This window comes from Lampetra planeri, chromosome 61 (genome assembly GCF_965212315.1).
Source record: "Lampetra planeri chromosome 61, kcLamPlan1.2.h2, whole genome shotgun sequence".
NCBI lineage: Eukaryota > Metazoa > Chordata > Hyperoartia > Petromyzontiformes > Petromyzontidae > Lampetra > Lampetra planeri.
The window spans coordinates 119,105-222,672 of NC_136167.1; the positions used below are offsets into that span (position 1 = coordinate 119,105).

General features: G+C 50.6%; 1 protein-coding gene across 3 annotated transcripts; it reads left to right on the forward strand.

The window, feature by feature from the left end:
• The first annotated feature begins 39,273 nt into the window (after positions 1-39,273).
• On the forward strand, positions 39,274-98,874 carry LOC144736571 (multivesicular body subunit 12B-like). Of its 3 annotated transcripts, none has more exons than XM_078619126.1 (10): positions 39,274-39,597; positions 71,177-71,291; positions 80,687-80,794; positions 85,200-85,296; positions 86,961-87,090; positions 88,024-88,188; positions 89,683-89,783; positions 95,162-95,217; positions 96,247-96,306; positions 97,406-98,874. In XM_078619126.1, exons 2-10 carry the CDS (start codon positions 71,181-71,183, stop codon positions 97,466-97,468), a joined length of 891 nt encoding a protein of 296 aa, XP_078475252.1. In that variant the 5' UTR covers positions 39,274-39,597; positions 71,177-71,180; the 3' UTR covers positions 97,469-98,874. The 3 variants fall into 3 exon arrangements, with proteins under 3 accessions (XP_078475252.1, XP_078475251.1, XP_078475253.1); XM_078619125.1 differs by lacking the exon at positions 39,274-39,597 and adding an exon at positions 39,658-39,962; XM_078619127.1 differs by lacking the exon at positions 39,274-39,597 and adding an exon at positions 62,424-63,585.
• Positions 98,875-103,568: the final 4,694 nt, after the last annotated feature.

The window sequence follows — 103,568 nt, forward strand, 5'->3', positions numbered from 1 at the left end:
CATGCAGAGCTCCCCGTCATTTGCCACCGAGCACACGGCCTCCTCCATCGCCCACTGCTCCTTGAAGGCCGGCACGGCGTGGGTCAGCCGCGCCGCATGGCGGAACTCCAGCCCACACACCCTGGCACCGAGCAGAGCGCGAAAGATGCCCCCAGGCTGCTGGCCGGACGTTTCCCCTCCAGGGCCACCTTCCTCACCCTGTGTGTGGCGAGCTTGGCATAGCCGGCGAGCACGTTGACCAGCCCCTGAAGATGTTGGGTCCGTCGCCCTTCAGGTGTCCAAAGATGAGGACCGTCGGGGAGAAGTGGAGGCTGAACTTTAGGAGGATGTTTCTCAGGACCTTGAACAGCGAGTCCAGGCTCTTGCACTCCATGTATTGGTGCGCCCCCGTCTCCACTTCTTTACCGTAGAACCGGCACTGCTGTCTGACTCTTTTTCTCTGTCTCTCGTTCTCCCCCTGTCTCTCTCCCTCTGTGTGATGAAACAAAATTAACCCGTAAAAACAAAGTTTTTCACTATAAATCCTTTATATGCGTGGCGGCTAGAGTCCTCTCGTCCTCTGGCTTGAGATGGCTGCCACCTATGGGTCAGATGATTGCCTGCCACCATTAAGCAATTGGTAATTAAATATAAAAAATAAATTTCCTAAAAAGTGTAAAGTTATGGAAAAACATTTTCACGAAAATAAATTGTCAAGCAGAACGAGTCTGTGTGCAAAATGTCAGCTCGATTGGATCACGGGAAGTGGGTTAAAAAACGACCGAAAGATTTGCACGGTCGTAAGCGCGCAAGCAAGCAAGTGAACTTAATATAAAGGATTTAAAAATAAGAATAGGCTCCACCTCTTCATCTGCTCCTCTGTGCAGGCTGCCAATAACACCGGAGTTTTGTTAAGAAGTTCAAACACCAAACAAACACACACACACATTATCATTAATCACACACACACAGTACTTGTGGCAAAACATGTGTAATGACAATAAGAGCCTGTATGCGGTGTGAGTGGACTAGTAGCCACGGGAAGGAAATAACAGTGGAGTCAGTTGTGAGTGTGAAGGGACTGGTGGCTACGGGAGGTAATGACAGAGGAGTCAGTTGTGAGTGAGAAGGGACTGGTGGCCACGGGAGGTAATGACAGGGGAGTCAGTTGTGAGTGCGAAGGGACTGGTGGCCACGGGAGGTAATGACAGGGGAGTCAGTTGTGAGTGCGAAGGGACTGGTGGCCACGGGAGGTAATAACAGGGGAGTCAGTAGTGAGTGCGAAGGGACTGGTGGCCACGGGAGGTAATGACAGGGGAGTCAGTTGTGAGTGCGAAGGGACTGGTGGCCACGGGAGGTAATGACAGGGGAGTCAGTTGTGAGTGCGAAGGGACTGGTGGCCACGGGAGGTAATGACAGGGGAGTCAGTTGTGAGTGCGAAGGGACTGGTGGCCACGGGAGGTAATGACGGGGGAGTCAGCTGTGAGTGCGAAGGGACTGGTGGCCACGGGAGGTAATGACAGGGGAGTCAGTTGTGAGAGCGAAGGGACTGGTGGCCACGGGAGGTAATGACAGGGGAGTCAGTTGTGAGTGCGAAGGGACTGGTGGCCACGGGAGGTAGTGACAGGGGAGTCAGTTGTGAGTGTGAAGGGACTGGTGGCCACGGGAGGTAGTGACAGGGGAGTCAGTTGTGAGTGTGAAGGGACTGGTGGCTACGGGAGGTAATGACAGGGGAGTCAGTTGTGAGTGCGAAGGGACTGGTGGCCACGGGAGGTAGTGACAGGGGAGTCAGTTGTGAGTGCGAAGGGACTGGGGGCCACGGGCATGATCGAGAAGGGAGGGTGGTCAGCTGACGGAAGTCATCCACTGGTCATCTGTTGAAAAGAGCTTCATAGCTAATCTGATTGCCTCCATTATCAAAAAGTATTTTGATGCAATTTTTCTCTCTCTCAGTGTGGGGATGATGTGCATGCATCATTGTATCTCCACCGTGGTGCAGCAGTGTGTGTGTTTAATGAGAGTGATTGGGCGCAAAGAATCGGTCCGTGGCCTCCCCCTAGGTCGACTCAGCCTCAAATGAGTACCTGCTGTGGCAACCAAACATCGCCACTGGGGAGACAAAGGTGTGATTTTCTACGTTGGTGTGTGGGTCTTTGGGTATTTGTGTGAGTCTGTCGGTCTCTGCGTGAGTCTCAGACATCTTTGCTTGAGTCTATGGGTCTCTGTGTGAGTCGATGGGTCTCTGTGTGAGTCTATGGGTCTCTACATGAGTCTGTGGGTCTCTGTGTGAGTCTATGGGTCTCTACATGAGTTTGTGGGTCTCTATGTGAGGCTATGGGTCTCTGCATGCGTCTGTGGGTCTCTGCGTGAGTCTCTACGTGAGTCTATGGGTCTCTACGTGAGTCTATGGGTCTCTGCATTCCCTCTGTGGGTCTCTGCGTGAGTCTCTATGTGAGTCTATGGGTCTCTATGTGAGGCTATGGGTCTCTGTGTGAGTCTATGGGTCTCTATGTGAGTCCATGGGTCTCTGTGTGAGTCTATGGGTCTCTATGTGAGTCTATGGGTCTCTGCATGAGTCTGTGTGTCTCTGCGTGAGTCTCTATGTGAGTCTATGGGTCTCTATGTGAGGCTATGGGTCTCTATGTGAATCTATGCTTCTCAATGTGAGTCCATGGGTCTCTGCGGTCTAATCGCCGTGCTTGGGGCTTAAACCCGGAGTTGAATTCAGGAATCTCAGCGGCACTGGCTCACCAGAGACTCGTGACCTCTGAGCCAAAGCAGCTACCTAATTTGTTTTTTAGTAATTATTATTACTATTGCTCTGGGGATATAATAGCTATATATTTTTTTTATTTACCCGTTCATTAAATCTTGTGTGGGCGCTGGTAATGAGTTTTCTTTTTCACCGCCCGCGAGTGGATTAGGTCGGTGATGTGTGCAGGGGGTCACGTTCATAATCACCCCCACCACCACCCCCCCCCCCCCCATAACCACCCCCCCACGACCACCCACCACCACCCACCACTACCCCCCCCCACCACCACCACCCACCCATAACCACCCACTACCACCCCCCACCTCCACCACCCCCCCCATTACCACCCACCACCACCTCCACCACCATCCACCACCCCCCACCACACACCACCACAACCCCCCCCCACCACCACCCACCACCACCCACCACCACCCACCAGCACCCACCACCACCACCCCCCCCACTACCACCCACCACCCACCACCACCTCCCCCACCACCACCACCACCCACGACTACCCACCACCACCACCCACCACCACCCACCACCACCACCCCCCCCCCCACTACCACCCACTACCACCCACCACCACCCACCACCACCCACCATCACCCCCCCCCCCCACCACCACCCCCCACCACACACCACCACAACCCACCAGCACCCCACCACCACCACCCCCCCCACTACCACCCACCACCACCCCACCACCACCACCACCCACGACTACCCACCACCACCACCCACCAGCACCCACCACCACCACCCCCCCACTACCACCCACCACCCACCACCACCTCCCCCACCACTACCACCACCCACGACTACCCACCACCACCACCCACCACCACCCACCATCACCCCCCCCCCCCACCACCACCCCCCACCACACACCACCTCTCCCCCCCACCACCACCACCCCCCCACCACCACCCACCATCACCCCCCCCCACCACCACCCCCCACCACACACCATCTCCCCCCCCCCCACCACCACCCCCCCCCCACTACCACCCACTACCACCCACCACCACCACCCACCACCACCCACCATCACCACCCACCACCCACCATCACCCCTCCCCCACCACCACCCCCCCACCACACACCACCACAACCCCCCCACCTCCCACTTCGCCGCGCCCAGAAAACAGAATTTGTAACTCCACACAAAAATCTTAAATATTTTTAATTAAACGACCTCCCATTCTCCGGGGGGGGGGAGGGGGGTGCGAGGGGCAGGGTAACAAATCACTAATTAATTTATTAAAATATATCGCGTTAGTGACCAATGCAATTTTATAACAAATATTACGCTGATGGATGGATATGAATTATTTTATTTTTAGGTCAGAGGAGCCATTCGGAGTCGCGATTTCTACCTCCGCCCACTCTGATCGATCCCGGGACTTACATAGAGACCCATAGACTCACACGGAGACCCATAGACTCACACAGAGCCCTATAGACTCACAAAGAGACCCATACACACACAGAGACCCATAGACTCACACAGAGACCCATAGACTCACAAAGAGACCCATAGACTCACGCAGAGACCCATAGACTCACACAGAGACCCATAGACTCACGCAGAGACCCATAGACTCGCGCAGATACCCATAGACTCACGCAGAGACCCATAGACTCACACAGAGACGCATAGACACACACAGAGACCCATAGACTCACACAGAGACCCATAGACTCACACAGAGACCCATAGACACACACAGAGACCCATAGACTCACACTGAGACCCATAGACTCACACAGAGACCCATAGACTCACACATGGACCCATAGACTCACACAGAGACCCATAGACTCACACAGAGACCCATAGACTCACACAGAGACCCATAGACTCACGCAGAGACCCATAGACTCACACAGAGACCCATAGACTTACACATGGACCCATAGACTCACACAGAGACCCATAGACTCACACAGAGACCCATAGACTCACACAGAGACCCATAGACTCACGCAGAGACCCATAGACTCACACAGAGACCCATAGACTCACACATGGACCCATAGACTCACACAGAGACCCATAGACTCACACAGAGACCCATAGACTCACACAGAGACCCATAGACTCACGCAGAGACCCATAGACTCACACAGAGAACCTTAGACTCACACAGAGACCCATAGACTCACATCAGAGATCCATAGACTCACACAGAGACCAATAGACTCATACAGAGACCCATAGACACACAAAGAGACCCATATACCCACACAGAGTACCCATAGACTCACACAGATACCCATAGACTCACACGGAGACACATAGACTCATACAGAGACCCATAGACTCACACGGAAACCCATAGACTCACACATAGACCCATAGACTCACACAGAGACCCATAAACTCACACGGAGACCAATAGACTCATACAGAGACCCATAGACTCACACGGAGACCCATAGACTCACACGGAGACCCACAGACTCGCATAGAGACCCATCGACTCACATAGAAGTCAATAAACTCACAATTGGTGAGGTCGTGTTGAGGACTACCGGTCCATCTCATCCACCACTGTGGTAAACCACCACTCACCCACACACCCATCCACTCACCACACTGCAGGTCACAACAACAATCTCACCCACTCGCCCACTGACTCACTTACTCACTCACCCATCCACCCACCCATCCATCAACAACACTGATCAACAACAAGACTCAACAACAAAACACTCAAGAACAACATTCTTAATCAACAACACCATAAACAACATTCAACAACAACACTCAACAACAGAGAACGACACACAGAGACAGAGACACAGAGATAGAGACACAGACACATAGACGTAGAGAGACAGAGACACAGAGTTAAAGAGAGACACACACACATACAGAGACACAGATTGAGATAGAGCCAGACACACATAGAGAGACACAGAGACGTAGACTTTTGACTTTTAAACAACTTTTATTGCCGCCAGCAGCAAAAGCACTGGAGGAAATTAGGATATGAAATACACAAAGTCACCAGCAAACAAATGAAAATAATCGCTACAAATCCACGTGCTGTGGCAATAAATGCGCCGCGCACAACACGAAATAAAAGCCACGTGGTGGTGGTGGTTGTGGTGGTGGTGGTGATTGTGGTGGTGGTTGTGGTGGTGCTAGTGGTGCTAGTGGTGGTTGTGGTGGTGGTGGTTGTGGTGGTGGTTGTGGTGGTGCTAGTGGTGCTAGTGGTGGTTGTGGTGGTGGTGGTGATCATCGCGCACGCCACGGTGACGAGCGAGCGCTTCAGAAGGTGAACACCACGAGGGTGCCGTCCACGCTGCTACAGAGAGGGGCTTGTCCGGCTCCCCAGCGTTGGAGGAAGACGCGATGCACATCACCGACACGTGTGTGGTACATGGCGTGCTCCAGCCGGAGCCGCGCCTTGAGCAGGCCCCTGAACCAGAGGTCGCAATCGGGTACCCGTACCCGTACCCTACCCGATACCCGGCTACCCATACCCGGCCGGGTACGGGTACCCGTTTGCGAGCCTGGTGTGGCCGGGTACGGGTAGACCGTGAGTCACTGGTGAGTCACCGTTTGTCACTCATTTCCCAACGTCTTGTCTCTTCTCACAATTCAAGTTCCTAGAATCAACCCACCCGCGCCTGCAACATGGCTTCATCCCAGAGGTCGCAATCGGGTACCCGTACCTGTACCCTACCCGTACCCAGCCGGGTACGGGTAGCCGGGTATCGGGTAGGGTACGGGTACCCGTTTGCGACCCTGGTGCGGCCGGGTACGGGTACGGGTATGGAATCAAAACCCGTTTGCGACATCTGCCCTGAACACTGGAAGCTCCATAGAGCAGCCGTTAGTGTCACCTTGCAGCATCTTCTTCCTCGTTCTGTACACCACCATCTTCGCCTGAACACAGGCGAAGTTGGCGAGGTCATGGCGCTTGTTAGCCAGGTAAGGCGCCACCCCCATATACGAGATTGTGGGGGGGGGGGGGGGCGGGGGGATTGGGGGGGCGGGGGAATTGGAGGGGGAGATTGGGGGGGAGATTGGGGGGGGGGCGGGGGAATTGGGGGGGGAGGGAGATTGGGGGGGGGGGCAGGGAGATATTTAATTTATTTTTTCGCTCCTGCAGGACTCAGGGAGGCGATCGGCTGCACACGGTAACAAATGGGCCCCCCCCCCCTGGGCCCCCCCCCCCTGGGCCCCCCCCCTGGGCCCCCCCCCCTGGGCCCCCCCCCTGGGCCCCCCCCCCCTGGGTCGTGTGAGAGGCGGTGCCTGCGAGAGGGAGAGGGGGTGACGAGTGGGAGGGAGAGATAAGGAGGAGAGAGGGGCAGAGGGATGGAGAGACGGGGAGATGGAGAGAGAGGCATAACTCAGAGGGGTTACACGCCTCACATCCCAGCGGTGTCTCTCCTGCTGTGTCTCTCTGTCTCTCTCTCAGTCTCTCTCTCTGCTGTGTCTCTGTGTCTCTCTCTCTCTGCTGTGTCTCTGTGTCTCTCTCTGTGTCTCTCTCTCCTGTATCTCTTTGTCTCTCTCTGTCTCTGTCTGTGTGTCTTTGTGTCTCTCTCTCTCTCTGTGTCTCTCTGTGTCTCTCTCTCCTGTGTCTCTGTGTCTCTTTGTCTCTCTTTGTCTCTCTCTGTGTCTCTGTGTCTCTCTCTGTCTCTGTGTCCGGCTTGCGAGCACGACTTCTGAGCCTTTGGCTTCGAAGAATCCAGCATGGCCAAGTCAAAGAACCACACCAACCACAACCAGTCGCGCAAGTGGCACCGTAATGGCATCAAGAAACCAAAGACAAACCGTTTCGAGTCATTCAAGGGGGTGGACCCCAAATTCATGCGCAACCTGCGCTCCGCAAAGAAACACAACATCAAGGGCAGGAAAAAGATGCTGATCAACAACCAGAAGCACGCAGCAGCAAGGGTGGCGGCGGCTGCCCCAGTTCCCGCACCTGCCAATAAGTGAACGGGGGTCGCGCACATTGCGGGACGGGCAGGCGGTGCGGCGTGGATGCTGCGTTGCTCTTGCCTGCGTTCTTGCAATTAAACATGGACTCGATTGCACCGCGCTGTCGTGGATTCCAACGCAAGGGACGGGTTTGTGTCTTGGATGGTGTGCGTCAATAAACATCTGTCTCTGTGTCTCTCTGCCTCTCTCTGTCTCTGTGTGTCTCTGTGTCTCTCTCTCTCTCTGTGTCTCTCTCTGTGTCTCTCTCGCTGTGTGTCTCTGTGTGTCTCTCTCTGCTGTGTCTCTGTGTCTCTCTCTGTCTCTCTGTCTCTGTGTCTCTCTCTGTCTCTGTGTCTCTCTCTCTGTCTCTGTGTCTCTCTCTGTCTCTGTGTCTCTCTCTGTGTCTCTCTCTGTCTCTGTGTCTCTCTCTGTCTCTGTGTCTCTCTCTGTCTATCTCTGTCTCTCGCTCCGTGTCTCTCTGTGTGTGTGTCTCTCTCTCTCTCTCTGTCTCTCTCTGCAGAGGCGTAGCTAGAGGGGGGCAGGGGGGTACACGTGTCCCCGGGGCGCCAAGGTAAAGGGGCGCCAAAATGAGGCTTGCAACGTCACATTATAACTAACTTATTGCGGCGGGCGCGGCAGCCTGAAACTACTGCACAAATCTACACCTCAACCGAAAAGTTTATATATGCCGCTACACACAGCCTACATTTCATGTAATTACATTTTGGTACGCGCGCCTATTAAGAACTTACATGGAAGAACGTCCCAAACAACAGACAGGCGCAGTCTTTCAGCCTTAGTCACTGGCCTGTTTTTTGGTGGCAGAAACTACGACGGCCTATTTTTAGTTCTTATTAGTGACACCACCACGCTCCAGGCGGCTGCAGCAGCCGCAGCAGCCCACGCACGTTCAATTACATCAGCATGGTTTAAACGCCGACTAGCGAACGGAGAGGAAGTGAATCGTTCGTGGCTATTATATTCACCAATCAATAAAGCGGCTTACTGTTTTTGTTGTCTATTATTTACATAATCGAGTTCAAACTCAGGAGCTTCGTTTGAGTTAACAAACGGTTTCAACAAGTGGAGAAAGCCAGAAAAACTAAATTCTCATGAAAACAATCCTAGCCACCGCACAGCTTTTACTGCATGGAAGGAAGCCGAACGAAGGATAATTGATGGTACTGGAATTGACGCAGTGGTTCAAGCTCAGATTCATTTGGAAAAACAACGTTGGCGAGATATATTGCAAAGAATACTCATCCGTATTAAGTTTCTGGTTTCACAAAATTAGGCACTACGTGGCCATGAGGAACATTTGAATGCGGATGAGGATAAAAATGTTGGAAAAATTATCGCGCTGATCAAACTCGTTGCGCAGTATGACCCATTGTTAGCAAAACACGTACAACACGCAGGAGATAATCCGGGATCAGTTTCTTTTTTGTCACCGGAAATCCAGAATGAATGTATCCACATACTTGCGTCGACTGTAAAGAACCAATTGTTGAGTGATATCAGGAAAAACAAGTACTACGGTATCTTACTTGACTCAACTCCTGATCTAGGACATCGGGAACAGCTTTCTCAGGTCATAAGATTTGTGGATGTGGATTTTCAAACTAAAAAAGTAACTATCAAATAATTTTTTTTAGGTTATATCGAGATACATGCAAAAGATGCAGCAAGCCTAGATAGAGTCATCGTCGAAAGACTGACATCTGACAACATACCTCTAGCCGACTGTCGGGCACGATGTAATGACAATGCTGCTGTGATGACTGGGCATATATCCGGCCTTCAACAACGAATACGTGACAAAAATCACAGAGCATTGTTTGTCAACTGTGACAACCACAGCTTAAACTTAGCAGGAGTACACTCAGCTAAACACGATCCACATTTCGTCACATTTTTTGGAACAGTTGAAAGTATATATTTGTTTTTCTCTCGTTCAACAATTCGTTGGGAAGAGTTAAAAAAGCTGTGCCCATCACAGTAAAGCGGGAGTCTGAAACATGCTGGAGTGCACGATCAGAAGCTGTTAAAGCTATCTATGAAGGACTGGATGAACTAGTAGGGCTGCTGGACAAATTATCGGAGGACGTAACTAGACGCCTGAAACCAGAAGCGATGCAAAACAGTTACAGGCATGCGTATTAAATTTTAACTTCATAGTTTAATTACATTTCTAGAATGTCATTCTTGGAAAAATGTATCGTGTTCAGAAGCGCTTACAGGAATTTTTGGAAAACGGGGCATAGATACAACAGGATCCTACTATGAATTTCAAGGAAGCAGCAACTGATCTTGAATCTTTGGAGCATGATTTTGTCAAGCTTCGTGATGATTTGAGCCAAGTTGCTGTAGAAAACGCCAAAACAAGATGCACAGCCTGGGGGATAGATGTGGACAGAAGAAGATGCCATGAAAACTGGCAAGAGATGCAGGACTTTCAGCAGAAGAAGAAATTGTGCGCGTTATGAAGAGCGTACTTTATCGACTTCAACAGGAGATGTCAACACGGTTTTTACGACTAAAAGACCTGAACACAAAATATGGATTTCTGCTGGACGTCAAAACTCTTCTATCCGACACAGATGTCGATGCAATTCGCCGAAATTGCAGATTTTGGAAATTTCTATGACACCGACATCAATGGCCACGAACTTTTCACAGAAATTGGAGATTGCAAAATGCTGCTCAGTAACCGGAATGAAGTTCTACCAGAAACTTCTTTGGATCTTCTTAGTTTTATTGTGTTTTATGGAGACGACATTTCCAAATTTGCGAATTTCACTGCAAATTTTATTAACAATAGCAGTTTCAATTGCAAGCTGTGAGCGGTCGTTCAGCAAATTGAAACTTATTTTGTCGTATTTGCGGCTTCAATGGGACAAGATCGTCTCAGCGATCTTACTCTTCTTAGCGTTGAAAGAGAAACATTGGAAAAAAACAGATGTTGATTACGTGATTGACCAGTTTGCGACAATGAAATCAAGAAAAAATAATCTTTTGTAGACTTTGTCAACCAGTCTACGACAGTGACTGAGTGAGCCATGTCATATAATTTCTATAAATTTGCTTCTTTAAATACAATGTTTCATTAAAATTTAAATTGTTATTCCTTATTCGATGTAATAGGAAAATGTGATTAAACGGGGGGGGGGTGGGGGGGCGCCAATTTTATAGTTCGTCCCCGGGCGCAAAATATCCTAGCTACGCCTCTGTCTCTCTGTGTCTCTCTCTGTGTCTCTCTCTGTGCCATCGGCCGTGTGGCTCAGCCGAATCTCGCCAGGGGTAACAGACTTGTGCATTTCCTGCGGTGCCAGGGAGGATCTGCCCCACCGGTACTTACGCTGCCAGCGGCTCAAACCCAATGTTCCGCCTTATGGGGGACATCTTCAGGAAACTGGGGGTGCCCTTCTACAACAGCAGCTTCGTATATGGGGTGGTGCCTTACCTGGCTAACAAGCGCCATGACCTCGCCAACTTCGCCTGTGCTCAGGCGAAGATGGCGGTGTACAGAACGAGGAAGAAGATGCTGCAAGGTGACACTGACGGCTGCTCTGTGATAATTGGTTTTTTACCCTTCTATCTGGCAACAAAACTGACACCTTTTTTTTACAAGGAGTCATGTTTGCATAGACCACAATACCTGCAGTCATAACGCAAACAAAAAACACACAACTCTGATAATGTGCACTGTCCTTGAAGTTGATTGGTCCACAATCGAGACAGCTTTCCTTAGAGCCTAGTCTCACGTGGTGTTGGACCAGATGACGCCAAAAGGTCCAACACCACGTGAGACTAGGCTCTAAGGAAAGCTGTCTCGGGTGCATACATTATCAGAGTTGTGTTTTTTGTTTGCACTACAACTGCAGGTATTGTGGTCAATACAAACATGACTCCTTGTAAAAAAAAGGTGTCAGTTTTGTTGCCAGATAGAAGGGTAAAAAAACAATTATCATATTTTTTACTGGCAAATGAGGTTCCAATGGCTGCTCTGAGCTTCCAGTGTTCAGGGGCCTGCTCAAGGCGCGGCTCCGGCTGGAGCACGCCATGTACCACACACGTGTCGGTGATGTGCAGCGCGTCTTCTTCGAACGCTGGGGAGCTGGACAAGCCCCTCTCTGTAGCAGCGTGGACGGCACCCTCGTGGTGTTCACCTTCTGAGGCGCTCGCTCGTCACCGTGGCGTGCGCGATGACCACGCGCGATGACCACCACCACAACCACCACCACCACCACGTGGCTTTTATTTCGTGTTGTGCGCGGCGCATTTATTGCCACAGCACGTGGATGTTCAGCGTTTGTTTATTTGTGTTGCTGGTGACTTTGTGTGTTTCATATTGAAATCGCCTCCAGTGCTTTTGCTGCTGGCGGCAATAAAAGTTGTTTAAAAGTCAAGTCTCTGTCTGTCTCTGTGTGTCTCTCCCCCCGCTGTCTCTGCCGAAGCCATCTCGTCGTCGTGGCGAGCAGCTTTGCACCTGCAGCAGGAGCAGCACCTGCAGCAGTCGCAGCAGCAGCAACAGCAGCAGCAGCAACAGCAGTAGCAGCAGTAGCAGCAACAGCAGCAGCAACAGCAGTAGCAGCAGTAGCAGCAACAGCAGCAGCAACAGCAGTAGCAGCAGCAGTAGTAGCAGCAGTAGCAGCAGCAGCAGCAACAGCAGCAGCAACAGCAGTAGCAGCAGCAGTAGTAGCAGCAGCAGTAGTAGCAGCAGCAACAGCAGTAGCAGCAGTAGCAGCAACAGCAGCAGCAACAGCAGTAGCAGCAACAGCAGCAGCAACAGCAGTAGCAGCAGCAGTGGTAGCAGTAGCAGCAGCAACAGCAGTAGCAGCAGCAACAGCAGTAGCAGCAGCAGTAGTGGCAGCAGCAGCAACAGCAGTAGCAGCAGCAACAGCAGTAGCAGCAGCAGCAGTAGTTCCTGTCGTGTTCGTCACCGTTCTCAGCGCATTACTCTCGGCACCCCCCCCCCCCCCCCCGATATGAATTCGATATTTCAACTCTCACATCGCCTCCCTCTCTCCTCCCCTTCCTCCTTCCATCAAACCTCCTCCTCCCCCTGCTCCCTCCCTCCCCTCCCCTGCTCCCTCCCCTCCCTCCCTCCCCTCCTCCTCCCTCCCCTCCTCCCCCTCCCCTCCCCTCCTCCCCTCCCTCCCCTCTCCTCCCCTACCCTGCTCCCTCCTCCCCTCCCCCTGCTCCCTCCCCTCTCCTCCTACTCCTCCTTCCCCCCTCCCCTCCCCCCCTCCCCTCCCCTCCCCCCCTCCCCTCCCCCTCCTCCCTCCCCTCCTCCCCTCCCCCTGCTCCCTCGTCCCCTCCCCCTCCCCTCCCCTCCCCTCCCCTCCTCCCCCTCCTCCCCCTCCCCTCCCCTCCTCCCCCTTTTTCCCCCTCCCCTCCCCTCCCCTCCCTCCCCTCCGCCTCCCCCTCCCCCCCCCTCCCCCTGCTCCCTCCCCTCCCCCTCCCCTCCCTCCCCTCCCCTCCGCCTCCCCCTCCCCCCCTCCCCCTGCTCCCTCCCCTCCCCCTCCCCTCCTCTCCCCTCCCTCCCCTCCCCTCCGCCACCCCCCCCCCTCCCCCTCCCCTCCCCTCCCCTCCCTCCCCTCCGCCTCCCCCTCCCCCCCTCCCCCTCCCTTCCCCTCCCCCCCCTCCCCTCCCTCCCTTCCGCCTAAACAAACGCTGCACGCTGCCCCCCCCAGCAGACGCGGCGCGTGTTTTATGGACCAATAACGGAATATCATTCAGGCGCGCGAACGTGCGTTGGTGTAGTGCGTGTGTCTGTGTGTGTGTCTGTGTGTGTGTGTGTCTGTGTGTATGTGTGTGTGCGTGTCTGTGTGGATGTGTGTCTGTGTGTGTGTGTCTGTGTGTATGGGTGTGTGTCTGCGTGTGTGTGCGTATGTGTGTGTGTGCGTGTCTGTGTGTGTGTCGGTGTGTGTGTGTCTGTGTGTGCGTATGTGTATGTGTGTGTGCGTGTCTGTGTGTCTGTGTGTATATGTGTGTGTGTGTCTGTGTGTGTGTCTGTGTGTGTGTGTGTCTGTGTGTGTCTGTGTCTGTGTGTGTCTGTGTGTGTGTCTGTGTGTGTGTGTCTGTGTGTGTGTGTGCCTGTGTATATATGTGTGTGTGTCTGTGTGTGTCTGTGCGTGTGTGTGTCTGTGTGTATGTGTGTGTGCGTGTCTGTGTGTGTGTGTCTGTGTGTGTGTCTGTGTGTGTCTGTGTGTTTGTGTGTGTGTGTATGTGTGTGTGTGTGCGTGTCTGTGTGTGTGTGTCTGTGTGTGTATGTGTGTGTGTGTGCGTGTCTGTGTGTGTGTGTCTGTGTGTCTGTGCGTGTCTGTGTGTGTCTGTGTGTGTGTCTGTGTGCGTGTCTGTGTGCGTGTGTGTGTGTGTGCGTGTGTCTGTGTGTGTGTCTGTGTGTGCGCGTGTGTCTGTCTGTGTGTGTGTCTGTGTGTGTGTCTGTGTGCGTATGTGTGTGTGTGTGTCTGTGTGTGTGTCTGTGTGCGTGTGTGTGTGTGTGCGTGTGTCTGTGTGTGTGTCTGTGTGTGCGCGTGTGTCTGTCTGTGTATGTGTCTGTGTGTGTGTCTGTGTGCGTATGTGTGTGTGCATGTCTGTGTGTGTGCGGTGTCTGTGTGTCTGTGCGTGTCTGTGTGTGTCTGTGTGTGTGTCTGTGTGTGTGTCTGTGCGTGTGTCTGTGTGTCTGTGTGTGTGTATGTGTCTGTGTGTGTGTCGGTGTGTGTCTGTGTGTATGTGTGTGTCTGTGTGTGTGTCTGTGTGTGTGTGTATGTGTCTGTGTGTGTGTCGGTGTGTGTGTGTGTCTGTGCATGTGTCTGTGTATCTGTGTATGTGTGTATGTGTCTGTGTGTGTGTCGGTGTGTGGCACCTCCTCGCGGTGCCGGACGGGCAACACTGTCGTGGGCAGTGCTGTGGGGGGAGGGCCAATGCCCATTGGCCTCTCCCCTCATGGCGTCTGTGACCACCACAGTGGCTAAACGGGGGCTCTGGACGGGTGCGAGGGGCTGGTAACCCCTCCACCTTCAATTAACCACCACTAAACTACGATTTAAACATAAACCTGTAATTAATAAGCTTGTGCCGGAGGCCCCGGGGGGTCAGGCTTTTATGACGTCTCCTGGCCAAACCCCATTTGGCGGAGCCAGGAGATTGAATTTTAACCCTCGGGGCTCCTCCAGTAACAACGAAAAACCATTGCGGATGGCCACGTGGAATGTTCGAACGCTCACTGCGGAGGAGAGGCTGCCACTCCTCTGTCGGGAGCTGGACCGGTACCGCCTGGATCTCTGTGGCATTCAGGAGGTCCGGTGGACCGGTTCTGGCTCCTGCCACCATGAGGGGTGGACAGTCCTCTACTCGGGGCAGGAGACTGCCAAACAACAGGGTGTGGCTCTTCTTCTGAACAAAAGAATGAAGGGGGCGTGGGAGCGTGGCGGTGAGGTGTGGGAAGCTGTAAGCCCCAGGATACTTTGGGCTCGCCTTCCCATCAACCAGAGGCGAGGAGTGGTGGTCGTGGTTACTTACGCCCCCACCGAAGACGAACATCCGTGGAGGGATGCAGGCAAAGCCGATGAGTCAGACGCTTTCTATGACCTACTGTCACAGGTGCTGGCTAAAGTGGCCACTCGGGACAGAGTCATCTTGTTGGGTGACTTCAATGCCCGAGTTGGTCATGATGCTGGCACCTGGTCTGGAGTGATTGGAAGGCATGGGCCAGATCAGCTCAATAACAACGGTAGGAGGCTGCTAGATTTCTGTGCAGCCCATGGGCTTGTAATTACCAACACGCTCTTCCGGCATCGGCGCATCCACACAACATCATGGATGCATGCCGGGTCCAAGCAAGAACATCTGCTGGACTACGTAGTGACGGACCAGCGGATGCGAGCCCATGTCCTTGACACCAGGACCTACCGTGGAGCTGATCTGCCCTCTGACCATCGACTAGTCATCTGTAAGATGCGCCTGCCATTCTTCCACTCCGGTGGTGGGTGTACACCCAGGATCCCATTCCAACCAAAAGTGGCCTGGTCTAAGTTAGCTGATGAAAGTTGCAAGCGAGAATTTCATCATCGCTTGCAGCTGGGGTTGGCATCGTCCCCCACTCCACCTGATGTCGAGGGTAAATGGGCGAGGTTTAAGACTGTGACTCATGCAGCTGCAATGGCTGCTTTGGGTACGCGGTCCAGACCTCCCCGGGAACCCTGGCTGACGGAGGAGGTGTTCAGGTTAATTGAGAAAAAGCGACAGGCCCACTCTCATCGCCTACAGCATCCCACGTCAGAGAATGAGGAGGTTTACCGCAGCCTTCGCTCGGAGGTTCGGAGAGCCGTAAGGCGCTGTAAGGATGGGTGGTGGTCGCGGGTTGCTGAGGAGATGGAGTCTGCCTCAGTGGCCCGCGATCACAAATCACTATTTAACTCCATCAAAAAAGTAACCTGCAGCGCCACACCTATTACCATCATTAGAGGAAAAAACGGTGATCCAATCTCCGACCCCCAGGAACAGGTTTGCAGATTTGCTGAGCATTTCTGTGAGGTCCTGGGGGAGGGAAAATCTCTCAGCCAGGAAAACATCATGGCACAAAGTGGGGATAACCCTGCTGAGGCTGCGGTGCCTCAAATATTGGAAGAGGTCACCCCCTGTGAGTGGCTGGCTGAGGTACCGGCTGTTGAGGAAGTACTGAGGGCGATCCGGAGTCTGAGACCAGGGAAGGCACCGGGCAGAGATGATCTCCCAGGCGAAATGCTGAGGGAGGGTGGCGTTTGTGCACAGACTGCCCTATATGACATCATAACAACAGTCTGGACCACTGGACGGGTTCCGCAGGACTGGAAGGATGCCCTGGTGGTCCCCCTCTTTAAGAAGGGGGACCGCACAGACTGTAACAACTACAGGGGCATCTCACTCCTCAGTGTGCCGGGTAAGGTCCTGGCAAGGATTATTCAACATCGCCTTGCTAGGCATGCTGAGGAGAGGCTTGCGGAGCCCCAATGTGGTTTCAGGAAAGGGCGGTCCTGCACAGATGCCATATTTTCTGTCCGTCTGCTACAGCAGAGGTGTAGGGAATTCCAAAAAGACCTACATCTCTGCTTTATTGACCTGGTCAAGGCCTATGATACCATCAGTAGGACTGGGCTCTGGGTTGTTCTTCGTGCTTTCGGAGTCCCTGACCCTCTGCTCACGATCATTAAGGACCTTCATGATGGTGAGCGGGCCCGGGTAAAACTACGTGGCCGGGAGTCGGAGCCTTTCCCTGTACACCTTGGGGTGCGACAGGGATGTCCTCTGGCTCCCACATTATTTAACATCTATTTCGACTGCGTAGTTCGTGAAGCCTTCAATAGCTGTACCGGGGGAATTACCATTTGGTACAGATATAATGGGAGGCTGATCGACGCCCGGGTGCGATCAAGGGATGGCTCCCTATTGGTCAACCACGTTATGTATGCCGATGATTTGGTAATAGCTGCTCATTCAGAAGAGGAGTTGGAGACGCTGCTGCTGAGGCTGGAGTGTGCCACTAAGAGGTGGGGCCTTACCATCAGCCCCACCAAAACTAAGCACCTGCCTGGGTATTTTGTACCATCGGGCACTCCGCCCCCACAACTCCCAATCGGTGATGGGGCAGTTGTGGAGAGAGTAGAGAGTTTCCCATACCTGGGCAGTGTGCTCATGACCAGCTCCAGTTTATCAGCAGAGGTCTCACTCCGAATCAGTCGAGCGGCAATATCTTTTCATCGGTTGCGTAACGCTGTGTGGAAGCTACCTGGTCTGTCGCTCCGCACGAAGCTTCAGGTCTTCTCGGCCACGGTCATTCCCTCCCTTCTCTACGCTTGCGAAACGTGGACCCCCCTAGTGGGGCATCTTCGCCGGTTGGAAACATTTAGGCTGGCCTGCCTACGATCCATCCTGGGTTTGACCAGGCTGGATTGTGTGAGGAGCTCACAAGTCCTTGAAAGATCTGGGCAAAGTCCCATCAGTGAGCTCCTCCGGCAGGCAAGGCTGCGTTGGCTGGGTCATGTAGCCCGCATGCCCAGCCACCGCATGCCTAAACAGCTTTTGTTCGGCCGGATCGAGGGGGCTAAGCGGGCGCGGCACGGGCTAGAGAAGAGATGGAGTGATGTGGTACAGGAGGACGTGGAGCTGAGTGGACTTGCCGATGACTGGTACCAGCGGTGTCAAGATCGGCCTCAGTGGAGGAGGCTCGTGAAGGACGCTACTGGGCAGTTGGAGGCAGTCGCCCTCCAACAACAACGGAGGGCGGAGGAGCGACGCTCACAACAACGAGCGGAGCGCCGGGTGGCTAAAGCACAGCAAGTTGGCACAGTAGGGGGCACAGGTGGTGCATCAGCCAGTCATCTCGGTCATCTCGGTCAGTCGACCCGTGGCACCTGGGTCTGCCCCGTGACCTCCTGCCAGCGGGCGTTCGACACTTCACGTGGCCTCAAGGTGCACATGGCCTGGCACAAGCGTCGTGGTGACGTCACCGCCACTTAGTGGCGAATGGCGGTTGTTGTGTCTGTGTGTGTGTATGTGTGTGTGTATGTGTCTATGTGTGTGTCTGTGTGTGTGTGTCTGTGTGTGTGTCTGTGTGTGTGCGTGTGTCTGTGCGTGTGTCTGTGTGCGTGTGTCTGTGTGTGCGTGTGTCTGTGTGTGCGTATGTCTGTGTGTGCGTGTGTCTGTATGTGTCCGTGTCTCTGTGTGTGCGCTGTATGGGGAGCGGTGGTGCAGCAGTTAGCGCTACGCTGCGCTACTTAACCCGGTCGACCCGAGTTCGATTCCCGCTCACCGCCAACACCAGCGGTGACGATCACCTGAACCGGTCCTGGGCCTCCCCTAGGTCGACTCAGCCTCAGCATGAGTTCCTGGTGCAGTGGTGTGTAGTAAAAATCGCCACTGGGGATACAAAGGCGGTCGGGCGTGGTGTTGGCTACCCACTCCCTCGTGTGCCACAGTGCCGGCCTTCATAGCTGCTGCTTACTCGTGAACAGCACTTGCCCCAACAGCCTGTTAATGCTACACGGGGGATCTTTGTCTTTGTGTTGCCTTAAATCAAGGAATTGCAATTGGTAAACTGGACTTCCATGGTGAACTGGACTTCCATGGTAAACTGGACTCCCATGCCAATCTGGACTTCCATGGTGAACTGGACTTCCATGCTAAACTGGACTTCCATGGTGAACTGGATGTCCATGCTAAACTGGACTTCCATGGTGAACTGGATTTCCATGGTAAACTGGACTCCCATGCTAATCTGGACTTCCATGGTGAACTGGACTTCCATGGTGAACTGGACTTCCATGGTGAACTGGTCTTCCATGGTGAACTGGATTTCCATGGTGAACTGGACTTCCATGGTGAACTGGATTTCCATACTAAACTGGACTTCCATGGTGAACTGGACTCCCATGGTGAACTGGACTCCCATGGTGAACTGGACGTCTTAATAATAAATAAAGCTATTCTTGTATTCACCATACAGTGCATGGAGCGGCTCTTGAAATGTTACTGAAATGGTTTTTGTTTCACCCAATTCAAAATCAAATTCGATCTTCTTGTTGTTGACGACCCCCTGCCTTAAACGGGAAACAACACATTGTCCTGCGGAGGGAGCTGGTAGGAACGTTGGGTTGCTCGGTCAATGGCCTGCAGGGTCAACGGCGGCGTGGTGTATTCCGCAAATATGCCCGACTGTGAGGGCGGGCACAAGCCGGCGTGAGTAGGTGAAACGTTGAGTTTTATAAGGCCACCACGGGGATCCAACCTCGGCTTTCGTAGCAGCGCTGCAGCAGAAGCAGCAGCAGCAGCAGGGCTGACCACCACCATCACCACCACCACCACGTCCGCTCAATTACGGATCTCATTAGCGCAGCTGTAAATGATGGAAATTAACACTTGGCAATTAATCCGATTCATTATGCTAACGAGGCCGGCTAATGGGTAAGTGGGCCAACTTTAAACGCGCTCTGATTTACGTGGCGTTCTGTGAGCCCTGAGCCGACCACAACTCCCCCCCCCCCACCACTGCCCCCCCCCCACCACTGCCCCCCCCCCACTGCCCCCCACTCCACCCCCCCCACCCCCCCCACTCCCCCCCACTCTCCCCAACCCCGTCTCGACCGCGTGGATAAACACGCAGAGCCCTGGGGCTGATGCAGCACAATCACCATCATCACCATCATCACCCCTGCCATCATCACTATCACTACCATCACCATCATCACCATCACCACCAGCATCATCATCACCACTACCATCATCACCACTACCACCATCACCACTACCACAATCACCACTACCATCACCACTACAATCACAACCATCACCACCAGCACCATCATCACCACCACCATCATCATCACCACCACCACCATCATCACTACCATCATCACCACCACCATCATCATCACCACCACCATCATCATCACCACCACCACCATCATCACTACCATCATCACCATCACCACCAGCACCATCATCACCCCTGCCATCATCACCATCACTACCATCACCATCATCACCACCAGCAGCATCATCACCCCTGTCATCATCACCATCACCACCAGCACCATCACCACCACTACCATCATCACCATCACTACCATCACCACCACTACCATCACCACTACCATCACCAACATCACCCCTGCCATCATCACCATCACCACCAGCACCATCATCACTACCATCACTACCATCATCACCACTACCATCATCACCACTACCATCACCACTACCATCACCACCACAACCATCAACACTACCATCACCACCACCATCACCACTACCATCACCACTACCACCATCATCACCATCACCACCATCATCATCACCACTACCACCATCACTACCATCACCACCACTACAATCACCACCACCACTACAATCGCCACCACCACCACCACTATCACCACTACCATCATCACCACTATCATCACCACCACTACCATCACCACCATCACCACTACCATCACCACCACCATCAACACCACTACCATCACCACCACCATCACCACTATCATCACCACCACGATCACCACTATCATCACCACTACCATCACCAATACCATCACCACTATCATCACCATTACCACTACCACCACCATCACCACCACCAGCACCACTACCACCACCACCACTACCGTCACCATCACTACTACCATCACCACCAGCACCACTACCATCACCACCACTACCATCACCACTACCATCACCACCAGCACCACTACCATCACCACCACTACCACCACCATCACCACCACCACTATCACCACTACCATCACCATTACCATTACCATCACCACCACTACCACCACCACTATCACCACTACCATTACCACTATCATCACCACTACCACCACCATCACCACCATCACCACTACCATCACCATTACCACTACCACCAGCATCACCACTACCATCACCACTACCATCACCACCACTATCATTATCACCACCACCATCATCACCACCACTATCACCACCACTACCACCACCATCACCACCACTACCATCACCACCATCAACACCACCACTATCATCACCATCACCACTTCTTAGTGCCACGCTCCAGGTTCACCAATAGGGAGCCATCCCTCGACCGCACCCGGGCATCAATCAGCCTCCCCTTGTTTCTGTACCAGATGGAAATTCCTCCGGTACAGCCATGGGAAACTTCACGAACTACGTGGTCAAAGATGATGTTAAATAATGTGGGAACCAGAGGACATCCCTATCGCACCTCAAGGTGAACAGGCAATGGCTCCGATTCCCGGCCACGCAGATTTACCCGGGCCTGCTCATCATGAAGGTCCTTAATGATCGTGAGCAGAGCGTCAGGGACTCCAAAAGCACGAAGAACAACCCAGAGCCTAGGCCTACTGATGGTATCATAGGCCTTGACCAGGTCAATGAAGCAGAGATGTAGATCTTGTTGGAATTCCCTACACCTCTGCTGTAGCAGACGGACAAAGAATATGGCATCCGTGCAGGACCGCCCTGATCTGAAACCACTATGGGGCTCCGCAAGCCTCTCCTCAGCGTGCCTGGCAAGGTGATGTTGGATAATCCTTGCCGCGACCTTTCCCGGCACACTGAGCAGAGACATGCCCCTATAGGGTGTTACAATCTGACCACCAGGGCATCCTTCAAATCCTGCGGAAGCCGTCCTATGGTCCAGACAGTTGTGACGTTGTCCTGTAGGGAAGTCTGCACACAAGATGCCACCCTCCCTTCAGCATTTCGCTTGGTAAATCGTCTCTGCCCACACTTCTTCCACAGATGGCACCTCAAGCCGACCATTCACAAGGGGGGTGGCTACTTCTGCCCAATATTTGAGGCACGGCAAACTTGCCCCATGATGCTGTCTGGGTTGATGGAATTCCTCTTCCCCCCATGGCCTCAGAAAAATGCTCTGCAAACCTGCAGATCTGTTCCTGGGGGTCGGAGATCGGATTATGGGTTCTTGCCCTTAAGGATGGTGATAGGTGAGGCGCTGCAAGTTTTGATGGAATTAAATAATGATTTGTGATTGCGGGCTATTGAGGCAGAATCCATCTCCTCAGCAACACCATCATCACCACCACCACCACCATCATCACTACCACCACCATCACCACCATCCCCACAATCATCACCACCACCATCATCACCACCATCATCTCCACCATCATCTCCACTATCATCACCACCATTACCACCATCATTACCACCATCATCACCACCACCATCATCACCACCATCATCTCCACCATCATCTCCACTATCATCACCACCATCATTACCATCACCATCATCACCACCATTACCACCATCATCACCACTACCACCATCATCACCACCATCACCACCACCACCACCATCATTTATCATGCACTCACTCAATCGTTCACTCACACTTTCACCCTCTCATTCATTCACTCACTCATTCACTCATTCCCTCACCCGCTCATTTACGCACTCGTCCACTCACTCAATCACTCATTCACTCGATCATTCACTCACACTTTCACCCTCTCATTCATTCACTCACTCGTTCACTCGCTCACTCACCTGCTCATTTGCACACTCGTCCACTCATTCAATTACTCATTCACTCATTCAATCGTTCCTTCACCCGTTCATTTACACGCTCGTCCACTCATTCCATTGCCCTTCCAACACAAAACTCCAAAAAATATTTCTAGCGGTTAAGAAGCAAATTCCCACCACGTGCGTCGCCACTTCGGCTATACATATTATTTTTTATTATTTTTAAAACCCAGAGCTCGTTTTTTTCTAATTAAACATACAGTATATATATGTGTGTGTGGAAGGGGGAGGTGTGGATGTGACGGGATGGGAATTTCATTTTTATTTCTTTTTTTTTTGTTCTATCTCGTGTAGGATAAAAAAATATATCAGTCGAGGATTGTAATGAGAGCGGGGGGGGTAAGGTCGTGTCAATGCTGCCGTGGCCGTACGCTCCACTGCTCCCTTGCCGGGAGATGCGAATGTCGCCTGGTTTATGAGGCCTGAAGATTAAAGGAGAGAGCGAATTTGGGGGGGTGCGGTGGGTGTGTGGGTGAGTGGGTGGGTGGGTTTGTGGGTGGGTGTGTGGGTGGAAGGGTGGGTGGGTGGGTGGGTGTGTGGGTGGGTGTGTGGGTGGGTGTGTGGGTGTATGGGTGAGTGGGTGTGTGGGTGAGTGGGTGGGTGGGTGTGTGGGTGGGTGTGTGAGTGGCTGGATGGGTGAGTGGGTGTGTGGGTGAGTGGGTGTGTGGGTGGCTGTGTGGGTGGGTGTGTGGGTGGGTGGGTGTGTGGGTGGGTGTGTGGGTGAGTGGGTGGGTGGGTGTGTGGGTGGGTGTGTGGGTGAGTGGGTGGGTGGGTGTGTGAGTGGGTGGGTGGGTGTGTGGGTGTGTGGGTGAGTGGGTGAGTGGGTGGGTGTGTGAATGGGTGTGTGGATGAGTGGGTGGGTGGGTGTGTGAGTGGGTGTGTGGGTGAGTGGATGAGTGGGTGGGTGGATGGGTGAGTGGGTGGGTGAATGGGTGGGTGAGTGGGTGGGTGTGTGGGTGGGTGTGTGGGTGAGTGGGTGAGTGGCTGGATGGGTGAGTGGGTGTGTGGGTGAGTGGGTGAGTGAGTGTGTGGGTGGAAGGGTGGGTGGCTGTGTGGGTGGGTGTGTGGGTGAGTGGGTGGGTGAGTGGGTGGGTGGGTGTGTGAGTGGCTGGATGGGTGAGTGGGTGTGTGGGTGAGTGGGTGTGTAGGTGAGTGTGTGGGTGTGTGGATGGGTGGGTGGGTGTGTGGGTGGGTGGGTGTGTGGGTGAGTGGGTGGTTGGGTGTGTGGGTGGGTGGGTGTGTGGGTGAGTGGGTGGTTGGGTGTGTGGGTGGGTGTGTGGGTGAGTGGGTGTGTGGGTGAGTGGGTGGGTGAGTGGGTGGGTGTGTGGGTGGGTGTGTGGGTGGCTGTGTGGGTGGGTGTGTGGGTGAGTGGGTGAGTGGGTGTGTGGGTGTGTGGGTGGGTGTGTGGGTCGGTGTGTGGGTGGGTGTGTGGGTGGGTGTGTGGGTGGGTGGGTGAGTGGGTGGATGTGTAGGTGAGTGGGTGGGTGGGTGGGTGTGTGAGTGGCTGGATGGGTGAGTGGGTGTGTGGGTGAGTGGGTGTGTGGATGAGTGGGTGTGTGGGTGTGTGGGTGAGTGGGTGGGTGGGTGGGTGTGTGAGTGGGTGGGTGTGTGGGTGAGTGGGTGGGTGTGTAGGTGAGTGGGTGGGTGGGTGTGTGAGTGGCTGGATGGGTGAGTGGGTGGGTGTGTGGGTGGGTGTGTGGGTGAGTGGGTGAGTGGCTGGATGGGTGAGTGGGTGTGTGGGTGAGTGGGTGAGTGAGTGTGTGGGTGGAAGGGTGGGTGGCTGTGTGGGTGGGTGTGTGGGTGAGTGGGTGGGTGAGTGGGTGGGTGGGTGTGTGAGTGGCTGGATGGGTGAGTGGGTGTGTGGGTGAGTGGGTGTGTAGGTGAGTGTGTGGGTGTGTGGATGGGTGGGTGGGTGTGTGGGTGGGTGGGTGTGTGGGTGAGTGGGTGGTTGGGTGTGTGGGTGGGTGGGTGTGTGGGTGAGTGGGTGGTTGGGTGTGTGGGTGGGTGTGTGGGTGAGTGGGTGTGTGGGTGAGTGGGTGGGTGAGTGGGTGGGTGTGTGGGTGGGTGTGTGGGTGGCTGTGTGGGTGGGTGTGTGGGTGAGTGGGTGAGTGGGTGTGTGGGTGTGTGGGTGGGTGTGTGGGTCGGTGTGTGGGTGGGTGTGTGGGTGGGTGTGTGGGTGGGTGGGTGAGTGGGTGGATGTGTAGGTGAGTGGGTGGGTGGGTGGGTGTGTGAGTGGCTGGATGGGTGAGTGGGTGTGTGGGTGAGTGGGTGTGTGGATGAGTGGGTGTGTGGGTGTGTGGGTGAGTGGGTGGGTGGGTGGGTGTGTGAGTGGGTGGGTGTGTGGGTGAGTGGGTGGGTGTGTAGGTGAGTGGGTGGGTGGGTGTGTGAGTGGCTGGATGGGTGAGTGGGTGTGTGGGTGAGTGGGTGTGTGGGTGAGTGGGTGGGTGAGTGGGTGGGTGTGTGGGTGAGTGGGTGGGTGTGTAGGTGAGTGGGTGGGTGGGTGTGTGAGTGGCTGGATGGGTGAGTGGGTGTGTGGGTGAGTGGGTGTGTGGGTGAGTGGGTGGGTGAGTGGGTGGGTGTGTGGGTGAGTGGGTGGGTGTGTAGGTGAGTGGGTGGGTGGGTGAGTGGCTGGATGGGTGAGTGGTTGTGTGGGTTAGTGGGTGTGTGGGTGTGTGGATGAGTGGGTGGGTGTGTGAGTGGCTGGATGGGTGAGTGGGTGGGTGAATGGGTGGCTGTGTGGATGCGTGGTTGGGTGTGTGGGGGAGTGGGTGTGTGGGTGAGTGGGTGGTTGGGTGTGTGGGTGGGTGTGTGGGTGAGTGGGTGTGTGGGTGAGTGGGTGGGTGAGTGGGTGGGTGTGTGGGTGGGTGTGTGGGTGGCTGTGTGGGTGGGTGTGTGGGTGAGTGGGTGAGTGGGTGTGTGGGTGTGTGGGTGGGTGTGTGGGTCGGTGTGTGGGTGGGTGTGTGGGTGGGTGTGTGGGTGGGTGGGTGAGTGGGTGGATGTGTAGGTGAGTGGGTGGGTGGGTGGGTGTGTGAGTGGCTGGATGGGTGAGTGGGTGTGTGGGTGAGTGGGTGTGTGGATGAGTGGGTGTGTGGGTGTGTGGGTGAGTGGGTGGGTGGGTGGGTGTGTGAGTGGGTGGGTGTGTGGGTGAGTGGGTGGGTGTGTAGGTGAGTGGGTGGGTGGGTGTGTGAGTGGCTGGATGGGTGAGTGGGTGGGTGTGTGGGTGGGTGTGTGGGTGAGTGGGTGAGTGGCTGGATGGGTGAGTGGGTGTGTGGGTGAGTGGGTGAGTGAGTGTGTGGGTGGAAGGGTGGGTGGCTGTGTGGGTGGGTGTGTGGGTGAGTGGGTGGGTGAGTGGGTGGGTGGGTGTGTGAGTGGCTGGATGGGTGAGTGGGTGTGTGGGTGAGTGGGTGTGTAGGTGAGTGTGTGGGTGTGTGGATGGGTGGGTGGGTGTGTGGGTGGGTGGGTGTGTGGGTGAGTGGGTGGTTGGGTGTGTGGGTGGGTGGGTGTGTGGGTGAGTGGGTGGTTGGGTGTGTGGGTGGGTGTGTGGGTGAGTGGGTGTGTGGGTGAGTGGGTGGGTGAGTGGGTGGGTGTGTGGGTGGGTGTGTGGGTGGCTGTGTGGGTGGGTGTGTGGGTGAGTGGGTGAGTGGGTGTGTGGGTGTGTGGGTGGGTGTGTGGGTCGGTGTGTGGGTGGGTGTGTGGGTGGGTGTGTGGGTGGGTGGGTGAGTGGGTGGATGTGTAGGTGAGTGGGTGGGTGGGTGGGTGTGTGAGTGGCTGGATGGGTGAGTGGGTGTGTGGGTGAGTGGGTGTGTGGATGAGTGGGTGTGTGGGTGTGTGGGTGAGTGGGTGGGTGGGTGGGTGTGTGAGTGGGTGGGTGTGTGGGTGAGTGGGTGGGTGTGTAGGTGAGTGGGTGGGTGGGTGTGTGAGTGGCTGGATGGGTGAGTGGGTGTGTGGGTGAGTGGGTGTGTGGGTGAGTGGGTGGGTGAGTGGGTGGGTGTGTGGGTGAGTGGGTGGGTGTGTAGGTGAGTGGGTGGGTGGGTGTGTGAGTGGCTGGATGGGTGAGTGGGTGTGTGGGTGAGTGGGTGTGTGGGTGAGTGGGTGGGTGAGTGGGTGGGTGTGTGGGTGAGTGGGTGGGTGTGTAGGTGAGTGGGTGGGTGGGTGAGTGGCTGGATGGGTGAGTGGTTGTGTGGGTTAGTGGGTGTGTGGGTGTGTGGATGAGTGGGTGGGTGTGTGAGTGGCTGGATGGGTGAGTGGGTGGGTGAATGGGTGGCTGTGTGGATGCGTGGTTGGGTGTGTGGGGGAGTGGGTGTGTCAATGAGTGGCTGGATGGGTGAGTGTGTGGGTGTGTGCGTGAGTTGGTGGGTGGATGAGTGGATGGGTGTGTGAGTGGCTGGATGGGTAAGTGGGTGTGTGGGTGGGTGAATGGGTGGCTGGATGGGTGAGTGTGTGGGTGTGTGGGTGAGTGGGTGGGTGGGTGTGTGGGTGTGTGGGTGGGTGTGTGGTTAGGTCGATGTGTCTGTGGGTAGATGCGTGGTTGGGTAGGCGAGTGAGTGAGTGTGTGGGTGGATGGCTTTATGGGTAAGTGGGTGTGTGGGTGGATGGCTGTGTGGGTAGGTGCCTGGTTGGGTGGGTGGAGGAGTGGATGCGTGAGTGGTTGGCTGTGTGGGTGAGTGGGTGGGTGGGTGAGTGTGTGAGTGAGTGCTTTATGGGTGAGTGGGTGTGTGGGTGGGTGAGTGGGTGGCTGTGTGGCTATATGCGTGGTTGGGTGGGTGGGGGAGTGGATGTGTGAGTAGTTGGCTTTGTGGGTGAGTGATTAGCTGTGCGGGTGAGTGGGTGGGTGGGTGAGTGAGTGTTTGAGTGAGTGGCTAGATGGGTGATGGGTGAGTGGGTGGTGAGTGGGTGGCTGTGTGGGTAGGTGCGTGGTTGGGTGGGCCGGGGAGTGGGTGTGAGTGGCTGGATTAGTGGCTGGGTGAGTTGGTGCCCTGGTGAGTGGCTGGGTTAGTGGGTAGCTGGCTGGGTGGCTGGGTGGGTGGGTGAGTGGCTGTGTGAGTGGCTGGGTGAGTGGCTGAGTGAGTGGCTGGGTGAGTGGCTGGGTGGGTGGGTGAGTGGCTGGGTGGCTGGGTGAGTGGCTGGGTGAGTTGCTGGGTGAGTGGCTGGGTGGGTGGCTGGGTGGGTGGGTGACTGGGTGAGTGGCTGGGTGAGTGGCTGGGTGAGTTGCTGGGTGAGTGGGTGGGTGGGTGGCTGGGTGAGTGGCTGGGTGAGTGGCTGTGTGAGTGGCTGTGTGAGTGGCTGGGTGAGTGGCTGGTTGAGTGGCTGGGTGGGTGGGTGAGTGGCTGTGTGAGTGGATGAGTGGCTGTGTGAGTGGCTGGGTGAGTGGCTGGGTGAGTTGCTGGGTGAGTGGGGTCTCTTGTGCTCGGGTTTCGACCACGGGGTGTGGGTAGGTGAGATGCACACTACCAAAATTTCGCAACTATTCGCTCAGTCGTGAGACCCCCCCCCCCACGACCCACGGATTGCACGCAACCGCGAGTTGCACGCGACTCGTCGACTGACGCGGGCTTCAGGCAAGGAGCCCCCCACGATCGGCGCGATTTGTCACGTTCTGGAGGCATCGGGGGGTCCCAGGTAAGGGGGGGGGGGTGGGGGGGCAGAACGCAGAACGCAGCGGTCAGAGACGCCGATGGCTTTCCGGCAGAAATCTTGTCCCAGAATTGTCACGGAGGATGGGGAGGAGATGGCTTTCTCACGCACGCACGACAAGGACAAAGATCCCCCGTGTAGCCTGCAACAGGCCGTTAGGGCAAGTGGCTGTTAGCGAGTAGCAGCGCCGATGAAAGCTTCCGCGCGCTGTGGCGCACGAGGGGGTGGGTGGCCAGCGCAAACCACGCCCGGCCGCCTTTGTCTCCCCCATGGTGGCGATCTTTACCGCACATCGCACCGGGTACTCGTTTGGAGGCTGAGTCGACCTAGATGAGGCCCAGACGATCGTCGCCGGCGTTGGTGGCCGTGAGCGGGAATCGAACTCGGGTTGCCGGTTTTGAGTTTATGGGCAGTGTTGAGTCTGTGGGCAGTGTTGAGTCTATGGGCAGTGTTGAGTCTATGGGCAGTGTTGAGTCTATGGGCAGTGATGAGTCTATGGGCAGTGTTGAGTCTATGGGCAGTGTTGAGTCTATGGGCAGTGTTGAGTCTATGGGCAGTGTTGAGTCTATGGGCAGTGTTGAGTCTATGGGCAGTGATGAGTCTATGGGCAGTGTTGAGTCTATGGGCAGTGTTGAGTCTATGGGCAGTGATGAGTCTATGGGCAGTGTTGAGTCTATGGGCAGTGTTGAGTCTATGGGCAGTGTTGAGTCTATGGGCAGTGTTGAGTCTATGGGCAGTGATGAGTCTGTGGGCAGTGTTGAGTCTATGGGCAGTGTTGAGTCTATGGGTAGTGTTGAGTCTATGGGTAGTGTTGAGTCTATGGGTAGTGTTGAGTCTATGGGCAGTGTTGAGTCTATGGGCAGTGTTGAGTCTATGGGTAGTGTTGAGTCTATGGGCAGTGTTGAGTCTATGGGCAATGTTGAGTCTATGGGCAGTGTTGAGTCTATGGGCAATGTTGAGTCTATGGGCAGTGATGAGTCTGTGGGCAGTGTTGAGTCTATGGGCAGTGTTGAGTCTATGGGTAGTGTTGAGTCTATGGGCAGTGATGAGTCTGTGGGCAGTGTTGAGTCTATGGGCAGTGTTGAGTCTGTGGGCAGTGTTGAGTCTATGGGCAGTGTTGAGTCTATGAGCAGTGTTGAGTCTATGGGTAGTGTTGAGTCTGTGGGCAGTGATGAGTCTGTGGGCAGTGTTGAGTCTGTGGGCAGTGTTGAGTTTATGGGCAGTGTTGAGTCTATGGGCAGTGTTGAGTCTATGGGTAGTGTTGAGTCTATGGGCAGTGTTGAGTCTATGGGAAGTGTTGAGTCTATGGGTAGTGTTGAGTCTATGGGCAGTGTTGAGTCTATGGCCAGTGCTTAGTCTATGGGCAGTGTTGAGTCTATGGGCAGTGTTGAGTCTATGGGCAGTGTTGAGTCTATGGGTAGTGTTGAGTCTATGGGTAGTGTTGAGTATATGGGCAGTGTTGAGTCTATGGGTAGTGTTGAGTCTATGGGTAGTGTTGAGTCTTTGGGCAGTGTTGAGTCTATGGGCAGTGTTGAGTCTATGGGCAGTGTTGAGTCTATGGGCAGTGTTGAGTCTATGGGCAGTGTTGAGTCTATGGGCAGTGTTGAGTCTATGGGCAGTGTTGAGTCTATGGGTAGTGTTGAGTCTATGGGTAGTGTTGAGTCTATGGGCAGTGTTGAGTCTATGGGCAGTGTTGAGTCTATGGGCAGTGTTGAGTCTATGGGCAGTGTTGAGTCTATGGGCAGTGTTGAGTCTATGGGTAGTGTTGAGTCTATGGGCAGTGTTGAGTCTATGGGCAGTGTTGAGTCTATGGGCAGTGTTGAGTCTATGGGCAGTGTTGAGTCTATGGGTAGTGTTGAGTCTATGGGCAGTGTTGAGTCTATGGGTAGTGTTGAGTCTATGGGTAGTGTTGAGTCTATGGGTAGTGTTGAGTCTATGGGCAGTGTTGAGTCTATGGGCAGTGTTGAGTCTATGGGCAGTGTTGATTAGTAATCAGTTAATTAGTATGTTTCCCCTGTAAGGAATTGTAATTGTAGGATGTATTATTTAATACGCTTCCAGGCTGCACTAAGCCTCGAGCTGTCAGAGCGATTAAAGTTTTTGGTATTTCTCTCAATTTCAATGGATTCTCCAATTAGTCTTGGTCTGTAATAACTCGTTTTGCACAACACTTCAACTTTATGAAAATAAATCGGGTGTCCTTGTTGGCGAGCGATGTTCCACCACTGCCCACAGTTGTGTTTGAGAGTATTTAATATTTCTCTGGTGTTCTTTTAGTCTCACGCTAATGATACATCCCGTCTGTCCAATATAGCATCTGCCACATAAGCAATTAATCCGATACACACCTTCTGTTGGCAACTTAGGCAATTTATCTTGAGTACAAGATGCTCGTTTTTGAATTATGTGCACCGTGCCCAATGTTGCTTTGATGTTTTGCTTTTGCAAAACTTGCGGGGCCGTCCATAAATGACGTCACGCACCTAGAGGGTGGGGGGGGGTCAGACATTTGTGAAGATGTGTGACGAGGGGGGGGGGGGGTTTGAGAAATGTGACGTCACATCAAAATGCGCAACTTTAAATAAATATAGAATTGTTATAACAACACTAATTATTAGAACAACACTCCTACAACATCAGAGTGCATCGCCACATTAAATACGCACTACAATGACAATAGTTGAAAGCGATTTGAAGCATGTTTTATTTTCAAAATAGAAATATGGTTTATGGTTTTGGGTGGGGGGGGGGTAGCAGGAGACTCAACACTACCCATAGACTCAACACTACCCATAGACTCAACACTGCCCATAGACTCAACACTACCCATAGACTCAACACTGCCCATAGACTCAACACTGCCCATAGACTCAACACTGCCCATAGACTCAACATTGCCCATAGACTCAACACTGCCCATAGACTCAACACTGCCCATAGCCTCAACACTACCCATAGACTCAACACTGCCCATATACTCAACACTGCCCATAGACTCAACACTACCCATAGACTCAACACTGCCCATAGACTCAACACTGCCCATAGACTCAACATTGCCCATAGACTCAACACTGCCCATAGACTCAACACTGCCCATAGCCTCAACACTACCCATAGACTCAACACTGCCCATAGACTCAACACTGCCCATAGACTCAACACTGCCCATAGACTCAACACTGCCCATAGACTCAACATTGCCCATAGACTCAACACTGCCCATAGACTCAACACTGCCCATAGCCTCAACACTACCCATAGACTCAACACTGCCCATAGACTCAACACTGCCCATAGACTCAACACTGCCCATAGACTCAACATTGCCCATAGACTCAACACTGCCCATAGACTCAACACTGCCCATAGACTCAACACTACCCATAGACTCAACACTGCCCATAGACTCAACACTGCCCATAGACTCAACACTGCCCATAGCCTCAACACTACCCATAGACTCAACACTGCCCATAGACTCAACACTGCCCATAGACTCAACACTGCCCATAGACTCAACATTGCCCATAGACTCAACACTGCCCATAGACTCAACACTGCCCATAGACTCAACACTACCCATAGACTCAACACTGCCCATAGCCTCAACACTACCCATAGACTCAACACTGCCCATAGACTCAACACTGCCCATAGACTCAACACTGCCCATAGACTCAACACTGCCCATAGACTCAACATTGCCCATAGACTCAACACTGCCCATAGACTCAACACTGCCCATAGACTCAACACTACCCATAGACTCAACACTGCCCATAGACTCAACACTACCCATAGACTCAACACTACCCATAGACTCAACACTACCCATAGACTCAACACTACCCATAGACTCAACACTGCCCATAGACTCAACACTGCCCATAGACTCAACACTGCCCATAGCCTCAACACTACCCATAGACTCAACACTGCTCATAGACTCAACACTGCCCATAGACTCAACACTGCCCATAGACTCAACACTGCCCATGGACTCAATACTTCCCATAGACTCAACACTACCCATAGACTCAACACTACCCATAGACTCAACACTACCCATAGACTCAACACTACCCATAGACTCAACACTACCCATAGACTCAACACTACCCATAGACTCAACACTACCCATAGACTCAACACTACCCATAGACTCAACACTGCCCATAGACTCAACACTACCCATAGACTCAACACTGCCCATAGACTCAACACTGCCCATAGACTCAACACTGCCCATAGACTCAACACTGCCCATAGACTCAACACTGCCCATAGACTCAACACTACCCATAGACTCAACACTGCCCATAGACTCAACACTGCCCATAGACTCAACACTACCCATAGACTCAACACTGCCCATAGACTCAACACTGCCCATAGACTCAACACTTCCCATAGACTCAACACTGCCCATAGACTCAACACTACCCATAGACTCAACACTGCCCATAGACTCAACACTACCCATAGACTCAACACTGCCCATAGACTCAACACTACCCATAGACTCAACACTGCCCATAGACTCAACACTGCCCATAGACTCAACACTACCCATAGACTCAACACTGCCCATAGACTCAACACTGCCCATAGACTCAACACTGCCCATAGACTCAACACTGCCCATAGACTCAACACTACCCATAGACTCAACACTGCCCATAGACTCAACACTGCCCATAGACTCAACACTACCCATAGACTCAACACTACCCATAGACTCAACACTGCCCATAGACTCAACACTACCCATAGACTCAACACTGCCCATAGACTCAACACTGCCCATAGACTCAACACTGCCCATAGACTCAACACTGCCCATAGACTCAACACTGCCCATAGACTCAACACTACCCATAGACTCAACACTACCCATAGACTCAACACTACCCATAGACTCAACACTGCCCATAGACTCAACACTACCCATAGATTCAACACTGCCCATAGACTCAACACTGCCCATAGACTCAACACTGCCCATAGACTCAACACTACCCATAGACTCAACACTGCCCATAGACTCAACACTGCCCATAGACTCAACACTACCCATAGGCTCAACACTACCCATAGACTCAACACTAACCCACGCACTCAACGCCGCACCTCCGATTGTCACGCTTGGCTACGTACGGTGCGAAAGAAGTGCAACAACAACAACCACCACCATCATACGCAACAAACACGTGTACGTCCGTCAACATCCCCCACGCCCCGCCCCCCTTCCCAGGCGCGTGGCAACTTCCACCGCGGGGCGCAGCGATGCTGCCCTCTAGCGGCGGCCCTCACGCCGAGTGCGAAATCCGTGACCGCGAGACTGAGCGTGGCACCGCCCGTTGGCGGACACCAAGTCGTGAAATCACGGGGGGAGGGGTGGGGGGTGGGAGAGAGGGGTGGGGGGTGGGAGGGAGGGGTGGGGGGTGGGGGGGTGGGAGGGGTTGGAGGGGTGGGGGAAAGGGAGGGGTGGGGGGTGTGGGGGGGTGGGGGGGTGGGAGGGGTGGGGGGGGTGGGAGGGGTGGGGGGGGGAGGGGTGAGGGGTGGGAGGGGTGGGGGGGTGTTGGGGGTGGGAGGAGTGTTGGGGGTGGAAGGGGTGGGGGAAAGGGAGGGGTGCGGGGGTGGGAGGGGTGGGGGGGGGTGGGAGGGGTGGGGGGTGGTTCTGCACAACGGAACAACGACGTTGGGTGCTTGTCGCGAGACAAAAACCCGCCACGATCATCTCCTGAAATGCCACGAATCATTATCTGCTGAAATGTCAAGAATCATCTCCTGAGATTCCACGATCCTCTCCTGAACTGCCATGGATCATCTCCTGAGATGGAACGGATCGTCTCCTGAAATGCCACGATAATCTCCTGAGATGACACGAATCATCTCCTGAGATGCCCTGCAGCTCCACAAACTTGCACCGCTCCTCAATGTTATAGCCATGCCAACGCCGGAATGTTGGGAAGAGGCCATATGGGTTTGGGTAGGAGACACGAATAAGAAGAAGAAAAAGCATCCAAGACTTGGAAAATTCAAAACACTTTAACACTTAGACTTAGTGTCGCTTGGAAGCGAATCGTTAAAAACAATATTACATTCTAGATTTGAAGCTTTCGTGACTGCAATGATTCATATTCTTAGGTTGTTTTCGGTAAAGTCACGTAGGCAGCGATTTCAGCCGCATCATCTCTACATAACAAAAAGGCTCAGTCCCTTTTACACGCACCTTTACATCATCCGCACCCAGTTTACACAACAAAGGCTCATTCCTAGCAGCGTGCTTCAGCCGCACCGAACCTCACAAAAAATAATATTCAAGGCCTACCTTGGCTCCTCCCACCCTCAACCAGTATATATACAAATACTGTGTTCTTGGAATTTCTCTCACTTGATACAGCAATCGTGCTGTGACGGTTCCACCTGAAGACGGAAGCTTGTGTTGCCTCCGAAACGTCGTGATTTTTATTTTATTTTTTATTTTACTTTTATTAATTTTACCTACGTGACTTTACCGAAAAAACCTAAGAATAACAATAATACATTGTTTAAATGCATGCCTATACAGGTCACCATGCTTCAATAGGCATTACAGTCGGTACGGCTATTATTGTTCAACACTTAGGAGGCTTTCACGAGCAATATCACCCATGACACAGCTTTTTTGGTGGAGGTTAGATCGCGTAAATATATAAATGTGTCATTAAACCCGCCACCACCCGACACAGCCAACTCGTAAGGTCGTGTCACGTCAACAGAACGTCTCCTGACCACCGTGATGATGATGATGAGAGAGAGACACGCAAACTCCAAATATACAGCGGCAGGCGTCAAAGTCGAGATCGAACCCACGACCTCCTGTACACCAGGCGAGATAGTTAACATCTCCTAGCCACCGTGATGATGATGAGAGAGAGACACGCAAACTCCAAATATACAGCAGCAAACGTCAAAGTCGAGATCAAACCCACGACCTCCTGTGTACCAGGCGAGGTAGTTAACATCTCCTAGCCACCGTGATGATGATGATGATGAGAGAGAAACACGCAAACTCAAAATATACAGCAGCAGGCGTCAAAGTCGAGATCGAACCCACGACCTCCTCCATACCGGGCGAGGTAGTTAACATCTCCTAGCCACCGTGATAATGATGATGAGAGAGAGAGACACGCAAACTCCAAATATACAGCAGCAGGCGTCAGTGTCGGGATCGAACCCACGACCTCCTGTACACCAGGCGAGGTATTTCACATCTCCTAGCCACCGTGATGATGATGGGAGAGAGAGACACGCAAACTCCAAATATACAGCAGCAGGCGTCAAAGTCGAGATCGAACCCACGCCCTCCTGTACACCAGGCGATGGAGAAAACATCTCCTAGCCACCACGGCGCCTTTAAGGTTGCCAACCCTTGCCTGGGACTGAACCTCACAACCTTTCCACTTGCCGAAGCCCTGCCGCTCACCCACCAAATCAGTACACGCTTTAGCCACCACCGAGGAGATGATGATTGTGCGCGTGGACACCCACACGCGCGTTAAAAGCGTCGTAGTGACGTCACCGCCACTTAGTGGCGAATGGCGGTTGTTCCATTAGAACCTCATTTGCCAGTAAAAATATGATAATTGGTTTTTTACCCTTCTATCTGGCAACAAAACTGACACCTTTTTTACAAGGAGTCATGTTTGCATAGACCACAATACATGCAGTCATAATGCAAACATAAAACATAACTCTGATAATGTATGCACTGTCCTTGAAGTTGATTGGTCCACACCCGAGACAGCTTTCCTTAGAGCCTAGTCTCACATGGGTTGGACCAGATGACGCCAAAAGGCGCACAACTCAAAGACAATGCACCATCAGAGTATGAGAGCTCGGGGTAAGCATTAACACCATTGGAACCTCATTTGAGGTTCCAATTTTGTTTGCATTACGACTGCAGGTATTGTGGTCTATGTAAACATGACTCCTTGTAAAAAAAGGTGTCAGTTTTGTTGCCAAGTAGAAGGGTAAAATACCAATTATCAATGGCGGATGTTGTTTAATCCGATAGTGTAGCGGTTAGCGCACTGCGCTATGAACCCGACGACCCGAGTTCGATTACCGCTCACGGCCAACAGCGGTGACGATTATCTGAACCGGTCGTGGGCCTCCCCCAGGTCGACTCAGCCTCAAATGAGTACCTGGTGCGGTGTGTAAACATCGCCACCGGAGAGACAAAGGCGGTCGGGCGTGGTGCTGGCCACCCACCCCCTTGTGTATCGTTCCGGCCCTCATAGGTGCTCGCTCGCAGCACTTGCCCCTACAGTTTTTTTCACAGGCTATACGGGAAGTCTTTGTTATCTTTACTCTTAGTTTTTTCGGTAAAGTCACGTAGGTAAAAAAATGAAATTAAAATTAATAAAAATAAAATAATAAAATAATAAACATCACGACGTTTCGGAGGCAACACAAGTCTCCGTCATCAGGTGGGACCGTCACAGCCAGATTTGCTGTATCACTTGATACAGCAAATCTGGCTGTGACGGAAACGTCGTGATTTTTAAATCCTTTATATTAAGTTCACTTGCTTGCTTGCTTGCGTGCTTACGACCGTGCAAATCTTTCGGTCGTGTTTTAACCCACTTCCCGTGATCCAATCGAGCTGACATTTTGGCACACAGACTCGTTGTGCGTGACAATTTATTTTCGTGAAAATTTTTTTTCCAAAATGTTACACTTTTTAGGAAAAATATATATATATTTAATTACCAATTGCTTAATGGTGGCAGGCAATCATCTGACCCATAGGTGGCAGCCATCTCAAACCAGAGGACGAGAGGACTCTAGCCGCCACGCATATAAAGGATTTATAGTGAAAAACTTTGTTTTTACGGGTTAATTTTTATTATTTTATTTTTATAAATTTTTATTTAATTTTTTACCTACGTGACTTTACCGAAAGAACTAAGTGTATGAATCCTTGCAGTCACGAAAGCTTCAAATCTAGAACCTATTAGTATATTTTGGTACTGGCAAAGGAGGTCCCCTGATGACCCTGTATATTGTAGTGTATATTGTAATGCATACCTGTCAGCCCATACAATTTATCCGCATTCTTGTACAGGGACATTGAATGTTCAGCTCCATACGGAGTTTCAATGCTTTCCCACCTGATGATGGACGCTTGTGTTGTGCCCGAAACGTCGTGATTTATTTTATTTTATACCTACGTGACTTTACCGAAAGAACCAAAGAGTATGGAGTTTTTATTTTATTTTTATTAATTTTGATGTTTTACCTACGTGACTTTACCGAAAAACCCTAAGAATATGAATCCTTGCAGTCACGAAAGCTTCAAATCTAGAAGTATGGAGTACAGCCGTTTCAATACGGGCAAATAAAGTTTTTATTTACGTGTTTCTCTCCCTTGTGATGGACACTTTGTAGGATAAACGTTGACATTTACAAAGGGCACGGGGTGACCAATACGGTCTTAATTGTTCTGTGATAAAGTAGGGCACTGATAAGGGGTTGACAGGCATGTTAATATTCTTGGTTCTTTCGGTAAAGTCACGTAGAAGGGAAACAATAAAGTAATAAAAATAAAACAATACAATTTTCACGACGTTTCGATTGCAACACAAGCAATCATCATCATGTGTGAAAACCACAGAAAGAAAATTTGGTAAACCGCCACTTTTTTAAAATTTTCTTTTAATGATTGTTATTAAACATTTTGATTCTAATGATTCTACCAGGGCTTTTCATTCTGTGGAATTAATATATAGTTGTTGTAATTGTACTCTCCATTTTGCTTCGCTCTACTACAAAGTTTCAAGTATTTTTTTTATAGTTATGATGACTTTTAATATTTTATAATTATTATATAATTGCAATAGAATATTCTGAACAGCTGCAGTTTTAGTTAGACGTTTGAATATTTTCAAGTGAATTTGATGCTAAATTTCAGCTTTCCAATGCCTCCTTTTTAATAAATGTTTTCTCCTACAACATCAGAGTGCAGCGCCACATTAAATAGGCACTACAATGACAATAGTTGAAAGCGATTTGAAGCATGTTTTATTTTCAAAATGTAATATGGTTTGGGGGGGGGGCAGAGCTTTGTGACGTCATATTTTAGGGGGGTCTGACTGTTTGTGACGAGGGGGGGAGGGGGGGGTCAAAAATCGGCCAAAATTGCGTGACGTCATTTATGGACGGCCCTTTTACCGAAAGAGCCAACAATATGAATATTACTGGTAGGAACCTCCTGGTTACACCAGCCCACAGAGGATTATTGTGTCCGTCCGTCGTGCAGAGAGGGGCTGGGTGGGGAGGGAGGGGCTGGGTGGGGAGGGGAGGGTGGGGAGGGGCTGGGTGGGGAGGGTGGGGCTGGGTGGGGAGGGGAGGGTGGGGCTGGGTGGGGAGGGTGGGGAGGGGCTGGGTGGAGATGGTGGGGAGGGGCTGGGGTGGGAGGGGTGGGGCTGGGTGGGGAGGGTGGGGAGGGGCTGGGTGGGGAGGGGCTGGGTGGGGGGTGGGAGGGGTGGGGCTGGGTGGGGAGGGGCTGGTCACCCCGTGGTGCCCTTATAAAACTCAACGTTTCACCTACTCACGCCGGCTTGTGCCCGCCCTCACAGTCGGGCATATTTGCGGAATACACCACGCCGCCGTTGACCCTGCAGGCCATTGACCGAGCAACCCAACGTTCCTACCAGCTCCCTCCGCAGGACAATGTGTTCATAGCGCAGAGAGAGAGGGCGGGGCGGGGCGGGGAGGGGGTTGGATTAAAAAAGTACAAAGTAAGTAAATAAATAATATGCTAATCGCCTCGTGAATTGTGGGGGGAGGGGGTGGAGCCCTTTAAACTCACAGCTGCTACTGCTGAGTCTCGCCCGGCACATAACCACACAACTCTTGCACGATTTTTACCCCGCTAAAGCGGCGGTTGTTAGTGGTATCGATAAGCATTAGTTTGTTATCGTCGTCGTTGTGTTTGTTTGGTGGCGGTTGTTTTAATTTGTTTTAGTTTGCACGATACTGATTAGACTTAGCGGACACAATCGTCGTAAACGAAACGGATTAAGCGCGTTATCTGAGATCTCCACGCGGGGATTTTGTTTAAAAATATATATTTTTTTATCAATTCGCCCACGATATCGCCTCAGAAAAAGTCACGAGGAGGAAGCTGATTAAGGTAACGCGACGTTTTTATAAATATCTTTTAAACAATTAAATGTTTTTTTTTTGTTGCTGTGTTGTTAGTCGCGCCGAAACGCTCCAACATTACACACACCAGTTCGACACCCGAACCTCGGCTGTTTAAAGTTAAATCTAAGCCGGGTTTGCGATGATAAAACATCGTCGGTTGTACGCGGTAACATTGTTAAACTGAATCAAAAGAAACATTGTCGTAGAGTTTCTCTTCAAAGATCGACCCCGCCTCGAACTAACGGTTTGGCCACGAACTCCCGCAGCGGCCTAGTCAATCCACGGTGTTGCCTAGAAAGCCCTGCCGAAGATGAAGCGCTTCGCCCGGCCGGTATTTTCCTTGTGCTCCCTGTAAGTGTGGTATTTATTGTTATATTTATTGTAATTTTTTAAAATGTTACATTTATTGCCGTGGTCATGTGTACTTTCATGCCTTTCGTACGTTGCGTACTGTTGTTTTAACGTGCGGATTTAGTGTTTTAAATCGCTTTTGGCAACGTGTTACCTAAGAATAGTGACACGATTTAAAGCTTTCGTGACTGCAGGGATTCACCTTCTTGGTTCTTTCGGTAAAGTCACGTAGAATGGAAATAATAAAGTAATAAAAATAAAACATTATTTTCTTATGTTTTATTTTTATTATTTTATTATTTCCATTCTACAATTATGTTTTATTTTTATTATTTTATTATTTCCATTGTACATTCTTTTATTATGTTTTATTTTTATTATTTTATTATTTACATTCTACGTGACTTTACCGAAAGAACCAAGAAGATGAATAGTGACACAGTCGTGGTGAAGTATGGTCAAACGAAGCAATTAACTCATCCAGCAGTGGATTTACAAAGGGACCGTAGGTTACACTAATTAAAGTACTGTACTCGAGCGCGGCAAAGTGTTAAGAGGAGCAAAATCCATTGTTGGACTGTACGTGCTATGGTCCCCACGTCTATGCGCCCAGCCTTTAACAAATCCGCACTGAGGAAGCTCTCATCCAGCAGTGGATTGACAAAATGTATCTCGCCCTCTCTTTCTCTCTTCACGCGTACTGCAATGCATCGTATTTTTGTTTAAAAACTGTTATTTTTGCCTTATTACATTAGCCTGACTCCGGCCATAGGACTGTGGAATTTCCACTCCCGATCGTTCCCATGCTTTTTAGCTCGTTGTGGCCGATAAAATAGGTACACATTTGATAATTGTTTTTTTACCCTTTTACCTGGCAACAAAACTGACACCTTTTCTACAAGGAGTCATGTTTGCATTGACCATAATACCTAACTGTGCACTAACTGTGCTTATATAACCAGATTGCTATCGGTAAGACCGGCGAGGTAGTTAACATCTCCTAGCCACCATGGCACCCTCTTGATTGTTTCACAGATTGCCCACTGGACCAGTATGGACTGTGTCCAAACGCACGTGACGTGTCGATATGTCCTCTGTAGATAGAAATTTAACGACTCGCTCGACTGCAAATGCAGTGAGGTGGTCTGATGCAACACACGTGGTCTGTATGTATGTGCGTTCAACTTCTGGCGCACCGTACAGAGCCAACCTTGCTCATCGAAGGTGCGGAAAAGACAACAAAATAAACACAAAATGCAGTTTTAGTAGTAGGGTTTTACCCTTTAAACTGGTACAAAAACTGACACCTTTATACAAGGCATCATGTTTGCAATAACCACAACACAAGCAGTCAAATGCAAACAAAAATAAACAACTCTGATAATGATAAAATGCAGTTGTAAAGAAATGAGTTTGTCAATGTAAGTGATGATTTACAAGTGCATAGCTCCATTGTCTTCCTAATATGAACAGGAAGAGCGTTCCAGACGGCCGCAGAAGTGCATCTAAAATCGCGCCATGCGGTGACCACCGTTGTCTTTGTTCGATGGTTATCCAAGCGCCGCCCGCTGCTGCCATGACGATGACCGGAGTTTGCGTGATGATGCCTTATGCTCCTTGACGAAATCAGCGAGGTCATTGTGTGGTTCATTTGTGACGAGCGCTTTGTGTGAAATGAGTGCGACCTTTATCACGTATTCGTTTGGCAGTCGGAATCTAATGCAGCTCAGCGAGCCCTGGACGGGACAAGGCCGGATCTTGCAGTGCCCCATCACGACACGTGCCAAGGAATTTTAATCCGGTGGAATAAGCGAAACGCCACTCGGCTACCACCCCCGATGCTGCCATGGAATGGCTTTTACAAAGTAAAAAAATTTACCCGTAAAAGCAAAGTTTTTCACTATAAATCCTTTATATGCGTGGCGGCTAGAGTCCTCTCGTCCTCTGGCTTGAGATGGGTGCCACCTATAGGTCAGATGATTGCCTGTCACCAATAAGCAATTGGTAATTAAATATAATTTATTTTTTCCTAAAAAGTGTAACATTTTGGAAAAAGTTTTTCACGAAAATAAATTGTCACGCACAACGAGTCTGTGTGCAAAATGTCAGCTCGATTGGATCACGGGAAGTGGGTTAAAAAACGACCGAAAGATTTGCACGGTCGTAAGCAAGCAAGCGAACTTAATATAAAGGATTTTAAAAAATCCATTTGTAGTCTGCCGGTGCTGCTTATTCCAAACGCCTTACGAAAGAAGCAGAGTAAAACATAAATATGGAAAGGGGGGGGGGTAGAGAAAGCACGTGTTAAGAAAATGTGGCAGCGAAATTGAAATTCGATTAAGTCTCACAATATAGATGAGTTGAATCGCACACAATGAGGTATGCACTCAGCAAGGCTATTGGCGGAAACGTCATGAGATATTTTCCAAAACATGATATCGGGCAAAGAGTCGCCAACAAATGGAGGAAACACTAACAGTCTCAGATTTGTGGACAACGTTTGGAATAACAACTGATGTATGCACATACATGTTGAGCATGTGGGCAGTGTTGAGTCCGTGGGCAGTGTTGAGTCCGTGGGCAGTGTTGAGTCCGTGGGCAGTGTTGAGTCTGTGGGCAGTTTTGAGTCTATGGGCAGTATGTATATTGAACCTCTTTCGCCACCGTACACAGCCAAGCGTGCTAATCGGAGGTGATTGAAATGGTGGACTGTGCAGTACTGTACAGGGAACGATTGAAGCTCTGAACGCAGGAAGTCTGCTAAGTGGGGCTCCAAATAGAATTGGGCAGAAGCAACGTCATGGACGACAAGGTCACCAAGGGGATCTGCTTTTTTTGGGATGTTGATCCTTTGGGGGGCGGAGGGTGGAGTTCCTTTGTAATTTGTCAACGTACAATCAAAACTATTTTTAAATCCTTTATATTAAGTTTGCTTGCTTGCTTGCGCGCTTACGACCGTGCAAATCTTTCGGTCGTTTTTTAACCCACTTCCCGTGATCCAATCGAGCTGACATTTTGCACACAGACTCGTTGTGTGTGACAATTTATTTTCGTGAAAATTTTTTTCCAAAATGTTACACTTTAGGACAAAAATATTATATTTTATTACCAATTGCTTAATGGTGGCAGGCAATCATCTGACCCATAGGTGGCAGCCATCTCAAGCCAGAGGACGAGAGGATTCTAACCGCCACGCATATAAAGGATTTATAGTGAAAAACTTTTTTTTACGGCTTAATTTTTATCACCGCAGTTATCGACTCATCACAGAGTTCGTTTGTGCGTTCGTTTCTCAGTCCGCTTGTCCTGGTGAGGGTCGTGGCGGCAGCGTGTTGAGTGGTGGCGTCCAGACCTCACTTTCCCTGGCGACAGACTCCAGCACTACTACACTACTTTACACTACACTATACACTACACTATACACTACTACACTATACACCACTATACACTACACTATACACTACTATACACTACTATACACTACTATACACTACACTATACACTACTATACACTACTACACTAGACACTACTATACACTATACACTACACTATACACTACTACACTATACACTAATACACTACTACACTATACACTAATACACTACTACACTATACACTAATACACTACTACACTATACACTACACACTACACTATACACTGCTATACATTATACACTACTACACTATACACTACTACTATACATTACTATACACTGCTACACTATACACTACTACACTATACACTGCTACACTATACACTACTACACTATACACCTACACACCACTATACACAGACTCTCGTTCTTCCGAGGGAATTCCCAGGCCAGCCGGGCGACAGTCTCGCCAGCATGTCCTGGGCTGGCCCCAGAGTCTTGGCCGAGTGTATTAATAGATTGTATTCAAACACATTCCTCCAGCGGAGGGAGCTGGTAGGAACGTTGGGTTGCTCGGTCAATGGCCAGGTGTCAACGGCGGCGTGGTGTATTCCGCAAATATGCCCGACTGTGAGGGCGGGCACAAGCCAGCGTGAGTAGGTTAAACGTTGAGTTTTATAAGGGCACCACGGGGTGACCAGCCCCTCCCCACCCAGCCCCACCCTCCCCACCCAGCCCCTCCCCACCCTCCCCTCCCCACCCAGCCCCTCCCCACCCTCCCCTCTCCACCCAGCCCTACCCCTCCCATTTTTGGATACATGACGGACGGACGGACACAATAATCCCCTGTGGGCTGGTGGAACCAGGTGGTTCCTACCAGTTTAATTGACGGTCTTACCGATAGCAATCTGGTTATATAGCGGAGGCGCAGTGATTATTATTATATTTTTGAAGCACAGTTAGTTGAATTGAGCAAAGGTCTAAGCGCTTGGGAAAAGAGATGATGGGAGGGAATTCCAAAGTTAGCAGCACATTGCGTTATGAACAGACTCGGTGACTTTCATTCGATTTTAAGGGACGCTGCGGTGGCTAGGAGATGTTAACTCCCTCGCCCGATATGCAGGAGGTCGTGGGTTCAATCACGACCCTGACGTCTACTGTGTATTTGGAGTCTGCGTGTGTTTCTCTCCGTGGTCGCGAGGATTTTTCTCCAGGTCCTCCGGTTTCTCCCAAATGCTCTGAACATAAATATGCGTTTTAAAACTAAACTATGTTTTATTTTTTCAGGCAAGGCCGACTGAGCTATGTAGCTCTTTTTCAGAAGCTACCTGGCCACAGATGATCGCTCAACAAAGTGGCTTATGATCATGTGGAAATGTATAGCAAGCGAATTCGAAGGGCCGAATGGAACTTGTGAAATAAACACATGGATTCTAAATGTGGAGGGAAAACCGGAGGAACCGGGGAAAAATCCACCCAAACAAACTCCAAATATACAGCAGGTGTGTCAGGGTCGGGTTGGAACCGACGACCTCCTGTATACCAGGCGAGGTAGTTAACATTTCCTAGCCACCGTGATGATGATGAGAGAGAGACACACACGCAAACTCCAAATATACAGCAGCAGGCGTCAGGGTTGAGATCGAACCCATGACCTCCTGTACACCAGGCGAGGTAGTTAACATCTAGCCACCGTGATGATGATGAGAGAGAGAGAGACGCAAACTCCAAATATACAGCAGGCGTCAGGGTTGAGATCGAACCCACGACCTCCTGCATACCAGGCGAGGTAGTTAACATCTAGCCACCGTGATGATGATGAGAGAGAGAGAGACTCAAACTCGAAACATACAGCAGACGTCAGGGTCGTGATCGAACCCACGACCTCCTGCATACCAGGCGAGGTAGTTAACATCTCCTAGCCACTGTGATGATGATGAGACAGAGAGACACGCACCCTCTTAGAAGGGGCTGTCTCGGGCTCACTCTGGTGTACGCCTATCTGGCAGCAGTGACGCTACGAAACAATTGCAGGGTTGCACCTTGCACCTGTAAGCGGCAGCGTTGATGATTCACGAGGTGAGTGGTGTTTTATTTATAGAATTCATACCCACAAGGAGCGAAACGGCAGTCTCCCCCCCACCTCCTCCCCTTTCAAAGAAATTAAAGTTTACACCATTGGAACCTCATTTGCCAGTAACAAAATATGATAATTGTTTTTTTACCCTTTTATCTGGCAAAAAAACTGACACCTTTTTTTGATGATTGGTCCAAGACCATCTGAGACTAGGCTCTAAAGAAAGCTGTCTCGGGTGTGGACCAATCAACTTCAAGGACAGTGCATACATTATCAGAGTTGTGTTTTTTGTTTGCATTCCGACTGCAGGTATTGTGGTCAATGCAAACATGACTCCTTGTAAAAAAGGTGTCAGTTTTGTTGCCAGATAGAAGGGTAAAAAAACAATTATCGAAATAAAAGTTGTTGGCTAATTTTGTTTACGTTATGCTTCGTTAGCTTATCTCCAAAAGCACGAATGTTTAGTCAAGATTTTCATCGCTTTATTTCCCTTCCGCTCCGTAACTCTGAGTAACACTTTCCGCAATATAAAAAAAAAATTATCCTCGCGCGAGATAAGAAAGCCCGTGACGAACGTGTCCCCTTTGCCAAGTGCAGAATTGAACTTGTGAAAAAAACTATTTTGAAATACTCTTGCTTCTTTCGGTAAAGTCACGTAGAAGGGAAACAATAAAATAATAAAATATAAAACAATAAAATTCTCACGACGTTTCGACTGCAACACAAGCAATCATCATCAGATGAAATTATAAAAATAATAAAAATATAAAACAATTAAATTCTCACGACGTTTCGACTGCAACACAAGCAATCATAATTAGATGAAATAATAAAAATATAAAACAATTAAATTCTCACGACGTTTCGACTGCAACACAAGCAATCATCAGATGAAATAATAAAAATAATAAAAAATATAAAAAATTTAATTCTCACGACGTTTCGACTGCAACACAAGCAATTGTGATCAGGTGTGAAAAACACCTTTTTTCAAATTTTCTTGCCACGACTCACATCAGTGGTGACTGATACCTGCACCGATCCTAAGGCCAATCCACACTGACCAGTGTGGTGATGCACGTTTCAAATAATATAACCCGTAAAAACAAAGTTTTTCACTATAAATCCTTTATATGCGTGGCGGCTAGAGTCCTCTCGTCCTCTGGCTTGAGATGGCTGCCACCTATGGGTCAGATGATTGCATTGCACCATTAAGTAATTGGTAATTAAATATAATATTTTTGTCCTAAAAAGTGTAAAATTTTGGAAATTTGTTTTCACGAACATTAATTGTCACGCACAACGAGTCTGTGTGCAAAATGTCAGCTCGATTGGATCACGGGAAGTGGGTTAAAAAACGACCGAAAGATTTGCACGGTCGTAAGCAAGCAAGCGAACTTAATATAAAGGATTTAAAAATCCCCCGCGGTTGACAAGTCATGGACAGGCCCATCATCCAGCAGTGGATTGACAAAGGGCATGTGAATGACCATATTTCAATAGGTTTCAAAAGTGCACGTGTTCTTACATAAGTTAAACGTTAAGCTCAGTTGCTGCAATAATTGACCATTGTGGAGATAATTATATTAATCCACGTTCATTCATCCGTGCAGAAAATTCTTGAGCCTCTGACAAGGAGGAGCTTTTTGTGTTCAGGTTGTCTCCCCCCCACCCCGCACCTGATTAGCACGATTGGCTACTGTACAGTGCGAAAGAAGTTCAACCTACATACAGAATTGTGATTCTGGTAGGAACCTCCTGGTTACACCAGCCCACAGGGGATTATTGTGTCCGTCCATCGTGCAGGGAGGGGCTGGGTGGGAAGGGTGGGGCTGGGTGGGGAGAGGCTGGGTTGGGAGGGTGGGGCTGGGTGGGGAGGGAGGGGCTGGGTGGGGGGTGGGAGGGGTGGGGCTGGGTGGGGAGGGGCTGGTCACCCCGTGGTGCCCTTATAAAACTCAACGCTTAACCTACTCACGCCGGCTTGTGCCCGCCCTCACAGTCGGCCATATTTGCGGAATACACCACGCCGCCGTTGACCCTGGCCATTGACCGAGCAACCCAACGTTCCTACCAGCTCCCTCCGCAGGACAATGTGTAAAATTTGGCTGGCGATTAATTTCCACATGATGATAGGCCTCTTTGTTGAGCTGTCATTTGTGGCCCACGTCACTTCTGAAAGAGAGCAAAAAGGCTCGGTGGGCTTTCGGGGCCGTCCATAAATGACGTCACGCAATTTTGGACGATTTTTGACCCCCACCCCCTAGTCACACGACGTCACAAAGTCAGATCCCCCCCCCTCAAATATTTTAAACTTGCTTCAAATCGCTTTAAACTATTGTCATTGTAGTGCGTATTTAATGTGGCGCTGCACTCTGATGTTGTAGGAGAAAACATTAAAACGTCTATTTAATTAAGTAGAACGTGTTGTCTATATTTATTTAAAGTTGCGCATTTTGATATGACGTCACATTTCTCAAACACCCCGCCCCCCTCGTCACACATCGTCACAAATGTCTGACCCCCCCCCCCCCCAGGTGCGTGACGTCATTTATGGACGGCCCCTTACCTGGTATACTGGAAATAGTTAATGGTAAAAATAGTATCTCAATGTAAGTCTATGAGTCTCTGAGTATACGACTCTCTACTTAAATCTCTGTCTGTATGTCTGTCGTTTAAGCTTAAACTATTTTAATTTTACACCATTGGAACCTCATTTGCCAGTAAAAAAATATGATAATTGTTTTTTTACCCTTTTATCTGGCAACAAAACTGACACCTTTTTTACAAGGAGTCATGTTTGCATAGACCACAATACCTGCAGTCATAATGCAAACAAAAAACATAACTCTGATAATGTGCACTGTCCTTGAAGTTGATTGGTCCACACCCGAGACAGCTTTCTTTAGAGCCTAGTCTCACATGGTGTACACCATGTTTTTGTTTGCATTCCGACTGCAGGTATTGTGGTCAATGCAAACATGACTCCTTGTAAAAAAGGTGTCAGTTTTGTTGCCAGATAAAAGGGTAAAAAAACAATTATCATATTTTGATTTTAGCAGGTGTAAGGCCCACTGAGCAATGTAGCTCTTTTTCAGAAGCGACCTGGTCACAAATGATAACTCAACGAAGTTGCTTTTCATCATCGTCGCGTGGAAATGCATCGCAGCAGCCAAATAATCTCCAACGCATGTTTCTAAAATCCACGCGACCACGGTTAGAGAGAGGGATACGCAAACTCCAAATATACAGCAGCAGGCATCAGGGTCGGGATCGAATCCACGACCTCCTGCACACCAGGCTAGGTAGTTAACATCTCCTAGCCACCGTGATGACGATGAGAGAGAGAGAGAGAGACGCAAACTCCAAATATACAGCAGCAGGCGTCAGGGTCGGGATCGAACCCACGACCTCCTGCACACCAGGCGAGGTAGTTAACATCTCCTAGCCACCGTGAACATGGGCCCTTAGTGCAGTTGCATCGCCGACACACTCCGATAGCCACGCCACCGCTCATAATGCGTGCCGCTTGTTGCTATGTCGGCTGTGCGAGAATGATTTCTCTTGTGTTGCCGTGTAGAGCCGGCGGCGTGTACAATGAGTGCATTGTTAATGCAAGGGCTTCCTGGTGCATCTCTAAGTCTATTGATTCAGGACGGATCGAAATGCATTACGTCAGCGATCGTGAAGTTTCCAGTGAGAGTAACATTTTAGTTAATGGGAAAAAATGTGCAAGGGATGGCACGATTTGTATCATGATTATCAGACTGGACTTTCAAATCCAGAGGTTAATGGTTGAAATCCACGTTTCAATGCTCATTAACCCCTCTCCCGTTCCGGGACGTCTGCAAGCTGTGGGTGACCCCTTCACCGCCGAACCACGTGAACACGGCAATCGGTTCGGTGTTAATTTTATTTCGAGAGAGGCGTAGTAGCAGCAGAGGCACCGTTGTTCTTTTAAAGACGTCGTTACTCACCACGGAGAACTGTAGCGACACGACCCCGGGTGCCAAAACTGTGCCTTGTGGGCGCCTTGGTACCACGTCTTCCGAACCTGAAGACGTACCGACAAAGTTACTTAATCTTCTTGGTTCTTCTTCTTGGTTCTTTCGGTAAAGTCACGTAGAAGGGAAATAATAAAATAAAGCATAATAAAATAATTCTCACGACGTTTCGGCCACAACGCAAGCAGCCGTCATCAGGTGACGCTGTCTCCCCGACAGACCTGTTCTTCACCTGAGGACGACTGCTTGCGTTGTGGCCGAAACGTCTTGAGAATTATTTGAATTATGTTTTATTTTTATTATTTTATTATTTTCCTTCTACGTGACTTTACCGAAAGAACCAAGAAGATAAACATTATTTTATTTTTTATCTCACAGAGGGTTGCAATCGAAACAACCTTGCAAGTCTCTTGACTCCCCAACTAACTGCCCCTTTTCCAGCCAGCCAGCCTGCAACTAACTAACGGGTTCAACCACAGTTAGTCGATTGGCAGGCCCATGGACGTGGTAGGGTAAAGTGTGGGTAACTTCCATCTCTTCCAAGACGTACGGGGGAGCGTGGAAAAGTAGGCCAAGAACACACCTCTGGAGCAGTGGCTTTCATTCTCTTGGCCACTGTACCCCCCCCCTCCCTGTTGGATGTTGTGTTCTAGAGAGTACTAAACCCCCGTGCATGACCCAACATGGTTCTGAGAAATAAATGTATGGATAAAAAACTTCTGAATTCTAATCAAATGTCCATTTTGTGAGGTATCCTAGCTAGCGAGTAACTGCGTAAAGAAAATTAAACATATCACAAGGAAGCCACGCACTTTCATTGAGCCCATCAAATTTGATGAATTCTAAGGTCAAAATAATGTATTTTATACTTTTGGGTGCAAATGAAAGTGTGCGCATTAAAAAATATAGTTTTTTTATTACCTAACTAGCTGTACTACTCCGGCTTCGCCCGGGACTTGTCACCACGCCCGGCCGCCTTTGTCTCCCCAGTGGCGATGTTCACACACCGCATCAGTTACTCGTTTGAGGCTGAGTCAACCTAGGGGAGGCCCAGGAGCGGTTAAAATAATCGTCACCGGTGGTGGCCGTGAACGGGAATCGAACTCGGGTCGCCGGGTTCGTAGCGCAGCGCGCTACCCACTACACTACACGTGACAGATGTGACGTCTCTCTGCACGTGCCTGGAGCTTTTTCAGGCTTCATAACTCGGCTCCACCGTGGCGCATAAAACGTCGGACATCGTGCCGAACAATACGTAGCGGAACGAGGCGCCACACGGCAAAGAGAGAGTGAGCAAAATGACCGTTTGTATAACCCGTGATAATTTCAACTCCACTGGGTTTCCACGCTGGATTACGATGGGACGTTGCGTAGGCATTGGCTTTAATGTTGCCACAGGGCTTAAGGCAAGGCCCAGCTTGAATGACAGATGCAGCAGGAATGTTGCGAGCATATTTTGGGCCGTTAAGTCCCTTGTACTCGCATATTTGCCGGTTTGCCAGAGACACACTGCTCTCTCCGTCATCAGAAGTAGATATGTGACTGTCGGATGTGCGACGTTGTCCTGTGCTCCGCAAAATCCGTTGTCTTTCCCATCGCGATGCGAAGAGATCGGGTTGATTGGTGATCCAGCGCTCGCTGATTAACTCCATGGCACTCGTTTACTGATTCACTCGAAGTCACTCGCTCACTGCCACCCACTCACCGCACTGCAGGTCACAACAACACACTCACCCACTCACCGCACTGCAGGTCACAACAACACACTCACCCACTCACCGCACTGCAGGTCACTACAACAACTCACTCACTCACCACACTGCAGGTCACAACACACTCACCCACTCACCACACTGCAGGTCACAACACACTCACCCACTCACCACACTGCAGGTCACAACAACACACTCACCCACTCACCACACTGCAGGTCACAACAACACACTCACCCACTCACCGCACTGCAGGTCACAACAACAACTCACCCACTCACCGCACTGCAGGTCACATTAACACACTCACTCACCGCACTGCAGATCACAACAACACACTCACACACTCACCCACTCACCACACTGCAGGTTACAACAACACTCACTCACCGCACTGCAGGTCACATCAACACTCACCCACTCACCACACTGCAGGTCACAACAACACTCACTCACCGCACTGCAGGTCACAACAACACCCACTCACCACACTGCAGGTCACAACAACAAACTCACCCACTCACCACACTGCAGGTCACATCAACACTCACCCACTCACCACACTGCAGGTCACATCAACACTCACTCACCGCACTGCAGGTCACAACAACAAACTCACCCACTCACCACACTGCAGGTCACATCAACACTCACCCACTCACCACACTGCAGGTCACAACAACACTCACTCACCGCACTGCAGGTCACATCAACACTCACTCACCGCACTGCAGGTCACAACAACAAACTCACCCACTCACCACACTGCAGGTCACATCAACAACTCACTCACTCACCACACTGCAGGTCACAACAACAACTCACCCACTCACCGCACTGCAGGTCACATTAACACACTCACTCACCGCACTGCAGATCACAACAACACACTCACACACTCACCCACTCACCACACTGCAGGTTACAACAACACTCACTCACCGCACTGCAGGTCACATCAACACTCACCCACTCACCACACTGCAGGTCACAACAACACTCACTCACCGCACTGCAGGTCACAACAACACCCACTCACCACACTGCAGGTCACAACAACAAACTCACCCACTCACCACACTGCAGGTCACATCAACACTCACCCACTCACCACACTGCAGGTCACATCAACACTCACTCACCGCACTGCAGGTCACAACAACAAACTCACCCACTCACCACACTGCAGGTCACATCAACACTCACCCACTCACCACACTGCAGGTCACAACAACACTCACTCACCGCACTGCAGGTCACATCAACACTCACTCACCGCACTGCAGGTCACAACAACAAACTCACCCACTCACCACACTGCAGGTCACATCAACACTCACCCACTCACCACACTGCAGGTCACATCAACACTCACTCACCGCACTGCAGGTCACAACAACACACTCACCCACTCACCACACTGCAGGTCACAACAACAAACTCACCCACTCACCACACTGCAGGTCACTGTGGTTTTTAAAAGAAAACCACTTGCCACTGATGTGCGTACCTGTCGACCCGTGATCAGTGCCCGACCTTATTACAGACCAATTCCGACCTTATTGGTCACCCCGTGCACCTTATAAATCTCAACGTTCATCCTACAACGTCCCATCACAAGGGAGGAACACAAATAGCCAAGCAAATAATTAATTTCTCCGTATTGAAACGGCTGTACGCCGTATGGACCGTATGGGTTGACGAGTATTTGATAGCCGTGACTAAGTTGTTGACAATACTGTGCTCAAGTCAGGTCGCTTCACGATTACCCTAAACATTATCCACAGCTTCAAAATACTGCCCCATCGGAGAGCACTACTTTTCAGTGTTTATCTTAAAGATAGACTCAACTGGCTCGGGGCAATGAACAGGAGGTGAACCCACCGCCTCAATGCCCCTTTGTGCAGGAAATCCCTTTCAGGTGAGCACTCGAGATGCCGGGATAAGTCTCGCGGGGGAAAAAAGTGTGGTCAACAATGAAGCAAATAGATATGGGCGGAAAATCAATAAAATAAAAAATCAGAGACGGACAGATATACATCGGAGCGGTGACAACCAGATCGACGTCGGAGCAGAGACAACCAGATAAAGATCAGATCAGAGACAGACAGATAGAGACCAGAGACATCCAGATAGACAGATAGAGATCAGAGCAGAGACATCCAGATAGAGATCAGAGCAGAGACAGACAGACAGAGATCAGAGACAGACAGACAGAGATCTGAGTAGACACAGACAGATAGAGATCAGAGACAGAGACAGACAGATAGAGATCAGAGCAGAGACAGACAGATAGAAATCAGAGACAGAGACAACCAGATAGAGATCAGAGCAGAGACATCCAGATAGAGATCAGACACAGAGACACAGACAGATAGAGATCAGAGCAGATACAGACAGATAGAGATCAGAGACAGACAGATAGAGATCAGAGACAGAGACAGACAGACAGAGATCAGAGCAGGGACAGACAGATAGACATCATACCAGATACACCCAGATAGAGATCAGAGCGGAGACAGACAGACAGAGATCAGAGCGGAGACGACCACATTACAGAAGAAACCGATAACAGCGCGCGAATATGAACAATTATTCAATGAGATGTCTTTCCTGTAACGAGTGTCCTCAGCCGCCGTGCATCCCGCAAACCTATCACGTGGAAGGGCCCAATCGGAACACGGCTTGGAGCGAGGGGGGGGGAGAGGGGGGAAGTTGATAAACCAAATTCTTGGCTTTCTCTCATCGGTCGAGGTCTCAGAAAATGTTTGGGCCCCCCCCCCCGTTTCTCGCAGCAGCCTGTGTCGAGTAAGAGGAACAATCATTTCCATTGTACGGTTGTTGAGAATGGAGTCCCGTGGGGAGCCCCCGCCCTCCGCCTCTCTGGTTTTGCCGTAGAGCCGTCCCTGAGGGTACGGCGAAGCGGGTAGACTGCCCCGTTCCCCGCGCTGTGGGGGTGGGTGGGGGGGCCACATTGCGTACGGAATAATCACACGGAGCGTCGTCACGCGCGACAATCGACACAGCATTGTCATTCTAGATTTGAAGCTTTCGTGACTGCAAGGATTTATATTCTTAGGTTTTTTTTCGGTAAAGTCACGTAGGTAAAAAAAAAAAAATTAGGTAAAAAATTTAAATTCATAAAAGTTAAATAAAAATAAAATAAAAATCACGTCGTTTCAGAAGCTTGTGTTGCCTCCGAAACGTCGTGATTTTTATTTTACTTTTATTAATTTAAATGTTTTAACCTACGTGACTTTACCGTAAAAACCTAAGAATACAGCATTGCCAGCCACGTCGGCCGTCCTGGTTAACACTGCTTTGTGTACGAACCGCAAGTGCTACGTGCCGTCTGCTTAGCTCACAGTGGACAGTAAAGATCCTGCGACTATGACATCAGATTCAGTAATGTATTTATACTCCTGAAGTAATCCGATTAACTATGAAGCTCTTTTCACAGATGTCCAGTAGGGGCTGGTTAGAAACTTACAACGACAAACAGTACAAAAACATGATGGTTAATCTAGGATTAAAGCTTTCGTAAAGCCACATACGTGATCTTCTTGGTTCTTTCGGTAAAGTCACGTAGAATGGAAATAATAAAATAATAAAGCTGGTAGGAACGTTGGGTTGCTCGGTCAATGGCCAGGGTCAATGGCGGCGTGGTGTATTCTGCAAATATGCCCGACTGTGAGGGCGGGCACAAGCCGGCGTGAGTAGGTTAAACGTTCAGTTTTATAAGGGCACCACGGGGTGACCAGCCCCTCCCCTCCCCACCCAGCCCCACCCCTCCCACCCCCCACCCAGCCCCTTCCTCCCCACCCTCCCCACCCAGCCCCTCCCTGCACAACGGACGGACACAATAATCCCCTGTGGGCTGGTGTAACCAGGAGGTTCCTACCAGTATAATATAATCTTTTTCACCCACTCACCCACCTACTCGCCAATTCCTCTTTGACAATGTCCTGATGGAAACAAGCACTGGCCACGGCTGGGGAAGTGTGTTTGGGTGTGTGTGTGTGCTTGTGTGCGTGTGTGTGCGCGTGTGTGTGTGCGCGTGTGTGTGTGTGTGCGTGTGTGTGCGCTTGCGTGCTTGTGTGCGTGTGTGTGTGTGCGCGTGCGTGTGTGTGTGTGCGTGTGTGTGCGCGTGTGTGTGTGCTTGTGTGTGTGTGTGTGCGCGTGTGTGTGTGTGCGCGTGTGTGTGTGTGCGCGTGTGGAGCGGTAGTGTCGCGGTTAGCGCGCTGCGCTACGAACCTGGGGGACACCCGCGTTCGATTCCCGCTCACGGCCAACACCGGTGACGATTATCTAAACCGGTCTTGGGCCTCCCCTAAGTCGACTCGGCCTCAAATGAGTAGCTGGTGTGGTCAACATCGCCACTGGGGAGACAAAGGCGGTCGGGCGTGGTGCTAGCCACCCACCCCCTCGTGCTCACGAACAGCACATGCCCCAACAGTCTGTTAAGGCTATACGGGGGATCTTTGTCTTTGTGCGTATGTGGAGCGGAGAGTGCCCGATGCACTTTCGAATTCGATTCCCGCTCACGGCCACCAACGGCAGTGGCGATTATTATTTGGAACCGTGCCTGGGCCTCCTCCTCCTCCTCCCCTAGGTTGACTCGGCCTCAAATGGGAACCTGGTGTGCAGTGTGTGAAACATCAGCACTGGGGAGACAAAGGCGGCCGGGCGTGGTGCTGGCCACCCACCCCCTCGTGTTCACGAACAGCACTTGCCCCTTCAGTCTGTTAAGGCAATGCGGGGGATCTTTGTCTTTGTGCTGACGTAGGCAGTACGTACTGTGACAAGCTGCTCAGCACTGGGGAGACAAAGGCGGCCGGGCGTGGTGCTGACCACCCTCGGTGTGCCGTGTTGGCTTTTGTAGTTTCTTACACTTGCCCCACGCACACGGAGTGGGGGGGTCTTTGTTGTATTGTGCGAGTGTGATTTTTTTTATATTGCAGTTGCTAAGCGAAGAATCCCTCCCGCCCCTCTGTCTCCGTCCCTTGAGTCGTGGTGTTGGCCGGCTAAGGAATCGGAGTGGAGAAAGGATAGGAAGTGACGAGGGATGTTGCTTTGACGACGATGATGATGATAACAACGGTGATGATTACTTTTGTTGAAGTGACGGTGGTAAGGATGATGATGATGGTGGTGGTGGTGGCAGTGATGATGTTTGATAGTTATAATGATGCTCGTTTGTTTTTCGGTAAAGTCACGTAGGTAAAAATTATAAAATAAAATAAATGAAAACAACTAAATTAACTCACGTCGTTTCGGGCGCAACACAAGCGTCCTTCTTCGGGTGGGCACAACTTAGCGAAAGCACAGCGCTAAAGTGTGTCGTGATTTAATTTAGTTGTTTTCATTTATTTGAATGTGTCCTTGCAGTCACGAAAGCTTCAAATCCAGAGTTATAATGATTATCGTGATGACAGGAGGGATGATTATGATCGTGGTGATTTTGATGGTGATTATGACAGTCATGATGAGGGTATGATGATTGATGATGATCTAGGCAATGGGTGAGAATGAAAACGATAATCGTGATGGTGGGTTACTATGATTTTCATGATTACTATGATGATTACCATGATGAATTTGATGGTTACTGTGATGGTTTTGATGGTTACGATGATGATGATGATAGTGACGGTGATCATGTTTGATAGTTATGATGATAACCGTGATGACGGAGCGATGATTATATTAGGGATGATTTTGACAATGATTATGAAAGTGATGATGATGATGGCGAGTATGATGACTGATGATATCTGCAATGGGTGAGCATAAAAATGCTAATCATGGTGATAGTTCCCTATGATTTTGATCATTATCACTGTGATGATTGTGATAAAGATGACTGAAACTAAACCATAAACAATTTTTAATTTAGCAGGTAAGGCCCACTGAGTGTATACACATATTTTTCAGGCCACAAATGATAGCGAATCTAAGTGGCTTACCATCGTGTGGAAATGTATAGCAACCAAATACTCTAAACGCGTGATGTTGATTATAAATCTGGAGGGAAAACCCGGAGGACCCGTAGAAAAATCCACGCCACCACGGAGAGAGACACGCAAACTCCAAATATACAGCAGCAGGCGTCAGGGTTGGGATCGAACCCACGACCTCCTGTACACCAGGCGAGGTAGTTAACATCTCCTAGCCACCGTGATGATGATGATGATGAGAGAGAGACACACACAAACTCCAAATATACAGCAGCAGGTGTCAGGGTTGGGATCGAACCCACGACCTCCTGTACACCAGGCGAGGTAGTTAACATCTCCTAGCCACCGTGATGATGATGATGAGAGAGAGAGAGACACGCACACTCCAAATATACAGCAGCAGGCGTCAGGGTTGGGATCGAACCCACGACCTCCTGTACACCAGGCGAGGTAGTTAACAGTTAACATCTCCTAGCCACCGTGATGATGATGATGAGAGAGAGAGAGACACGCACACTCCAAATATACAGCAGCAGGCATCAGGGTCGGGATCGAACTCACGACCTCCTGTACACCAGGCGAGGTAGTTAACATCTCCTAGCCATCGTGTCGCCTCTCTAGCGAGGTAGGAACCACTTGCACCTTACCCCACCCACACGTCCTAAGAGGAGGGATTCAAGAATTTCAGCATTGCAATCCCACCACACATTGAATTGTTGTTGTGTTTTCTCAAGCCAGGGAATTTAAAATGACTGGGCCCAGTGTACAGCAGCTATGGATAGGAAAAAAACCAGCAAGCGCTTTTTATAGGTTGCCTGCGCGCCTACTACTGTATGTCTTGTTGGAATGTTGCGCTGAGTTGGGGGGGCTAGGGGTTGTCGGAGGCACAGCCGAGGTCCCGTGTTCCAAGTCGGGTTTGAACCACACTCTGTGATTAAACCCGGGTTCTGCAGTGCAGTGCCAGCTCACACGGTGACTCGCTTAGAGACCCACGGACTCGCATAGACCCACAGACTCACAGAGACCCACAGACTTGCACAGAGACCCATAGACTTGCATAGAGACCCATAGACTCGCACAGAGACCCACAGACTCGCACAGAGACCCACAGACTCGCACAGACACCCACAGACTCACACAGAGACCTACAGACTGGCAGAGAGACCCACAGACTTGCACAGAGACCCACACTCACACAGACCCACAGACTCGCATAGAGGCCCACAGACTCGCATAGAGACCCACGGACTCGCACAGAGACCCACAGACTAACACAGAGACCCACAGACTGGCAGAGAGACCCACAGACTGGCAGAGAGACCCACAGACTGGCAGAGAGACCCACAGACTGGCAGAGAGACCCACAGACTGGCAGAGAGACCCACAGACTGGCAGAGAGACCCACAGACTTGCACAGAGACCCACACTCACACAGAGACCCACAGACTCGCATAGAGACCCACGGACTCAGAGACCCACAGACTCGCATAGACCGAGGCTGTGATGCTCAGGTGTGGTGAGTTGATGGTATCAGCCTGGTCACCAGTGACTCGCATAGAGATCTACTAGATGACATAGCGACCCACAGACTCACATAAGAGACCCACAGACTCGCACAGACCCACAGACTAACACAGAGACCCACAGACTGGCAGAGAGACCCACAGACTTGCACAGAGACTCACACAGAGACCCACAGACTCACACAGAGACCCACAGACTCGCACAGAGACCCACAGACCCACAGACTAACACAGAGACCCACAGACTCGCACAGAGACCCACAGACGCACGTAGACGAGACTCCGCCTATTTGTCGCGAATAATTGACAACGTCTCTCCCATCACTTCTCGGTAAAGGAACAACGGCAGGGAGTGGATGGGGGGGGGCGTGTTTACGTTTAGAACTTCGTCGTAAGCTCGGCAATCCCCTACGGTGACCTTCGTTGAAAAATGAGGGGGGGGAGACCCCATAACAAAAACTCCGGGGGTATTGGTTTGGTGTAGAGGTCGCAACCGGGTACCCGATACCCGTACCCTACCCGATACCCGGCCGGGTACGGGTACCCATTTGCGACCCTGGTGCGGCCGGGTACGGGTACGGGTAGGCCGTGAGTCACTGGTGAGTCACCGTTTGTCACTCATTTCCCAACGTCTTGTCTCTTCTCACAATTCAAGTTCCTAGAATCAACCCACCCGCGCCTGCAACATGGCTTCATCCCAGAGGTCGCAATCAGGTACCCGATACCCGTACCCTACCCGATACCCGTACGGGTAGGGTACGGGTAGGAGTTACGGCCGGGTACGAGTACCCGTTTGCGACCCTGGTGCGGCCGGGTACGGGTAAGGAATCAAAACCCGTTTGCGAACTCTGGTTTGGTGGGGGTGGGTGGGTGGGGGAAGTGGGGTGGGTGTGGGGGCGTATGACACGGTCAATGCGAAATGAGATATTGAGCACGAATGATTAAAAAAAATCCTGCAGTATTGATGGTATCGGTCATGAAAGCCGCCGTGTGAAACTGAGGAACGTGTACTGTACGTTGAACTTCGTTTGCACCGTACGTAGGCCAACTGTGCTAATCGGAGATGTGGGTGGGAGGGCGGGGGGGGATCTTGCGAAATAAGAATTGGCTGCTTTACCCCCCCCCCCCCCCCTTTCGGGAAATAATACAAGAGGTGTGTTAAGATTGATTTTCGATTTAAAGCTTTCGTGACTGCATGGATTCATATTCTTGGTTCTTTTGGTAAAGTCACGTAGAAGGGAAATAATAAAATAATTAAAATAAAACATCATAACATTTCGATTTAAAGCTTTCGTGACTGCATGGATTCATATTCTTGGTTCTTTCGGTAAAGTCACGTAGAAGGGAAATGATAAAATAAATAAAATAAAACATAAAAAAATATTTTATTATTTTTATTTCATTAGTATTAATAAAAAATAAATATTTTATTATGTTATTTTTTTATTATTTTACTATTTCCCTTCTACGGGACTTTACCAAAAGAACCAAGTAAAATACTCAGTATTATTACTCGGAATACTTACTATTATTAATAGACATTATTAATAAGAATTCGTAATAATAACAAGTAATTATTACATTTTGATTTAAAGCTTTCGTGACTGCAGGGATTCACATTCTTGGTTCTTTCAATAAAGTCACGTAGAAGGGAAATAATTAAAAGTAAAACATAATAAAATACAATTCTCACGACGTTTCGGCCACAACGCAAGCAGCCGTCCTCAGGTGAAGAACAGGGCTGTCGGAAAGACAGCGTCCCATTATGTTTTATTTTTATTATTTTATTATTTCCCTTCTACGTGACTTTACCGAAAGAACCTAAGAGTATGGGTGTTAAGATACACACACACAACTATCGTCAACAAGGGCATCGAGTTGGAATTATAACGGCACACCATTTGCTTGTGGCCAAACATGCGGACAAGCGTGCTTTGACAATAACGTGGGCGCCTTTGGGGCCGTCCATAAATGACGTCACGCGATTTTTGACGATTTTTGACCCCCCCCCCTCGTCACACGGCGTCACAAAAAGTCAGACCCCCCCCCCCCTTCAAATATGACGTCACAAAGCTCTGCCCCCCCCCCCCCAAAAAAAAAGTGCTTCAAATCGCTTTAAACTATTGTCATTGTAGTGCGTATTTAATGTGGCGCTGCACTCTGATGTTGTAGGAGAAAACATTTATTACAAAGTCTATATAATTAAGTAGAACGTGTTGTCTATATTTATTTAAAGTTGCGCATTTTGATGATTGGTCCACACCAGTTTCAAAGACAATGCATGGAGAACAGGTCCGTCAAGTAGACAGACTCTGTCTGACAGACTCTGTCTACTTGACGGACCTGTTCTCCACCTGAGGACGGCTGCTTGCGTTGTGGCCGAAACGTCGTGAGAATGATTTTATTATGTTTTATTTTAATTATTTTATTACTTCCCTTCTACGTGACTTTACCGAAAGAACCAAGAAGATGAATCCCTGCAGTCACGAAAGCTTTAAATCGAAATTTAATGCATAAACTATCAGAGTATTGTTTTTTGTTTGCATTTGACTGCAAGTATTGTGGTTAATGTAAGCATGAGACCTTGCAAAAGGTGTCAGTTTTGTTGCCAGAAAAAAGGGGAAAACCCCTATTAGTATATTTTGGTTCTGGCAAAGGAGGTCCCATGATGTAACAAAAACGTGGTTCCGATAGAAATGTAAAGACGCAGTCACAGCCGTGAAACGAAATAAAAATCCTGGATTCGTTAGACGACCAAGAAAAAAAAAACGCGTTTTAATTACGGCGGAAATTGATCGCTGCGCACGAATGATGAATAATCGGTGATCGTTACAGGGAGGGGGGAGGGCCTTTCCACCCGTGTTAGTCATTAGCTTGAAAACTTGTTTCTTGAAAATAGATTTTTATATTTAGGTTGTTGTCCTTCCGCCCCCGCACCTCCCAATGATCACGGTTGGCTACGTACGGACTACCCATAGACTCAACACTGCCCATAGACTCAACACTGCCCATAGACTCAACACTGCCCATAGACTCAACACTGCCCATAGACTCAACACTGCCCATAGACTAACACTACCCATAGACTCAACACTGCCCATAGACTAACACTGCCCATAGACTCAACACTGCCCATAGACTCAACACTGCCCATAGACTCAACACTGCCCATAGACTCAACACTGCCCATAGACTCAACACTGCCCATAGACTAACACTGCCCATAGACTCAACACTGCCCATAGACTCAACACTGCCCATAGACTCAACACTGCCCATAGACTCAACACTGCCCATAGACTCAACACTGCCCATAGACTCAACACTGCCCATAGACTCAACACTGCCCATAGACTCAACACTGCCCATAGACTCAACACTGCCCATAGACTAACACTGCCCATAGACTCAACACTGCCCATAGACTCAACACTGTCCATAGACTCAACACTGCCCATAGACTCAACACTGCCCATAGACTCAACACTGCCCATAGACTCAACACTGCCCATAGACTAACACTGCCCATAGACTCAACACTGCCCATAGACTCAACACTGTCCATAGACTCAACACTGCCCATAGACTGAACACTACCCATAGACTCAACACTGCCCATAGACTCAACACTGCCCATAGACTCAACACTGCCCATAGACTCAACACTGTCCATAGACTCAACACTGCCCATAGACTAACACCGCCCATAGACTCAACACTGCCCATAGACTAACACTGCCCATAGACTCAACACTGCCCATAGACTCAACACTGCCCATAGACTCAACACTACCCATCGACTCAACACTGCCCATAGACTCAACACTGCCCATAGACTCAACACTGTCCATAGACTCAACACTGCCCATAGACTGAACACTACCCATAGACTCAACACTGCCCATAGACTCAACACTGCCCATAGACTCAACACTGCCCATAGACTAACACTGCCCATAGACTCAACACTGCCCATAGACTCAACACTGTCCATAGACTCAACACTGCCCATAGACTGAACACTACCCATAGACTCAACACTGCCCATAGACTCAACACTGCCCATAGACTCAACACTGCCCATAGACTCAACACTGTCCATAGACTCAACACTGCCCATAGACTAACACCGCCCATAGACTCAACACTGCCCATAGACTAACACTGCCCATAGACTCAACACTGCCCATAGACTCAACACTGCCCATAGACTCAACACTACCCATCGACTCAACACTGCCCATAGACTCAACGCTGCCCATAGACTCAACACTGCCCATAGACCCAACACTGCACCTCCCGGTTATCGCGGTGCAAAATAAGTTCAACGTACATACGTACGACAACACGTTTCGACCCGCCCCTGAAAGGATTTCGGCGCTACGCTCTGAAGTTTGGTGAAGTCTACAAATTTCCGCTCTCTCCCCGTCATCCACCTCCAGCCAGCCACTCCATCTCTCCACCCCCTTGACCTCACCGTTTCACCGAGCCCTCTAACTTCTGCGTAAAACAAAACAAAAACTCGCCCTCCCAGTTCTACCTGAGCCGCCAGCCACACTTGGCACGACGTAACAGTCACAGCTCAGCGTCTCCTCCTCCTCCTTCACCTACTCTGCCACCTCCCTGTCTGTCACCGCCTTGCGACCTCCCATACCACCACCCCCACCACTCCTCGCTTCGGATCGCTCTTTTAAGCCGAGTGGGCGACCGACGGGCGACTTGGACGCGTTTGGAAGTCGTTGCACGGTCGTCGCCGCCGTTACCGCTCACGCCGATAACGTCGGCAGGAGAATCTCTTCCCCCTCTCTTCCGCACACCCCCCCCCCCCCCCCGACAAGTCCGGCTTCCGCGAGAGAGACCCCCGAGAGAGGAGAGATCGTTTTTGGAGAGTTTGAAGTTGTTTCAACAGCCGGGGCGGCGAGACTGCCGGCCGTACGGATTCACTCGGAAGGAGTTGCCTCCCCCCCTACCCCGCACTGTGAGTGTTGCGCGTGTGTTCGTGTGTTCGTGTGTTTGTGTGTTTGTGTGTTCGCGTGTTCGTGTGTTTGTGTGTTCCCGTGTTTGTGTGTTCCCGTGTTCGTGTGTTCCCGTGTTTGTGTGTTCCCGTGTGTTCCCGTGTGTTCTCGTGTGTTCCCGTGTTCGCGTGTTCCCGTGTTCGTGTGTCTGCGTGTTCGTGTGTCTGTGTTCGCGTGTGTTCCCGTGTTCCCGTGTTCCCGTGTTCGTGCCGAGCGATTCCGTACGGTCGTAAGCCGCTAAGTTTGACTGTGTGTTGAACTTCTTTTGCACCATACGCAGCCAACTGTGCTAATCGGAGGTGCGACGTTTCTGTGTGTCGGGGGGCGGGGTGGCGTGATGGCGGATCGGCGCGTTGAGCTGCGGCGCGTGTGAGTTTGAGTTCACACTGCCTAATTGCGTATTTAGTTTCAAGCGTACAGGCCCCTGTTTCAAAACGGGACGGCTACAAACGAGAATGGGAGTCAAGCGAGACGGACACCGGCATGCGGAGTTTGCGGCGGTGTTTCGTTTTTGTTCCGTGTTTTGAATTTCGCGACCGCGTGTTTCCGATCTGCGGAAACAGAGGCTTCGCAGACCACTTTCGCAACAGCCGCGACCCAAAGCCGCGACCGAAACCCGCGGAAAAGGAGCAGAAAGCCAATGGTGGCACTCCACAACCCTCCGTGAGGTTGTGTTTTTTTGCGCGGCTTTGCGTCAAACTGTGAGCCGAATCGTCTAAAACAGAGGAGGGTCCTTGCCTGCAAACATCTGGCGTTTCACCAGAATTGTTTCAAGCGAACCTGACCTTGTTGATGAGTCAATGAACATCAAAACCAGTCCTTGCCTACAAACATCGGGCATTTCATCAGCATTGGTTTCAAGCGAACCTGGCTCTGCTGATGAGTCAATGAACATCAAAACCAGTCCTTGCCTACAAAAATCGGGGAGTTCACCAGAATTGTTTCAAGCGAACCTGACCCTGGTGATGAGTCAATGAACATCAAAACCAGTCCTTGCCTACAAACATCGGGCATTTCATCAGCATTGGTTTCAAGCGAACCTGGCTCTGCTGATGAGTCAATGAGCATCAAAACAAGTCCTTGCCTGTAAACATCGGGCGTTTCACCAGAATTGTTTCAAGCGAACCTGACCTTGTTGATGAGTCAATGAAACACGAAACCAGTCCTTGCCTACAAACATCGGGCGTTTCGCCAGCATTGTTTCAAGCGAACCTGGCTCTGCTGATGAGGTCAATGAAACATGAAACCAGTCCTTGGCTATAAAAATCGGGGAGTTCACCAGAATTGTTTCAAGCGAACCTGACCCTGTTGATGAGTCAATGAAACACGAAACCAGTCCTTGACAAAACATCGGGCGTTTCACCAGAATCTGTTTCAAGCGAACCTGACTCTGCTGATGAGGTCAATGAATATCAAAACCAGTCCTTGCCTACAAAGATCTGGCAGTTCACCAGAATTGTTTGAAGCGAACCTGACCCTGGTGATGAGTCAATGAATATCAAAACCAGTCCTTGCCTACAAACATCTGGTAGTTCACCAGAATTGTTTCAAGCGAACCTGACCTTGTTGATGAGTCAATGAAACACGAAACAAGTCCTTGCCTACAAACATCTGGTAGTTTACCAGAATTGTTTCAAGCGAACCTGACCCTGGTGATGAGTCAATGAATATCAAAACAAGTTCTTGCCTGTAATCATCTGGCAGTTCACCAGAATTGTTTCAAGCGAACCTGACTCTGCTGATGAGGTCAATGAAACACGAAACAAGTCCTTGCCTGTAAACATCGGGCAGTTCACCAGAATTGTTTCAAGCGAACCTGACCTTGCTGATGAAGTCAATGAACATCAAAACAAGTTCTTGCCTTTCGATTTAAAGCTTTCGTGACTGCAGGGATTCATCTTCTTGGTTCTTTCGGTAAAGTCACGTAGAAGGAAAATAATAAAATAATAATTAAAAAGCATAATTAAATAATATTTTTATTATTTTATTATTTTCCTTCTACGTGACTTTACCGAAAGAACCAAGAAGATGAAGTTCTTGCCTACAAAGATCTGGCAGTTCACCGGCATTGTTTCAAGCGAACCTGACCTTGCTGATGAGGTCAATTAATGTTGAAACCAGTTCAAAGTTTTGTTGAACCAATGCTGCTTAGAGGGGCACCGCGGCTGATGAGATGTGTGAAACTTAAATACTTTAGCTTTTTGCGTGGAGAGACGGATGTAGTTACTGTGCAGTATTTGATTAAAACATTCGCGCACGATTTGAATTAAATTTGCATACACAAACCTGTTTATCATGCCAGGCTCTCAAGGCTAACGCCGCTGAAGTGTAAAGCCTTATAATTCCTACTCTTAGTTCTTTCGGTAAAGTCACGTAGGTATAAAAGAAATTAAAATTAATAAAAATTAAATAATAAAATCGTGCACGACGTTTCGGAGGCAACACAAGTCTCCGTCATCAGGTGGGACCGTCACAGCCAGATTTGCTGTATCAAGTGAGGCAGAGTTTCCAACATGCAAGTTCTTAAATACCCTGCCTCACTTGATACAGCAAATCTGGCTGTGACGTCCCACCTGATGACGGAGACTTGTGTTGCCTCCGAAACGTCGTAATTTTATTATTTTATTTTTATTAATTTTAATTCCATTTTTTACCTACGTGACTTTACCGAAAGAACTAAGAGTATGAATCCTTGCAGTCACGAAAGCTTCAAATCTAGAAGCTTATAATTCCGCCAAAGTGGAAAGCGCGCGCTACGTACAACGTAGCAATGTGTGCTTAAAGCGACGTTAAGTTGGCATCGGTGATATTCACCCGCTGTGACGTACGGATCAGAGACAACCATCGGGAATCGGTGAGGCAAAGTGTAAACGCAGCTGAAAGGTTGTTGCAATGAAGCGTGGAGAGAGAGGCGCGTGTGTCGATGTCAGTGGGTTTTTTTTTCTTAAATTTTACAAATTAAGGTCCCGCTAAACTGCTTTGTAGCTTTTTTTCAGAAATTACCTGGCTTTCGATTTAAAGCTTCTTTCGTGACTGCAGGGATTCATCTTCTTGGTTCTTTCGGTAAAGTCACGTAGAAGGGAAATAATAAAATAATTTCGATTTAAAGCTTTCGTGACTGCAGGGATTCATCTTCTTGGTTCTTTCGGTAAAGTCACGTAGAAGGGAAATAATAAAATAATATTTATATTTCGATTTAAAGCTTTAGTGACTGCAGGGATTCATCTTCTTGGTTCTTTCGGTAAAGTCACGTAGAAGGGAAGTAATAAAATAATTTCGATTTAAAGCTTTCGTGACTGCAGGGATTCATCTTCTTGGTTCTTTCGGTAAAGTCACGTAGAAGGGAAATAATAAAATAATATTTATATTTCGATTTAAAGCTTTCGTGATTGCAGGGATTCATCTTCTTGGTTCTTTCGGTAAAGTCACGTAGAAGGGAAGTAATAAAATAATTTCGATTTAAAGCTTTCGTGACTGCAGGGATTCATCTTCTTGGTTCTTTCGGAAAAGTCACGTAGAAGGGAAGTAATAAAATAATTAAAATAAAACATCATAACATTTCGATTTTAAGCTTTCGTGACTGCAGGGATTCATCTTCTTGGTTCTTTCGGTAAAGTCACATAGAAGGGAAGTAATACAATAATAAAAATAAAACATAATACAATTTCGATTTAAAGCTTATTTCGTGACTGCAGGGATTCATCTTCTTGGTTCTTTCGGAAAAGTCACGTAGAAGGGAAATAATAAAATAATTAAAATAAAACATCATAACATTTCGATTTAAAGCTTTCGTGACTGCAGGGATTCATCTTCTTGGTTCTTTCGGAAAAGTCACGTAGAAGGGAAATAATAAAATAATAAAAATAAAACATTAAAAAATTATTCTCACGACGTTTCGGCCACAACGCAAGCAGCCGTCCTCAGGTGGAGAACAGGTCTGTCAGATGCTGTCTCTCCGACAGACCTGGTCTTCACCTGAGGACGGCTGCTTGCGTTGTGGCCGAAACGTCGTGAGAATTACTTTATTATGTTTTATTTTTATTATTTTATTATTTCCCTTCTACGTGACTTTACCGAAAGAACCAAGAAGAATTACCTGGCTGTTGACGAATGACAGCCCAGCGAATTGTCACGTGGCAATTTACAGCGGCAGTGAATCACTCTAAACGCTTGACCGTTGATTCTAAATGTGGAGGGAAAAACCGGGAGGACCCGGAGAAAAATCCACGTGACCACGGGGAGAACACGCAAACTCCAAATACGCAGCATCAGGCGTTAGCGTCGGGATCGAACCCTGGACCTCCTGTACACCAGGCGAGGTAGTTAACATCTCCTAGCCACCGTGGCACCCCCAAAGTAAAGCACGTATGTACATGTATGTTGAACTTCTTTTGCACCGTACGTAGCCAACCGTTCTAATCAGAGGTGCGGCGATGGGAAGGACAATAAACCAAACACCAAAAAGCAATTATAAAGAAATTAGTTTTCAATCGAGATAATTTAAAAGTGCCAATGCTCCAGGTGGCGCTTAGCTTCAGCATCCCACATACCCGCGCGCCTTACGAGATGTTAACTACCTCGCCTGGTGTGCAGGAGGTCGTGGGTTCGATCCCAATCCTGACGCCTGCTATATTTTTGGAGTTTGCGTGTCTCTCTCTCTCTCTCATCATCACGGTGGCTAGGAGATGTTGACTACCTTGCCTGGTATACAGGAGGTCGTGGGTTTGATCCCAATCCTGACGCCTGCTATATTTTTGGAGTTTGCGTGTCTCTCTCTCTCTCTCATCATCACGGTGGCTAGGAGATGTTAACTACCTCCCCTGGTGTAGAGGAGGTCGTGGGTTCGATCCAGACCCTGACGTCTGCTGCTGTATATTTGGAGTCTGCGTGTCTCTCTCTCTCATCATCACGGTGGCTAGGAGATGTTAACTACCTCGCCTAAAATGCAGGAGGTCGTGGGTCTCATCCTGACCCTGATGCCTGCTGCTGTATATTTGGAGTTTGCAGGGCTCCCTCTCTCCGTGGTCACGTGGGATTTTTCTCCAGGTCCTCTTGTTTTTTTTTTATCCCCTCCGCATTTCGAATCGACATCACGCGCTCAGTATATTTGTCCGCCATAAATTTCCACGATATAAAGGAAGGAGTTTTAAATTTAGATGATTTAAAAGTGCCATAGCTTCGGGTGTCGCTTGGGCCCCCCAGCATCCCCGCACATAACCTGCGGGCCTTACGCAAATAACCGGGTGACGGTCATCGCAAAGCACGGGACGGGAAGCTGTGTGGCTCACGGACCAGGTACCACCTGCCACTTCATTTGACCTGCTCCCCCACCACATTTTGGAAACGCGTATTTAGATGCAATCACATACCTGCATTTCCCATAAATATGCTAAATTCCTCTTGATATGCAAATCATTTTGTCAAGGCGCCCTTCCCCCCCTTCCAACCCAGCTTAAATATACGCTCCAAGCCTGGTGGTGTTTCATTCAGACGCTGTCTCCCCGACAGACCTGGTCTTCACCTGAGGACGGCTGCTTGCGTTGTGGCCGAAACGTCGTGAGAATTATTTTATTTCGATTTAAAGCTTTCGTGACTGGAGGGATTCATCTTCTTGGTTCTTTCGGTAAAGTCACGTAGAAGGGAAATAATAAAATAATAAAAAATATTTAAATAATAACATTGTAATTCTTTTTTTTATTTCCATTCTACGTGACTTTACCGAAAGAACCAAGAAGATGAATCCCTGCAGTCACGAAAGCTTTAAGTCGAAATGTATTTAGATAATTTAGATCACTTCGCTGCTGTAAATTTCCACGTCATTATTAAGCCATTTTTGTTGAGCCCATGCTTTGTAGCCAAATCGCTTCTGAGTGACTCGGCTTTTGGTGACACGTAACATGTGCTTGAGTAAGCACTGTGCAAATTATATTATTGCGAAACACCCGGCTAACATTACCTCGCTTGTCTTGTCGATCTCGTGCGTGGAAACAGGAAACGCGTACAGCGGTATTTACCAACACACCATGCGAGCGCACGTGACGCAACGTAAACAACAAAGTTATTTGGGTAGCCGAGGGTTGTGCACAATGGGCTCAAGTCGGAGACGCCGACTCGGCTACTTCCCAGTCCCTGAGTTGACCCCCCCCCCAACCCCCCCCCCTCCCCACGGTGGTGCCGAGTGTCCGTCTGCGTCTGACTCAAAACGTCATCGGCAGCCACGATCGGTCCACTGCTGCGGATAAAGCCCTCAGCGAGCCCCAGAGGTCGCAAACGGGTTTTGATTCCTTACCCGTACCCGGCCGCACCAGGGTCGCAAATGGGTACCCGTACCTGTACCCGGTCGGGTACGGGTAGCCGTTCCCTACCCGTACCCTACCCGAAATGAGTGACAAACGGTTACTCACCAGTGACTCACGGCCTACTCGTAGCCGTACCCGGCCGCACCAGGGTCGCAAACGGATACTCATACCCGGCCGGGTACGGGTAGCCGGGTATCGGGTAGGGTACGGGTATCGGGTACCCGGTTGCGACCTCTGCCGAGCCCCCTCACTCTCCGATGATGTGGCAGCGTGTCACGTGACCCGGGGTTTAATCACGTGACCCGGCGTTTAATCACGTGACCAGGGTTTTAGTCGCGTGGTAATGGGGTTTAAAGTGTACAGGAGGTCGTGGTAACGGTAGAGGCACAGCCCTGCAATTGCCTGCTTGTGCCACTGCTAGCGGAAGGACCTCCGCTCGAGGGAGCTTCGGGGAGCCTCGAGACAGAGAGAGAGAGAGTATTTTAGACCGAATCTTCCATGCCGGCCAGCACATGACGGGAGACATGGCCATACCAACACTTTATCTCACCACTGTCGACAATTGAGCAAATGTACTACGTGAAACTAGTTTTATATTTGGAGTTTGCGCGCGTGTCTCTCTCCCCGTGTTTGCGTGGCTTTTTCTCCGGGTCCTCCGGTTTTTCCCTCCACAATTTTAGAATCGGCGTCGCGCATTCAGAGTATTTGCCTGCTGCTGTAAATTTCCACGCGATGATGATGATGATGATACGCTGCCAGTTTGTTGAGCTATCATTTGTGAAAAAGAGCTGTATCGCAGCTCTGTGTGGGACTTCACCTGGTGAAATAAAAAAAAACAAATCAAATATTTTTTTCTTTTCGATTTAAAGCTTTCGTGACTGCAGGGAATTCATCTTCTTGGTTCTTTCGGTAAAGTCACGTAGAATGGAAATAATAAAATAATAAAAACATCATGTTTTATTTTTATTATTTTTTTATTTCCATTCTACGTGACTTTACTGAAAGAAAAAACATGTTTTATTTTTATTATTTTATTATTTCCATTCTACGTGACTTTACCGAAAGAACCAAGAAAAATGTTTTCGTTTACAGAAACTCTCGCCGCCGTTTCACCCGCCGCGTCCGCGAAATCGCACTTGACCAGCGTGTTCCGTTCCGTTCTCGCTCACCGTTACGACCGCCTTGGCGTCGACCTTGCGTCGAAATCGCGTCACCGCGGTTTAATCACCGTCGATATTGCGCGCGTGCCACGCAGGAGCATGCCCGAGGTACGGGACATCATGGACGCCCTCCCCGGGGAAAGCGAGGAGCCCATCGCAGCGCTTGGCGTCATCTCCTGCCCTTCGAGCGTGCCGCTCGGCTACAGCGTGGTGAGTGGCGGGCGCGACGGGGTGAGCACAAGGGCAGGTCCCCTCCGATGCGTTGGGGTGTCAGCACGGGTGGCTAGGAGATCCCACCTGATGACGGAGACTTGTGTTGCCTCCGAAACGTCGTGATTTAAAATTTTATTTCTATTATTATTTCTATTATTTTTTATTTTTTACCCCACGTGACTTTGCCGAAAAACCTACGAGTATGAATCCTTGCAGTCACAAAAGCTTCAAATCTAGAATTAACTATCTCGCCTGGTGTACAGGAGGTCGTGGGTTCGATCCCGACCCTGACGCCTGCTGCTGTATATTTGGAGTTTGCGTGTCTCTCTCTCTCTCATCATCATCATCATGGTGGCTAGGAGATGTTAACTACCTCGCCTGGTGTACAGGAGGTCGTGGGTTCGATCCCGACCCTGACGCCTGCTGCTGTATATTTGGAGTTTGCGTGTCTCTCTCTCATCATCATTACGGTGGCTAGGAGATGTTAACTACCTCGCCTGGTGTGCATGAGGTCGTGGGTTCGATCCCAACCCTGACGCCTGCTGCTGTATATTTGGAGTTTGCGTGTCTTTCCGTGGTCGCGTGGATTTTTTCCGGGTTTTGCTTTGTGTTATTGCGTTGTCCTCATCACTTGATCTCTCGTCACTTTGTCTCTCATCACTTTATCTCATCACGACCTACGTGACTTTACCGAAGGAACCAAAGAGTATGGATTCTTGCAGTCACGAAAACTTCAAATCAAGATTTGTCTCATCACTTTATCTCTCGTCACTTTATCTCTCATCGCTTTATCTCTCATCACTTTGTCTATCTCTCTCTCTACAGTCGTGTACAGTTCCCAAATGAATAACGAGGTAATCCTGTGTTTAAAACTAAACATCCATTAGCGCCATTCTCATCATTCTGCACTCAGACCGTGCGTCTTGTTGACTCCCCCAGCCCCGCTCGCTGTTTCATTCAAGTCCAGACGTGACTTCGACCTTGACGTCGATCATTGCGACTAGCACGAATCTCCCGTGTTGCATTCTTACCATGCACTGTGTGCGCCAGAGGTCGCAACCGGGTACCCGATACCCGTACCCTACCCGATACCCGTACCCGGCCGGGTACGGGTACCTGTTTGCGACCCTGGTGCGGCCGGGTACGGGTAGGCCGTGAGTCACTGGTGAGTCACCGTTTGTCACTCATTTCCCAACGTCTTGTCTCTTCTCACAATTCAAGTTCCTAGAATCAACCCACCCGCGCCTGCAACATGGCTTCATCCCAGAGGTCGCAATCAGGTACGGGTACGGCCGGGTACGGGTACCCGTTTGCGACCCTGGTGCGGCCGGGTACGGGTAAGGAATCAAAACCCGTTTGCGAACTCTGGTGTGCGCTATCATCAAAGGCAAATTCCGGACGTCCCTACGCTCTGTTTCGTAATGCTGCGACTGGTTAAACGGCACGACCACCACCACCATCAACGTCACCGCCACCTGCTCTGGCCGGCCGCCACTGTGTGTTGGTTTCTCATTGTCGGCTCGGTTTTGTTTACCCTCCGTGGTGACCACCTCCAGTGTCTTGGCAGTGCTAAGCCCCTCACCTTCACCGACACCCAAAGACAAAGGTCCCCCAGACGACTGTTGGGGCAAGTGCTGTTAGCGAGCGGCAGCAGCAGCAGCACCTTTGTCTCCCCCCCAGTAGCGATGTTTCTTACACATCGTACCAGGTACTCGATTGAGGCTGAGTTTTGACCCTAGGCGGAGGCTCAGGGCTGTTTCGGATAATCGCCACTGGTGATGTTGTTGGCCGTGAGCGGGAAATCGAACTCTGGTCGCCGGGTTCGTAGCCCAGCGTGGCGCTAACCGCTGCGCCACCGCTCCTCGCCGACCCGTTCACCCCCCCCCCCATCCCCCACCTCCCACCCTTCCTCCCTTCCTCGACGTAAAACAAAGAGTTGAAAGAAAGAAGGAAAAAAACAAAGAGAATTTCCTTTTTGGCTCCGAATCGGAAACCGGCTTGGAGCTGCGTTAATGTGCAGTGACATCATCATCATCATGGGCGTCTGGGGGGCTGAGCGATGTGTGTGGTGTGTGTGGGGTGGGGGTGTGTGTGTGTGGAGTGGGGTGTGTGTGGTGTGTGGTGTATGTGTGGTGTGTGGGGGGATTGTGTGGGGTGTGTGGCGTGTGGGGTGTGTGGTGGGGTGGGTGTGTGTGTGTGGGGTGTGTGGTGGGGTGTGTGTGTGTGTGGTGGGGTGTGTGTGTGTGGGGGTGTGTGGGGTGTGTGTGTGTGTGGTGGGGTGTGTGTGTGGTGTGGGTGTGTGTGTGGGGTGTGTGTGTGTGTGTGTGGTGGGGTGTGTGTGTGGTGTGGGTGTGTGTGTGGGGTGTGTGTGGTGTATGTGTGGGTTGTGTGTGTGTGTGGGGGGTGTGTGTGTGTTGTGTGTGTGGGGAGCGGGAGTGCAGCGGTTAGCGTGCTGCACTACGAACCTGGCGACCCGAGTTCAATTCCCGCTCACGGCTAAAACCAGTGACGATTATCTGAACCGGTCCTGGGCCTCCCCTAGGTCGACTCGGCCTCAAATGATTACCTGGTGCGGTGTTTAAAAACATCGCCACAGGGCAGACAAAGGCAACTGGGTGTGGTCCTGACCACCCACCCCCCTCGTATGCCGTGCCGGTTTTCATAGGCGCTCGCTAACAGCACTTGCCCCTGCAGTCTTTTAAGGCTACACGGGGGATCTTTGTCCTGGGTGTGTGGCTCAGCGGTTAGCGCGTCACGCTACGAACCCGGCGACCCGAGTTCGCCGCCAACACCGGTGACGGTTATCTGAACCGGTCCTGAGCCTCCCCTAGGTCGACTCGGCCTCAAATGAGTACCCGGTGCGGTGTGTAAAAGAAAGAAAAAAAAATCGCCACTGGGGAGACAAAGGCGGCCGGGCATGGCGCTGACCACCAGCCCCCCTCGTGTTTCGCTCCGACCTTCATACGCCCTGCTCCTTAACAACACTTGCGTTGTTGTGTCGTGTTGGTTGTGTCGTATTGCGTGCAACCAAACGCTGTGGGTTTCTTCCTCTGCAAGCTGCGGGTACCCACGTCACCTCCGCCACCACAAGTGGGCCTTCGTCCGTGATACGACGTGGTGCCCATGAACCTTCGATTGGAATTTAATTATCATTTAATTGGGGGAAATTTACAACAGCAAAATAATAAGCGGCGAAGACGATGTAGAGCCTTGGTTGTTTTCGAGCATTGCGTAACGCTTTTCAAGACGCGTCACGCTTCAAGCATCACAAGGAGGTGATGTCGCAAGTGATGACGTAATCGTCTTGGCCTGCAAGGTGAATCGGAATTAGAATATTGTATTTATGCTGCAGGGGGAATCCGATGAAATATAAAGCTCTTTTCGATTTAAAGCTTTCGTCACTGCAAGGATTCATCTTCTTGGTTCTTTAGGTAAAGTCACGTAGAAGGGAAGTAATAAAATAATAAATTCAGACGCTGTCTCCCCGACAGACCTGGTCTTCACCTGAGGACGGCTGCTTGCGTTGTGGCCGAAACGTCGTGAGAATTATTTTATTATGTTTTATTTTTATTATTTTATTACTTCCCTTCTACGTGACTTTACCGAAAGAACCAAGAAGATGAAGCTCTTTGTTTCCAGTAGGGGCACGGGGTCAGAACGTTATAACAGCAAACAGTACACAAACAAACACGATTGGAGTGCAGAGAGTACAAGAAATGTAAGCAAATCGATTTTAATATATATATGCAAATAAAACTAAACTCTTTCATTTTATCAGGTGAAGCCGACCGAGCTATTAGCTTATTGTTTCAGAAGCGACCCGTCCATCACAAACGATAGCTCAACGGTTTATCACCATCGCAGTAGCCAAATGCTCTAAATACTCTAAATGCACGTTGACTGAAACCAGAGGACCCTTGACAAAAATTAACACAATCACGGGAAGAACATGCAAATCTACATCAGGCGTCATCAGGGTCGGGATCGAACCCACGACCTCCTGCATAACAGGCGAGGTAGTCAACATCTCCTAGCCACCGTGATGATGATGAGAGAGAGACACGCAAACTCCAAATATACAGCAGCAGGCGTCAGGGTCGGGATCGAACCCACGACCTCCTGTGTACCAAGGGCGGTAGTTAACATCTCCTAGCCACCGTGATGATGATGAGAGAGAGACGCACACTCCAAATATACAGCAGCAGGCATCAGGGTCCGGTATCGAACCCACGACCTCCTGTACACCAGGCGAGGTAGTTAACATCTCCTAGCCACCGTGATGATGATGATGAGAGAGAGAGACACGCAAACTCCAAATATACAGCAGCAGGCGTCAGGGTCGGGATCGAACCCACGACCTCCTGCGCACCAGGTGAGGTAGTTAACATGTCCTAGCCACCGTGACGATGATTATGATAATGAGAGAGACACGCAAACTCCAAATATACAGCAGCAGGCATTGTCAGGGTCGAGATCGAACCCACGACCTCCTGCGCACCAGGCGAGGTAGTTAACAGCTCTCCACGGGCCGATCGTTGAGCAGCGTAGTGAACGGAGGAGCCAGTGCGTAGACTCTAGACGATTGTGCCGATGCCACCACCGCCACCACCACCACCGCCTGCAGGTTTTGTACCGCACTAAAGAACAAGCCTGTGCCTGTTCCAGTCACATTAGCCGAGAGCGTGTTCACCACACCCAGTCGGGGGAGTTTGTTCAATAAACACGTCTGCACAAAGATCCCCCGTGTAGCCTTGATCGGCGTTTGGGGCAAGTGCCGTTAGCGAGCACCTATGAAGGCCGGCACGGCACGCGAGAGGGGGGGTGGGTGGCCAGCACCACGCCCGGCCGCCTTTGTCTCCCTCGTGGTGATGTTCACACATCGCACCGGGTACTCGTTTGAGGCTGAGTCGACTTAGGGGAGGCCCAGGACCGGTTCAGATAATCGTCACTGGCATTGGCCGTGAGCGGGAATCGAACTCCCAGGGTCGCGCTAACCACTACACTACCGCTCCCCATACTACCGCTCCCACACACACACACACACGTACACACATTCTTACACAACACACACACACACGCTTGAAAACTGATATACATATACTGTATATGTGCAGCTACACATAAATAGAATTACTCACCCACACACACACACTCATATTTACCAAGACAACAAATACAATGATCCCCCTTGTAACCTCAATAGACTTGGGGCAAGTGCTGTTAGCAAGCACCTATGATGGCCTGGCATGGCACACGAGGGGGTGGGTGGCCAGCACCACGCCCGGCCGCCTTTGTCTCCCCAGTGCCGATGTTTAAATACTGCACCAGGTACTCATTTGAGGCCGAATCGGCGCTTGTGCCAGGTTAGGTGCGCTTTTAGGCCATGTGAAGTATCAAAGGCATGAATAGCCCAGGTTGAACAGTTATAACTGTGATAATTGATTTTTTTACCCTTTTATCTGGCAACAAAACTGACACCTTTTTTTACAAGGAGTCATGTTTGCATTGACCACAATACCTGCAGTCTGAATGCAAAAAAAACACAACTCTGATAATGAATGCACTGTCCTTGAAATTGATTGGTCCACACCCGAGACAGCTTTTCTTAGAGCCTAGTCTCACATGGTCCTTGAAGTTGATTGGTCCACACCCGAGACAGCTTTCCTTAGAGCCTAGTCTCACATGGTCCTTGAAGTTGATTGGTCCACACCCGAGACAGCTTTCCTTAGAGCCTAGTCTCACATGGGTTGGACCAGATGACGCCAAAAGGCGCACAACTCAAAGACAATGCACCATCAGAGTATGAGAGCTCGGGGTAAGCATTTACACCATTGGAACCTCCTTTGCCAGTAGCAAAATATGCTAATTGTTTTTTTACACAGTTATAACTGTGTATCTCTATTGTTCTCGTATGTATCTCTGTGTACGCATTTATGTGTATATTGAACTTCTTTTGCACGGTACGTAATAGATTTCGATTTAAAGCTTTCGTGACTGCAGGGATTCATCTTGGTTCTTTCGGTAAAGTCGCGTAGAAGGGAAATAATAAAATAATAAAAAATAAAACACAATAAAATAATTCTCACGACGTTTCGGCTACAACGCAAGCAGCCGTCTTCACCTGAAGACGTCTTCACCTGAAGACGGCTGCTTGCGTTGTGGCCGAAACGTCGTGAGAATTATTTTATTGTGTTTTATTTTTTATTATTTTATTACTTCCCTTCTACGTGACTTTACCGAAAGAACCAAGAAGAGGGTACGTAATAGCTCAACCTGAGCTCTTGATTGTTTGATATTTTGCTTTGCCTTGATGCTTTTCGCCCTTTGGCGTTCTCTTACCTAACACTGGTGAGACAATCACACGAATGGGGCTCTGGGCTCTGGTTTAGGCCAATCATTTTCAGGGACAATGATAACACTGGTCAACAAAAATTTTTTTTTTTCTGGCCGGGACTTTTGCAGCTGTTTTAGACATTTCAGGGTGCTGATTCCAAATCTGATCTCAGATTTGCTTTATCACATCTAATTTTTATGCCATCGGCATACCCCATTTTCATTGATTTTACCCGAAATTAACTCTGTCACTTATGATTGCAAGTTGTTGCGAGTCAGTGACTGCTTTAGTGTTAGAATATGGCGCTGTATTTTTAGAATAGTGTGTTTATAATATCATTTTATGTAGATATCCACATGTATTAAATATTTTTCTTCTGCAGTTTTTATTGAAAATGCAATATTTGATATCTCAAAAACCTGATGTGCTAGACAAAAACTGATGCCAGATTTGAAATCGGCACCCCAAAATTACCTTAAAACCATTGGAATACCTCATGCCAGAAAAAGTGTGACCAGTGTTATCAAAGCGCACGCTTGTTTTGCATCCTTTACAACAGGCATGATGTGCGGTTAGCGCAGACTCCGATGCCTTGCTATGTACGTATGTATGTTGAACCTCTTTCACAGCGTGCTAATCGGAGGTGCCAACCATGCAGTGGGTGTTTATTTGGAGTTTGAACATCTTAACACCTTCCTTATTCCTTGCCGGAAAGGGTAATGAAGCCTAATTTTCAGTTTTTGTTTTCCTTCATCATCTGGATACCGGCAGAAAGGGTCCCGCAGATATAAACGGGCACCGGTGGGGGTTGCCGCTGAAGCAGCGATTCATTTTGCACGTTCAATTGACGTGACACCTTTATTAATTGGGCTTTATCGGGGTGGCAGGGAGGGAGGGGTTCACAACAGGCATTTGTTTACGCGGCATAAACTCACCGAAAAGAAACGCAAATTACGGACCGCGATATATCGGGTCGCGTGCGAAAGCGCAAAAAAAAGATGAACTTGTTCGAATTATCGTTCGTTGTTGCGGTCGGCCCATCGGAACGGAAGAAAGGCGTCCGTGGGTTGGCTCCTGCTGATTCCATTAAACACTCAATGGAACGAGGTGAAAATGAGACCAGCGTCGTTGTACGTTCAGAACCAAAAGCCCTCTCCCTGGCGATTGTTTATTTTTTAAATCCTTTATATTAAGTTCACTTGCTTGCTTGCTTGCGCGCTTACGACCGTGCAAATCTTTCGGTCGTTTTTTAACCCACTTCCCGTGATCCAATCGAGCTGACATTTTACACACAGACTCGTTGTGCGTGACAATTTATTTTCGTGAAAAATTTTTTCCAAAATTTTCCACTTTTTAGGAAAAAAAAAATTTCATATTTCATTTCAAATACCAATGTGATAAAAATGAAACTCTTACTCAAGAAAAACAGAAATGAATAATAAAATAAAACCGATGCCACGCATATAAAGGATTTATAGTGAAAAACTTTGTTTTTACGGGTTAATTTTTTAAAGACTGGGCCACGCGCGGGTTGTTAGGTTCCGAACGTCGGGGCGTGCGGGTGGGCAGACTGGCTGATTTCATGTCGCGCGTTGTACAAATTTGAAAGGAACAAAAATTATCTCGGCAGTCGAAAACGATCCCAGTACGAGCTGGTCGACACTTTTGAAGGTAATTAATTTTGATCACTTTTTTGTTTGTCGAAGTGATTTGTCCCGTCACTCGACACGCGCGAGACAAATGTAACCTAGTGTGGTGGTGCCCATTCGGACGCTGTCTTCCCGACAGACCTGTTCTTCACCTGAGGACGGCTGCTTGCGTTGTGGCCGAAACGTCGTGAGAATTGTATTTTATTCTGTTTTATTCTTATAATTTTATTATTTCCCTTCTACGTGACTTTACCGAAAGAACCAAGAAGAAAAAAACGCATGGAACGTGCTAGATATTTCCTCTACGGATAGAAATTTGAGGGCTTCGCCAGACTGCAAATGCAGTGAGGTGGACTGATGCGACGCGCGAGTTGCGAGGGGGGGGTGAAGGACAATAACCTCTTGCCCCACCGTGTTGCCCTTTCGAGCATTTCTTACACAACCCAACCAGATGATGGCACGGCCTTGTGGGGATGTACACAATTCCCGCGGCATTGATTCAGGACGAGTAATCTATGGACCCGTTTTGGTTGACACATCGTCCGTTGGGCATGTGAGGAGCAGTGCAGCGGTTAGCGCAACGCACTACGAACCAGAGGTCGCAACCGGGTACCCGATACCCGTACCCTACCCGGCTACCCGTACCCGGCCGGGTACGGGTACCCGTTTGCGACCCTGGTGCGACCGGGTACGGGTAGGCCGTGAGTCACTGGTGAGTAACCGTTTGTCACTCATTTCCCAACGTCTTGTCTCTTCTCACAATTCAAGTTCCTAGAATCAACCCACCCTCGCCTGCAACATGGCTTCATCCCAGAGGTCGCAATCGGGTACCCGAACCCTACCCCGATACCCGGCTACCCGTACCCGGTACGGGTACCCGTTTGCAACCCTGGTGCGGCCGGGTAAGGAATCAAAACCTGTTTGCGACCTCTGCTACGAACCCGCCGACCCGCGTTCGATCGCCGCTCAATATCCGAACCGATGCTGGGCTCTCCCCGAGGTAGACTCCACATTAATAAATTCATCCCTTGGCGCGATGTGGTGTCAATGTCGACACGGGGAGGGAGACAAAGGCGTGTGGTGCTGGCCACATCACCCCCCCCCCCCCCTCGTATGCTGTCTGCCCCAGATGTTTGTGCAGGTAGATTCAAGAACGCGCAGATGAGCGTAGCATGTAAAAAAAAAAGCCATCGTCCTTATCTCTGTGCGTTGTTAAATCATTTTTCGTTGTCCAGCCTGCACTCATTTTTCTATTGCGATGAGCTTGGTCGTCATTTGCAGATTTGAATTGAGCCCTGTGTATGCCGTGCATCGAGGACGATGTATTTGTCACACACACACACGTGTTAACGTGTCTGTCCATTGCGTTGTGTGTGCCTGTGATTTGTACCCTCCCGCCTTGTGCTTAGATCGCTCGCACGATGGAAGGCTCTGATGCGGATCTGTGGAAGGACGGACTGTTCCGGGCAAAGACGAGCCGTTACCTGTGCTACACGCGCCTCCGCCCTCACAATAACGTGAGCACTCGCACGCAAAGACAACAGCCCCCGCCATAGCCTGTAACAGACTGTTGGGGCAAGTGCTGTTAGCGAGCACCTGTTAAGGCCGGCAACGACACACGAGGGGGTGGGTGACCAGCGCCACGCCCGGCCGACTGTCTCCCAAGTGGTGAGGTTTACACACCACACCATGTACTCATTTGAGGCCGAGTCGACCTAGGGGAGGCCCAGAACCGGTTCAGGTAATTGTCATCGGTGGTATTCGCCATGAACGGGAATCGAACTCGGGCCGCCGGGTTCGTAGCGCAGCGCGCTAACCGCTGCACCACCACTCCCCCCCCCCCCCCCCCCCCCCGTGTGTGTTCACACACGCGCACGCGCACACCACACACATACGGATGGTGCTCTTTAATCACACCGTGTGTCGGACAACCGCATGTGTGCGTGGTGTGCGTGGCGTGTGAGTGAGTGAAGGGCGTCACGGCAGAAACAATTGGCCGTTTCAAAAGCGTGGACTTGGTGTCTCTGAACAGGATAATGTTTCGGGCGCTTTCAATAAATAATCTCTCGGGAGACGAGACCAGAAATCGGAGACGCGTCACAGCCGCGACCGCCTTCATCGGTCGTGAAGGAAAAATAATAACAAAATAAAAATATAAGAATTTTAAAAAAATTATAAAAAAAATAAAAGGCGAAGGCACAGCCCCTGCAATTGCTCACTCGCACCACCGCTGGCGGAAGAGGCCTCCGCCAGTCGAGGGGGAGCTCAAGGTGAGAGCTCCCCTCTGGAGGGCATTTGGCCTACTCTTCCATGCCACATCACGGAAGAAGTGGTGGGAGGAAACCCACACTACCTCGCCTGGTACACAGGAGGTCGTGGGTTTGATTCCAACACTGGCATCTGTTTATTTGGAGTTTGCGTGTGTCTCTCTCGCTCTCTCTACCTGTGGTCGTGTGGATTTTTCTCCGGGTCCTCTGGTTTTTCCCTCCGCATTTAGAGGATCAACATCACTCGTCCAGAGTATTGGGCCGCTACAAATTTCCACGTGACGATGATCACCCACTTCGTCGAGCTATCATTCGTGATAGCGGGCCTGCGACCTGGTCATATAAAAAAAAATTGTTTAAATAGTTTAGTTTTTCACCTGACACCTTCATTAATTGGCCCTGCCGGAGGGATTTACAGCAACGCATTTACTCACACGCCGAACTAACCGGAAAGAAACGCAAATTACAAATCGTAATTTTGGGCCGTGAAAAGGGCCTGCGTGTGAAAGTACAAAAAATGATCGACTTGTCGTTACCCCGAGGCGTTCATCTTGGCTGTGCACCTCCGCTCGTGTTCGGTCATCCTCGCGCGTGCGTGACGTCACGGTGAGAATCTGAGACCTCTGGTGTCGGCGTCGAGATGAGGCTTGCCTCCCCCCCCCCCCTCTCCTGACCCTGAGAACAACGGCTTCTCTTCAATCGCCAGAGCCTCGTAATGGCGTACAAGAGGCCCAACCACGAGGTGGCCGGGCGTATCGGAGGTCTGGAGTCGCTGAGCCCGTGGCCGCTGAAATCCTGGGTTCTAAATGACGAACTAAAGTTTTTTAATCCGGCTGTGACGGTCCCACCTGATGACGGAGACTTGTGTTGCCTCCGAAACGTCGTGATTTTTATTTTATTTTATTTTTATTAATTTTGATGTTTTACCTACGTGACTTTACCGAAAAAACCTAAGAATATGAATCCTTGCAGTCACGAAAGCTTCAAATCTAGAATTAAAGTTTTTTAACGTTCTTTTTTATTTTATTGGATAGGGCCCCCGCTAACCGACCGCGGCTATATCGCGAATGATGGCTCAACGAAGTGGGGGGGCTTATCATCCGCATCGTGGAAATGTAGAGCAGCAGCCAAATATTCCGATGAACTCGCGACGTTTATTCTAAATGTGGAGGAGAAAAACCGGAGGACCCGGAGAAAAATCCACGGGACCACGGGGAGAACATTCAAACTCCAAATATACAGCAGCAGGCGTCAGGGTCGAGATCGAACCCACGACCTCCTGTACACCAGGCGAGGTAGTTAACATCTCCTAGCCACCGTGGTTCGAATCCAGGAGTCAGCCAGTCACCAATAACTTACTCACACAGAGACCCATAGAGACCCGCAGACTCGCACAGAGACCCGTAGACTCACACAGAGACCCGTAGACTCACACAGAGACCCGTAGACTCTCACAGAGACCCACAGACTCACACAGAGGCCCGTAGACTCGCACAGAGACCCGTAGACTCGCACAGAGACCCGTAGATTCGCACAGAGACCCGTAGATTCGCACAGAGACCCGTAGATTCGCACAGAGACCCGTAGACTCGCACAGAGACCCGTAGACTTTCACAGAGACCCGTAGACTCGCACAGAGACCCGTAGACTCGCACAGAGACCCGTAGACTCGCACAGAGACCCGTAGACTTTCACAGAGACCCGTAGACTTTCACAGAGACCCGTAGACTCGCACAGAGACCCGTAGACTCGCACAGAGACCCGTAGACTCGCACAGAGACCCGTAGACTCGCACAGAGACCCGTAGACTCGCACAGAGACCCGTAGACTTTCACAGAGACCCGTAGACTCGCACAGAGACCCGTAGACTCTCACAGAGACCCACAGACTCGCACAGAGATCCACAGACTCGCACAGAGACCCGTAGACTCGCACAGAGACCCGTAGACTCGCACAGAGACCCGTAGACTCGCACAGAGACCCGTAGACTCGCACAGAGACCCGTATACTCGCACAGAGACCCGTATACTCGCACAGAGACCCGTAGACTCGCACAGAGACCCGTAGACTCGCACAGAGACCCGTAGACTCGCACAAAGACCCGTAGACTCGCACAGAGACCCGTAGACTCGCACAGAGACCCGTAGACTCGCACAGAGACCCGTAGACTCGCACAGAGACCCGTAGACTCGCACAGAGACCCGTAGACTCGCACAGAGACCCGGTCACCACTGATGACGGCACACGCACCACAAAAAAGACAATGGCACAAAATGTGGCTGTGGACGTGGATTAGCGAAATTACCGTGCAACATCATTATTTTATAAACATAATTGTGCGTTCCATAGTCTATGCATGCCCGATTAGTGTGGTTTGCTTAGGTACGGTGCGAAAGAAGCGCAACATACATACCTACCTCTCTCTCCGAGTCAACCTCTCTCTCTTGAGAGTGAATACATTGATAATTGTTTTTTTTACCCTTTGATCTGGCGACAAAACTGACACCTTATTTTACAAGGAGTCATGTTTGCATTGACCACAATACCTGCGGTCGGAATGCAAACAAAAAACACAACTCTAATAATGTATGCACTGTCCTTGAAATTGATTGGTCCACACCCGAGATAGCTTTTCTTGGAGCCTAGTCTCACATGCATTCCGACCGCAGGTATTGTGGTCAATGCAAACATGACTCCTTGTAAAAAAGGTGTCAGTTTTGTTGCCAGATAAAAGGGTAAAAACCAATTATCATATTTTGCTACTGGCAAAAGAGGTTCCAATGGAGTGAGAATCCATGATTAACATTAACAGTAGAATTTGTCCATTTTAGGTGGCACTGCCGATTTCGTCCGTCTTACGTAACATGGTGGTGGTGATGACAATGATGGTGGTGATGATGACGCTAATCACGGTAGCGTGCGTGCGTACGCCAGAGGTCTCAACCGGGTACCCGATACCCGTACCCTACCCGATACTCTGGTGCGGCCGGGTATGGGTAAGGAATCAAAACCCGTTTGCGACCTCTGGCGTACGCACGTGTGAACTCATTCGTTCATCACGCACAGTCAGTGGAGGACCGTTCGCACAAAACGTGCGGCCTCTTGAGATGGCGATCGCGTTAACTATTCTTGCAGCTTTCCACCGGTGTTCCGGCTTATTGTTTGGCGAACGCCGCTTGCAAAACCCGTCCCATGCGCCCTCTATCCGCCGGGCTTCTGAGGTTGTGTGTCTGTGTGTCTGTGTGTGTGTGTGTCTGTGTGTCTGTGTCTGTGTGTGTGTCTGTGTGTGTGTGTGTGTGCACCTCATGGGGAGCGGTAGTGTAGCGGTTAGCGCGCTGCGCTATGAACCCGGCGACCCGGGTTCGATTCCCGCTCACGGCCAACACCAGTGACGATTATTTGAACCGGTCCTGGGCCTCCCCTAGGTCGACTCAGCCTCAAATGAGTACCTGGTGTAGCGGTGTGTAGTAAACATCGCCACTGGGGAGACAAAGGCGGTCGGGCGTGGTGCTGGCCACCCACCCCCTCGTTCGTGTACCGTTCCGGCCTTCATAGGTGCTACTCGCTAACAGCACTTGCCCCTACAGTCTGTTAAGGCTATACGGGGGATCTTTATCTTTGTGTGCACCTTTAATTTCGTCGTCGTCGTCGTCAGGGTTACCCAAGTAACGTGCTGGCCGATCTGAAGCTCCTCGGAGAGAAGGAGACGCTACCCCAAGGATTCTTTGCCCTGTCCGAGACGCTGGATACAAGTGAGTGAGCTAAGACGTCGTGTGCACGAGACATTGGTTCCACCCACGTCGTTTGGCAGATCGCTAAACGGTGATCTTCTTCCGATTTAAAGCTTTCGTGACTGCAGGGATTCATCTTCTTGGTTCTTTCGGTAAAGTCACGTAGAAGGGAAGTAATAAAATAATAAAAATAAAACATAAAATAATTCTCACGACGTTTCGGCCACAACGCAAGCAGCCGTCCTCAGGTGAAAACCAGGTATTTCGGGGAGACAGCGTCTTCGAAAAATCCGCGATGCACTGAGGCCGCGAAACTTGAACCGCGAAGTGGCGAGGGATTACTGTATCTCTTTCAGATCGTGAATGAGATGTTTTGATAGCAAGCTCGCAACGGCAGCTGTTTAATGGGAGGAAAAAAAGACGCCTAGTTGAGGAAGGGCATGTTGCTAGTACGTTTGATAACAGAATGTTGTTTAGCAAACAAACCGAATGTGATCCGAAACATCCACGGAACAGGATGATATGTACACAGGCCGCGTGTTTATGGAACGCACGGTGAGGTTTATACCCATCGTGTGTGGATCATGGGACCCCCCTTGCCATTATCAAGATATAACAAGTATAACCCGTAAAAACAAAGTTTTTCACTATAAATCTTTTATATGCGTGGCGGCTAGAGTCCTCTCGTCCTCTGGCTTGAGATGGCTGCCACCTATGGGTCAGATGATTGCATTGCAGCATTAAGCAATTGGTAATTAAATATAATTTTTTTGTCCTAAAAGTGTAACATTTTGGAATTTTCCACTAACATTAATTGTCACGCACAGCGAGTCTGTGTGGAAAATGTCAGCTCGATTGGATCACGGGAAGTGGGTTAAAAAAACGACCGAAAGATTTGCACGGTCCTAAGCAAGCAAGCGAACTTAATATAAAGGATTTAAAAATAGGTTTTACCCCAATAACACAGGTGTTAAGATGTTAAAACAACTCAAACCTTTTGCAAGGAATCGTGTCTGCAGTTTCAAAGACAATGCATATAATAATATCGGAGCATGTTTTTTTTTTGCATGTTCACCACAAGTTTTTGTGGTTAATGTAAAGATCCTCCTTATAGCCTTAACAGACTGTTGGGGCAAGTGCTGTTAGCGAGCGCCTCAATGAAGGGCGGCACGGCACACGAGGGGGTGGGTGGCCTGCACCACGCCCGACCGCCTTTGATCGGTACCGGTCTGCGACCCGGGGGTTGGGGCCTCCTGGTGTAGTGTGTGGTGTGGTGTCGTGTGTGGTGTAGTGTAGTGTGTGGTGTAGTGTGTGGTGTAGTGTGTAGTGTGTGGTATAGTGTAGTGTGTGGTGTGGTGTCGTGTGTGGTGTGGTGTGGTATAGTGTGTAGTGTGGTGTGGTATAGTGTGTAGTGTGGTGTAGTGTGTGGTGTCGTGTGTGGTGTGGTATAGTGTGCCATGTGTGGTGTGGTATAGTGTGTGGTGTAGTGTATAGTGTAGTGTATGGTGTAGTATAGTGGTGTAGTGTGTGGTAGTGAGACAAAGGCGGCCTGGCGTGGTGCCGGCCTCCCACCCCCTCGTCCGCCGTGCCGGCCTTCATAGGCGCTCGCTACTCGCTAGCAGCACTTGCTCCTGGGGTCTGTTAAAGGCTACACGGCCGGGGGGACCTTTGTCTTTGTGCGACAGATGAGCCGGCGCTGAAGAAGAAGCGACTGTGCGTCCAGCTAATCCCTCGCGAGTCCACGGAGGCGGCCATCACGGACATCATCGTTAGCGGCAAGCCCAAGCAGATCCCGTCACAGTACACCTTCATCGGGTGAGTGGCGCCATCATCGTTGCCATCATCCAAACCGTCGTCATCCAAACCGTCGTCATCCAAACCGTCGTCATCCAAACCGTCGTCATCCAAACCGTCATCATCCAAACCGTCATCATCCAAACCGTCATCATCCAAACCGTCGTCATCCAAGCCGTCATCCAAACCGTCATCCAAGCCATCATCCAAGCCGTCATCCAAGCCGTCATCCAAGCCGTCATCCAAGCCGTCATCCAAGCCATCATCCAAGCCGTCATCCAAACCGTCATCCAAGCCGTCATCCAAACTGTCATCCAAACCGTCATCCAAGCCGTCATCCAAGCCGTCATCCAAGCCGTCATCCAAGCCGTCATCCAAACCGTCATCCAAACCGTCATCCAAACCGTCGTCATCCAAGCCGTCATCCAAGCCGTCATCCAAGCCGTCATCCAAACCGTCATCCAAACCGTCATCCAAACCGTCATCCAAGCCGTCATCCAAGCCGTCATCCAAGCCGTCATCCAAACCGTCATCCAAGCCATCATCCAAGCCGTCATCCAAACCGTCATCCAAACCGTCATCCAAACCGTCATCCAAGCCGTCATCCAAGCCGTCATCCAAGCCGTCATCCAAACCGTCATCCAAACCGTCATCCAAGCCGTCATCCAAGCCGTCATCCAAGCCGTCATCTAAACCGTCATCCAAGCCGTCATCCAAGCCGTCATCATTGTCGCCATCATCAGACGTGACAAGTCACTTTGTTGAGCTATCATTTGTGATTTCCAGGTCGCTTCTGCAAAAGAGCGACACAGCTCAATGGAGCCTTACCTGCTAAAATAAACAATAGTTTAGTTTAATGTACATGATGATGATGGCGGTCATGATAATCATGACGATGACAACGATTTGAACGTTGACGCCGACGACGATGACCCCGTGTCCTCCGTTGCCCAGGGAGACCAACGGAATGCGGATCTGGTACCGCATGGGCCGGGTTCCCAAGGTCGTCCCGGCTCCCGCGAGGAAGGAGGCGGCCATGGGGACGACGAGCGACGGCGCAGCGGCGACGGCATCGGCGGCACTCCAACAGCAGTCGCCACCTCACCCCAACCTGCCACAGTACGTACTGAGCAGCTTGTCACAGGACGTACTGCCTGAGCACACACACAACGCTGACTGCCACAGTACGTACTGCCTGCCTGAGCACACACACACAGCGCTGACTGACACAGTACTTACTGACCCAGCTTGTCACAGTACGTACTGCCTATGTCAGCACACACATAGCACTGACAGCCACAGTATGTACTGACCCAGCTTGTCACAGTACGTACTGTCTGAGCACACACACACAGCGCTGACTGACAGCCACAGTACTTACTGACCCAGCTTGTCACAGTACGTACTGCCTGCATCAGCACAAAGACAAAGATCCCCCGCATTGCCTTAACAGACTGTAGGGGCAAGTGCTGTTACCGAGTAGCACCTACGAAGGCCGGCACGGCGCACGAGGGGGTGGGTGGCCAACACCACGCCGCCTTTGTCTTCCTAGCGGCAATGGTCACACACCGCACCTGGTACTCATTTCAGGCCGAGTCGACCTAGGAGAGGGCCCAGGACCGGTTCAGATCATCGTCACGGGTGTTGGCCGTGAGCGGGAATCGAACTCGGGGCGCAGTAATGCATGCACAGTCAGAATCGGAATCTTTATTTCAATTTGCTGAAAGAATCCGATGAGCACTGAAGCTCTTTATCACACGCCCAGTATGCGTACGGAGGTCGGTGTGCTGTAATTAATCGCTTAAACGCGGAAACCTTTGACAGGAACGCGGATACTGCCACGTGAAATGGGGAATTGCACGACCCAAGCATCGCTCGCTCACCCGCAGGTTGTTGTCAATCATTCTAGATTTGAAGCTTTCGTGACTGCAAGGATTCATATTCTTAGGTTTTTTCGGTAAAGTCATGTAGGTAAAACATTAAAATTAATGAAAGTTAAGTAAAATAAAAATAAATATTTGTATTTATATTTTTTATTTTATTTTTTACTTTCATTAATTTTAATGTTTTACCTACGTGACTTTACCGAAAAAACCTAAGAATATGTTGTCAATCACCTCCTTGGCAATTCTTAGTCTGCTTTCGTACCACTGCTGACGTAGATGCAAAGCCAACAGTTTCACATTCGTGTGGGTCAAGCCAGACAACCACGTCAGGGAGCCAGCGGAGTAGTCGTATCATCATCATCATCGTCGTCATCATCGCCGCCGTGGTGTCTCCTTCGTATTTGCGGGCATTGCATCGTCGCTCGTTGTGTTGTACTCCGCTCTCTGTTCTGGATGATCACGGTCGCACCATCACTACTGCTACTGGAGAGTTTTAAATGTTCCGTTTGCGCATCAGGCATCGCCCGCATCTACTGCTGCCGCCATGGTTTGCGCAGTGGGTGCATTTTAGAGTGAACCGTGGGCAGCCTCGTTGAGGGTCTTTTGTAAGAGATGCCATTCACGAGTTTTACGGATCGTAAGCCCCGGGCCGTGATGCGATTTCATTAATTCGTTCATTCCGTGCTCCCCCCACCTCCCCCCGCCCCGCTCCGTTGATTGCCTGCAGTCAGAAGTCTCTGACCCTGCCGTCGAGTTTCAAGAAGGGTCTCCCCCTGTCCATGGGGCACACTCAGCGCAACGGTGCGGACAACATCTACGGCATAACCGGTGAGCAGTGCGCAGAGGTCGCAAACGGGTTTTGATTCCTTACCCGTACCCGGCCGCACCAGGGTCGCAATCGGGTACCCTACCCGATACCCGGCTACCCGTACCCGGCCGGGTAGGGTACGGGTATCGGGTACCCGATTGCGACCTCTGGGATGAAGCCATGTTGCAGGCGCGGGTGGGTTGATTCTAGGAACTTGAATTGTGAGATAAGACAAGACGTTGGGAAATGAGTGACAAACGGTGACTCACCAGTGACTCACGGCCTACCCGTACCCAGCCGCACCAGGGTCGCAAACTCCTTTTTCAAGGCTCTCTCCTCCTGCGACCCAGCTTAAAATACGCTGCCAAGCTTAGCAGTGTTCATTAGGATTCGGCGGTGAACGGGACACCCCACGCCTCCAGTCCTAATGATTAGGACGCTGTCTTTCCGACAGCCCTGTTTCTCCACCTGAGGACGGCTGCTTGCGTTGTGGCCGAAACGTCGTGAGAATTTAATTACGTTTTATTTTTATTATTTCCCTTCTACGTGACTTTACTGAAAGAACCAAGAATATATATATAACATGTGTTTTATATGTAAAATTCTTTCTCCGTTTTCAACCCAAAAACCGCACTCGCTTCTACCCGAGCCATGCACGTGACCAGTCGACGCTTGGCCTTGATTGCAGCACGCTCAACGCGGTAGGGGTCTCGGGGGAAAATAAAAAAAAATGACAAAAATTTTATATATAAAAAAAAATCTGAATAAAAGCCCCCACGTCGAAACGCGACAACGTGAACGTTCGAAAGCTAATTAAATCTCGGAACAAAGCGATGAAAGGCTTGAAAGTACAGATTGGCACTGGTTTTTTTTCCACCCCTCTCTCCCCCCACACCCATCACGACCTCTGGAGAAGGGCCGGTGAGAGAGAGAGGGGGGGGGGGGTGGTGGGGTGTGTGTGTGTGTGTGTGAGGGATATGCAAACGCATTATTCCACACTATCATTTTGCGAATTAATGTGGATTAAATAATGAGCCGCCGTGAACCCTGGTCCGGGCCTCCGCGCGATAAGAAACCATCCCGTGCGTAATTGCCACGGTCCTGCCACGTATTTTTTCTTTGCCGAGAGAGCGAGACAGACCTACATGGAAATTGCAGAGAACACGTTTAATGTGTTCTCTTGCACGAGTGGTACGTTGTCCTTCCCCCCCGCACCTCCGATGAGGGCGGTTGGCTACGTACGGTGCGAAAGAAGTTCAACCTACACCCCAGTATACAAATGCATACGATAATGCACCAACGCTTTCGGTCTCGCTTGTAAAACGTAACAAATGCGTGGAACGAATAGTAACACATTCCTGCTGCGGAGGGAGCTGGTAGGAACGTTGGGTTGCTCGGTCAATGGCCAGGGTCAACGGCGGCGTGGTGTATTCCGCAAATATGTCCGACTGTGAGGGCGGGCACAAGCCGGCGTGAGTAGGTTAAACGTTGAGTTTTATAAGGGCACCACGGGGTGACCAGCCCCTCTCCACCCAGCCCCACCCAGCCCCTCCCCACCCTCCTCACCCAGCCTCTCCCCACCCTCCCCACCCAGCCCCTCCCCACCCAGCCCCTCCCCACCCAGCCCCTCCCCACTCAGCCCCTCCCTGCACGACGGACACAATAATCCCCTGTGGGCTGGTGTAACTAGGAGGTGTTCCTACCAGTAAAATAAAATGTAAAAGCATGTCGGACGGAACGTTTACGTGCTCGAGATTTTTTTTTTTTCGCGCTTTACCCTTCCCCGTTTCGATGACGTAGTGTACGTCAAGAACAACAAAAATAAAAAAAAACCTCTTGTGTATAAAATAAAATTAACTTTACCGGTACCGAGGGGCGTCTGCTACAGTTTGGTTTCGCAGCATTACGGTTCCCTCCCGTGACTACGACGTCTTTTAAAAAAAAAAACACAACGGCGCTACTCCGCCTCCTCTAAATTAAAACTAACGGGCGAACCGCTCACGGCACTTCCGAGATTCGGCAGTGAACGGGGGGGTGTGGGGGGGAGAGATCCCCACACCCTGCAACTTGCAGACATTTCGATAACTGGAGGGGGGGGGGGTTGAGCGGGGAAAGGGGTTAATGGTTTAAATAAAACGGCGCAAATTAACGGCGTCGCCCGTCCCCATCGGTGGCGTGGGGCCCACCGGGGTGAGACGTGATCCCTCCTCGACGTGTCCTTTGACTGCAAGACGCTCACGACACGCACGCTCAACACACACACACACGACACGCACGGCACACACACACGGCACACGCACGGCACACGCACGCTCAACACACACACGCACGGCACACAAGCACGGCACACACGCACGGCACGCACGGCACACACGCACGGCACACACGATACACACACACGTACGACACGCATGACACACACGGCACGCACGGCACACACGCATGACACACGACACACGGCACTGCTTCCCGCTTGCCCCCAACGGACGGCGGCGCAATTAAGGGTGGCGCGGCGTTTCCCTTAATTAGGCAGCCTCCGCTTCCCACAATCCCTTTGGGAGTGTACAAAATATACCCAGAGTGCTTTGCAAGTTAAACAAGGCACGCGCGGTATAATTTTATCTCCCGCGTCGCATTTTTTTATTTTTTTTATTTTGCCGCACGCACGAACCAGATCGTTTCCTCGCCGCGCTAATTGGAATTATTGATGAAAAGGTTTTGCGACGGTATTGTTCATTATTCTATTCATTAATGTGCTGCGGATTTAATTCCTTGCCTTCTCGCTCCGCCGTTTAAATTTATCTGCGTTACTATTGTTGCTGCCGCATCGCCGCCGCCGCTGATGTTGTTGTTGTTGTTGTTGCTGGGGACGTTAATGAAACGCCGTGCCGTGATTTGAGTTTGGGAGGCGGTGGGGAGGTGGTGGGGGGTGGTGGGAGGGAATTCCACCGCGGTAATTTACGTCCCCGTCGCCACAGAACGCTGTTTGCGCCGAATTTTATCGGCCAATTCTGCCTCTCCTTTTTCACGCAAAAGTCTCCTCCCCCCGCCGTGTCGATCCCCGGTCGCGCGCCGCCGGTGTGGCGGCGAGGGTGTTGGTGGATCGCGCGAAGGTTTGCCAGACTCACCCTCCCGTGCGCATCGAAGAGGCGCCGTTATACTCGCCTCGACAGTTGTAATTCTCGGCGCTGGATTTCGGCCCCAAATGAACCCTTGCACATTCGGATGACGCACGCGTACGTACGCGTAGGCCAGTGGTTCTTAACCTTTTTGGAGGTACCGAACCCCACCAGTTTCATATGCGCATTCACCGAACCCTTATTAATTGGAAAAATAAAATGTGATTTTTGTCAAATTCAAAACATACGTATGTGTTTTACTGGTGCACAATCATGTGAGTCGGGTGTGTGTCTTGGCCTCCGCCGAACCCCTGAGGCTGACTCGCCGAACCCCTGGGGTTCGATCGAACCCAGGTTAAGAACCACTGGCGTAGGCCGTCAGTTTTTCTTCTGCTTCCGTACGTGCGTCATGGGGACGGAATCGGAAGAAGAAGACCACGCGGCAGGGGAGTGGGGGGGGCACCGTTTTGGTGTCGTTTTGGCGCCGGCTGTCGTAGAGAGGGTGGCGGCCGCCGTGTCGTTACGGTTCTCTGCGGCGAGTAACGACGTCGTTTAAAGACCAGCGGCGCTGCCGCCACTACGCCGCTCTAAGTAGAGTTAATGGCCGGCTGCCCGCACGCTCACGAGATTCGGCGGTGAACGGGACGCCCCACGCCTCCAGTCCTAATGATGAGGACGCTGTCTTTCCGACAGCCCTGTTCTTCACCTGAGGACGGCTGCTTGCGTTGTGGCCGAAACGTCGTGAGAATTGTATTTTATTATACAATTCTCAGGTCTGTCAGAAAGACAGCGTCTGACAGACCTGTTCTTCACCTGAGGACGGCTGCTTGCATTGTGGTCGAAACGTCGTGAGAATTTTATTATGTTTTATTTGTATTATTTTATTATTTCCCTTCTACGTAACTTTACCGAAAGAACCAAAGAGTTAGTCTAGGTAACTCTTGTAGGGTTGATCCGATGTGAGTGAGACTTCAGGATAAATTCGTGCGGCTATTAGCAACACACACCGGTTGTGCGTTGGAGAGCCAAGCCACAACATTTACAATCTGAGTGCGCGACGTTTCGCCGGTCATTACAACCGGCATCATCAGGCGACAGCCAGATTTGTTGGAAAATCCTCCTGTTTCGTTCCTTAAATAAGATGGGTAGAGATGTGATGACGTCACTTGTGAATCCCTTCTTGAGCAAAGTGGGGGCGGGGGGGGGATTCATGAATACATATACATGAGAATGGGTATCCATTGCTGGTTGGGTTATTTATATGGTAATCAACGTACATTATGCATGCACTTGCACGGAATATGATGCGTTTCATTTTTTTGGGGGGCAATTTTTGCTGACCAGTCTCAGACCACGAACCACGGGGCGTCTATGTGAAGCCATGTGCCTCTACGCGAGTTGATGGGGTCTCTACGTCAGTCCGGCCACCGTTGATTGACGTAGAGACCCGTAGACTCTCATCGAGACCCAATAAGCTGACACAAAGACACATGAACTCGCTGCACTTGGGAACCCAGTTTAATCACAACCCAATCTATGTGAGACTCTATAGTTCCGAGTATATGGATATGTTTGTGAGTCTGTGTGTCTCTATTTGAGTGGATCTCTGTGTGAGTCTTATGGGTTTCTATTTGGGTCTATGTGAGTGGGTCTGTGCGTGAGTCTACGGGTCTCTGTGTGTGTCTGTGGGTCTCTGTGTGAGTCTACGGATCTCTGTGTCTGTGGGTCTCTGTGTGAGTCTATGGGTCTCGATGCGAGTGGGGCTGTGCGTGAGTCTACGGGTCTCTGTGTGTGTCTGTGGGTCTCTGTGTGTGTCTGTGGGTCTCTGTGTGTGTTTGTGGGTCTCTGTGTGTGTCTGTGGGTCTCTGTGTGTGTCTGTGGGTCTCTGTGTGTGTCTGTGGGTCTCTGTGTGTGTTTGTGGGTCTCTGTGTAAGTCTACGGGTCTCGATGTGAGTGGGTCTCTGTGTGAGTCTGTGGGTCTCTGTGTGAGTCTGTGGGTCTCTGTGTGAGTCTGTGGGTCTCTGTGTGAGTCTACGGGTCTCGATGTGAGTGGGTCTCTGTGTGAGTCTGTGGGTCTCTGTGTGAGTCTACGGGTCTCGATGTGAGTGGGGCTGTGCGTGAGTCTACGGGCCGCACGTGAGAACCCGGTGTAACCGTGGGTGGGTGTGCGGCTGGAACCGGTATTGTAGCCCAGCGACCCCCTGACCTCTGAGCCAAGCAAACTGCCTGTCTTGAAACTGCAGTCCCTAACGCGTGCGTCCGTGCCTGTCTCCCCGCAGCGATAGACGGGGTCCCCTTTGTCCTGAGCGAGAAGTACGACACGTCTTCCAGAAACGTGAGCGGTTGTCGATGCACGAGCACCCCCCTCGCTTGAATCCTACCCCCTCGCTCGCTCTGTCTAACACTCAGTCTCATGCTCGGCCTAACACTCAGTCTAACACTCAGCCTAACACTCAGCCTAACACTCAGTCTCATGCTCAGTCTAACGCTCAGTCTAACGCTCAGTCTAACGCTCGCTCAGCCTACCATACGATGAATACCACCACCACGACCACCAGGACCACCAGGACCACCAGCGCCGTTGCGACCGTCGCGGCTGACTTGACCACGGAGGAGAGACTCTCATACAGCAGTGGATCCACGTAGCGGTTGTGGACGAAACTAGATCCCTCGTGGCTGTGTGTGCGCGTGTGTGTCTGTGTGCGCGTGTGTGTGTGCGTGTGTGTGTACGCGTGTGTGCGTGTGTACGCGTGTGCGCGCGTGTGTGTGCGCGTGCGTGTGTGTGAGTGTGTGTGTGGGTGTGCGTGTGTGCGTGAGTGGGTGTGTGTGGGTGTGTGTACGTGTGTGTGTGTACGTGCGTGAGTGTGTGTACGTGGGTGTGTGTGCGCGTGAGTGTGTGTATGTGGGTGTGTGTGCGCGTGTGTGTGGGCGTGTGTGCGTGTGTGTGTGTGTGTGCGTGTGTGTGTGTGCGTGTATGTGTGTGCGTGTATGTGTGTATATGCGTATATGCGTGTGTGTGTGTGTACGCGTGTGTGTGTGTGTGTGGGGAGCGGTAGTGTAGCAGTTAGCGCGCTGCACCACGAACCCGGGGACTCTGGTTCGATTCCCGCTCACGGCAAACACCAGTGACGATTATCTGAACCGGTCCTGGGCCTCCCCTAGGTAGACTCGGCTTCAAAGTTAGTATCTGGTGCGGTGTGTAAACATCGCCACTGGGGAGACAAAGGCGGCCGGGCGTGGTGCTGGCCAACAACCCCCTCGTGTGCCGTGCCGGCCTTCATAGGTGCTTGCTAACAGCACTTGCCCCTACAGTCTGTTAGGGCTACACGGAGGATCTGTGTCTTTGTGTGCGTGTGTGTCGCAGGCTCACGGGATGGACATATCGTCCATCATCATCAAGTCCATCATCGACATCGAGAATGAAGTACGTTTACTCCCCACCCAGCCCCTCTGCATGATGGACGGACACAATAATCCCCTGTGGGCTGGTGTAACCAGGAGGTTCCTACCAGTATAACTATTTTTTAGACCTGGCTACCACAAACAATGGCTCAACAAAATGGGGCACCATCATTTGAACATTCATCGCAGCAAAACAATCCCAAATAATCTTGATTTGAATCTTTCGTGACTGCAGGAATCCGTACTCTTCTTTCGGTAAAGTCGCGTTAGGTAGAAAAATAAAATAAATCGCAACGTTTCGGGCGCAACACGAGGTGAGAAAGCATGACTTTACCGAAAGAACCAAAGAGTATAATCTAAATAATCTAAAGAATCTAAATAATCTCAGAGCAAGATGTAGAAAAAAATTCGTAATTTTTAATATTTTCTTTAAATATATTCTCTGGTGTGAACATCAACGGTTTTTTTTACTACGCAACCCAACAACCGCACAGCCTTCTGGGAGCAGGTAATATCAGCAGCGTCGATTCGAATGCGAGCACGGCTTCGCCACCGGTTTCGACAACACAGCGTCTCATCAGCACCTCCGATTTAGCACGGTTAGCCGTGTATGGTGCGAAAAAAGTTCGACATTCAAAAGACAAAGATCCCCCGTGTAGCCTTAACAGACTGTTGGGGCAAGTGCTGTTAGCGAGCGCCTACCACCACTTTCATGCAATTTTTTTACACACCGAAATCAAAACAAACTTACCCCTGAGAATGATGCGGCCACGCACGCCTCGCCTGGCCCAGCACGTGCGTGATGTAGCGATGCCACCTGCTGTTGAAAAGCAAAAAACGCCGCCCTGTTGTTGGCTTTCGTGCCAGCGCGGTTTGGCGATGCTCACGAATTGCAGCAAGAAAGGATCTGGAATGAACCCACGACCTCCTGTATACCAGGGGGAGGTGGTAAACGGCTCCCCACTGTGGCACCCACATCTCCCCTATACAATCTCACCTCTTCCCCCGCATCTCACCGCTCCCTCTCTCTGCGTTGTCCCTCGCTCCCTCTCTCGCTCGCTCCCTCCCTCCCTCTCTCGCTCGCTCTCTCTCTCGCTCTCTTGCTCGCTCTCCCGTTCTAGTACGAGTACAGCTTCGTGACGGAACGGAACGCGGTCTCCCAGTCGCCTGCAGCCTGCAGCTGAGGGTCACCCACGACACCCGCCGACGGCACGCGGCCTCCGACCAAACCCGCCGGCGAAACCTCGTCGCAGCAGAAGCAAGTCGCCCGCCTCGTCATCCCAGGCGCAGCGACGTTTCCACTTCCCCGTCGTTCCTTTCGCCCGATTGTTGGCGTGGAGAGGGTGGGCGCCACGGCCGGTCGGCTGCTTTCAAGCGGCAAGAGAATTCTTCCGGGACGAGATGTCGGACGAGAAGATCGGGGAAGTTGCCTTCCTTGAAATTGTTTGCGTCTCTCGCTCGCAACGGACGCGCGCACGGACGAACGAAAGCACGAGCGCACGTACGCGCAAACGTACACAGCGCATGCGTGCGTACGAACGTACGTGCGTGGACATACACAGCGCGTGCGTGCGTACGAACGCGCGTGCGTGGACATACACGGCGCACGTACGTACGCATGGGACGTGCGTACGAACGCTCGCACGTGCGGAACGATTCTGCGGCCAGCCTGCCGAATCCGTGTCGCCCGTTTTCGTTTTTTATTTTCGTCTTTTTTTTATCCGATTTTAATCGCAAGCCTTGACGCGAACAGCGTAAAGTAAAAAAAAACTACTAGAAAATGTAATGATACTAAACCGAGGCGCCGTGATTGCGATAGCGTCGCCACGGGGGTGGCAAATTTACGCGGTTGCATCATTTTATTTTATTTTTTGCCAAATTGGCGGTGAGTTTGCGGATATCTCTGGACCCACACCGCTCGCACGGTTGCCGGAAAGTTTCCCGCCTCCGATCTTACCGTGTGCCGTTCACCTTGCCTTGTCCGACGTTTCACCGCACGTCCTGGGAGCATCTTCAGGAAATCGGTTAATGATAATAATGCTTTCATTTTATGTAGCGTCAGTCATGTTAGTAGCGTCCCATAATGCTGTACAAAGACCGAACCCATATACAGCCGCTGGCAGTTCACGCTCACTCGTTCGCTCACTACAGTGACTGACACACCCGCTCGCCACGTCTAACACTCCCCTGCACACTCGCACACACTCCCTCTCAACACCCACTCACTCAAAACACTCGCTCGCTCTCTCAATCCACCCACTCTTTTTCTCGCACGCACTCACTCACTCGCTCACCATTCACACACTCACTTGCACACTCACTTACACACACACAAACACGCGCGCGCACTCACTCGCTCACCATTCACACACTCACTTGCACACTCACTCACACTTTCACACACACACAAACACGCTCACTCATTCGCTCACCATTCACACACTCGCTTCCACACTCACTCACACTTTCACACACACATAAACACGTGCTCTCTTTCTCATTCACCATTTCACCCAGTCACTCAACTCACTCAACTCACTCGCACTGACACACTGATTCACACACTGATTCTCACACAACACACGCAACAGTTGATTTCCTGAAGAAACTCCCACAGCGTGCGCACGTTTGTAAATGTTCTTGGTTTTACTTTTATCGCGATGATGATGATGTTTTATGCAAAAATACTGTACGTGGTTTTTGATGGAAGGAGAGATGGGGGGGGGGAGGTTGTGAGTTGCGTGAGCTTTGCTCGGTAATTTTACTGTTAAACTAAAACTGAACTGCTTTTATTTTTACAGGTAAGGCCCACTGAGATTGTGGGTTCGATCCCAGACCCCTTGACACCTGCTGCTGTATATTTGGAGTTTGCGTGTCTCTCTCTCTCTCTCATCATCATCACGGTGGCTATGAGATGTTAACTCCCTCGCCTGGTGTACAGGAGGGTCGTGGGTTCCATCCCGACCCTGACGCCTGCTGCTGTATATTTGGAGTTTGCGTGTCTCTCTCTCTCTCTCTCCCCGTGGTCGCGTGGATTTTTCTCCGGGTCCTCCGGCTTTTTTTTCCCTCCCGACATTTTCGAATGGACGTTGACGCTTAACATTTCCACGCGACGGCGATGATGAAAAGCCACAACTTCATCTTCTTGGTTCTTTCGGTAAAGTCATCACGTAGAATGGAAATAATAAAATAATAAAAATAAAACATTATACAATAATTCTCACGACGTTTCGGCCACAACGCAAGCAGCCGTCCTCAGGTGAAGAACAGGTCTGTTGGAAAGACAGTGTCTGAATGACAGTGTCAAGAACAGTTCTGTTGGAAAGGTAGTGTCTGAATGACAATGTCAAGAACAGGTCTGTTGGAAAGGCAGTGTCTGAATGACAATGTCAAGAACAGGTCTGTTGGAAAGGCAGTGTCTGAATGACAATGTCAAGAACAGGTCTGTTGGAAAGACAGCGTCTGAATGACAGTGTCAAGAACAGGTCTGTCGGAAAGACCTGTTCTTCACCTGAGGACGGCTACTTGCGTTGTGGCCGAAACATCGTGAGAATTATTTGTCTGAAACACTGTTTTTCCTACAGACCTGTTCTTCACCTGAGGACGGCTGCTTGCGTTGTGGCCGAAACGTCGTGAGAATTGTATTTTATTATGTTTTATTATTTTATTATATCCCTTCTACGTGACTTTACCGAAAGAACCAAGAAGATGAATCCCTGCAGTCACGAAAGCTTTACATCTAAAAGCCACTACTTCGTTGAGCTAACGATTGTGATAGCAAAGGGTTGCTTCTGATAACGAGATATGTGGCCCAGTGAGGCCTTACCTGGTAAAAAAATTTAAATAAATGTCTCGTTTAGTTTTAGAGACTGGATAGTGCTTTGGATGGGTGACCACCCAGCATCACAGGTGCTATAGGCTTTGGGGTTACAGTAGCGGACGCTAGAGGGCAGTGCCGCAAAATGTATTGTACTGTACTATGCTCCCCCCGTCTGCTCCCCCACACCTTAACTGGGCCGCACTGACCAGTGTGGTGAAGTATGGTCAAACATCCGTTCCACGAGTGTTGTGGCACGATTTATTTATTTCTCTTCCAGACGATGGCAATAATAATAATGTTGTTGTTCTTGTTGTAACGCTGTGCTCGGAACGTTTTTGCTCGTCGTCTGAAATTGCGTAGGTTCGATTCAGAGTCGGGGGTTTGACTCGGTGGGGGGGGGGGCACTACCACTACTACCACCACTTACCACCACTACTACCACCACCACTACTACCACTACTACCACCACTAGCTCCACTACCACCACCACCACCACCACTACTACCACCACCACTACCACCACCACTACTACCACCACTACCACTACTACCACCACTACTACTACCACCACCACTACTACTACTACCACCACTACTACTACCACCACGACCACTACTACCACCACTACTACTACCACCACTACCACCACCACCACTACTACTACCACCACGACCACTACTACCACCACTACTACTACCACCACTACCACCACCACTACCACCACCACTACCACCACTACCACCACCACTACTGCCACTACCACCACCACCACTACTACCTCTACTACCACTATCACCACCACTGCTACCACCACTACCACTATCACCACCACTATCACCACCACTACCACCACTACCACCACTACCACTACCACCACCACCACTACCACCACTACCACGATTACTACCACCACCACCACAATCGTTGCCCACCCCAATCCTCCTGCATCCCTCGCCCACCGCTCCCACCGCACCGCTCTCTCTCTCCGCACGTTGTCAGCGCCCGTTGAGTTTCTTCCTTTCGCGTCGCCAAACGCGCCAAATCGGGACGGGGACGAGGGGACGAGGTTGAGGTTCGACGTCGGTCAAATCCGCCGCCGTCCAAACGTCTCGTGCCTTTTTTTTTTATTCGGGAAGACGCAGTTCCACGCGTCCCGCTGGAAACTTTAGTCGGACGCACGCACGCACGCAGTTCGGGCTTTTTTTGTTGTTTGTTTGTTGATCTACTTGCACAACTTTCGTGCTTCCCAGATTGTGTTCGGACCCGTTGACAAACCCTCCTCCCCTCCGGGGTGAAGTATGGTCAAACGACCCCCACAAACCGCCTTCGCCCCCCGGTGTAAACATCCCCTGACTCTGAATAGCCACGAGGATCGCCTTAAACGTCGTGCGTTCAGCCCTTTCCCGTTGCGACGACGGTCGAAAACGCAACCCGTGACAGAAACGCAAAATGAAATGACTTTATCGGCCAGAGGTCGCAACCGGGTACTCAATACCCGTACCCTACCCGATACCCGGCTACCCGTTTGCAACCCTGGTGCGGCCGGGTACGGGTAGGCCGTGAGTCACTGGTGAGTCACCGTTTGTCACTCATTTCCCAACGTCTTGTCTCTTCTCACAATTCAAGTTCCTAGAATCAACCCACCCGCGCCTGCAACATGGCTTCATCCCAGAGGTCGCAATCAGGTACCCGATACCCGTACCCTACCTGATACCCGGCTACTCGTACCCAGCCAGGTACGGGTACGGGGTACCCATTTGCGAGCCTGGTGCGGCCGGGTACGGGTAGGCCGTGAGTCACTGGTGAGTCACCGTTTGTCACTCATTTCGAGTAGGGAATGGGTACCCGTAACGGCCGGTGACGATTATTCGAACCGGTCCTGGGCCCTCCCCTAGGTCGACTCGGCCTCAACGAGGTCCCGGTGCGGTGTGTAGTAAACATCGCCACTGGGAGAGAGACAAAGGCGGTCGGGCGTGGTGCTAGCCCACCCACCCCCTTCGCGTGCCGTTCCGGCCTTCATAGGTGCTACTACTCGGTGACACCACTTGCCCCCCTACAGTCTGTTACAGGCTACACGGGGGAATCGTTGAATTGTAACGCAGCCGATCGTGCTAATCCGAGCTGCGCGATCACGACATTCGAGAGCGATTTTGTATTTATTTATTGACTTTCAGCCGCGGTCGGTGGCACGGGGGGTGGGTGGGAACCGCTTGGATCCCACATCCCGGCGCGGTAAAGGTGGGGGTACCCCACCTACCCCCCCCCCCCACCACCTCTTCCAAGCCACGTCTGGCCGGTCGTGGAAGAGTAGGCCAAGCACCACCTTCGAGTGGGGGAGGGGAGGTCCTTCCGCAAAAGTGATTTTCCCCTTTTTAACTTATTGCGACAACATTTTTTTCCGCGCCTCATTTCCACACCACTCCCTCCCCTCCCCCCTTTTAATTTATTTTCGCGAGCCTTGGGGGGGGGGGCAGTGTGTGAGTGAGAGAGCACGTGGGGGGGGGGCAGTGTGTGACAGAGAGCACGTGGGGGGGGGGGGCAGTGTGTGACTGAGAGCACGTGGGGGGGGGGGGCAGTGTGTGAGTGAGAGAGCACGTGGGGGGGGGGGGGGCAGTGTGTGAGTGAGAGAGCACGTGGGGGGGGGCAGTGTGTGACAGAGAGCACGTGGGGGGGGGGGGCAGTGTGTGAGTGAGAGAGCACGTGGGGGGGGGGCAGTGTGTGACAGAGAGCACGTGGGGGGGGGCAGTGTGTGACAGAGAGCACGTGGGGGGGGGGGCAGTGTGTGACTGAGAGCACGTGGGGGGGGGGCAGTGTGTGACAGAGAGCACGTGGGGGGGGGGGGCAGTGTGTGACTGAGAGCACGTGGGGGGGGGCAGTGTGTGACTGAGAGCACGTGGGGGGGGGGGGCAGTGTGTGACTGAGAGCACGTGGGGGGGGGCAGTGTGTGACTGAGAGCACGTGGGGGGGGGGGCAGTGTGTGACTGAGAGCACGTGGGGGGGGGCAGTGTGTGACTGAGAGCACGTGGGGGGGGGGGCAGTGTGTGACTGAGAGCACGTGGGGGGGGGGGCAGTGTGTGACTGAGAGCACGCGGGGGGGGGGGGCTCGTTGGCCGGAGGGCTTCAATGCTGTCGTGCGCGTGGCACGTGGCCAGCCGCCCACTTTGCGCGGCTCCACTTTGTAGTCGCGTTCTCTCGCGTTTGTGTGTTTGTGTGAGTTTGTGTGTGTTTGTGTGTGTGGTTGAGAGTTTGTGTGTGTGTGTGTGTTTGTTTGTGCGTGTGTTTGTGTGTGTGTGAGCGTGTTTGTGCGTTTGTTTGTGAGTTTGTGCGTGTGTTTGTTTGTGCGTTTGTGTGTGTGAGCGTGTTTGTTTGTGAGTTTGTTCGTTTGTGTGTTTGTTTGTGTTTGTGTGTGTTTGAGTTTGTTTGTGTTTGTTTGTTTAAGTTTGTGTGTGTTTGTTTGTGAGTGT

Excerpts from the sequence above, each read along its gene's own strand:
- LOC144736571 (XM_078619125.1), top strand. The coding sequence starts at position 39,922 with ATGAAGCGCTTCGCCCGGCCGGTATTTTCCTTGTGCTCCCT. Across the intron at positions 39,963-71,176 it reads GTATTTTCCTTGTGCTCCCT|GAGCATGCCCGAGGTACGGG; the intron begins GTAAGTGTGGTA and ends CGTGCCACGCAG. Across the intron at positions 88,189-89,682 it reads CCTCACCCCAACCTGCCACA|TCAGAAGTCTCTGACCCTGC; the intron begins GTACGTACTGAG and ends GATTGCCTGCAG.